Raw genomic sequence first — 144,179 nt, forward strand, 5'->3', positions numbered from 1 at the left:
ATAAAGGTTCAAAGGTTCAACTTCTAATTTTCTCCAAACTAAGACATAGCATCACTTGAGAGAACCATTGTGACAAAGTGGGAGCTGATGTATCCTTCCACTTCAACAAAATGGCCCTCCTAGCTATCAATGTAACAAATGCAATAACATGTTGGTCAGACACAGAAATACCATGAATATTCTGAGGAATTATTCCAAAATGCAGAGTTAATTTATTAGGTTGTAAATTGATTTTAAGTGCTTTAGAAATTATTGAAAAAACCAACTTCCAGAACTGTTCCAATATAGAACAAGACCAAAACATATGTGTCAGTGTAGCCATCTCAGTTTTACATCTATCACAATGACTATCAACATTAGAAAAGATTTTAGAAAGTCTCTCCTTTGTCAATTGATAACGATGTAAAATTTAAAATTGAATCAATGAATGGCTAGCACAAATTGAAGGAGAGTTAACCAGCTTCAATCTCCGCATCCAATCCTCCGTCATAAAAGTCAAATTAAGTTCCTTTTCCCAATCCTGTTTAATCTTAGATAAAGGATGCTTATCCCATTGTAATAATAAATTATAAATTTTTCCAATAGAACCCTTAATCAAAGGATTCATACTCATAATAGTATCTAACAGGTCAGCCTCCAATATGTAAGGAAAATGACTTAAATATTTTTGTAAAAAATGTCTAACTTGAAGGTATTGCAGAAAGTGTGGGTATGAAAGAGAATATTTATCAATTGTTCAAAAGACATCAATCTGTCTTCTTTAAATAAATCCAAAAAAGAATTAATACCTTTATTTTTCCAAAGTAAAAAAATTGGATCACTCAAAGAAGGCTTAAAAAAGTAATTCTGGTAAATTAAACTACAAAGTTTAAATTTTTTAAGATTAAAAAAATTGCGCAATTGTAGCCAAATTTGTAAAGAATACTTAATCACAGGATATAGGTTTAAATTAACAACTTTAACTAATTGCATAGGTAAAGGAACTCCCAATAATGAGGTTAAATAAAACTGTTTTACAACTTTCAGTTCCAGGTCCACCCAAATTGGCCAATCACTCTTATCAACCCAGTATAACCAAAAAGACATATATCGCACATTAACAGCCTAATAATACATTCTTAGATTAGGCAAAGCAAGACCTCCATCCTTTTTCAATTTTTGTAAATGACATTTACTAATTCTTGGTCTTCTATTATTCCAAATAAAAGATAAAATAATAGAATCAATCTGATCAAAAAATATCCTAGTCAAAAAAACAGGAATATTCTGAAATAAAGATAGAAATTTCGGTAAAATCATCATTTTAACTATATGAATATGAACAACAAGTGAAAATGTAAGTGGACTCCATCTACTAAATAAATACTTCATAGAGTCTACTAAGGGAACAAAATTGGCTTTATGAAGATCCTTATATTTTTTAGTAATTATAATACCTAGATATCTAAAAGAGTCTGTAAGTTTAAAAGGAGTATTATCATATATAGAGACAGAATCATTTAAAGGAAACAATTCACTTTTACTAAAACTTATTTTATATCCTGAAAAACCTCCAAATTCATTAAATAATTTTAGCAAGGCAGGAATGGATTTGTCAGGGTTAGATATATAAACCAATAAATCATCAGTGTAAAGAGAGACCTTATGCATGGTCTCATTCACAAAAATCCCATGGATATTTTTAGCCTCACGAAGAGCAATAGCAAGGGGTTCTAATATTAAATTAAACAACAAAGGACTTAATGGACAGCCTTGCCTTGTCCCCCGTGAAAGCTGAAAAAAAGGAGACTACAATTGTTAGTGACAACAGTAGCAGTAGGGGCTTTATATATCATTTTAATCCAATTATTGAAATCAGCACCAAAGCCAAATTTCTCTAAAATATTGAATAAATATTTCCATTCGACTCGTCGAATGCCTTTTCAGCATTCAAAGGTACAACACATTGTTGAGCTTTAAAAGAGGATGAATATATAATGTTAAATAGTCTCCGAACATTTGAAAAGGAATAGCGACCCTTTATAAAGCCTGTTTGATCTTTAAAAATAATTTTTCCCAAAATATTCTCCAACCGATTGGCCATTATCTTTGACAAAATCATAGCGTCAACATTCAGTAATGAAATAGGTCTATATGAGGCACAGTCAGTAGAATCGTTATCTTTTTTAAGAATTAAAGAAATAGAAGCCTCATAAAAAGTAGAGGGTAAGTCACCTTTCACAAAAGAATCCTTAAACATTTCCAACGTATACGGAGAAAGCAACTTTCCAAATTTTTTATAAAATTCTACAGGATAGCCATCAAGTCCTGGGGACTTACCAGATTGCATTGAAAAAATAGCTTTATGAATTTTGGCTTCAGTAATTTGAGCATCGAGAGTTTTTTGATCCTCAGCCGAGATTTTAGGAAAACAATCTTTCGTAAAAAAGCACTCATTTTAGAGGAATCTGACGAACATTGAGATTTATAAAGCTCAGCACAAAAATCTTGAAAAATCTTATTAATTTCTTCATATTCCTGAGCTAAGGTACCATCTTTCCCACGAATTTTCATGATTTGCCTTTTGGCTGCAGCCATTTTTAATTGAGATGCAAGCAGTTCATTATTTTTATCTCCAAACATATAAAATTGGCTCTTTAACTTAAGCAAATATCCTTCAATGGGATGAGATAATAACAGGTTATATTGTGATTGAAGTTCCACCCTTTGTTTAAATAAATCAGTATTCGGGGAAATTGCATAGATATTATCTAAATCTTTAATTTGTTTTGACATTCTATCTAATTCTGCTTTAGATTGTTTTTTAAGTTTAGCTGAATAAGAAATAATCTGACCACGTAAAAATACCTTAAATGTATCCCATATAACTAATTTAGACATACCCTCTATATCATTAAAAAGAAAAAATTCTTTTATCTGGGTTTCAATGAAACTGCCAAAGTCAGAGCTTTGCAATAATGTCTGAGACATGCGCCAAGGTGGGCGGGCAAGAATGACATCATCAAATTCAAAAGACAAACTCAGAGGCGCATGATCAGATATAGCAATAGCATCATATTCGCAAGTTTTAACATTAGGCAAGAAACGGGGATGGATTATAATATAATCGATCCTCGAATATTTTTTATAAACATGTGAGAAGAAAGCATATTCTTTATTATCGGGATGGAGATAACCTCCACAAATCAATCAACCCAAAATCAATCAAAAAGGACTTAATAAATGACGCTGATCGATTTGGAAGTTGCTGATTGGTTGAGCTTTTGTCAATCATAGGATTTAAGCAGCAATTAAAATTCCCAGCATATATTCATTTAAATCAGGCAGTAAAGCAAATACCTTTTTTAAAAAAGAAGGATCACCTAAGTTAGGACCATACAAATTAACTAAAACAACTTTTCTGTTACCGGTTGTTCCTCTAACAATTAAAAACCTACCATTAGAATCTGATTGAATATCCTTTTGAATAAATATATTAGGTTTAATAAAAATAGACACGCCTTTTGTTTTTCTCTGAGAAGTAGAGTGGAATTGCAAACCATTCCACCATCAAAAAAATCTATTTGAATCCTGCCCTGATATGTGTCTCTTGAGCAAAAATTATATCAGGTTGGAATCAGTTAATCATTTTAAAAGTCTTCTTCTATTTAATAGGATGATTCCAACCATGTACATTCCAACTTATTATATTAATCCGTTTAAATACCATACTATAATTTTATTCTACTTTGTACATGCACAGAGCACATACCAATACGGGATGATCAAAAATGGCGGTGATGAAGACTACAACCAGATAAAAAACACGCATGCTCCGGAACCACCCAATGGGAAAAAACTCCTGACTCTAAACCCACCCACCCACACCTGGAAACCCGCTGCAGACTGAAGAAGTGATGCCCACAATGTGTTCAAACAGGGGGTAGAGACTTAGTCCCAGCAACTGCGAAGGAATGGCGGTCATATTTCCAAGGCAGGATGGTGCATGACACGGGAAGAAACTTCAAGGTACTGTCATGCACTTGCTATCCTTGTGCTTCTGGATGACAGAGGCTCCGGGTTTAGGAGATGCCATCAATGAAGACCTGGCTGATTGTTGTATTTTTTAAATACTACACAGTTCTGCCATAGTGGGCTGATAGGAGTGGGAGTGGGTCTGTAAGGGCAGTTTGAGCAATTGTATATTTAAATGGAGGTGTAGTACTGTTGGATCCTGATGCTTTTGCAATCTAAAGGTTCTTCAGAAATCAATAATGAGGCATAAGAGTTGTTGCTTTAAATTGTTTTATTAAGTGTTTCAAGAGCAAACAAGAAGCCACAGCAGAAGAAACATGCTAGCAGACAAAGGAAAGAGAAGACTAATGTAGCACGGTCTTCTCAAACCAGACTACGGCTAACAGAAATTCCATTGATAACAGTAAACCAATAAGATAGCCAGGTTCAAGAAATGTGACACCTACCACTGAAACAAATAAGTTTCCAGAAAAAATACAGATACAGAGTAACCACTGGAAAGCTCACTGAATAATTCCATGTATATAGGTTATCATACACAAACAAACATAAGAAAGTCAAACTATAATAAAAATAACAATTCTACAGCCCAATCCAACAGTATCAATTTATTTTATAGTTTGGTCTGACAAGGGTCAGTTCAATGGCGGACATGTATATTCCTCTCTCTTGTGTGCTCACTGCTTCCGAGGGAAGATCCTTGCATTTGAGTGATATCTCTCTCTCCGTCGACGCTGTCGGTGGACGGTGCCACAGTAAGGCTGAATCAACACACTCTGTAGGTTTGTTCCCTGATCCAGTTTTTATGATGTGTTCTGGTTCTGGTTTTGAGTTTGTGTTTTATATTCTGTGTTTTTCCACTTGCTCTTTGTTGCTGTTTGCGTGTGGGAGAAGGGGGTTTGATGTTTTTCTTTGAACAGGTTGGTTCCATGGTTGTTTCCTTTTCAAATCTTTTTATTGTTATATTATACAGGAAAAATAACGAGTACATTGAAGTAACAACGCTTACAATGCCTCAAAAAAAATCATCTTGAAGATTGAAAAAAAATTTTGTGATAACAAAAAAAACCTACTAGGCAGAAAAGTGAGAGAAAAAAAAGAACCGATTAGGTGTACAACCCCGGAGTCATGCGTCATACAAAAAGCTTCTAAAAATAAACATCAAAACGCCAGCAAGAAAAGAAAATACACTAAAAAATTTACAATTAGATTGTGGAAAAATTATATCAATTAATTCAAATAATAATAACGAGCCCCACCTTTTCACAAAATCAAATAAAGGCTCAAAGGTTTGACTTCTAATTTTCTCCAAACTAAGACATGGCATCACTTGAGAGAACCATTGTGACAAAGTGGGAGCTGATGTATCCTTCCACTCCAACAAAATGGCCCTCCTAGCTATCAATGTAACAAATGCAATAACATGTTGGTCAGACACAGAAATACCATGAATATTCTGAGGAATTATTCCAAAAAGCACAGTTAATTTATTAGGTTGTAATTTGATTTTAAGTGCTTTAGAAATTGTTGAAAAAAACCAACTTCCAGAACTGTTCCAATATAGAACAAGATCAAAACATATGTGTCAGTATAGCTATCTCAGTTTTACATCTATCCCAATGACTATTAACATTAGAAAAGATTTTAGAAAGTCTCTCCTTTGTCAAATGATAACGATGTACAATTTTAAATTGAATCAATGAATGGCTAGCACAAGTTGAAGAAGAGTTAACCAACTTCAATATCCGCATCCAATCCTCCGTCATAAAAGTCAAATTGGGACTTCCGGTAGCGCTCATGGAGTGAAGTCGCGTTCTTGACTCGCTCCATTACCTCTGAGTTTTTTTTTCTATGATCAGCTATACTTTAATTAACCATTAAGGTATCAACTCTTACAATACTTTGAATTAAATTGAACTCTCTGATAACTGGATGGAACTTAGATCTGCTATGTCTAAGAACGGGAAAAACGGCAAGGATGGTAAACCTCCCGTTAAACTGAAAGGCATGGATTTTCCTCCGACTGAATCACCGGTGACTTTGAAAGCTATATCGGAGTTAATTCAGAGGGAAATTTCAACCTCTGTTAGGGAGATGATTCGTACGGAAATTGCAGGTTCTGTTATGGACCTGATTCATACGGAGATCTCAATTAATCTCCAGAAAATTGCCGATTCAATCGATAAGATGCAAACATCCATTGCGGAACATCAGTCGGCTATATCTGATCTTCAAAAATCTGCGCAACAAAGTGAGCTTAAGATGGGGAAAATCGAAGAAATAATTAATGTAATGAAGAAGAAACTTGACTTTCTGACTTTTAAAAACTCTGACTTGGAATCTAGGATGCGACGGCAGAATTTACGAATGATTGGGGTGCGGGAAGCTGTTGAATCTAACAACCCCATGAAGTTTTTTTCTCAACTTTTAAAAGATGCATTCCCTACTGTATTTCCTGACCAACCACCGCTACTGGATCGTGTTCACAGAATCCCATCACACTCGTCTAGGTCAGATAGACCTAGGCATGTTATTTTACGTTTTCATTACTTTCAAGATAAGGAGAGACTGTTTCGATTCGCTCGATCTAAAGGTTTTATTGATTTTTCGGATCTTAAGTTCCGATTCGTGGAAGATTTCAGTAAACCAATCTGGGACCAACGGATTCGCTACAGATCTGTGATGTCGGAATTCTATAAGATGGATTTAAGACCAGCGCTGCTGTACCCTGCACGTCTAAGGATTCGCATGTCAGATGGAGTCCTTCGTTTTTTTGATTCTCCATCGGATGCCCAGAGTTATCTGGATCAATTGTCACCTTCAACATCTTAATTGCTATTTTTTTTAATTATCTCCGTTGAGCGGAGGCTGTGAATTGGTTGGTTTTAACTTTTTCGTGCCCTATTTGGGCAGAAAAGTTTATTTTTTTGATTTCTTAATATGGTTGCTAAACTTTCTTTTTAACTGCGTCATTTCTTTCTTTTCCCAGGGGATTTTGGGTGGTTACTTCCTGTTTGTCATCTTACGTATTTCCTGTGTGGCCTTAAATTTTGTAGTTTTTTTAAAATTTTATTTTCTTTTGCTTTTTATAACTAGTTTATGTTAATAATCTTATTTTTTCTTGTTTTTTTGTTTATTCATGGGTTTGGGGTCTATTGTGGTTTTTTTTTTAATATATATTTTCTGGCTTTTGTTCTGCTGTGTGTGTATTTTAATTGAGTTACCTTTTTTTTACTTTTTTACTGTTTTACAATTAGCTGATCTTTTTCATATTTATACCTTTTTTTTTAGGGAGCGTATACCGGAAGTCATGGGGGTAGTTTTAGCGCTTGCTTCTTTCCGGCGGGTCTGCTTTAGATTTTGCCTTGGGGTCTTGGGGCGGGGTGGTGGGAGGGGCTTCACATTTTAGTTTTTTTCTCTTTGGGCTATATACATTATTGAAGTACTGGTTGCGTCCTTTTTCCCGGTATCTTTTGTATGTTCTGTTTCCTCTCCGGGTTTGTGGGTCGAGCCTATCGTCAATCCCCCTCGATGTGGGTTGACTTTAGGATTTATGGAGTCTATCATTAATTTTGTCTCCTGGAATACTAACGGTCTTAATCATCCTATTAAAAGGAATAAAGTTTTTAAAGTGTTCCGGAGACTTAAAGCACAAATTTTATTTTTACAAGAGACCCATGTATGGAGGGGGGACAGACTACGTTTTTTTAAATTCTGGAAGGGACAACAATTTCATTCGAACTCCAATGCTAAGATTCGAGGCGTCTCTATTTTTATAGATTCCTCAGTTACTTTTATACAACAGGATATTATTTCTGATCCGAATGGTAGATTTTTATTGGTTAGTGGTCTACTATTTAATAAAAAAGTAGTTTTGGTTAATGTTTATGCTCCTAATATGGATTGTCCGGAATTTTATAAATCATTGTTTAATCAGTTTCCGAATTTGAACGAGTTTTCATTGGTCTGGGGCGGAGATCTTAATACCTGTTTGTCTCCAGCTTTGGACCGTTCGGCTCCTTTACGGACCTTACCTAATAAATCTGCAACTTTGATTAACTTTTTCCTTTCTGATTCTGGGTCGACGGACATTTGGCGTTTTCTGCATCCTCAGGAAAAAGATTTTTCCTTCTTTTCACATGTTCATCATTCCTATTCAAGAATTGATTATTTTTTTATTGATTCTCATCTTATTCCTTCAGTGATTAAATGTGATTATGATTCTATAACCATTTCGGATCATGCTCCACTTAAGCTTTCTATTAAAATTATGGCCAATATACAAAATAATAGACAATGGCGTTTTAATTCGCTGTTGCTTCAGGATTCGGACTTTGTTAACTTTATGAATGAACAGATTGAGCTTTTTTTTACAATTAATCATACGGAGGATATCTCGGTTAACACTCTTTGGGACACTTTTAAAGCCTATATTCGTGGTCAGATTATTTCGTATTCTGCTGCTTTGAGGAAGAAACAGAAGCAGGAGGAGATGGCAATTGTGGACAAGATTAAAGAAATTGATAAGAAATATGTTATGGCTCCTTCTGAGGAGTTATACAAACAAAGAACTGAACTTCAAATGGAGCACAGTTTATTACTATCGTCCTCGATTGTAAACCAATTAAAGAAAACAAGAAGTGAATTTTATGTTCACAGTGACAAAATTGGCAAGCTGCTGGCTAATCAATTGAAATCTAATTATGTTAAATCTCAAATCAATCAGATTTATGACCAAAATGATCGATTGATACTGGATCATGTGGGGATTAATCAAACCTTTTGTGATTTTTATTCTTCTTTATATCAATCAGAGTCTCCTCGAGATTCTAAATATATGAATGATTTTTTAGATAAGTTAGACTTCCCTAAGATTTCACAGGATATGTCTTCTATATTAGATACTTCCATTACTATGGATGAGATTAAGAATGTTATTTTTTCTATGAATCTGGGGAAAGCTCCTGGCCCGGATGGGTTTACCGTTGAATTTTATAAATGTTTTACTTCTTTATTGATCCCTTGGCTCTGTAGGGTCTTTGAGGCTTCTCTGAAACTTGGTAAACTTCCTGAATCTTTTAATAGAGCGTCAATTTCTTTAATACTAAAGAAAGATAAAGACCCTGCTCAATGTGCATCTTATAGACCAATATCTTTACTAAATGTTGATTCTAAAGTTTTTTCTAAGTTATTAGCAAATAGACTAGAAAAAGTACTTCCTTCTATTATTTCGGAAGACCAAACGGGTTTTATTAAAGGTCGTTACTCTTTTTATAATATTCGTACATTGTTAAATATTGTTTATACTCCCTCACAAAATGTTCCTGAGTGTGTTATTTCTTTAGACGCCGAGAAAGCTTTTGATAGAGTAGAATGGCCCTATTTATTTAAGGTGCTTGAAATGTTTAATTTTAGCTTGAAATTTATATCCTGGATTAAACTGTTATATCATTCCCCTGTAGCCTCGGTCCGTACTAACTCTTTAAACTCACCTTTTTTTCCTCTCTTTCGAGGTACTCAACAAGGCTGTCCTCTCAGTCCCCTATTATTTGATATTGCATTAGAACCTCTTGCAATTGCCATTCGAGAATCTTCAAATATTACTGGGATAACTCGGGGATTAAAGTTCCATAAATTATCACTCTATGCTGATGATTTACTGTTATATATTTCTAATCCTGAGAAATCCATTCCTGCTGTTTTAGAGTTATTAGCACAATTTGGTTTTTTTTCAGGTTATAAATTAAATCTTAGTAAGAGTGAACTCTTTCCGATTAATAAACATCTTCCCTTATATTATAAATTTCCATTTAAATTGATTGATAATTATTTTTCTTATCTTGGGATTAAAATTACTTGTAAATATAAAGATTTATTTAAGATTAACTTTTTACCATTAATAGACCATATTACTCAACTTTCATCTAAATGGTTTCCCTTATATTTAACTTTGATTGGTCGTATTAATGCAGTTAAGATGTCTTTTTTGCCAAAATTTTTATATGTGTTTCAGGCATTACCAATTTTTGTTCCAAAATCTTTTTTTGATAAAGTTGACTCTAAAATTTCTTCATTTATTTGGCAGAATAAGAATCCGAGACTGGGTAAAATACATTTACAGAAAGCTAAGAGAGATGGAGGTTTAGCATTACCTAATTTTAGATTCTATTATTGGGCTATTAATATTCGACATATGAAATTTTGGTTACTTGATCAGGATATACTATCTATTCCTAAATGGGTAGCATTGGAACTACAATCTGTTCAGGGTTATACACTTGGCTCTATTTTAGGCTCCTCTCTCCCTTTTGATTCGAAACGCCTTAAGCAGGTCTCTAACCCGATAGTTAAATATGCTTTGCGCATTTGGTTTCAATTCAGAAAATTTTTTGATCTTAATCAATTCGGGTTAGCGATTCCTATTTTAGGTAACATATTTTTTCCTCCCTCTTTTATGGATCGCGCTTTTCAAACCTGGAAGACTAAGGGTATTTTACGGTTTTTGGATTTATTTTTAGATGGTTCCCTTATGTCTTTTGAACAATTATCTAATAAATATAATTTATCAAGAATACATTTTTTTAGATATTTACAAGTTAGAAATTTCCTAAGTACTATACTTTCTTCCTTTCCAATGCTTCCTCCTACATATATTTTAGATTCGATAATTAACCTCAATCCATGTCAGAAAGGTGCATTGGCTATGATTTACAATATTATTATGAAACTTAGGAAAGCTCCATTTGATAAGATTAGGGTAGATTGGGAACAGGAATTGGGGCTCACCATTTCTGTGGATGATTGGGGGCAGATTTTACAATTAGTTAATACTTCCTCTATTTGTGCTAAACATTCCCTAATTCAATTTAAAGTGGTTCATAGAGCACATATGTCCAAAGATAAGTTAGCGCGTTTTTACTCGCATATTAATCCTTTTTGTGATAGATGTTCGGGGCAGATAGCCTCTTTAACTCATATGTTTTGGTCTTGTCCTACTTTGGAAACTTTTTGGAGAGATATTTTTAATATTATTTCTAAGGTATTAAATATAGATATCTCTCCTCACCCTATTACTGCTATCTTTGGACTTCCTAAAATTTCTAGTAATCTTTCCCCTTCAGCCCGTAGAATGATCGCATTTCTTACTTTAATGGCGAAAAGATGTATTTTACAACATTGGAAAGAGCTTAATGCTCCAACTACCTTTTTTTGGCTCTCTCAGACGATTTTATGTTTGAATCTGGAGAAAATTAGAAGCAACCTTTATGATTCTTCATTTAAATTTGAACAGATTTGGGGACCTTTTATTCGATACTTTCATTTAATGTAATACATACCCTTCTTGTTTTTTTTCACTGTTTTTAATGGAGGTCGGGATTGAGGACGTGATTTTAAGTTTAACTCTGTTTGGTTTCAAGTTAGCCCATTGCTTTGCTTTGCTTTTAGTTAGTTGCACGGTGGGTTTTTTTGGGGGGTTTTTTTTTTTCTTTTTTTTCCATTGATATATATATAAAATTTAGTATACTATTATGTTATCTTGGTTTTTTATGTTTAAATTACATTGTTTGTAGTATTTTTTTTGGTATTGATACCTTCTGGAATTTTATTATATTTTAACATTGTATTAATGTTTATATGGTTTACCTTTTTGTATACTTATTCAATAAAAAGATTTAAAAAGAAAAGAAAAAGTCAAATTAAGTTCCTTTTCCCAATCCTGTTTAATCTTAGATAAAGGACGCTTATCCCATTGTAATAATAAATTATAAATTCTTCCAATAGAACCCTTAATCAAAGGATACATACTCATAATAGTATCTAACAGATCAGCCTCCAATATGTAAGGAAAATTACTTAAATATTTTTGTAAAAAATGTCTAACTTGAAGGTATTGCAGAAAGTGTGATTGTGAAAGAGAATATTTATCAATTAATTGTTCAAAAGACATCAATCTATCTTCTTTAAATAAATCCAAAAAAGAATTAATACCTTTATTTTTCCAAAGTAAAAAAATTGGATCACTCAAAGAAGGCTTAAAAAAGTAATTTTGGTAAAATAAACTACAAAGTTTAAATTTTTTAAGATTAAAAAAATTGCGCAATTGTAGCCAAATTTGTAAAGAATACTTAATTACAGGATATAGGTTTAAATTAACAACTTTAACTAATTGCATAGGTAAAGGAGCTCCCGATAACGAGGTTAAATAAAACTGTTTTACAACTTTCAGTTCCAGGTCCACCCAAATTGACCGATCACTCTTATCAACCCAGTATAACCAAGAAGACATATATTGCTCATTAACAGCCCAATAATACATTCTTAGATTAGGCAAAGCAAGACCTCCATCCTTTTTCAATTTTTGTAAATGACATTTACTAATTCTTGGTCTTCTATTATTCCAAATAAAAGGTAAAATAATAGAATCAATCTGATCAAAAAACTTCCTAGTCAAAAAACAGGAATATTCTGAAATAAATATAGAAATTTTGGTAAAATCATCATTTTAACTATATGAATACGAACAACAAGTGAAAATGTAAGTGGACTCCATCTACTAAATAAATACTTCATAGAGTCTACTAAGGGAACAAAATTGGCTTTATGAAGATCCTTATATTTTTTAGTAATTATAATACCTAGATATCTAAAAGAGTCTGTAAATTTAAAAGGAGTATTATCATATATAGAGACAGAATCATTTAAAGGAAACAATTCACTTTTACTAAAACTTATTTTATATCCTGAAAAACCTCCAAATTCATTAAATAATTTTAGCAAGGCAGGAATGGATTTGTCAGGGTTAGATATATAAACCAATAAATCATCAGTGTAAAGAGAGACCTTATGCATGGTCTCATTCACAAATATCCCATGGATATTTTTAGCCTCACGAAGAGCAATAGCAAGGGGTTCTAATATTAAATTAAACAACAAAGGACTTAATGGACAGCCTTGCCTTGTCCCCCGTGAAAGCTGAAAAAAAGGAGACTACAATTGTTAGTGACAACAGTAGCAATAGGGGCTTTATATATCATTTTAATCCAATTATTAAAATTAGCACCAAAGCCATATTTCTCTAAAACATTGAATAAATATTTCCATTCAACTCGGTCGAATGCTTTTTCAGCATCCAAAGATGCCAGATATTGTGGTGTTTTAAAAGAGGACGAATATATAATGTTAAATAGTCTACGAACATTTGGAAAAGAATAGCGACCCTTTATAAAGCCTGTATGATCTTTAAAAATAAATTTACCCAAAATATTCTCCAACCGATTGGCCATTATCTTTGACAAAATCATAGCGTCAACATTCAGTAATGAAATAGGTCTATATGAAGCACAGTCAGTAGGATCTTTATCTTTTTTAAGAAATAAAGAAATAGAAGCCTCATAAAAAGTAGAGGGTAAGTCACCTTTCACAAAAGAATCCTTAAACATTTCCAACGTATACGGAGAAAGCAACTTTCCAAATTTTTTATAAAATTCTACAGGATAGCCATCAAGTCCTTGAGACTTACCAGATTGCATTGAAAAAATAGCTTTATGAATTTTGGCTTCAGTAATTTGAGCATTGAGAGTTTTTTGATCCTCAGCCGAGATTTTAGGAAAAACAATCTTTTGTAAAAAAGCATTCATTTCAGAGGAATCTAACGGGCATTGAAGTTTATAAAGCTCAACATAAAAATCTTGAAAAATCTTATTAATTTCTTCATATTCCTGAGCTAAGGTACCATCTTTCCCACAAATTTTCATGATTTGCCTTTTGGCTGCAGCCATTTTAAATTGAGATGCAAGCAGTTTATTATTTTTATCTCCAAACATATAAAATTGGCTCTTTAACTTAAGCAAATATCCTTCAATGGGATGAGATAATAACAGGTTATATTATGATTGAAGTTCCACCCTTTGTTTAAATAAATCAGTATTGGGGGAAATTGCATGGATATTATCTAAGTCTTTAATTCATTTTGAAATTCTATCTAATTCTGCTTTAGTTTGTTTTTTAAGTTTAGCTGAATAAGAAATAATCTGACCACGTAAAAATGCTTTAAATGTATCCCATATAACTAGTTTAGACATACCCCCTATATCATTAAAAAGAAAGAATTCTTTTATCTGGGTTTCAATGAAACTGCCAAAGTCAGAGTTTTGCAATGATGTCTGAGACATGCGCCAAGGTGGGCGGGCAAGAATGACATCATCAAATTCAAAAGACAAACTCAGAGGTGCATGATCAGATATAGCAATAGCGTCATATTCGCAAGTTTTAACACTAGGCAAGAAACGGGGATCGATTATAATATAATCGATCTTCAAATATTTTTTATAAACATGTGAGAAGAAAGAATATTCTCTATTATTCGGATGGAGATAACCTCCACAAATCAATCAACCCAAAATCAATCAAAAAGGAATTAATAAATGACGCGGATCATTTTGGAAGTTGCTGATTGGTTGAGCTCTTTCAATCATAGGATTTAAGCAGCAATTAAAATCCCCCCCCCCCCCATTATCAGCATATATTCATTTAAATCAGGCAGTAAAGCAAATACCTTTTTAAAAAAAGGATTATCTAAGTTAGGACCATACAAATTAACCAAAACAACTTTTCTGTTACAGATTGTTCCTTTAACAATTAAAAATCTACCATTAGAATCTGATTCAATATCCCCTTGAATAAATATATTAGGTTTAATAAAAATAGACACGCCTTTTGTTTTACTCTGAGAAGTAGAGTGGAATTGCAAACCATTCCACCATCTAAAAAATCTATTTTGATCTCCCGCCCTGATATGTGTCTCTTGAGCAAAAATTATATCAGGTTGGAATCAGTTAATAATTTTAAAAGTCTTTTTTTTATTTAATAGGATGATTCCAACCATGTACATTCCAACTTATTATATTAATCTGTTTAAATACCATACTATAATTTTATTCTACTTTGTACATGCACAGAGCACATACCAATACGGGATGATCAAAAATGGCGGTGATGAAGACTACAACCAGATAAAAAACATGCATGCTCTGGAACCATCCAATGGGAAAAAAAACTCCTGACTCTAAACCCACCCACCCATACCTGGAAACCCACTGCAGACTAAAGAAGTGATGCCCACAATGTGTTCAAACAGGGAGTAGAGACTTAGTCCCAGCAACTGTGAAGGAATGGCGGTCATATTTCCAAGGCAGGATGGTGCATGACACGGGAAGAAACTTCAAGGTACTGTCATGCACTTGCTATCCTTGTGCTTCTGGATGACAGAGGCTCCAGGTTTAGGAGATGCCATCAATGAAGACCTGGCTGATTGTTGTATTTTGTAAATACTACACAGTTCTGCCATAGTGTGCTGGTAGGAGTGGGAGTAGGTCTGTAAGGGCAGTTTGAGCAATTGTATATTTAAATGGAGGTGTAGTACTGTTGGATCCTGATGCTTTTGCAATCTAAAGGTTCTTCAGAAATCAATAATGAGACATAAGAGTTGTTGCTTTAAATTGTTTTATTAAGTGTTTCAAGAGCAAACAAGAAGCCACAGCAGAAGAAACATGCCAGCAGACAAAGGAAAGAGAAGACTAATGTAGCACGGTCTTCTCAAACCAGACTACGGCTAACAGAAATTCCATTGATAACAGTAAACCAATAAGATAGCCAGGTTCAAGAAATGTGACACCTACCACTGAAACAAATAAGTTTCCAGAAAAAATACAGATACAGAGTAACCACTGGAAAGCTCACTGAATAATTCCATGTATATAGGTGATCATACACAAACAAACATAAGAAAGTCAAACTATAATAAAAATAACAATTCTACAGCCCAATCCAACAGTATCAATTTATTTTATAGTTTGGTCTGACAAGGGTCAGTTCAATGGCGGACATGTATATTCCTCTCTCTTGTGTGCTCACTGCTTCCGAGGGAAGATCCTTGCATTTGAGTGATATCTCTCTCTCCGTCAACGCTGTCGGTGGACGGTGCCACAGTAAGGTTTAATCAACACACTCTGTAGATTTGTTCTCTGATCCAGTTTTTATGATGTGTTCTGGTTCTGGTTTTGATGTTGTGTTTTATATTCTGTGTTTTTCCACTTGTTCTTTGTTGCTGTTTGCGCGTGGGAGAAGGGGGTTTGATGTTTTTCTTTGAACGGGTCGGTTCCATGGTTGTTGTTTCATGACTGTAAGTGGGGAATTTTGGGATTGTAAACAGCATACATACTTTGATAAATAATAAATGGACTTTGACTTTGAATACAAGACATTAAGATTAAATAATACCACTGCAAAATAGAAGATGGTGCAAAGTTTACTACCAAAATCATCACGGTGAAGAATACGAACAGTGTTCGCTAGCAGTGCAAAAGATGTCACAATGAAACACTGTTGTCCACACATTGATAAACGAGTCAGGAAAAGCAAATGGGCTAGCTTCTGGAAACTTTTGACACACAATTTCAGGATCATCTGTATTTTACATTTTGGAAAGAATAAAAAAAAAAGTTATTGCTAGATATTCCAAGAAGAAGCATAATCACTTTACATGAATTCCTCATGATACAGGATTGGGGGAAATCCTAGGAAATTCCTTACATTTTTTTCCAGTCACAGCACACCAAAATGGACACATTGATGGTATCTCCAATGTTTCTTTTAATTTTAGAAAGTCTTTCTAGCTCATGGGTAGATCGTTTGAGCTACATCTTCAGGTACAGGTACAAGCCAGGGATGTGATGGAATATTGCCTACCTGCCCTGATAAGTGCAATTCCAAAAATAGGCAGGAAGCTCAGTGTCAGCAAGGACAAAGCAATCCATCAATGTGCACAGTCTGTTTGTTTCTTTCATTGTTAGTATATGTAGTGTGCACCATCAAAAAGTACACTGCATTTACTTAAACACGAGGAATTCTGCAGATGCTGGAAATTCAGGCAACAGACATCAAAGTTGCTGGTGAACGCAGCAGGCCAGGCAGCATCTCCAGGAAGAGGTACAGTCGACGTTTCGGACCGAGACCCTTCGTCAGGACTAACTGAAGGAAGAACTAGTAAGAGATTTGAAAGTGGGAGGGGGAGGGGGAGATCCAAAATGATAGGAGAAGACAGGAGGGGGAGGGATAGAGCCAAGAGCTGGACAGGTGATTGGCAAAAGGGATACGAGAGGATCATGGGACAGGAGGCGCAGGGAAAAGTAACCGGGGAGGGGGGGGAAACCCAGAGGATGGACACATCTGCTCTCGCTCCATCCTCCCGTCACCCCACTAGGAATAGGGTTCCCCTGGTCCTCACCTACCACCCCACAAGCCTCTGGGTCCAACATATTATTCTCCGTACCTTCCGCCACCTCCAACAGGATCCCACCACAAAGCAGATCTTTCCCTCCCCCTCCTCTGCTTTCCGCAGGGATTGCTCCCTACGCGACTCCCTTGTCCATTCGTCCCCCCCATCCCTCCCCACTGATCTCCCTCCTGGGCACTTATCCTTGTAAGCGGAACAAGCGCTACACATGCCCTTACACTTCCTCCCTCAGCACCATTCAGAGCCCCAAACAGTCCTTCCAGGTGAGGCGACACTTCACCTGTGAGGTGGCTGGGGTGATATATTGCGCCCGGTGCTCCCGATGTGGCCTTCTATATATTGGCGAGACCCAACGCAGACTGGGAGATCATTTCGCTGAACACCTACGCTCTGTCCGCCAGAGAAAGCAGGATCTCCCAGTGGCCAAACATTTTAATTCCACATCCCATTCCCATTCTGACATGTCTATCCACGGCCTCCTCTACTGTAAAGATGAAGCCACACTCAGGTTGGAGGAACAACACCTTATATTCCGTCTGGGTAGCCTCCAACCTGATGGCATGAACATCGACTTCTCTAACTTCTGCTAATGCCCCACCTCCCCCTCATACCCCATCCGTTATTTATTTTTATACACATATTCCTTCTCTCACTCTCCTTTTTCTCCCTCTGCCCCTCTGACTATACCCCTTGCCCATCCTCTGGGTTCTCCCCCTCCCCCTTTTCCTTCTCCCTGGGCCTCCTGTCCCATGATCCTCTCGTATCCCTTTTGCCAATCACCTGTCCAGCTCTTGGCTCCATCCCTCCCCCTCCTGTCTTCTCCTATCATTTTGGATCTCCCCCTCCCCCTCCCACTTTCAAATCTCTTACTAGCTCTTCCTTCAGTTAGTCCTGACGAAGGGTCTCGGCCTGAAACGTCGACTGTACCTCTTCCTAGAGATGCTGCCTGGCCTGCTGCGTTCACCAGCAACTTTGATGTGTGTTGACTGCATTTACTTGTCTAGACTACTTTGACAGCAATCTCCCAAAATCACAGGCAACATCTACCATCAAGGAGGACAAGGGCTTCAAGTGCATGCACATGCAGCCATCTCAGGATTTCCTTCCAATTTGCATGCTACCCTGCTCTGGAATCTGTTTGTTCTTCTCTACTGTAACTAATTCCGAGAACTGTCTATGCAACAGTACAGTGTGGCTCACAACCACCTTTTCAAGGTCAGTTAAGGATGGCTCTGCCAGTATCACCCACAAACATGTTGAAACAATATTCATCGCTATAAGGAAATCAATTCATATCCTTTTGGCTTTTCTTCCCCAACAGTGAAGGCCTGCTTAACCTGAAGGCAGACCAGATCGTAGAAGAGAGCTGAAAAAAACCTGGGATATAAATATTTAAACATTGGCGATTGCTGGTCAGCAAAGGCAAGAGATATCAATGGAAACTTCAACCAGGCTAGACGATTCACAAGTGATATTAAATGACTGGCTGATTCTGTGAGTAACTTTCTCTTCTAACGAATGTGGTCACGAGGCTGATATCACAGTGCCTAATCTTTGATCCTCAGCACAGATCTGAAATATGACCCAAAAGAGAAGTGAACCGTATATGCCTCCCCGTGGCAGTCTGCCGGTACCAAGCCGAATAGGCATTTCATCATGTTTTTCTCAGTTTACCTCACACATTCCCTTCCACTCCTCTGAGATTCCCAGCAATGGGAGAGAGGAATGAACCGGATCGGATCGACTGCGAGAATTGGCAAATGTGCATGCCACCGATCGATCATGCGGCCGATCGATTGGGCCTCCTACGCACGGGCTTTTGAGTGCGCAAGTGTTTTCATCTCAGCGGGTCCGGTTCACCGCTCCCGCATTGCAAGTTGCTCGACATGTACTGTTCCTAAAGTGACTCTGTAAAATATTTCAATATACTACTCCCTTTAGTTATTGTTCCACGTATACATAGCAAGAAGGCATCAAATTAGATTAGATTATGAAGACACTCAGTCCTTGTTTACTGTCATTTAGAAATGCATGCAGTTAAAAAATGATACAACATTCCTCCAGAATGATGACAAGAAAACACAGGACAAACTAAGGCTTAAAAACTGACAAAAACCACATAATTATAACATATAGTTACAACAGTGCAAAGCAATACCATAATTTGATAAAGAGCAGACCATGGGCACGGTAAAAAAAAGTCTCAAAGTCTTGATAGCCTCACCATCTCATGCAGACGGCAGAAGGGAGGAACTCTCCCTGCCATGAACCTCCAAGCGCCGCCAACTTGCGAATGCAGCACCACTGGAAGCACCCGACCGCAGCGGACTCTGAGTCCGTACGAAAACTTCGAGCCTTCGACCAGCCCCTCCGACACAGCCTCTCCGAACACCATCCTCTGCCAAGCGCTTCAACCCCGCCCCAGCCACTGAGCAACAAGCAAAGCGGAGGACTCGGGGCCTTCCCCTCTGGAGATTCTGGACCACACAGTAGCAGCAGCAGCGAAGCAGGCATTTCAGAAGTTTCACCAGATGTTCCTCCGTGCTCTCATGTCTGTCGCCATCAAATCAGGATTGTGCACAGCACCCTACTTGACAAATAACAGACATCACCACCAGAGTGGCCGCTGTGAGCTGCGTCGCACCACCATTTTCTCCTCCTGCCACAAACAGCAACAACATTAATGTACTGGTTACTTGCATGAAGCATTCGAATTTCAAATGCCAGGGTAGGAATACCCCGACAAATACCCAGTAGATTAATTTAGCTATTCTTTGATGAGTGAAAAACGGAGATAAAATTGCAATCCATTGGGACCTCCCGTTGCATACGAATGGAGAAAAGGGTAGGGTGAGTTTATCAATTTAACTGCCCTACAAAGAGGATTGATAACCTGTTATAAAGTTCACCTGATTTTCATCTCAGTGAAATCATTTTTGCTTTCATTCATGTCTACATGCATTGCTTCTTATAAATTTTGCTAAATTTACCATATTAAGGGAAAAAAGATTATTGAAACAATTTAAAACAGAAAGGTTTCTAACAACAGGTAATGAACAGTAATCCAGAAATCCCTTGCGTAATTATTTCAGACAATTGGAATTATTTATAATTTTTTGCTTTTGGATCGATATGGTTGGAAAAAGCATTTGAAATGCACTTTTAAATGCCCAGAATTGATCTTGTTTTAATGCATTTCATTGTTGTTGCATCAACTTTGGATTCAGCTAAGGATGATGAAAAGGTTCAACTGTAATTAACGACCACTTGTCCCACTTATCCTTGTCGATGCACCTAGACTCAACCAATTATCCCATGGGATATTTTATACCAGGACTCAAATATCAAATGTCAAATATCAAGTCTTGGTTATTGAGAAAAATGTTAAAAAAAAAATAAGAAGCCACTTAAAAAGTATAAACACCCATTGACTACAGCGACATGAATTGTGTTGATGATCTTCTATACTGAGTCAGATACTTTCTTAAAGTGGCAAATCAACTATGTATCTTCTGACAATAATTACAGAAATTAATGGTGACATAGTAGCTATTAGGTGCACCTGTACACCTTGGTAATGCAAATTTCTAATTAGCTAATCATGTGGCAGCAATGCAATGCATAAAAGCATGGAGACATGGCCAAGAGGTTCAGTTGTTCAGTCCAAACATCAGGAGAGGGAAGACTTTAACTGTGGAATGATTGTTGGTGCCAGACGGGATCGTTTGAGTATCTCAGAAACTGCTCATCCCCTGGATTTTCACACACAAACGTCTCTATAGAGAATGGTGTGAAAAACAAAAAACATTCAGTGAGTGGTGGTTCTGTGGGAAGAAACACCTTGTTAATGAGAGAGGTCACAGATTGGCCAGATTGGTTCAAGCTGCCAGGAATATGACTAGTAACTCAAATAACTATGTGTTACAAAGAGACATGCATCTTTGAACACACACTACAAACCTTGAACTGGGTATATATTCAGTGGCCACTTTATTAGGTACAGGAGGTATTTAATAAAATGGCCACTGAGTTTAAGTAGTGATTAAATTGTAAATTATCGCAAAGAGTATAATTGGCATTAAGATTGTTGTTATTTCTTGTTCATCTAAGCTAATGTCAGTATATAGTTCCCCAGGTTATCCAAAGATGAACCATGCTCTCAATGCTACAAGAAGACGAATTGTGCATCCCTGTAGCTGGCCAGCTTATGAAGATGGTTTGCCAGCAAAGGTTAGACAAAGAACTCCATTAATTTCTTCTCTTAACATTTTAAAACACTACCTCAATGTATTTTTCACGCAATGAATGTGACATAGTACCCATTTGCAACACACACAAATGCTGGTCAGACAGTATCTAATGGAAAAGAGTAAACGTCGATGTTTTAGGCCAAGGCCCTTCTTCAGAACCAAGAACCGATTTGGCTTAGTGTCATCAAGCAGTTTCTGTTCATTTTGTCAATAGATTATTGCTTTTATTTTGTGCTTGAAAGAATTTTTTTATATAAAAGAGGAAAAATTACAAATGTGATGTAAGACAAAAATGCTCCAGTTGGTCGTCTATCACCTTCACATCAACGACTAGCATTTTCAGATGAACAGATACGAGTGATTGTTACAGAGCTTGAACCACTATCACTAAACTACCTCGGAAGTCAAGTTAAGAAACTCTCAGTTTCTCAACCAGAGCAGCTGGAAGCTTTAGCAGTCAAAGCTGTCAATATTTATTTATTGTGTCTCTGTCTCTAATATCTCCAAAATGACTTATCTTTCTGGCATCTCAGCTTCTTGACTACTAAGTGTTCCATTTTAGATATTCTCAATAAACTGGTGTGTGGCCTTTCATTAGGATTAGTTGCCCAGAACCGCATTCTCTATTGCCTAGGAGCAACAGTGTATTGTGTATGGCCTATAATATTTATTCCATTGAAATCAGTGGAAGGATTAGAGCACAATGAGAATTATATGGTAGCATGTAACACTTCAATTATACAGACTGAGGGTGAAATTCTTGGCAGTTTTTTTTCTCTCTGTAAAGGGTTATTGTGCTGTACTTAATGTCCCCTAATTCCAGAGGCAAGTCCACATGATAGAAAATCAAAGCTGCCTGTTACGAGTTAATTGGAATTCATGTCTTAATTTATACCCAACCTCATTCATCGTACTTAGTAATTACTAAACTGTATTAGCTGCTGCTCTAGTAATGCTTTAAACTATTACAGACACTGCCCACCCAGCAAACAGTCTTTTCCAAAAGTTTCCTTCTGGAAAGCACTATATGGTTATTAAAACAAAACATTAATGCCATCTTAAGACCATGAGATGTAGGAGCAGAATTAGGCCATTCAGCCCATTGAGTCTGCTCTGACATTTCAATGTGTCTGACTGTTTTGGATCTCTCTCAACCCCATTCTTCTGCCTTCTCCCTATACCCTTTGACACGCTTACTAATCAAGAACGTATCATCCTCTGCTTTAAAATTTCTTACCCCATGTAGTTCATCTAATCAACTATTCTAGTTAGCCCCCATCCTCCTTGATTACACCAGTCACTGGACTGTAAACACTTTAAATCACTATTTATAATGATGTTTACATTGTAAGTAAATGCTGGTATTTACATATTTATGCATTTTTTTCCACATTGGTACTCTTTATAATTTTTCATTCTTCAAAGTTCAAAGTAAATTTATTATCAAAGTACAAATTGTATATGTCACCGTATACAACCCTGAGATTCTTTTTCTTGGGGGCATACCCAATAAATCTAACAGCAATAATAGAATCAATGAAAGACTGCACCAACAGGGCGGACAATAAACTGAGCAAGTACAAAAGAAAGAAAAAGTAATAAAGAAAAAAATAATAATTAAATAAGCAATAAATATCAAGAACATGAATTGAAGAGTCCTTGAAAGTCATAGGTCGTGGGAACAGTTCAGTGATGGGGCAAGCAAAGTTGAGTGAAGTTATCCCCCTGTGGTTCAGGAGCCTGATGGTTGAGGGGTAATAACTGCTCCTGAACCTGGTGGTGTGAGCCTTGAGGCTCCTGCACCTTCTTCCTGATGGTAGCAGCGAGAAGAGAGCATCACCTATGTATCCCTGATGATAGATGCTTCTTTCCCGCGAAAATGCTCTGTGCAGATTTGCTCAATGGTGAGAGGGGTTCACCCATGGTGGACTGGACCGTATCCACTACTTTTTGTAGGAGTGGAGTGCGCATGCGCCGGTCGTGCATGCAGCCTGTTACAGCTGTTCCGACCAGTATTTTTACTTTTCTCTTTTTACTTTTTTTAACTTACGTTTTTTTTGTGTTTTTTTTCTCGGTAACACGTTGAAGCTGTACCCTCTCTAACATGCTGGTAGAGAGAGTTTTATTTGGGTTTTTAGCGCTGGAAATAGTTACATTCCGACACGTCTCATTAGCGAGGCAGCAGTATGGTCGCATTGTTTATTCCAGGGACCAGCTGACTGCGCTTATGCCGGCCGGTTTAGCGAGCAGAGCGGCGGACACCCCGGCTGAAATCGGGAGGAAAACACACAGAGGATGCAGAGGGGGATCACAAAGATGAGGAAAGAGGACTGGGTTGAGACAACAGAGACCTATGGAGAAGAGGAATTTGGTGGGTAATGAAATGGATGAGTTCACGGCGCTAGTCAGGCGTCAGAGAGCATTTCGGGAGAGCAGTGTTATGTGTTTTACTGAAACGTGGCTGCACGAGGACATACCCGATCAAAACTTTTCCATGGACGGCTTCCAGACCGTTCGGGCTGACCGAAAGTGCACTGAGAGCGGTAAGCATAAAGGAGTTGGGTGCTTACTGTTCTGGTTAACAACGGATGGTGCAATCCAGGTCATATTACAATCGAGGAACGTGTTTGTAGACCGGATATTGAACTTTTTGCTGTTGGACTCAGGCCATATTCCACCGAGATACAACACTGGGCGTCACGGGAGGTTGTTCCTGCCTGTGGCCATCGAACTTTGCAGCTCCTCCCGTGGAGGGACAGACACCCTGAGCCAATAGGCTGGTCCTGGACTTATTTCCATCTGGCATAGTTTGCATTTTGTTGTTTGATTGTTTGTGGTTTTTGTATTGCTATATTTATGCTCTATGCTTGGTTGGTGCGGCTGTAATGAAACCCAATTTCCCTCGGGATCGATAAAGTATATCTATCTATCGATTCTGTTCAAGGGCATCGATATTTCTATACCAGGCTGTGATGCAGCCAGTCAATATACTCTCCACCACACATCTATAGAAGTTTGTCAAAGTTTTAGGTGTCGTTCCAAATCTTTGCAAACTTCTAAGGAAGTAGAGGTGCTGCCATGTTTTCTTCATAATTGCACATAAATACGGGGTCAAGGACAGGTCCTACGAAATGATAACAGTGAGAATTTCATTGTTGCACTTGCACCAATTCACCACAGCAAATTCTTAATACACGTAAACGTGTGTGGTGAATAAAGTCAATCCTTGATTTGTTTAGTTCCTTCATAGCTTCCCAGTTCCTATAATCTAAACAATACTCTGCATTCTTTGAATTCAGCCCTTTGTGTCTCTCCAACATTTCTCACTCCATAATTAAGGTCGAGTTGGCCTTAAGCACTGGATTTCTCACTCAAAACCACACTGTCTCTCTTTTTCTTTCTCTCCAATGGATTTATGTTTGTCTTATAACATTAAAGCCTCTAGATAAGTAGAAAAACATGAGCAGATGCTGGAAATCCAGAGTAACACACATACAAAGTACTGGAGGAACTCAGCAGGTCAGGCAGTATCTATGGAAAGGAATAAACAATTAAAATTTTGGGCTGGGAGCCTTCTTCAGGACTGGGATGGAAGGGGGGAGAACCCAGAATAAGGAGGTGTGGCGGGAGGGAGGAGAAGGAGCACAAGCTGGAAGGTGATAGGTGAAGAGTCACAGAGCACCAGAAATCACAGAGGTGGAGCTGTAACAGATGGACTCACTGAACTCCCGAGTTCGCTTGCTGCTAACTACCCATTATTGTACTAAGCATCTTGGTGTTCTACCTTCCAGGTGAATTACACTGTTGTTGATGAACTCTGCAACTTTTGGAGAAATTATGATATAACTGACGCATGGAGAAAAGTGTTAGCAATTATAAATTGCTTTGGTGAGCACCAGGAACATCAGCAGCTGGCTGCAGGTTCCGGAATATGGAATGTTCCAGATACGGTGCTATAATTGTGCACATTTTGCAGCAGGTTAGCTATCAGTCACTGTTATCTTTTGTAACTTCAGAAACTAATTAAAAGAAAAACACGGGCTGGAACTTAGTTTCTCTTTCCCTTTTCATTAGTGAGGTGCGGTGGTATAATGACGTACGCCATTCATGTACTTTTTTTTAAGATTATGAGAACCCTCAGTCCTCTTTTATTGTCACTTAGAAATGCATACGTGCATTAAGGAATGATACAATGTTTCTCCGGAGTGATATCACAGAAAACAAGACAGACCAAAGACTAACACTGACAAAACCACGTAACTATAACATATAGTTACGGCAGTGCAAAGCAATACCATAATTTGATAAAGAACAGTCCATAGGCACAGTAACAAAAATAGTCTCAAATCCCCGAGTCGATCGACTCCTGAGTCCCCGATAGCAGGCGGCAAAAGGGAGAAACTCCCTGCCATAAACCTCCAGGCACCATCAACTTGCCGATACCTTAGAAAGCAGCCGACCCCAGCCGACCCTGAGTCCATCCGTCCGAAAACTCCGAGCTCCTGAGCTTCTTACATATAGTCCATAATGACGTGTAAACAAACAAAGAATGCTTAATCAAACAATATAATTACAATATTACTCAAATATTACTGAAATATTGAATACATTACAGTCACGTGTTGGGGTATGCTGTCACAGTCGATATGGGACAGGGAAGGGATTTAGTATGAAACAAAATCATGTGTTTAAAATTAAGTTACTAATGCAAGCTACTACAAAAGGAATTAATTCAGTGACAGGCAAGTTGTAAATATGTCACAGGATATATCAGCTGAGGTATTATTCAATACCTCAAACAGTTTCTTATCAAGGGTACTAATTTACCTGGCATTTCCCCAGTACATTGGAAATTGAATTCCCTTTATTCACAATTTAACCTTGAATGTACACAACAACAGAGCATCCACTGGCTTCTGGAAGGAGAATTCCAAATATTTACAACCCTCAGCATAAAGAAATTCTCATTTATTCCTCTGTCTAAGTGGCATGGCTCTTAATTCTCTGCTCTCCAGCCTGAGGGAACCTTTCCTCAGGTCCAACTCTGTCACTGCATGTCAGACCCAAGAGTGTCTCAATGTCATTGAGTTTAAAATGTGAAATGGACTCCTCGAATCCCGATTATTGCCCATGTCAAGTGTGGATTGTCGGCAAGCATATGTCACATTGCAAGGGCATGTTTACCAAAATGACAACTAAGAGCAAGTATGGGCCCCTTACAGAGAAAGACAGTAAATATATAATGGAAAATAAAGTACTGACAGATAAATTAAAGAATTAGTTTGTATCTGTCTTCACAGTAGACACACTGAACCTGCCACATATATTTGAAAATCAAGAGTCTTAACATCAGAATGGGGGAGAAATGTAATCTAAGTGACTTTGACCGTGAAATTATTGTTGCTGGCAGACAGGGTGTTTTGAGTATCTCAGAAACTGCTGATTTCCCAGGATTTTCATGGACAACAGTCTCCAGCGTTTACAAAGAATGGTGTGAAAAACAACAAAAAATCCACTGAACACAAACACGAGGAAATCTGCAGATGCTGGAATTTCAAGCAACACACATAAAAGTTGCTGGTGAATGCAGCAGGCCAGGTAGCATCTCCAGGAAGAGGTACAGTCGACGTTTCGGACCGAGACCCTTTGTCAGGACTAGTAAGCTCTTCTTTCAGTTAGTCTTGATGAAGGGTCTCGGCCCGAAACGTCGACTGTACCTCTTCCTAGAGATGCTGCCTGGCCTGCTGCGTTCACCAGCAACTTTTATGTATGTTGCTTAAAAATCCACTGAACTTCAGTTCTGTGGGCATAAATGCCTCGTTAATGAGCGAGGTTAGAGGAGAATGGCCAGATGGGTTCAAGCTGGCAGGAAGATGATAGTGGCTTAGGTAACCATGTGTTACAACAGTGGTGTGCAGAAGAGCATCTCTGAACACACAACACATCGAACCTTGACGTGGATGGGGGACACTTATTAGGTACACAAGGTACCTAATAAAGTAACCAATAAGTCTGTAATGAAGGATATAACAGCAAAATAGCTTTAATAGATGGCTGAATAGATCCAACATTTGACTAGGTAGAATTATTTAAGATTTAAGATTCAATATTGTTTAATGTTATTTCCAGTACACAAGTGTAAAGGAGAACAAAATAATTGTTACTCCTGATCTGCAGCACAACAACATAATAAGATAAAGAACACAATAATAAAAATAAAATATGAGAACTGGACTTTGAAGCGGATGGTCCTGAGTTCAAATCGGCTGGGTCCCAACCAGGGCAGCAACAGTATCTGCACAGAAGAAAGGCCGGGCAATCTACTTGCGTATTTTGCCACAAAAACCTGATGGACAACTACACCATCCAAAGGGTTGTCATGAGTTGACGACGACTCGATGGCACTCGACAACAACAACAGTAAGTACATAAGGTATCGTATTCACATTGTGTGTCCATAAAGTGAAGCTAGACACAGCAGTATCTGTACATAAGGTGACTGTCAGGAAATGATAAAGTCATGGTGGTTGGGTTTGTGGAGGCGTTGATCAGCAGTACTACTTGGGGAAAGTGACTGTTTTGAGTCTGGTGGGCCTGACGTGGATGATGTGTGGCCTCCTCCCTAATGGTTGTGGGACAAGCAGTCCATGAGCAGGGTGGTTGGGATCCTTCATGATATTACTGACCCTTTTCTGGCACCTTTCTGTATATAACCATATAACAAATTTACAGCACGGAAACAGGCCATCTCGGCCCTTCTAGTCCGTGCTGAACTCTTACTCTCACCTAGTCCCATCTACCTGCACTCAGCCCATAACCCTCCATTCCTTTCCTGTCCATCTACCTATCCAATTTTTTTTAAAATGACAAAATCGAACCTGCCTCTACCACTTCTACTGGATGCTCATTCCACACAGCTATCACTCTTTGGGTAAAGAAGTTCCCCCTCGTGTTACCCCTAAACTTTTGCCCTTTAACTCTCAACTCATGTCCTCTTGTTTGAATCTCCCCTATTCCCAATGGAAAAAGCCTATCCACGTCAACTCTATCTATCCCCCTCATAATTTTAAATACCTCTATCAAGTTCCCCATCAAACTTCTATGCTCCAAAGAATAAAGACCTAACTTGTTCAACCTTTCTCTGTAACTTAGGTGCTGAAACCCAGGTAACATTCTAGTAAATCTTCTCTGTACTCTCTCTATTTTGTTGACATCTTTCCTATAATTCAGTGACCAGAACTGTACACAATACTCCAAATTTGGCCTCACCAATGCCTTGTACAATTTTAACATTACAATCCAACTCCTATACTCAATTCTCTGATTTATAAAGGACAGCATACCAAAAGCTTTCTTCACCACCCTATCCACATGAGATTCCCCCTTCAGGGAACTATGCACCATTATTCCTCGATCCCTCTGTTCTACTGCATTCCTCAATGCCCTACCATTTACCATGTATATGTCCTATATTGATTAGTCCTACCAAAATGTAGCACCTCACACTTATCAGCATTAAACTCCATCAGCCATCTTTCAGCCCACTCTTCTAACTGGCCCAAATCTCTCTGCAAGCTTTGAAAACCTACTTCATTATCCACAACGCCACCTATCTTAGTATCATCTGCATACTTACTAATCCAGTTTACCACCCCATCATCCAGATCATGCATCTCCTTGATGGTGGGTAACTGGTGCTGGTAATACTTTCGGCAGTTTTGACTACCCATTATAGAGCCTTCCTGTTCACTGCAGTGGAGTTTCCATACCAGGCAGTAATGCAGCTTGTTAGGATGCTGTCCGCTGCACATCTGCAGAATGATGGAAATGTAGAATACGTAGTCCAGCTTCAGAAAGTAGAGGTGTTGGTGAGCTTTCCTGATCGTGTAGAGTGTGTTCTGGGGCCAGTAATAGATGTTGCTTGGGGGTGGGGGGGCTAGAAGGAGGGAAGTTTAAGTGTTTTTGTTTGGATGATGTTCAATTAGTCCCTCACAAGAGGTTGATCAACAATATTAGAGCACAGAGAAATGGGGGTGATATACTTGATGCACTATCAAGTACTCCAAAAGACTGGAAGTAGAGTAAATACTGAACGGCTTTTATTAACAGTAAATGGACCAACGTCCATGCTGAGTATCTGTCTTGGACTGAGGGAGGAGCAGTGACACGATCGCCTTTATTCAGGGGTCTGTGGGAGGAGCCACAGGAGCAGTCAGCAGAGGGGCGTGTCCAGACAGGTAACCCAGTTACAACATATATATAGTTTACCACAATATTGTATATTGAATTGGTTATCAGACAGGAAAAAAGAGTAAGAATAAATGGGTCATTTTACATTGGCTGGTTGTGCCTGACCTCAGTATCTCAAGGATCTTAACTTGGGTCCTAGCGTTTCACCATCCATTTCTGAGGAAGGCAAAATATCACAGTTCAAAGTTTGCTGATAATCGAAAACTCAGTAGGATTATGAATGCAGTGGAGGATGTAAAGAAACTTTGTGGAAGTTCAGACAAACTAAATGAGTGGGTGAGAGTATGATAGATGAAATATGTGATGTCATCCACCTCAGTGAACATGCTAAGTAAGGGCAATGTTTGCCACATGGTGAGAGACGGGCAGTGGAGAGTATGTGAACTGGTCACATCACAGCCTGCATTGCAAACAACGGTGCCCACGAATGGAAAAGGCTACAGCACGTGGTGGATACAGCCTGGCTGATCATAGACAAGGCCCTTTCCTCCACAGAGCATATTTACAAGGAGCGTTGCCACAAGAATGTGGCATTCGTCATCAAAGATCTCCACCACCCAGGCCATGCTCCCTTCTCGCTATTACCATCGAGCAGAGGTACAGAAGACTTGGGTCCCATCCCACCAGGTTCAAGTACAGTTATTACCTTACAACTATAAGTCTCCTGAACTGGTGAGGATAATTACACTCATCATTACTCCACAACCAATGGACTCACTATCAAGGTCTCTACAACTCATGTTCTCAGTATTATATTTTATTTGCACCATTTGTCTTCTTTTGCACATTGGTTGTTTGTCAGTCTTTGTTTATGTATCATTTTTCAAAAATTCTATTGTATTTTTCTGTAAATGTCTGCAAGAAAATGAATCTTAAAGTAATATATGTTAACATACAGTATACACACTTTGAGATCTGGTAGTGTTGATGTTCAAAGGAACAAAGATGTGTGTCCACAGGTCACTGAAGACCAACATGTAGGTACAGCAAGTGATTAATAAAGCAAAATGTATGTTCACCTTTATTATGAGAGGGTTGAATACATGAGTAAGCGAATGTTGGTGCTATTATATAGTCCCTTGGTGAGATCACACTTGGATTATTGCGTAGAATGTGGTCGTCTTGCTTAAGAGAGGAATTACTTGCAGAGTTCCCCAGGCTGGTTCCACAGACAGTGTGTATACCATAAGGGGAAACTGGGTAGACGGTATCTGTATTCTCTTAAGTTTAGAAGAATCAGAGGAGATATCATCAAAATTTACAAGTTTGTTAAAAAGCTTCGGAGGCTAAAGTCAAGTTTATTATGTGCACAAGTACAGGTATGCACAAACGCATTGAAAAACTTACTTACGGCTGCAACACAGGTTTACAAGGAAAACATAAGCCATATAAAATTATAAAGAATTATCAAAATTAGAACAAAAATAAATGTCCATTGCATAGTAATCATGGTGTTGCTGTACTGAGATAGCGATTAGGGTTGTGCAGGTTGGTGTAAGAATGGAATGGCTGAAAGGAGGTAGCTGTCCTTGCACCTGGTGGAGTGGAACTTCTGGCTGCTGTACGCTCTGTGTTATGGGTAGCCACAAGAAAATGGCATGGCCTGGTTGTGGGGATCTTTGATGAAGGATGTTGCTGGATGCAGGGTGGAACTTATTGCAGTCTGAGGAGTCTAGAACCCAGGTGCACAGTGCACGGTGCCAACCCTACATTCCCAGCCATCTCATGTGCCTGTCCAGCTGTCCCTTGAACATTGCTGTTGCATCTGTTTACACCTGTTCCTCTGGCAGCACATTCCAGGCACCTTCTATTTTCTGTGTACAAAACTTGCCTTGTTAATCTCCTTTCTTGCAAATTGTAACATTGAGATTTAGATCCAACATTTCAAAGTGTCTAGTTGACCCTAATCCTTCAGTTTACAGTTAACAGTTAGTAACTTTGATCTGAATCAAGACCAGTCATAAGCACAATTCTCAATCTGGGCAACTGGGCAACAATGGCAATACTTTTTTTTAATGTCTAATGATCTCCGTACGATTTCTGATGATGCCAAGATAATTCTAAAACAATTTGCATATCCAAATAGACCAGGACAAGTTAGGAGAACAAGGTGTTAGAATTAAGAAGGTAATTACAGTATGTTTTCATTTTTATGTTGAGAAGATTAGGATAAAGGGGAGCACCATCTAACACAATCATAGAATTTTAAGGCACAAAAGGGAGCCATTTGACCTATTATAATTATACTAGACAACAATGGATTTGTAGGTTATAGCCATATACCAACACTTGATCCATAGTTTTGGAGATTATAGCTCCAAGCCTTGGTTAAATGTGACTAAATGCTCTGCTTCTAACTGTTTACTCTAACTAGACTTTCCATAATTTTTTGCACCTTAATTAAATCTTTTGCTCTCACTTGCTCCAAATTTAGGAACCCCAGCCTTGTCACTTTCTCTTATGACTACAAACAATATATAGTTAGCTATTTCAGTCTCTTAGTTTTAATATGTTAGGAGATATTTCTTAATATTTTTATGAATTATTAGTTGTGTTCAAATATTGATCATGGTATGAGATGGGAAAATTGGGATTTATTTTTATAATGAATGGAAGAGTTAATGTGTGAGGAGCATTTGATGGATCTGAGCCTATACTCACAAGTGTTTAGAAGAATGGTGGGAGAAGATCTCATTGAAACCTACCGAATATTGAAAGTCCTAGATAGAGTGGATGTGGGAAGAGTATTTCCTATAGTGAGGGAGTCCAGGACCAGAGGGCACAGCCTCGGAATACAAGGACATTCCTTTAGAACAGAGTAGAGGAGAAACTTCTTTAGCCAGAGGGTGGTGAATCCGTAGAATTTATTCCCACAGACGGCTGTGGAGGCTAAGTCATTGGATACATTTAAAGCAGAGGTTGATAGATTCCTGATTAGTAAAGGCATCAAGGGTTACGGGGGAGAAGGCAGGTGAATGCGGTTGAAGGGATAATAAATCAGCCATAATAGAATGGCAGAGTAGACTTGATGGGCCAAATGACTTAATTTGCTCCTATATCTGTGGTCTTATAGTCTTATTTGAAGTATAAGACCCACAACAATACGTTGTACCCACACTTTAATTATTAGCCACTAGATGAAGCTTGGACTCCTGAAGGAATTGTGAATCCAGATTGGATTCCATTACCCCAAGTTTTTCTACTTCTAGGCTCAAATACTGCATCAGTATTTCCTTGTTGTAGTAAATCAGAGCAAAGTTGGACAAACCTCCACATGTTAATGATGATATTAACATAAACCAACCATGCTAATAATATAAATTCATCATAATTCAACTGATGACTCAACCGTCCCTCCTGTGTAATTCATTCTTATTTGCCAACCAGGACCAGGTTGTTTCCATTATCTGCTTAATTTTCTTGTCATTTTTGATACCCACATTCATTGTTTTGAAAGTTAGCAAGCAGTCTGAAATTGTCTCCCAGCTGCCAGGAAATTAGAAAGATTAACTAGTCTCTAGTTTGTCTTAAACATAAGAGATTCTGTAGATGCTGGAAATCTCGAGCAACACTCACAAACTGCCGGAGGGACTCACCCGGTCAGATTTCCTCTATGGAGGAGAATAAACCATTGACATTTCAGGCCAAGACCTTCATCAGAGCTGGAAAGGAAGGGGGCAGAAGCCAGAATGAGATGGTGGGCCGGAGGTGTGAGAAGGAGCACAAGCTGGCAGATGATAGTTGGGATCTAATGAGATGGGGAAGGTGAGTGGATGAAGGAATTTGGGAGGGGATAGATAAGAGGTAAAGGGCTGAAGAAGGGATCTAATAGGGGAGGGTAGCTTGTACTCCTTCCCCTCCCTCCAGCTTCGATTAGACTCAGGCTGAGACTCCTCAAAGGACTGGAATGGAAGTGGGACATTGCAAGAATAAGAATGTAAGGGGAGGGGAAGAAGTACACGCTAGAGGATGATAGGTGGAGCCAGGTGGGTGCGGGAGGGGGGATGAAGTAAGAAGTTGGGAGGTGATAGGTGGAAAAGGTAAAGGGCTGGAGGAGAAGGAATCTGATAGAGGAGAGTTGACCATAGGAGGAGGGGCACCACAGGGAGGTGATGGGCTTCACCTATCACCTTCTGGTGTCCACTCCTTTCCCTCTCCCCACTTTGTTATTCTGGCATCTTTCCCCTTCTCTCCAGTCCTCATGAAGGGTCTCAGCCCGAAACCTTGACTGTTTATTCACTTCCATAGACGCTGTCTGACCTTCTGAGTTCCTCCAGTGTTTGTATGTGTTGCTTTGGATTTCCAGCACTTGCAGAATCTCTTATGTTTATGATTCATCTGAAAGGCCTGTTTTCGTGCTGTGTCATGATGAAACTCAAACATCATCCTGCAAAATATAGTAACTTCTTGGTAACACTTGACTCCAATACCGATTTACTGAATTAATCCAACTGTTCAGCCCTTCCTGCCCATTTTAGCTACCCTTTGAACTTTTCATCCGCAGAGTTGAGTGCCAGGTCCTCCGTGGCAGCCAGGACATGAAGAGATGGAATAGAGCCACAACAGGACTCACCCACCGAACTTGTCTGTCAGCCTCTCCATCACCACCCTGTCCAAGTGTCAAGCGCTAGGTGTTTGGAAGTGTTTCAAACCCCTGTCAAACAGAAACAGTAAAAAGTAACTAAAAATGTTTTCAATGCTTTGATGTAGGGTGCTTCTTAGGATGGTGGTGGAGGCAAATCCAACAGGCATTCAAGAGGCTCTTGGACAGGCACAGGAATGGGCAAAAAAATGGAAGAAATATGGATATTGTGTAGGCAGAAGGGAATAGTTTAACATTAAATAAAACACAAGTAATTTTTTGAAGAAAAAAACTTTGCTTTGCCTTTTCTCTCTTCTTGGAAGTCACACAACCCTCATCAACATCATTTGGCCTGTGGAATGCCACAGGATCTGGGAGCAGATTTCTCAGTCTGAATACTGGAGATTCTCAGCGGGGCCTAGTGCCACCTCTGGACTCCACAGGGTGTCTAGCAGTGGAGCTGAACCAGAAAACGGCCGTGAGTTTGGCCAGGAAATCATGCAGTAGCTCTGAAACACAACATACCTGGGAAATGCCATGGGCTGTATGATTTCCAGAAAAATGCAAACCAGTGCCTCAGGTCATTTGAACTGGAAAAATGGTCATAGTCATAGTCATACTTTATTGATCCTGGGGGAAATTGGTTATAGTCATACTATAGTCAATAGAGGGGAAGCAAATTTTAAGGAGAAGCTGAGGCCAAAAGAAACAGGAATATCAACCTCATTCCAGCCAGTCACAGACTTCCCTTTGCCCCTCTCTGACACCTCCTCAATTTTTGCTTCTTAAAGGTTACCTGTAAGTTAATTGGAACTAGAATTGGTTTATTGTTGTCACATGCATCAAGATACAGTGAAATGCTTGCTTTGCATACTGTTCGTACAGGTCAAACCATTACACAGTGCATTGAGGTAGTTGGATCATGCATTATGTGCCGTGTCATATGTTGTAGGTGATCATTCTTTCTATGATCGTGACTGCTCTTGGCAATCTTTTTTACAGAAGTGGTTTGCCATTGCCTTCTTCTGGGCAGTGTCTTTACAAGGCGGGTGACCCCAGCCATTATCAGCACTCTTCAGAGATTGTCTGCCTGGCATCAATGTTCGCATAACCAGGACTTGTGATATGCACCAGCCGCTCATATGACCATGGCTTCACGTGACCCTGATCGGGGGGCTAAGCAGATGCTACACCTTGCCCAAGGGTGACCTACAGGCTAGCAGAGGGAAGGAGTGCCTTACACCTCCTTTGGTAGAGATGTATCTTCACCCTGCCACCCAGATTGAGGTAGTACAAAGAAAAATTACAACACAATTCAAAATGAAGTGCAACAGCTATAGAGAAAGTATGGTGTAAGTAGACAATTCGGTGCAAGATCATAACGAGGTAGATTGTGACGCCAAGGGAACATATTATACTAACAGACCATAATAGTCATATAACATTGGGGTATCTTCTGTCTGATGGAAGGGGAGAAAAGAGAATATCTGGAGTGGGTGGGGTCTTTGATTATGCTGGCTTCTCTAATGTAAGCAGCAGGAAGGGTATATAAGAGTCCATGGAGGGAAGGCTGGCTTCTGAGATGTGCTGAGCTGTGTCCACAGTTTACTGCCACTGGCCGAGCAGTTACCATACTAAGGCGTGATGCTTTCCATGGTGTATTTTTTAAAAAATGGTAAAGGTCGATGGGGACATGCCAAATTTCTTTAGCCCCCTGAGGAAGTTGGTGAACTTAAGTGGTGTCTATGTGATTGGACCAGAAGAGGCTATTGGTGACAGTCACTCCTAGGAACCTGAAGCTCTCCACCTTTCCAACCTCAGCATCGTTGATGAAATCGGGAGCATGTGAACCACACTCTCCTTCATGAAACTCTGTTTCCCTTTGCACAGGTGCCTCCTGACCTGCACCTTCTCTTTTTAATTCACATTTCAAGCATCTGTGGTACTTAGATTTAGCAGAACTCTGCCTTCAATTCATCCACCTTTTAAGCACATCACAGCACAGAACCAGACTTCAACCCACAACATTCACACCAGCCCTCGGTCATGTTGCTTTCTCCTTCCACTGTCGCTTTAAGTACATCAGTGCCGTTCCCCACAAGTACACCGCGGGAGCAGCTGTTACATTTTATATAAAGATTGTAGCTCAATTATTTTTCATGGGTAAAACTTTATGAATTGTAATTACCATTAATATTATTTATCCTTCATTCGTCCCCCATCCGGTGTCACTGCCTAAGGGCTATAATTGCTTCTGATAAATAAAACACCTAATTTGGTGGCGAGGGAATTATAACGAGTCAGATAACGGATCAATCAGATTCTGAACTCTAAGAAGGATAAATAAGCAGTGAAACTCTGCGAGAGAGAGGGGGAAGAGATTTATTATGCTGCCTGCAAACTGAAACTGCTGCAAACATTTCTATTGCATGTTGGTTTATGATCAGGTTACGGTGAAGCGATGAAGAGGGATGGGATTGCGAGAGTGGTTGTGGTCTCCGTGTTGGTGGGGGAATTGTTCGGCGGCAGCTTGGTTACCTGGTCGGATTGCAGAGGGAGCTGGACTCCTCGGTGGGATCAGCCCAGGGCTCTGTGTGTGTGTGTGTGTGTGTGTGTGTGTGTGTGTGTGTGTGTGTGTGTGTGTATGGGGGGGTGGGGGGATACCTTGAGCCTCGGTTCCTTTGTCTGGCTGCGGCTGGTGGGTCGGCGATGGGGCAGTGCCAGATCCGGGGGTCTCACTGGCAAAGCTTTGTGCTGGGGGCTGGCGTTTGACTGCCCCCGTCCCGGGATGTTTATTGTTCTGAAACCCGGCGATCTGGATCTGGGAGCGCCTTGATCGATTGGATCCAGCCCCGGTTGCAAGGGGGAGGGAGCGGCGAACATGTACCCGGCTCTGAGCTCCTTCTACTGGGCGCCTGTGGCCGTGACGGGCTGGGAGCTGTGCTGTCCGGAGGCCGGCGGCAGGCCGGTTACGGCTGGCGTCCAGACACCCCTGGAAGGGGGAGCGGGAGAGGGTAGCTCGGCCACAGCGGCCGGTGGGGTAGTACGCACAGCGAGCCCTAGCTCCGGTCAGAGGAAGGGCTGCAGCCCCGAGGAGATCCACTTGGCCGAGTGGGGGTCGGAGATACTCCAGCGGGAGAGGGAGGCTGCCAGGGAGGTGGAAAGGCAGGAGAGGGACGAGCGGCAGGCGACGGACATCGCCCTGAAGTACATTCGTCCGGACCAATGTCTGAAGTACATCAGGGTATGCGTGGACCCTGGTGAGTGAGCCTTCGCACCGTTTTGTTTCGTTCCCCGCAAATTATTAACCCGTGACGCTAACAAAGGCAGCAAACACTCAACACGTCAGGCGGCGTCTTTCCACGGAGATGCTCGAATTCCTCCCGCAGATGATGTTCCTTTCCAGCTTCTACCGTCTCTTGTGGAGAGAGAGAAACAGGCTTCAGGTCAACATCGGTTCAAGGTTTTGCTGTGTTACTGTTTCAGATTTCTGGCGTTTGTTTTGATTTGATGTAACTTTAAAAAAAACTATAAATTACTAATATATTATTACACATTACCTGTTATTACTGAGCTAATACAAAGCTAAGTACTTTTATTTTTGTTTTCCTTCCACCTTCCTATTTTAACTAATATATAGTACTGCGCAAGTTTCTCTCTGTCTCTATCTCTCTCTCTCTCTACCTGTCTCATACACACACACACACACACACACACACACAAAGTACAGCATATAGTGCTGTATATTTATTGTCAATTATAATTTTTCAACATATGCCAGTGATACTAAACTAGATTCTGAGGTGTGTGTGAAGTAGGAACGGAGGGGTTCTAATACAAGCAGTTTTATGCGAGGATTTTAATTGGTACTGATTCATGTAAATGAGTGCTTGGTAATATGTTTCTGTTACACCTATTGAGATATAGTGAATAGCTTTGTGTGCCATCCAGACAGATTATTAAGGGGGGCAGTAACACAGTAGCATAATGTAGAATATAGTGTTACAGTTAGAGAGAAAGTACAGTGTAGACTGACAAATAGAGTGCAAAGGCCAGGATGAGGTCGACTGGGAGATCAAGTGTTCATCCGTATTGTATAAGTGGTCTGTTCAAGGGTCTCATGTCAGCAGGATAGAAGCTGCCCCTGAGCCTAGCAATACGAGTTTTGAAGCTTTGGCGTTTCCTGCACAATGGAAGGGTGGAGTGACCAGAGTGGGTGAGGTCTTTGATTACGTTGGCTGGTTTCCCAAGGCTATGGGAAATGTAGGCAGAGTCATTGGAAGGAGCGACTAGCATTCATGATAGATTGGGCTGTGTTTGCAACTCTCTACAATTTCTTGCAGTCTTGGTAAAGGTATTCAGAGGTGTCTAATATAGGAAGGTTCAGGAGGTAACAGTTTAATTGCTAATTTGTTTATTATTGTCACTCACACGGAAATACAGTGGAAAATCTTTGCATATCGTTCAGACAGATCATTCCACACACAAGGACATCAAGGTAGTTGAGTTGATGCCCTCTGTTGGTCGCGGTTGACCATGGATGTTGCGTCCCAGCTATGTGATAAGTAAGGCAGTACGATACGGAGAGCAAGCTGTTGCCCATGTAGCAGGTTTCCCCTCTCCACACAGCTGAGGAATCCAAAGGAACGGCAGATACTGATACAGTTTGGCACCAGTGGCATCACAGAAGTTGCCAGTTAGCGCTGTACTCAACATTGGATTTCAGCTCCAGACTTTTCCTTAAAGTTTACTCCCCAAGCCTTCCCCATGAGCCGGTATAGCTGCAAAGCAGTGGAGATTTGAGATCTAAGTTTTCCTTCTAGATGAGCTGCCAACCACGACTGACGAGTAAAAAAAGAAAGAAAAAAAATAGAATGCAGGATAGCACACATAAAGTGCTGGAGAAACTCAGCAGGTTAAGGCAGCATTTATGAAGAGGAATAATGAGTTGATGTTTCAGGATCAGGAGTTGATGTTCGTCAGGATTCAGGATGTAGTGTTAAAATTAATAATTAAGTGTAAAGGCCATGATAGATTGAGTGATTGAGTTTATCTTTATCATAGTATTTAGAAAGCAATCAATTTACATATAAAACAAAAAAAAGTTAGAACTGTTTGTGACTGATTATTCATTCGGTGGGAACTTCCTGAAATAGTTGAAGTGTTTTTTTTTCTTTCAGTTCTGGAGGGGTGAATTCTGCACTTGAACTGAACATGTGTTGCTCCTCACTTAGCTATTCTGCAGGAGGCTGGCGGCTACGTGTTGCTGGATGTCTTGAACTCGCTGGAATCGGAGTATAGCATTGAGCATCAGTCTGTGCCCTCCACCATAACATGGAGAAGAGAGTTACCTCAAGACATATTGGATGAGCTGTCTGATGAGGTAAGCAGATAGGATGCTTAAAAGGACAACTCGGATTTCTGATTCATTTATTTTGTTACATATACACTGAAACATACAGTGAAATGTATGGTTTGCATTAACAACCAACACACCCAAGGACGTGCTGGGGGCAGCCCACAAGTGTCACCACACATTACAGCGCCAACATAGCACGCCTACAATGTTCAGAAGAACAACATAGAAGACTACAAAACGGAGCCCTCCAAACAACAAGGCAACAACAGCAAAACAATCCCTGTTCCTCCCTCCCTTCTGCCCACCCATGCACATACAGTACATGGTCCTTATGGTCCCTTAACCCAAGACCCTCCTTGTCTTCCTCCCTTTCCTTACATGCCTTGGAACACAGAATGATCATAGTGTAACTCTGGATTCATCACTAGCTCAAACTCACACAGCTTCTACATGCCACTGTAAGATAAAGTATTTTAGTGTGATGCCTTTCACACCTTCCCAAATCATGTTATAGCCATTGGCATACATTTTGAAAGAGGGCAACTGTTCTATCACAGAAAATACTGCAGCCAGTTTTCCCAAAGCAAACTCCCACATACAGCAATGTTTACTAGTGATTTTGGCTGAGAAGTCTATGGTATCAGATTATGCTTTACAAATGTTTTATATTCTGCTCACTAACTAGATTGAAGAGGTTTCTTTTAAGAACAAGAAAATCAAATAATGTCACTCCAGCTCTGAAAACATTTATAATCACTAGAGGCTTTGTAGATGCTGGAAATACAAAGTAACACACACACACACACACACAAAATGCTGGAAGAACTCAGCAGGTCAGGCAGCATCTACGGAAAGCAATAGAGAGTCAACGTCTTCGACCAAACCACTGACTCTTCATTCCTTTTCATAGATGCTGCCTGATGAGTACCTCCAGCATTTTGTGTCTGAAAACATTTAATAGCCAGCAGGAGACCTCTGTGTAAGTGTGCAGGTAGGCACTAGCAGTGTGCAGAGACAGTGGTGTGAATTTGAGCATTGTATTCTGAATTGATTTCTTCATTCACTAGTTATTGATCTCAGAAAAAAATGTGCCAAGACTTCAGTCTTAAACTGAACTATCATTATGAAGAGCAACTCTTTTTCTGTGTTTGTGAGAGCGATTACATTGCAAGCTAAAACTCATGTTGTAAGTAACATATCCTCTTAACTCATCCAAGATGGCTTAGGAAATTCTCTTCTGCATCTTATTGGGGTGCTACTGTAGTTTAGTGGTTAGCACAGGGCTTTACAGATAGATAGATATACTTTATTGATCCTGAGGGAAATTGGGTTTCATTATAGCCACACCAACCAAGCATAGAGCATAAAGATAGCAATACAAAAACCACAAACAATCAAACAACAAAATGCAAACTATGCCAGATGGAAATAAGTCCAGGACCAGCCTATTGGCTCAGGGTGTCTGACCCTCCACGGGAGGAGCTGCAAAGTTCGATGGCCACAGGCAGGAACAACCTCCCGTGACGCCCAGTGTTGTATCTCGGTGGAATGTGGCCGGGGTCCAACAGCAAAAAGTTCAATATCCGGTCTACAAACACGTTCCTCGATCGTAATATGACCTGGATTGTACCATCCGTTGTTAACCAGAACAGTAAGCACCCAACTCCTTTACGCTTACCGCTCTCAGTGCACTTCCGGTCAGCCCGAATGGTCTGGAAGCCATCCATGGAAAAGATTTGATCGGGTATGTCTTCGTGCAGCCCCGTTCCAGTAAAACACATCACACTGCACTCCGGAAATGTTCTCCGACGCCTTTCTAGCGCCGTGAACTCGTCCATTTTATTCCCCACCAAACTCCTCTTCTCCATAAGTCTCTGTTGTCTCGACCCGGTCCTCTTTCCTCGACTTTGTGATCCCCCTCTGCATCCTCTGTGTGTTTTCCTCCAGATTTCAGCAGGGGTGTCCACCACTGTGCTTGCTAAACCGGCCGGCATAAGCTCATCAAATTTGCTGGTGAACGCAGCAGGCCAGACAGCATCTCTAGGAAGAGGTACAGTCGACGTTTCAGGCTGAGATCCTTCGTCAGGACTAACTGAAGGAAGAGCTAGTAAGAGATTTGAAAGTGGGAAGAACTAGCTCTTCCTTCAGTTAGTCCTGATGAAGGGTCTCGGCCCGAAACGTCGACTGTACCTCTTCCTAGGGATGCTGCCTGGCCTGCTGCATTCACCAGACACTTCACCTGTGAGTCGGCTGGGGTGATATACTGTGTCCGGTGCTCCTGATGTGGCCTTCTATATATTGGCGAGACCCAACGCAGACTGGGAGATCGTTTTGCTGAACACCTATGCTCTGTCCACCAGAGAAAGCAGGATTTCCCAGTGGCCACACATTTTAATTCCACATCCCATTCCCATTCTGATATGTCTATCCACAGCCTCCTCTACTGTAAAGATGAAGCCACACTCAGGTTGGAGGAACAACACCTTATATTCCGTCTGGGTAGCCTCCAACCTGATGGCATGAACATTGACTTCTCAAACTTTCGCTAATGCCCCACCTCCCCCTCGTACCCCATCCGTTATTTATTTATATACACACACATTCTTTCTCTCTCTCTCCTTTTTCTCCCTCTGTCCCTCTGACTATACCCCTTGCCCATCCTCTGGGTTCCCCCCCTCCCCCTTTTCCTTCTCCCTGGGCCTCCTGTCCCATGATCCTCTCGTATCCCTTTTGCCAATTAACTGTCCAGCTCTTGGCTCCATCCCTCCCCCTCCTGTCTTCTCCTATCATTTGGATCTCCCCCTCCCCCTCCCCCTTTCAAATCTCTTACTAGCTCTTCCTTCAGATAGTCCTGACGAAGGGTCTCGGCCCGAAACATCGACTGTACCTCTTCCTAGAGATGCTGCCTGGCCTGCTGCATTCACCAGCAAATTTGATGAGTGTTGCTTGAATTTCCAGCATCTGCAGAATTCCTCGTGTTTGCGGCGTAAGCTCAATCAGCTGGTCCCTGGAATAAACAATGCAACCATGCTTCTACCCCGCTAATGAGACGTGTCAGAATGTAACTATTTCCAGCACTAAAAACCCAAATAAAATTCTCTCTACCAGCATGTTAGAGAGGGTGCAGCTTCAACGTGTTACCGTGGGAAAAAAAATACAAAAAATAACGTAAGTTAAAAAAGTAAGAAGGAAAAAGTAAGAATACTCGTCGGAACGTCTGTAACAGGCTGCATGCACGACCGGCGCATGCGCACATAATGCAGATGGGGACTTCAGAGTTCAATTCCGATGCCCTCTTTAAGAAGTTTGTACGTCCTTCCTGTGAGCGCATGGGTTTCCTCCCTTATTTCAAAAATGTACCAGTTAGTAGATTAATTGGTCATTGTAAATAGTTCTGTGATTAGGCTAGGGTTAAATAGATACAGTGTAGCTTGTTGGGCTGGACAGTCCTGTTCTATGCTGTATTTCCAAATAAAATAAAGTAACATACATTCTAAGTTGATTACTGCATCAACTTAGACAGATCTCTACATCGAAGGAGGATAATTCTGTGTTTAGAGGACACAGGAAAATAATGGTCATTTAAACAAAAGAAAACATGTATATCTTAAGGGTCTAAAATAATTAGATGATCAATTTATCCTTGCATTGTAGTTCACTTGGTGACATTGTTTGTGCTTTCAGGCTAAATATGTGTACAAGTCTAAGGAGGAAAATCAAATTCTGGTGCTGCTTTCACCAAATTACTTCCTTAACATGGTGTGGTCACATAAACAGGTAAGGATCAAATTGATGTCTCTGTGCAGCAAGGATGGAGAGATGGAGAGAATGCATGGTGGAGGAAGGGGGGCGGAGGTGAGGATTTTTGTTTAAAAAAATAACATGAAAATATAGGAAGCAACATTCAAATATAAGAAAATTTAATCAACATATTCCTATATGAAGGGATAGGGGTTAGTGCAGGAAAGTGGAACTAAGGCAATGCAAATACTTAAGTCTTTATTCTCCGTCAACATCACAGTGGATTGATCTGTAATTTATTGCCATCTTAAATCTTTACTTCTGATCTTTTCCACCAGCTGCTTTTCTAACAGAACAGTGGCACAATATTGACACAGACACAAGACATTTTTATTTCACAAGTTTATGGCAGATCATTTGCCTTAGTTCTACTGTCTTGCCTCTCCCTCTGCTTCTTGCTTGGCCCTCTACTTATCTCTCTGGTTTTCACTCTGATGGATGGGTTGCATTGCAGGAGATGGTGTAGTGTACTTGAGAAAAGAGCTCTGGTTCTGTATTTGGAGCAAGGTTGGGTCTCTTCAACTACATACTTCTTTACTTTCCTATTGTCCATAAATGTTTGTGACACATTACTGTTAGCTTTTTACCTTTTATCATGAAGTAGCTGCTAATTCAGTCCTGTTGGCTCTGACGACATTTGTGTTATGCCTAAACCTCAATCCCATTCTCACTTCTGCCCCAATCCATTGTTACAACCCCCGTTAACCTCACCCAGGGATTTTCCTCTCTCCGCCAGTTCCTTCTCAACTTCTTGATGGTTTATTGCAAAGAGCCTCAAACAAAATAAATTGTGCTTTTGTGTAGGAAGTAGGCCAATGTTTGTTTAGGATGTAGAGCAGTAGGGTAGTGTTAACGATTAGTGCATCGCTTTCCAGCACCAGCTTTCACCGATTGGGTTCAATTCCTGCCACTGGCTGTAAGGAGTTTATGCATTCTCCCCATGAACACAGATATACAGTAAGGGTTAGTGTGTTGTGGGCATGCTACATTTGCGCTGGAAGCATGGTAACACTTGCGGGCTGCCCAGCACAACTCTTGTTGATTTGACATAAGCAATGCTTTTCACTGTATGTTTCAATGTCCATGTGACAATAAAAAAAGGTTAAGCTTTACTTTAAAAGATTTTTTTTTCTTTTGGTCTTTAATTCCCTCTCGCCTCCTATTATCCGAGATGACTTGTGCTGCATAGAGAACTTCTTTCACCTCAGACGGTTGAAGAAGTTTGGTGTGGGCCCCCAGATCCTAAGAACTTTCTACAGGGGCATAATTGAAAGCATCCTGACTGGCTGCATCACTGCCGGGTATGGGAACTGTAATTCCCTCAATCCCAAGACTCTGCAGAGAGTGGTGCAGACAGCCCAGCGCATCTGTAGATGTGAACTTCCCACTATTCAGGACATTTACAAAGACGGGTGTGTTTTTTAAAAAAAAAAGGCCCGAAGGATCATCGGGGACCTGAGTCACCCCAACCACAATCTATTCCAGCTGCTACCATCCGGGAAAACGGTACCGCAGCATAAAAGCCAGGACCAACAGGCTCCAGGACAGCTTCTTCCACCAGGCCATCAGACTGATTAAGTCATGCTGACACAACTGAATTTCCATGTTATATTGACTATCCTGTTGTACATTCTATTTATTATAAATTACTATAAATTGCACATTTAGACAGAGACATAACACAAAGATTTTTACTCATGTATATGATGGATGTAAGTAATAAAGTCAATTAAATTAATTGCCAAGGCATAGAAATCTAGGGACCTAGTGTTGGTAAATGGGATTAATGTAGATTGATAATCAATGGCTAGCATGGATGTAGTGGGCCAAAGGGCCAGTAACTGTGCTACATGACTAATTCTCATGTTAATCATTCAAGGGGATCAGTTTAGCTTTTTTTTTGCTTGACAGAAAATGAAAGGCATTTTCATGGAAAACATCTGTGAAACATTTGACAGCTTCATAATGAGAGTTCTGGACAAGCGGTTTCATAGAAAAGCCACATTGGCTGTCATCGGCTTGGATACCTACACAAGGTAAATGTGAGTTCACAATATTTCCCAGAAATCTGTTTTCTTTTCAGCCTTGCAACAGATTTAATAATTTCTGTGTAATCTGTTATAAATGGAAGGATGAACTGGCATTGGAAAGAGCTCAAAGGTGGTTTACAAGAATGATCCTGGGAATGAAAGGATTAATGTATAGGAAACAGTTGTTGGCTCCGGACCTGTACTTGTGGAATTTAGAAGAATAAGGGGAGAAATTTCATTGAAACCTGTGCATATAGAAAGGCCTGGAAAACTTGGACATGGAGAAGACATTTTCAATAGTAGAAGAGTCAAGGACCAAAGGGGCCACACTCAGAGAAGTATGTTCCTTTTGAACAGAGATGAAGAGGAATTTCTTTGGGCAGAAAGCAGCGTATCTGTGGGATTCATTGCCACAGACAGATGTGAGGCCAGGTCATGGGGTGTATTTAAAGCAAAGGTTGATAGGTAAAGCAGTCTTGATGGGCAGAATGGCCTAATTCTGCTCCTCTGTATTATCTTTTAAAATTATCTTCTTGCATAAATTACTGAGCTAAAGGTTGATGTAATCTCTTTTACCCTTAAGTAGCAAAGAACATTCCCATAAGCCATTGCTCCATTCATGTATCTATGTTGATACATTGGAGGCTTCTGGGCTTTCTTATACCATATATAGGGATTTAAAAAGATTAATTAATTTCATAAATCTGAGTTAATGTGAAAGTTCAATGGCAGAAATATCAATTAGCAATGATTGATAAACAAAATCAGCTGGACGAACTCAGAAGGTTGAGCAACATCTGTGGGAGGAAAGGAACTATTGAGGTTTTGTTCCAAAACGTTGACCATTCCTTTCCCTCCACAGATGCCGCTAGACCCATGAGTTCTTTCATCAGATAGTCTGTTGCTCCAGATCTCCAATTAGAACAGGTAACTGCCTTTAACTTAGAACTTCTCAGCAAATCCCTTTCCATGGAAAATGTCCTTTTTACCATAATTTAGACTGATTTTATTTTAAAGATATTAAGCACATTGATGTAAGTTTTTTTGAAAACAAGTGTGATGGTGTACAGAACACCCCAGTAGGGGTGGTGGTAGAGGTAAATACATTAGGAGCATTTAAGAAACTTAGATAGGCACATATGATAGAAAAGTGGAGGGTTCTGTGGGAGGAAAGGGTTAGATTGACTTTAAACTAGGTTAAAAGGTTGGCACAACATTGTAGGCTGAAGGTCCTGTACTGTTCTATGTTCTATAATCACTGATTTGTTACTTAACATAGTTTTCTTAAATTATTTAGGGAAAAGGGGCTTTACAGCCCAGTGAAAAGGCAACAGAATTCAGAAAACAACACTGATGAAGATTCAGAATCTTGGGTTAGCAAGGAGCTGGGGTTGACCTGTGCAGATTTGGATGAGGTCTGTGTTGTTTTGTACATTAGTTGGTTTCTCATTTCTCCAAACTGACTGACAATCCAGTGCCAATGACAAGTGGGAAAATGAGGAATTTTTTTTTTCCAATGCACCCAGTAGTTCTGTTCTGGACTTCACTAATCATGACCGTGTGGGAGCAAAATCAATTAATGCCGTACAAATGGTATTGGGTAAATCCGTGGCAAATAAGCATGGGGATGGGTCTGTTGGGATCGTTCTGTTAAAAGCAGGTCAGACCTATGGGTTGAATGGTCTTCATTCCCTGCCTTAACTAATCTACGATTAGATGACCAAGCCTTTTGTTGAATAAAAAGTAGAATTATTTAATCTATAGAAATAGCAAGGATGCAAGAATATATAATAGTGCTTAAATTTGCAGAGCCTATGGAATTCCTATGCACATACCGTATTACTTTAGGAATGAGAAATAGCAGAAGATTCCTCAGTCTTACTCTGGATCAAGCTCACCTTTTTCCTGTTTTGTGTTCAGGTACAGGTGGCATTACAACTGCAAACGCACACAACAGTTTGGTTCTTAGAGAACTGGCAACAATTTGCAGATCATGTTGCAACACTTACAAAGGCTATAGCCCGATCTCCTTTCAAGTAAGTAAGCCACAGTGAATACCCATGCATCAAAGGAACTAATGTTTAAAAACTAGTTTGGAGGAGTATTTTTTTCTCTGTTGGGTACAAATTAAAAAAAAATGTTTTTATTTTAGAGTTCATTTTTGTTTTTGAGGATTCTTATGTTGAATCTGCTATATGGTTTCTCTGGTAAGACCATAAAACAGAGGAGCAAAAATCAGACATTCGGCCCATCGAGTCTGCTCCGCCATTTAAGGTGTAGGTTGTCTGGGTGGCTATGAATAGAGCAGAACATTGAGTCAGTCCTAAGGAGCTGGCTCTCATGCATTTTCTAAGCTGCCTTTACAACTACAGCACATGTTTTAGAGGTATCTTTTGTCTGATAGCATTACTGTAGAGGAAATGTACACAAGATTTTTTTTCTAAACACACAAAACCATTGTTTTCGTGATCCTTGAAAAAATCCTGTTCATTTTTACAACATACTTTAGTTATTGAAAATACTTCTCCAAAAAAATGTTAATGCAACACCTACAGTGGTTTCAGTTTTCCTACATCTAATCAGTGGTGCTGGAGTTTTACCTTTGTGTTCACCAGGTTGAGTTATTGACTTCGTATTACACAGTTCCAATGGCTGCCGATTCTTTCGATCCCACAAATAAGTTACTTAATAGAAATGTAGTTTAAGATTTATCCACGCAAACACGAGGAAATCTGCAGATGCTGGAAATTCAAGCCACACACATCAAAGTTGCTGGTGAATGCAGCAGGCCAGGCAGCATCTCTAGGAAGAGGTACAGCCGACGTTTCAGGCTAAGACCCTTCATCAGGACTAACGAAGGGTCTCAGCCTGAAACGTCGACTGTACCTCTTCCTAGAGATGCTGCCTGGCCTGTTGCATTCACCGACAACTTTGACGTGTGTGGGTTAAGATTTATCCATATTGCTCTGCATTTGAAATTAGCTGAACTTGTGTCTTAATACAATGGTTAAAGGAATGTATTTTCAAAAATAAAACTTCTTTTGACAAGACATTCTTGTGAAAATAATTTTGTTTAGAAAGCAGACTGAGAAAATGACCTTCTCCTTCTGTCCTGATGGAACGTGGTCCACTGGTGTGAAAGTGGACAAGGATGGAAAGGGCCTCCTGAAATTGTGGAAAAAACAGCTTCAGCAGCTCAACAGGATCACCCAACCAGTGGCAATGGCAATAGCACAAGCTTACCCTACACCACAGCTGCTCGTGCGGGTAATGGCAGCTATATATAAATATCTGCCATTTTTCTCATTCACGTCTCTGCTAATAGTTTCCACTCTGTCCATCCATCTTAATAGTTTCCACTATTCATCTTGCCATGTTATTAATATACAGTGAAACCTTGATTATCCATAGTCTTTATTATCCACAGAAGTTACCACGGAATTAGGTTACCATCAAGAGATGGAGCAAATGTATTTTTTTTTTAAAAGCTGGCTGCTCCTTAACCATCTGGGTTCTTGTTCCAACTACTGTAGGTAAGTAGTTGTTATTTGGATGTCGATAGTCACATACTTGATTTTCTGTGCTTCATTAGTGTTTAACTTTAGGCTAAAAAAAAAATAAAGCAGGAGATCAGAAGCAAGCAGTTTCCCAAAAAATCCATACCAGATACTGGATTAATTGGAAAAAAGAGCTTGAATCATAAACCAGAAACCAAGCAAGGGATAAAGGTACCTGTATAAATTACAATGTTAATTATTTTTCAGGATTGGTTAACAGTTCAATGATTATTGCAACATATTATCCAATAGAACAATAGAAAGGAGATAGGCCTTGGCATCTTTCCATATAGATGTTCACATTTTCCTCTGAAAATTTCCCTTTGTGAGGGATAATCGAGGTTCTACTGTGCTTGCATTGTAGACTACTAATAACCATGCTTCAAAATAATTGTGGTCATCCAAATTTCTTGCTGCCCATATTTTAACACACACCAGTACTGTTTGCCTAATTTCCCTAGTGCTGACTATTGACTTTAACAACTTTCAGTTGAGAAATGTTTTAAAAACACATACTTATTTTCAATTACCTTACTGTAGCTTAATTTTCCTCGTCAACCCATAACTCTCAGATGTCAGTGCTGCTTTACCTCTAGATTCCAACAGCTGAGAATTTAATCACTTCCTCAATAGCCATGTCTTCAGCTGCCTAAGCCTTATGATCTGGCATTCTCTTTTATCTTCTCACTTTCTCCTGACTTTGTTTTACTGTGTGAACATCTCCTGAAACTATTTCCTTAAGTAGCTCACTTTTATATTTTATAATGCTATTGTCAAATGTTTTAAGATGTTTTGTGATAAAGGTATTATGTAAATGAAATTATTCAGTTTCACAATATAAGCAGTTTGATGCCTATTTTTAATGTCAATGCATGAGATGTAAGCAGAAGAGGCATTAATAAAGGAAAGAGTCACTTTACTGCAGTGACATGGGGAAGAATATTGAACTTTATTGCCACAATCTATTGATCTTGTCTAAGTTCTTTGAGGGGAAATTCCTTTTTTATATCTTCTTGAGGGGTACTGTTTATATCAATTTCCTGCGTTAACAAAAATGTCCTAATTTTACCCTTTATTTTTATGCTGATGCACTTGTGCTATGCCGAACTGACGGGGTTCCATCTTTCAGTTCATTTCTTCAACATCAGGCTAATCAGTGATTTGCATGCATTGAGTCAGCTTCTATCTTCCTTTTATAAAGAGTCTGGTAATTTTACTTTGTTCAGATTTATTCTTATCCAAATTCTTTTCAAAACTGATCTAAACAACTTAATGTATTTGTTCCTTTAAAAAAAACAATAAAAACAAGGTTCTTTGATTCATTTTAAACTTAAATTGAAAAAAAATTGTCTAAACACTACCCTTGCTCATTTGGTACTTTTTGATTCTATTTGCTTTGTAGATTTAAAATGATTGGAATTAATTTTATAGAACAAGTTTACAAAGTGGATAGTAAACAATGTTTGCACTAAATCCTTCTAGAGCAACCCAAGATTAATCATTGATTTTTGATAATTTTCTGATTGAATGCTTTATATATGTTTTCCCTTGCTGCAGAATCCTCATTAAGACTGAGCAGATTCACGAAAAATCATTCCCTCTTGCTCTTGTTGCATTTTGATATGGTTCTCCCAAAGAATTCTGAACATTTGCAATATAAACAAACTTTCTACTCTTTCTGCTGCAAACACTCAAGATAATAGTACATGTATTACTGTGCTCTGGAAAACATTTGGTACCAGTACCAATCCCAGCTTTTAACCAACTATCTATCCATTCTACTGCATTTTTAAACATTCACCTTGATTTTAAACACAGAAGTTGAGCCTCTACAACACCTCTAAATGCTTTACAAGTACCCGTTATCCACACATCATCTTCACCTAACTTAAAAAAAACACTAAATTGCCATACATGGTTTCTTTTGAACACATTTGCAATGTGAGATTTTCTTTACCTTAATTTATCCCACACTGCCCCCAAGAAACTTGCTGCTACTCATTTAAAGTGATCAATGTTAAATTGGCCTCCCAACATTTCTCTAGTATGACATGTTTAAAGATTGGAGATTTCCTCTTCAAATTCTCTCAGCATGCATTCAGGAACTCTTGTTTTCCCCCCAAAAATTACAATTCTTCCCCCCCCACCCCCAAGAATTATCATACATATATTTGGCCATTATAGCACAATGTTTTACAATACCAGTGAACAGGTTCAATTCCTGCTGTTCCCTACAAGCAGCTTGCATGTTCTCTGTGAATGTGGGGGTTTCTTCTGAGTGTTCCAGTTTCCTCCCACAATCTAAGGCTGCACTGGTTAGGAAGTCAATTGGTCATTATAAACTGTGATTAGGCTAGGGTTATATTGGGAGTTGCTGGATGATATGGCTCAAAGGGGGCAGAAAGGCCTGTTCCACACTGCATCTCAATAAATAAATACTTCACACTTTTTGCAGGGAAGTAACATTCATTCAGCCCCTTTTCTGTAACTTATTTTTATCTCCATTATTCTTTAATATAATAATGGATCCTAATTTTTCCACTCATTACATTTTAATCCTCTGTATTTGCAGTAACTCCAGCTGTTCATCTTTTTTGAAGAATATTTAGTTTGTGCACAATAATTAAAATTTCCTAATTGGTTTAGACAGGCAATTCTAGTACATATGGTCTTATTCTTTGACTGCTGCTGCTCTTGCCATTTCCTTTTTAAACAGGACCAATTAAATATAGTTTCAGATGTGTCAATGTTTTCCTAAAACAAGATGAAGCAGCATTGTTAAACTGAAAGAATTGTTGCCGATAGTTGTAGCATTCCATCACATTTAGCCATTTCCATTATCCTTAATTCAGTTTTCACTGGATAAACAGTCATCCATTATTTCAGTCCTGTTGTTTAACATTTCTCTTCACTCCGGTTTGCCTGCCCCTTGCATCCTTTCCCTCTATGCAATGGAATAGCAGTCCTCTTATGCCTCATCCTAAAAAAATAAATTCAGTTTTTCTGTGGCCTATCATTTTCAATCTCAACATGTTAATAATGCTGTAAAATGTTTACTGCCTGACAGATAAAATTCACAGTTGTGCCTTAACATTATGCATTAAAGGCTTATAGACAATGCACTACAGAATGGGAGAAGCAGAATCTGTTATCGGAGGTGAAAGTGGAAGCTGGAGGAAAACGTGTGGATCGACGTGTTGGACCAGATATATCCCGCAGGTTGTACATTTTCATGACCTCAGAAAATTCTGACATAGTCTTGGATAAAAGTGGTTAAATAGATCAGATGAAAACAAAATGGTGCATTTTATGAACTTTTTATATAAAATACATTAGCAGGGTTGTCTGTATTTGAAAACAGTTTAGCGTTAGCAGTATGTTATTGAAACCTTATTACTTGTGAGCTCTAAACTGTTTTTATTAAAACAGTTACTTTCAATTTCTTGTAGTGGATTAATAAACAGTGTCACAGGCCAGTTTCTAATTCAATATACAAAACGTAGCTGCTCACACGGTAACAAAAGCTGTTAATGCAAGTCAAAATTCTAGAATAATGTTTTCACAAAATTGACATGTGGGTCCAGCAGGAACATTTATGGAAAAGGTTTGCCAATTAAATAAAAATCTAAACTTATGGTAGTTGCATAGATTAACCCAACCCTGTTGAGTTATATACAAGTCTTCAGCAGACAGGGAGCAGTGGAGAGATTAGGCACACCATCTTCTGGAAGTTAAAGAATTGATAAACTTTGAAGGAAGGTGCCAATTGTCAAAGACAATTTTTCCAGCCACAGGATCTCTGCAGAAATTCCAGTGCAGTGTCATAGGCCCAACCACCATAGGCTCATCAACTGCAGTTTTTCTATCAAGTGGGGGTGTACACCAATGTTTCCACCTTGTTCAACTCCATTTGCCACTCTACAGTAAATAACAGTTCTAGATCGCATCCAACTTAAATGGCGCAACATTGAGGCATGGGATGATAAATAACAAGTACCATTTACATTAGGCAATAATTCCAGGCATCTACCCACTTACCCTTGACTTTCAACACCAAGTTTCCAAATATTGAACATGGTGGGTAGCACTTTAGAACAGAAGATCAACTGGGCAAGCTAAATGTGTATGCACTAGCTGCAAGAGGTCAGAAGCTGGTTATAAGAGTTAGAAAGATTAAAAGGAAAAATAATGTGGGTATAAATACTGTGGCTTCAAAAGGCTGGGCATCTGCAGCAAATAAATCACCTTCTGATACCTGAGACTTTCCACAGAGCACAAGTCAGGAGTGTGATAGAATTCTCTCCACCTATCTGGAAGGGTACAACAGCAACACTGATAACACTATGTAGAACGAAGCAATCTACTTGAATGGATGTCTATTCTACCTCCTTGAATATTTATTGCTTCCAACTTTAACAAAATTCACTCTAAACACTCAACTGCTCCCAAATGCAAAGCCCTGTATCACTAAGACAAGTGCTGCAGATGCATGGAAAGATCCTGACATGGAAATATCACTTCCTTTCCTAATGCCAGATCTAAATCCAGAACCCACTTCCTACAGTGCTGTGAAAGCACTATCACCAGAATTGCAGCAGCTCAAGGTAACCACTCAGTAGCTCAAAGAGGAGACATGGCCAGCTTCACCTTTTTGCTAAATCAAAGCAAATCAGTGGCATATTACCAACCGATAGGACCTATGCTTCCCAAAGGATTAGGAATCATTGGGTAGCATCTTCATTGAGTTTATTGCAAGTCATAAACCTCTCAGAATTTACTGTGTTACCACTTGGCACAGCAAATAAGCCAATAAGCTATTAACTGTATTTGGTCATACCCACACTGGCTTTAACATGTTTTACAGGGAAAATACTTCTCAGTTTAAGAAAAAAGCACTTAATCTTGCATGAAAACTGCAAGACCGTGTTTAAAAACTTGGCACTTGTGGCAAATCCACAAAAATAAATTGAACAAAATTTGTGCTAAAATGTGAGCTTTAATGATGAAGACTAATTGTTTAGACAATATCAAAATCTACTTCACCAATGAAATAGTTCCAAAATTTCAGACTTTAGATAGCATGAAAAGCTAGACTGGAGGAAGCGAGTAACTGGCTACATGAGCTTTAGCCAGGTAATCCAATTTTAAATGCCACTGAGCATTGAGATTTTAAATTCAAAATAATGATTTATGAAAAAGGGCGATAGGCTGCTTAAAATACAAGTGCACACATACTAAAATACCAGTATATTGTTTTGGTATTTAAACGGTTTACAAATGTAATCCCTTCCATTTGGTCACCATCTAGCATGAGAACAGTAAACTGCTGATACCTCAGCTCCCAGTTCTCTGCTCCAATTAGGGATAGAAGATCTTTAACTGCTTTCCACTACAGGATTATCACCACTGGAGTTGAGGCCTCATTAATACAGGAAGCAGATAAAATAACTGTTCAAAACTGAAGGTAGTTTTACAGTCCTAAATACTGCCATATCCTCCATTGCAACCAGATTTACAAACCAAACTAATGAAAATGAAACAAAATCACAACTAGGAATTAAAAAAAGGGACCAAATCAAAAGATTGGCATTAAGTACATTTTGGGAATAAAATGTAGATAATTACCTTTTGCTAGAGAACTGTTGTAAGCATATTAGTAAGAAATATTGGAGGAAACTTCATTAAATTTCTCTGAATACTTAAGTTGAACTTGAAAAAAAAAACTATTGAAAAAAAAGGATTAAATGCAAGTGAATAGCCCTGGGATTTATAGGGATGAAATTCAAGTTACCATGACAATCAGTGATGTTAGTCCCTTTCATTTGAACAAGTCAGAAGCAATTCAGATTCCAGTAGGAATGACCTGTTTTGATTGGGAGTTGCTTAAAACTTGTCCACATGAGCCATCAAGCTTTGGTTTTAAAACTGGTCCACCTGCTCTGGAGTACCAAAGTTTGTAACTTGATTAGGACAAAGTTTATATTTAGGCAATGCTACAAGAGAAAAATGAATCATTTGAAGGTGCTAACTTAGAAATTAGCTTACAGAAATTAAGGAAGCAAAGAATAAGGTTAACCTTAAAATTGCTTTAGTTCAGATCTGCTCAGGTATAAAATTAAACCTGCCCCCAAATGAAACATCAGTCTGAACCCAAATTATTTTTTGTGTTAATAACTGGGCGCAAATTGAAAATTAATCAGGTCCAGGTCAAGTAACCAGCTTCAATTCCTGTTTTGATTTATGAAACTTAGGTCTCCCAATTAGCAATAACAAAGTTATCGATAAAATTTAAGCAAAGAAGCCAGTTCAATGTGATTTAATGAGCCAATACATTTTTTTGAATTAATTGAGATTCAATCTGCAAAGAAAATGTTTGGAGCAATTTTTACAATATGTAAAGTAGTGGATGATGAAAGAAAACAAAAATGATGAGAAAAACCTCTCTCGTATATTAAGAAAAGCACCAGATTTTCCATTAAGGAGTGTGTAATGATCAAGTTTCCCAAATTTCTTTAATGTGGCAGACAGCCTCTGGAATTCTGTGTCTCCATACAATAATTAACTGAGTTACTTAAACAACGTTCAAAATATACATTAATTGTCTAATGGTAGAACTATCACATACCTACCATACAGCAAGAGGTGGTACATAAAATACGATTTGCCACGATTATAGGAAATTCTGACTGGTGTTTATAATACATATCCATTTATTGACATATTTGCAATACTGTACTGTGATACTATTACGAAATGTATGGTTACTTTACTTAGCACTTGATTAGTAGTATTTGTATGCATAACAATTGTGTATGTGTTATGAGTTGATGCAATCCTGTTTAGAATAGTTATGGCATAATGTACTCTAGCTAGAGAGATGGACAAGAACTATCCCTATTGAAAAAAAGGGGATTATAGAAATTTTAGAAATCTTATGCTTAAAATATTTGGCTTGATATTAACACCAGGAAAAGTTAATGGAAGTTCAAAGATGATTGTTAACTAATAAATCCAGGAGAATAAAATATATTTTCTTTCAGGCTTGGAAAAAATATAGCATTGCTATTCTAATTTTGATTAAGATTTCATATTAAATATTCAGCTGTGATATAGTATTACACACCAGACTGCAAGTTAAAGTACAAATTTTTAGATTAAGCACAAGGAAAAATTGAGTGTCATACAACAGTACTTGCAAACAGAAATGATACAAACATTACAAACAAGCTTGAAGAGCACAAGAGTCCAACGCCTCACACAGAATGCTACACCTAAAACCCAAGAGCACAAAATGGTTTTTTTTCCCTGTACTGAGAGCCAAGTTTGTAGATTGTTTATTGTAACCCTGAAAAGTGAGACTAGATTTGTGAGTTTGACAAAATGTAATATCTTTGTATTAATAGATGTGATTAAATAAATAGTAACTTGTGGTGTGCAATGTGTTGCATCAATTGAAATATTATAAAGGGATCAAATATAAAACAAGGTTTGAAATGGCACATGATGCCATATTTGCACGCTGCTATGCAAGGAGAACTTCACAGCTTTTATGGCCTGAAATTTTAAATAGAAATTCAGCAGTATTTGTTTCTTTTAAGATCTCAATTTTAAACATTAATCGGACTATTACTCTAAAGCAAAGACAATATGTTTGCTAACCTGTAGGAGGCATAGGGAGGTTATAAAGCTGAATATAGAAGATATTTTCAATTTCTTTCTGAACAAATATGGCACAGCTCTAAGGAAAGAAGTTTCACTTTTTACACAAAAAACCTCAAAATTCCTACCTTTGGATTTTTTTTGCATCCAGACATTTTCCATCTTTGCAGCACTTTATATTTGTCAAAGACATCATGTTTTTCCCCTATTAAGTTGCTGGTTGTTTTTTTTTTGAAAATGTTAGAAGTTGTAAAAGTACAAATCCAAAAGGGGCAAAAAGTATACAATGGTGACTACATCACAACAGAAGAGTGAAAATTGCATTTAAACTTTACAACAGATCTGGAACCAGAATGCCAAAACCAGAATTCAAGTTACACAAATATTCCATTTGAAGCGCTGAACATTAGAATTAGCATTGCACATTAATTACGTTTCCAGACATTCACACAAATTAAACCTTACTGGTAGTTTCCATCATTACAAACATAAGCAATTTCCACTCAAACTATCTTCTACAGAAGAATGGGCGGTCAATAGTCGGGAAATATTATATACTGTTTCTTAGTATGCCCAGAAAGCACTATTGGAATAAAAACAGGAAAAATTCATATTTGTTTACATTCTGCTATGTACTAATGGTCTCATTTCATTTGGCATAAATACAGCCAATTTTGAAATAGGTGCACTAACTTCCATACTAGGCAAAGTAAAATTCTTGGAACCAATTTGAGGAATAACCCACTGAAGCCAAATGTGACCGATTCAAAGTAATACTTCAGAATGTGAGACCAACCATCCTTTGAGCTGGAGGTTGGCAATAATTACTTGATTATAGTAACACTAGTAATCAATTACCATTATCAAACATCATACAGTTGATGAGCATTCCATACATAAATTGAACAGAATGAGATTTCAAGCAGCTTTGCAAATGTGCTCCATTGCCTGCAATAGGAAAAGTCTATTTTGGGGATTAAAACTGTTAAAGGTCCAATGAAAATCGTTAATATGCTTTTTACTCAATTCATTTTAGATTGCTCGGATAGTAGACACTTCTATTGCAGTGTACCAGCAACTGAAATATTTAAATATGTTTTTACAACACAGAAATTAGGCTTACATCAAATTTAAAGTTGAGATTGACAACTATTTTCTTCAGTCACACTTACCAACATAAATTTTACAACAGCATCCACTCTTCCAGCTGATTCTTCCCTCTCCTGAAAGAGGTTAATTTCAGAAGGTTTTAATAATTACTTCAGTAAAATGTAAGTGCAAGCCCAAACTGCTGTTGTTTGTCAAAATTTTCTGACAAAAGTTAATCTGAACCTCATCAGATGTTCACTTGCACGTCTCCAGTAGCGAACAGTTACTGGGAATAGGAATCAGATGTTCACATACACATTTCCAGTATCACAGTTATTGGGAATAGGAGTCAGTACATTATTCCCCCTCCAACTCAACATTGACTGATCAGACTTGGCTTTATCCCAACTAAGAACTAAAGCTCAGGAAAAACTCAAATGATTTCCCTGGTTTACTTGGAGAAAGACTCAACCAATGAGGTAGAGTTTACTGAAGTTTTCTTGAGAAATAAGATATGCATGCTAAACATTTTAGACAAGCTGATTATTTAATATATTAGGTGAAAGTGCTAAATAACCTACAAAAACTGTGTAGATTGAGGAAAACACCCTTAGAACACAGGTCACTTTATTGAGAATAACACCATCTCAAACCCCTATTTGTACTTCTGCCAATCTGTGCTCACAGATAACAGTTCTTGTAAAATCGCTGCAAGGAGCAGGAACCACTCAAAATGAAGTAGAGAGCATCAGTCATCTTGCACTCCTCATTGTACAGCAGCAATGCTCCACGTCCATACTAAATAAATTTTTAACTGCCATTAGTTGCAAGAGTCACGATTTAAAGGAAATCAAACCAGAAGTGTTAAGTCCATCGACATCTTTTCCGTTGACAAGTTTCAGAATCTACTGTGGAGGAACTGTCAGAATCACTGCCTGATGAGCTGCAAGCAGCCTCACTGCTGCTACCTTCTTGACTCATAGTGAGGACCCAACCCAATCGATTACGTAGCACACGCTTCAGACCCGGGGGTAGTGGAAGAACCTCCAATTTGTCAATGTGATCAGGCAATAATTGCTGAAGCCGCAGACAGCAAAGATACTGGAGAGAGGTTGGGGAGAAACACGAGCGAATCACTTTCATACTGCTTCTTGCTGCAGTGGAACAAACCATTGGAAAAAACTTCTTGTTTTGCAGTTTGGTAGCTGCAACTCCTTTATAAAGGAAAAACACTTATTAATGCCAGCTATGCACAACTTCATTATTAGATTTTAAACAGATCAGCTACCTGCCAAGTCTTGAAGTTAAAAGACAATTAAAAATTTTATAATCTCCATAAACTATCAACCTTTGGCCAGCAAGGTGCGTAATATGGACTTTTGAAAGTATACATCTAAAGATTTTCCAGAATACAGAGAAATTGTACATTACTTGAAAATTTCTCAAAAGCTTTTAGAAACAACTTAAAGCAAAGCCAAACATTCATTCCTGGAGTCTAAAACCTTATTGTTCTTTGCATAATGTGTACACTCAGAAAACTGAACTTCATGAAAATAAGCCAAGCTGCAATTTTGGAAGCATCTTAAAATGGTATTTTGAGACTCAAATTTCGAAGCTCTTCAGCTGGTGGTTTTCAGGCTGTTGGCAATGTAAAAAAAATTCCAGATGAACATAGCTTTACAGATGAAGTTCATTGGAGTTATCCAGATCATTTGGTTTGTATAATATAAAAACTAAAATCCCTACTCACTCCTGTTACCTTTAGTGATTACAGAGTTTAAAAATTTAAAGCCCATAAATACCAAATGTCTTATTAAAAATATGAATAAGTCTGATTTATAACCAAAACTGGTGATTTTAAAATGGCCACAGTTTGTGGCTCAGCAACAAGGCATCAGAAAATGATAAATAACCTTAAATTTTTTTATGAAGCAAGCAATGTAAAATTTAATTCTATAATACTAGATCATACCTATGCATTTCCTGTTTTTGAAGAATGTCAAGACACCATGCCATGTATCCAGATGAACACCTATGATGGAGCCCTGCCCAAATCTTGTTGAGAAGTGACTCTTGGCACCTTTGTGATGGAGTACACCTACAAAACATTGCATATGTTTTCAGAAAAATAGCAGCATTTATTTGAGATACAGTGTGGAACAGCCCCTTCTGGACCAATGAGCCACACCACCCACCAACCCACCCATTTAAAACTAGCCTAATCAAAGGACGATTTACAATGTCCAATTAACCTAATAGCCAGTACGTCTTTGGATTGTGGGAGGAAACTGGAACATCCAGAGGAAACCGGAACATCCGGAGGAAACCTATACAGTTCACAAGGAGAATTTATAAACTCCTTACAGACAGTGATGGAACTGAACTCCGAAACACCCTGAGCTGTAATAGTGTCGTGCTAACCGCCGCTCTACTGTAGTTACAAACTACTGTATCTAATTTCCATGATTTATAAACATTAACAAACCCAAGCTATTTACGCTGAATACATTCGAATGGTATTTAACACTGAAGTTAGGAATAGTTAAATTCTTAGCTGTGTTCCAAGTGTACAGAGTTTCAAGATCTCCTTTAGTGTGGGATCAGAATGTGAAAATAATCATTTTCTTAAAGATACTTAAAAGGAGGGCATTAGGAGAATGGCTACATACATATTTTGCACACAAGATTTCAACTTGATCATTATAATCTCAAATACAAACTTTGTCAAAAAAACCTATTTCACTTGTCTCTCAAAATTCTATTATTCTTCCATCAGTTATTTTTCTAGGTAATTGTCAGAATGTAAATGCATGTGTTAATTATGCAAAGCATTCTTGTGATAAACTTTTATCAGTGTTAAGCAAAGTGGGAGAGAATTCCTTTGATATTTGAATTCTTTCACTGAGTGCTGTTGACAAGGAGGAAGTAAATATAAAAACTTATAGACTGGTCAGGTGAGTGGGAAAAAGGCAAATGAAATTCAGCCCAAGAGCTGAGACACTGAATTTGGCAAGAAGAAATTGAAGGAATACAGGGCAAGTGGTTTGATAATAAGTATTTGAGGAACGGATTCAATAGATGGAAATGTAGGCAGACAGCAGGACAGTTCGATAAGGAATGTGGCTAAAGGTAACAAACGGGATGCTTTATCAAAAGGGATTCAGGAATAAATTATACTGGGGCTGCCTAAGCAATTCTTTCCCAGAGCTTCATTACTGTGTAGTTTTGATTATCACATTATAAAGAGAAGGGGGAGGGTAATTACAGGATAGATGAGGATGTTACCAAGATTGAAATTAAAAACCAAGTTGGACTTTATTTACAGTATAGATTATAATCAAGCTGTTTCATATCACAGGTAAATAAAGAATAATATACCATAGATGTATAGTCAATAACTAAGGGATATTGATTCACAATCAGTACAAGGGAACTACGTCAGTATCAGAAATCCCAACTAGTGCTGGGATCTGGAATATTTTGCCTGGAAGGGTCATCATATTTTAGTGACATCTGCAAGACCACTTGACGATCAATCACTAATATAGCCGTCTTCATCTGGGAGAAAAGATAGGTGCAGGTAAGTGTGAACAGGCCACCAAGTCCACAGCATGTGCTATCATTTCTTGAAGAGAAACAGTGTTTAAATTTAAATGGGGGAGATTTGTTATTCCTCACTTGGAAAGTGACAAATAATTAAGAGTAGTACCTGTGTAGGAGAGACCCCAACTATTTTCATCCTTTCCCAGTAAACTGCAAAAGGTGTGACGAAATTTGTCCAGTTTGACATCAGTTGTTCCTATTCCTACCATCTGAATGATGCACAAAAATACAAGAGTGGGCGGGTTAGGTAAGCTAGCAAATACTCTAGTTGCAATGGTTAGAGAAGCACGATTATATTCAAAGAATGCAATGGGAAACACTGCTGCTACAAGCAACCATAGAAAATCTTACTCCTGCACATTAGCTTAACAGATATCAATTTATTTCTATGAAACAATGGATATTGATCTACTGTAACCAAATATAACAATATAGCTCCTGTGTTGCAGTGTTTAACATAAGGTGTGATCAAAGGTGGTAATTTCAAAGAACTCTGAGCAGGAAAGAGGTGGAGGAGCTAAATGCAACCAGAGTCAGGGTAGAAGAGAAGCTCGGACAAATTATGAGCAAGGCCATTGGTGCACAGCAAGAAATTCTCTGTAGAGCTGATTATCTGGGACCCATTTTAAAAGTGGATATACAAAGACGAAAACCTTAGATAATAGAACAAGAGATCAACTGTAACAATATTACTCACGAACATTTTATTGAATTCAAAGATCTAAGTTGAGTCACTCAGTACCAAAAACCGAGCTTGACGAGTTTCCTACAGAACTATTATTTAAATGGAGCTCAAATTTAAATGGGGGACAGTTTACAACTTGAGTCACTGCTTAGAATGATATTAAATTACCTGTATTGATTATGTTCAAATTATTGGATTGTTTTATTTGACCAAATGTTCATTACTGGGCAGCCAAAGATTTTTGAACTCCATTCAAAGGATTCAGTGTCAAGTTCAGTTGTGATACATTTTGGACTGAAAATGGAATGTGCAAGACCCTGGTATTGAAAAGCAGCTGTATTTAAATTGGGCATTTATTTTAACTGCAAACGAATGTCAGTAACAAAACTGGCACAGATTGTATTAATTGACAGCTTGTTACAACTTGAAAAACAAAGATTCATATATCAACATCATTTTTGGCAATATTGTAGAATTGCACATGCAATTCAGACAAATCAATAAATTAATGTGGGAAATAATATGAGGCGAAACAAGATAAATGCAGAATTAGTCAGATGTGATAGCTAATGATTTGATGGAAATACTTAAAATAAGTGCAATCAGTGGAAATCAATGTCAAGGTACAGCATAAAAAGTAAATATAAAATTGATGACGAAGTAATGTTAGCACACAAGTTTGTGAAAATGAATATGGATGTAAAACTGGTTACCCAGTCTTATAGAACAGTACAGCACAGGAACAGGTTCAATGTTGTGCTGAACCAATTAAATTAGAAATCAAATGGCCAACTAAATTAATTCTTTTGGTCAAGACAATGTCCATATCCTTCCATTTCCCCTCACATTCATGTGCCTATCTAAGGGTCTGTTAAAAGTCTCTAATGTATCTGTCTCCACCATCACATCAGGCAGTGCATTCAAGGCACTCACCATTGTTTAAAAAACACTTGCCGCTCACATCTCCTTTGGATGTACCCCTCTCACTTTAAATGCATGCTCTCTGGTATTAAACATTTCAACCCTGGGAAAAAGATACTATCTGCCTGCTCTATCTGTGCCTCCTATAATCTTATAAATCTCTATCAGATGTTTTAACACTCTTTCATAAAGAAATATACTTTTCCATAAAGTATAAAACTATACCTACCATGTCTGTACCGTATACCGGAGAGGTCATTTTTATTTCCCAGAAGTGTTGTCCCTCGCTCATTTCTTTGTCGCCACGAACCGCTGCTGTTCCACAACTATAGTCCATATGGAAATTCACCTCTCTGTTCTCACAGCTTAGCAGTGTAGCAGAAGATTTGGTTGAATCATCCCACATCCATTCGAAATCTGCAAAGTGGACTTGTCTTTGAATTTAACTGGTTCTAGTCATATTTAACATTTTACTGGAGTTGACATTGTTTCCAGCAAACCAAAGCTCAACATGTTCATATTAAAAGGCGCACAGTTGTCTTTATTAGATCCACACAAAGGGGCTCAGTGAAATCTATTAACAATTTGATGGCATTCATGCTGAAAACCTGTTGAAGGCCAAATAGATGTGATGCACATTTTTTCATAACGCTTAAAGAACACGAGTCATTTTATGGTGGAGGAAATGAAAGAACACATTAACTTTCAATTTACCATTTACTTTTGAATTATTAATATGAAAAGTATCCCAAATATTGCAGTTTCTTCAGTTTGATCGTAATCAAAATGTATTTAGATTATTCAGATTTTTCTTACCCATGGCTAGTTAAACACAGAACATAGAAATTTACAGCACATTACAGGCCCTTCAGCCCACAATGTTGTGCTGACCATGTAACCTACTCTAGTGACTGCCTAGAAATTCCCTAGCACTTAGACCTTTTTTTTTTAAAGCTTCATATACCCATCTAAGAGGCTCTTAAAAGACCCTACTATATCTGCTTCCACCACTGCCAGCAGTGCATTCCACACACCCACCACTGTGTGGAAAACCTTGCCCCTGACATCCCCTCTGTACCTACTTCCAAGCACCTTAAAACTGTGCCCTCTCGTGTTAGCCATTTCTGCCCTGGGAAAAAGCCTCTGGCTATCCACATGATCAATGCCCCTCATCTTATACACCTCTATCAAGTCACCTCTCATCCTCCGGCACTCCAAGGAGAAAAGGCCAAGTACACTCAACCTATTCTCACAAGGTACACACTCCAATCCAGGCAACGACCTTGTAAATCTCTGCACTCTCTATAGTATCCAACATCCTTCCTGTAGTGAGGTGACCAAAACTGAATACAGTACCCCAAGTGGGGTCTGATCAAGGTCGTCTATAGCTGTAACATTAAATAAACAAAGCAAAGGCAATCAAACAATCTAGATTCACCTGCAGTATAACATACAAGATGGAGGAAAGCATACAAAAGCGTAAAAGCTAGAAAAATAAAAATCTAATTAAAGGAACAAAACCATGTTATATAATCAGACATTTGTGGAGACAGAAAAAGTGTTAATATTTCAGATGAATAGCCATTAGAATCTGAGTGTCCCCAGCACCAATGGTTCCATTTGATATCAGATGTATACAGTATACAACCTGAAATTCTTACTCTTCACAGACATCAGAAAAAAAAATCCCAAATGACAGAAACTTCGGAACCCCAAAGCAACCCCCTCCCTCACACATGCAATAGCACAAAGAATCAACCCTCCCCCTATTTGCTCCAGCAATAGCACTAGCCCCTCCTCCCCCACCATGCCAGCAATAGCAAAGCCCCCAGAGTCCACGATCTAGAGTCCATCAAAAAAAGAAGTCCATTCGAACACTTCAGTATCTCAGTCAACATCTCATTTTACTTAATATTTTCAGCATTGATGGGACAAGCAAATATGCTAATTTCCCATATTTGCCAATTATCAAAACCCTGAACTAGAAGTTGTAATTTTGATCTTCAGAGATAAAGCAACAGGATTAAGTATTCCCGATGACTGGTTTACACTCCTCTCCCCAGGCTATTACCATATACAGTAAGCATCCAATAATTCACTATCCTACTGTTCAGAAACCTTGATGATTTGGCATGTGGCTCCTCAACCTACCAGAGCCCTCATTCCCCATGTTCCCTTTAAACTCTCTGGGTTCAACTGGAACATTTATGTGACGATGAAACATTGGAAAAAAATGATTAATACTCCACACACTTAATTGGACTTGTACCCAATATTCCAGAAGGCATGCTAATCTGGCACCAGAATCCTGAAGGGCTGGATTACAAGAGTTTTACTGTACAGCCTTAATTAATCCCCAGTTCATCACAAGAGACAATGGTTACTGAAACTCACATTCATCTTCCTCTCCACAGTGGCAGTCCTTCATACGATGAAAACTACGCATACTACCACAGTATCGAGTATCATTTTGGTTTACACAGTCACAATACGATTCTCCTGTCACAGGTAACGCAGTTGGTATTGATGGTGGTAAATGGAATTCTGGCTCAGAATCAGAGTCACTGTGCTTTAAGAGGTGGGAAAAGAAAAGTCTTAAACATTATAATTGTACAGTCTTTTAGACACCATTTGTTCTATGCAAAATTGTAGAACTGAGAGCAACTTTTTGAAAAATTACTTTGGAAGAAGAACTTAAAGCAAATAGAAAGAGTTTACTATTTTTTAAAAAAATCTGTCTAAAAATTTGATACTAAGTGAAATACATATTTGGGTGAGAAATACTCAACTGCTAAAACTTTATATTTAGTAGATTGAGAATTACTGAAAAAACAATTTTCGGCTAATATGCATTTTGAAACATGTAACAGCCAAAGCCTCAGCTTCTTTTTTTCCCCCCAATACTAAAATAAACAGCTTCAATATTACTATATTGGTCAGCTCTCATGAATTTATTGCAGATTAATGTATGGACTTGTCAAAACTATCGATGGACATGGAAAAAGTAGCATTAAAATATATTCTTAAATTATCTTAGTTTCAGGACTCTACAACTCACATACTCTATTATTTATTATATTTCTATTTGAACGGTTTGTCATTTGCACTGTTTGTCAGTCTTTGTGTAATTTTTCACTGATTCTATTGTTTTCTGTTCTACTGTGAATGCCTGCAAGAAAATGAATCATGGTAGAAAGCATATGGGTAGAAAGGTACTTTGATAATAAAGTTACTTTGAACTTAACTTCGATTTTCAGTGCAACAGTTGATAAAATGATTCTCTGAATTATGCTTTACAGAAAAATTAGAATGGAACTTCTAAACTTTATTAAAGGTAAAAATTATATTCTACTAAGGATTTCACAATATTTCACACTTTGCAGAAGTTCCAAATTTAAACATCCAAACTTTGGTACCACAAAAGCAAAATTGCTTTTGAGATAAAAATGAAGTTTAGCATCAGTTTATTTCTCATCAAAATACTGAAATTTAAGTCTGTCACTCCATTTTTTACTGAACCAAAAGCATTCATTTTCTGACCTGTTGAGCATGTCCCTATTTCAGATTTCTAACATCTGAAGACATAGCTTTATGGAATAAAAGACCTGACAAACTATGAGCAATAAAATATTTTGTTACCTACCTGACCATCTGAGTCATAGACAGCACCTGCAGAACCATCAGGCAATACTACAGCCATAGCATCTGTTTCTCGAATGCCACTGTAAACATATCGCCAGGCACGATTATTTCTGTTACTCCGAGACATGTTTTTTCCCAAATCTGTCCTGTAATGAGATTTATACAATAGGTTAGTCAAAAACTAGATTGTTTTTATTTTATTTAGAGATACAGCATAGAACAGGCCCTTCTGGCCCAGCAACTAACCTATTTAACCCTAACCTAATCAGAGGACAATTTTAAATGACCAACTAACCAGTATGCTTTTGGACTGTGGGAGGAAATCCATGTGGTCATCGGAGGGAATGTAAAAACTCCTTATAGACAACTCCGATGAACAGAGCTGTAACAGTGTTGCACAATTTCAAAAAAAAATTGTTAGTTATTTTTTAATGTCAAAGTAAATACTTATCCAACTGTTCCACTGATTTTAGTGGCTGTTGTACATACAGAACTTTAAACTTACAAATCAAGGTACCAATTGTTAAATTAAGTATTTATTTAGCTGTATTCTGTGGATCTCTGTGCTTCTGAACCTGCGCACACAAAAAGCTTGACGAACTCTGTCCATTTTCCTCCAGCTTTGTGTTTTGCTGCAGATTTCCAGCATCTGCAGTCTTTTATGTTTTCACACAGACATTGAGATTGACTTTTCTATTTTCAGTCACATCCCTTTCCCACTTGACCCAAAGAGCAATGATAGTGATGGGAAAGTGAGGGTTAACATCTAGGCTCAAGTGTCTAATAACCAAGTTTATCTTCATAAGAATCTGTTTCAAGGTCCATCTTAGCAGCGCGCAATAGTGTTTAGTCAGCAATGAAAAGCAAATATACACTATTTACAGGATTATTATTTCCTGTCCCTGGAAGTAAATGGTATATTTTTATGACCAAGACAGCATTCTCCATTTGATAGCTTACTGAATACCTTTCCCAAATTACAAGTCATACACTATTCACTGCTATTGACATGACTTATTCCTTTCCAGTTTTGGAGGTCAAAGAAAAACGCTGTTGCTGACAGACTTGGGAAAGAACGTTGAGGACTCAAACATCACACCCAAAACCAAAAGAAAGTATATCTAGGCAGACAATTCAGTATCATGCCAATAGCCAGTTTTACTGATTGGATCAGACATTAAACCTTTGTAGGTGAATGTAAAAGAGTATGTTGAAAAATGATGGAGATATTTCCAGTGCTGACTTGGAAATAAATGGTTACTGGTCTAATGTCTGGAACTCCTTATCTGGTGATACAGCTGTGGAGGGTGCATCATCGGAAAGACTGCAGTGATTCTCCTGACTGCCACCTTCAAGGGAATTAGAGCTGAGCAACAAAAAAATGCCAACAATCCACATTCCATAACCAACATTTGAGCTTTGTTATTTGTGGGTGCATACAGTGCAAAAATTGGCTGCTGCTTTTCTCACCTCATATGTAAAAAGTACTTCATTGACCAAGTAATTTGGGACATCACTGGGTAGTCATTGGAAGTTGGAACATTTTGAAGATGGGGCAAGTGAAGTTATCCCCTCAGGTTCAGCAGCCCCCTGTTGAGCGGTAATAACTGTTCCTGAACCTGGTGGTGTGGATCCCAAGGCCCCTGTACCTTCTTCCTGATGGCAGCAGCAAGACGACAGCTTGTCCTGGGTGGTGGAGGTCCCTGATGATGGATGTTGCTTTCCTGTGATAGTGTTTCATGTAGATGTGCTCAATGGTGGGAAGAACTTTATCTGTGATGGACTGGGCTCCATCTACTAAGTTTTGTAGGAATTCCTGTTCAAAGGCATTGGTGTTTCCATACCAGGCTGTGATTCAGCCACTTAATATACTCTCCATCACATATTTATAGGTTTGCCAAAGTTTTAGATGTCATACCAAATTTCCACAAACTCCTAAGAAAGCAGTTGCTGCTGTGCTAGCTTTGTAATTGCACTTACATAGTGAGCCCAGGACATGTCCTCTGAAATAATAACACTAAGGAATTTAAAGTTGCCTCTCCACTTCCGATCCTCCAATGAAGACTTGCTCATGGACATCTGGCTTCGTTCTGCTGAAGTCAATAATCAATGCAGACATTGAGCAAGAGGTTGATGTCATAGCACCACTCAGCCAGATTTTCAATCTCCCTCCTATATGCTGACTAATCACCTCCTTTAACAGTGGTGTCATCAGCAAGCTTGAATATGGCATTGGGGACGTGCTTAGCTACACAGTCATTAGTGTAAAGTGAGTAGAGCAGGGGCTAAGCACACAGCCACGTGGTGCACCTGTGCTGATACAGCTCGTGGAGATGTTGTTGCCAATCTGAACTGACTGGGATCTACAAGTGGGGAAATGGAGGAACCAGTTGCACAAGGAAGCACGACGCCATGGTATTGGAGCACCAATTCCACCTCAAAGCATGGAAACCAATGTCTAGAAATCTGTGAATGCAAATTCTATTCTTAATGTGCAAACATATCAATATTTAAAACTGCAATAATGAATTCCTTGCTCAATAATGCATTCACAAATCAAATCTGAATTAATCAAATATACCAAAATGTACACATTCCCAAAGTTAATACAACCAACCAAGCAGCAACTGCAAATTGTTCAGACATTGAATAAAAATCAACTTTATTTAGATCAGTTAAGGATAAAATTTGAAACCAGTTCTAAAATATGTAACAGTTGTATTTTTATTATGACATTGCACTAGCATTCCATGTAAAAGCATTGTTCAAGCTTGCTTAACTGATTCGTGACTCAGATTGCGTTTCAACATTCATTTCATGGCACTTCAATACATAAAACTCCATAAAAGATCAGTGTATCAAATGTTTTTGCTTAACAACTACCTACCAACTACACTCAGTGGCCACTTTAGTAGGTACACCAGTACAATTGTTTAATGAAATATCCAATTAGCCAGTCATGTGGCAGCAACTCAATGCATAAAAGTATGCAGACGTTGTCAGGAGGGCAAACATCAGAATGGGGAAGAAATGTGATCCAGGTGTCTTTGATCACAGAACGATTACAGGTGCAGGCTGGGTGGTTTCAGTACCTCAGAAACTGCTGATCACCTGAGATTTTCATGCACAGTCTCTAGAGTTTACAGAGAATGATGCAAAAAATGAAAAAAAAAACAGAGTCAGTTCTGTGGGCATAAACACTTTGTTTAAAAAGGTCAGAGGAGAATGGCCAGACTGACAGGACAGGGATATTAACTTAAGTAACTACATGTTACAACAGTGGCGTGCAGAAGAGTATCTTTGAATGCACAATATAATCACACCTTGAAGTGGTTGGGTACAGCAGCACAAGATCACACTAGATTCCGTTCCCGTGGCCAATTTATTAGGTACACTCCTGTACCTAAAGTGCGAATTAAGTGTATTAAAGTTGACAACTCAAGTATTCAGGTCACTGATGTACTTAAACTACATACATTACTACTACAATCAGGATAATAATTAAAGTTAACACAGAATTAAGGACCCAGTAAAACATTACAGATCTAATAGAAGCTCTTGGGTATTGTTAGAAGGAATACTGTTATGAAATGCAGCCAGAGTCAGGGGATTCTTATTGGGGGCAAGAAGAAACAATAGGCAGAAAAAGGGAAGTACAGCGGGGGAACTTTAAGGCAATAGGAATGAGATCAGGTAGTATGACCTCAGAAAGTGCTAGTGAGTGTAGAAATGGCAGGATAACAGACAAATGTACAGCTGGATATCTGTGTAGAAGGGAGGGTTTTAAATCTGTGTACATGTATGGAGCTGGAGACACTGGAAAATTCTCCAGTACTGGAGAAAGGTGACATTTAAATCAATTTGATAGGTGGTATATACTGGAAAGTATCATTGATTGGGGAGGATAAAGAATATTTTCAAAATGATTGGGAGAGATAAACATCGGAATAAGAAATAGTTTTTAAACTTGGATAAGACTAATAGTTCCAGAGAATCAAAGGTGAGCTTGCATGCATACACTTTGTAAACATAAGCAATATAATACACATGCTGGTGAAATGCAGGCACAATTAATCGTATGTGGTTCTATTCTTGAAGCTGTCTGTAAGCAGATTTCTCCTAAAGAAATGTCCATTTTCTGTAACTACCCATATTCGTTCAGCATACTCTTGTTACAATTATCCTGTTTTATTTAGTAATCATTCTGACACCTGTAATTAAACTATTGGAACATGTACTGCATCTAGCCTTTAATTAATACCATGAAACATTTTATTATTGCTAGTTTGATAAATACTTTAAAAATGCAAGGGGCAATTTGAGTAAAAGTTGGATTTTCCCCAAGTCAAATCATCTGTAATCTGGGAGTCTCTATATTCTGTTATACTTTATTTTTTTTAATGAGGAAACAGAGGGTTAATTAGAGAAATGTCAATGGCACACATGGACTTCCAAAAGCATTCTGATAAGTAATGTGTAAAGATTTCAAGATCTAATGCCTTGGAATAAAAAGGGGTGGAGTGACAAGGATAAAAAGGACTAAATTACTGGGATTTGAGGTAATAAAAGGTTGTTTCTTCACACTGGGTAGAAGTGTGAAGTGTAATTACTGTGGAACTGGTACTCCAAACAAAAGAAATAGGAGCGAGTGATTCAGCTATTCATGCCTGCTCTTACATTCAATGAAGTCACGGCTAATTATTACCTCATCACCACTTCCTTAACCATCTATTCCTCGATACGATGAATATCTGAACATTTGCTTTCACTTTTGAAAATACTCAGCAACAGGATACAAAATCCCCTGTTGTAATATCTGAATGGCAGAACAGTCTCTAAGAGTCAAATTGTCTTCTGCTAAACAATACTATCATCTCCACAAAAGATTTCACCTCTCCTTATTTTGAGAAAGACCTCTGGTTCTAGAGGCCCCACCAAAGGAAAGCATCACCCCTGAAACAACCCTGCAAAATCAATGTAAAGTTTGAAGCTTTCAATGAAATAACCTCTCATTCTTAGGGAGCGTGAACCACTTCACCTCTCAACATGCAAGAAATTTCAACCCATCACCCTTTCTCAGTTCAAGTAAACCTTCACAACAGTTCTTCAGTTAAAAGCATACACTTCCTTAGACAGATAAACTGATGTACACAGTATTCCCTGTGATACTACCAGATCACAAAGTCTGAGCAAGCTCTATCCTTATACTGAAATCCAAGACGACAGCAATGTACTGTTTAACTTACTAATTGCAGTACCTAGATGCTACCCTCCAATTCCTCACCATTTAAAGATATACTGCATTACTATTTCATCCATCTAACATGAATGCTCTCATTTGCCCAAATCATGATCTACCATGGCCTTGCCTATTCACTTAACCTGTCTATATCCCTTGAAGTTTCCCTGCATCCTTCAGCACATCTTCAGGCTGTATTAGTTATTGACGCAAACAAACCATTTCACTGTACGTTTTAAAGTACATATGACAAGAATATTAATCTTAAATGTCCTTTAACGAATCCTCAATTAATGCCTGACAGATTACTCCAATGATATGCAATCTAACCTATTATCTATAATAACTTAGTGCTTACTGAAAATCCAACTACTAAATATTAACTCATCCAATCAATTATTAAGCATCTTCTTACAACTTGTTTAATAGATCCCAGCAGGCTAACACAAAGATATCAGAGAAGGAAAGTGCCATTTGGCTCTGAGACTATTATGTCATTTCTTAAAATCATAGATGATATTATATCTCAACACAATTGCAAAATTTAAAGTACATTTATCATCAAAATGTGTATACATTCAGTGGCCACTTTATTAGGTACACACACTTGTTAACGCAAATATCTAATCAGCCAACCATGGGGCAACTCAATGAATAAAAGCATGCAGATGTGGTCAAGAGGTTCAGTTGTTGTTCAGACCAAATAAGAGAAAGGGGGGAAAAATATGATCGAAGTGACTATGACCATAGAATAATTGTTGGTGCCAAATGGGCTGGTCTGAGTATCTCAGAAACTGCTGATCTCCTGGAATTTTCATGTACAACAGGCTCTAAATTTTATAGTGAATGGTACAAAAAAACCCCCAAAAAAATCCAGTGAGTGGCTGTTCTTTGTTGGCAGAATCTCAGATGGAGACGAGAGTGTGTACAGGAGTGAGATACACCAGCTAGTTGAGTGGTGTCACAGCAACAACCTGCAATCAACGCCAGTAAGACCAAAGAGCTGATTGTGGTCTTCAGAAAGGGCAAGATGAGGGAACACAAACCAATCCTCAGAGGGATCAGAAGCAGAGAGAGTGAGAAATTTCAAGTTCCTGGGTGTCAAGATCTCTGAGGATCTAACTGGTCCCAATACATCAATGCAGTTATAAAGAAGGCAAGACAGAGATTATATTTCACTTGGAGATTGAGGAGAACTGGTTTGTCACTTAAATCAAACTTCTAAAGTAGTACCATGGAAAGCATTCTGACAGGCTGGTATGGGGGTGGGGGGTGGTGCTATTGCACAGGATCAAAAAAAGCTACAAAGTTGTAAAATTAGTCAGCTCTATCTTGAGTACCAGCCTCCATAGTATCCAAGACATCTTCAAGGAGCAGTGCCTCAGAAAGTTGTCTACTATCAAGGACCCCCATCACCCAGGACATGGCCTCTTCTCATTGTTACCATCAGGAATGAGGTACAGAAGCCTGAAGGCACACACTCAACGATTGAGGAACAGTTTTTTCCCCCCTCTGCTATCCAGTTCCTAAATGGACATTGAACCCGTGAACACTATCTCACTTTTTAAAAAATATTATTTCTGTTTTTGCACTATATTAACTTAACTATTTAGTCATACTTTTATTGATCCCGAGGGAAATTGGGTTTCGTTACAGTTGCACCGATAGAGTATAAATATAGCTATATAAAACAATAATTAAATTATATTTATGGTCTATAGGCTCAGGGTGTCTGACCCTCCAAGGGAGGAATTGTAAAGTTTGATGGCCACAGGCAGGAATGACTTCCTATGACGCTCAGTGTTGCATCTCGGTGGAATGAGCCTTGCTCAAGAACACAACATGTTGCCTCGGCTGGGGCTCAAACTCACGACCTTTAGGTCGCTAGTCCAATGCCTTAACCACTTGGCCACATGCCCACAGTTGCCATATGACATTCCAAATCCTGTAATATACATACTGACTGTAATTGATTTACTTATTAATATTTTTTCTATATTATGTATTACATTGTACTGCTGCTGCTAACTTAAACTTCACGACACATGCCGGTGAGATTGAACCTGATTCTGAGATTTAAAATGCCTTGCTCATGAGAGGTCAGAGGAGAATGGCCAGACTGGTTCAAGCTCACAGGAAGGCGGCAGCAACTGAAATAACCACACATTACAACAGTGGTGTGCAAAAGAGCATTTCTGAATGCACAACACATCGAACCCGTGAAGTGGAAAGGCTATAGCAGAAGATCACAGCCATACGTACAGTGGCCACTTCATTAGGTACAGGAAGGAGGCAATTAATAAAGTGGCCATTGAGTTAAAATCACCCTGTACTACCTGGAGATTCGTTTTCTTTGGCACTCACAGTAGAACAAAGAAATACAACAGAGTCACACAAAAGCTTACAAACAACCAATGCGCAAATAAACAAATACTGAGAACACAAGCTGTAGAGTCCTTTAAAGAGAGTCCATAAGTTGTAGAATCACATCCCACAGTATATTTTCTGCAGTAAATTTCAAATATATTCCTTCAATATCAAGGATTACATTTACTTTGAATGAGCCTTCCACCCATCACCATGTGAAGAAATTTCTTCCCACCTTTGTTTTATAACAGTCTTCAATTACTGCGAAAGCAAGATCAAGAGTAACATCCTCTTTATATCCAGTCAAGTAGCAATTTTACAAGTTTCAATGACATTTCCTTTCATTATTCTTAGTCTAGAAAAAACAAGCTCAGCTTACTCAATTATGAAGAGAACCTTCTCTCTATGTGAATTTTCACTCCCTTCATGACAAGAAAACCATCTTTTTTTTTAAAAAAAAAGTGTCTGGAGGCCAGAATAATGCTCTCTGCACTCCAGATGTCATCTCAACAAGGCTCTGTACAATTGCTTTCTCCTATACTGAAATACTTTCATAATAATGAAATCATGTAGAACTAAGTGATCAGCAAAAGAACCAAAATAGGATTTAAAACAAAAATCCACTACAAATGGTAATGCGCTGGTGGAGGCAGATTCAAAGCCATAAGTGTGCAAGACCAGTTGATTTTTTCTTACATGTAATATTTTGTATTTCTGCTTTGGAAATTTGGCAATGCTTCATGCTACATTATTTCATTTTAAAAGGTATGATAAAGTTTGAAACCTTAAAAAAAATAAGACAATTATGTTACCAGTACTGACTTACCTACAGCGATATACGAGGGGTGATTGATAAGTTCGTGGCGTAAAGTAGATGTCAATTTTAGAAAACCCAGCACATTTACTTTTCCTACATTTTCTTAGTCCAGCCGTGGTGGAGCATACGGATCCCTTCTTTGTAGGAGTGGTCCACAGCAGGGGTGATTGATAAGTTCCTGGCCTAAGGTAGAAGGAGATGAGTTATTAACTTCAAACTTTCTGCATTATCACTCAAAGAGTTGAACTACACGTGCATATAATGAGAGCGTCTCCCCAGGTGGTCCACAGCAGGGGTGATTGATAAGTTCGTGGCGTAAGGTAGAAGGAGTTAAGTTATACAGCTCTCGTTACATGTAGGTGCAGTTCAACTGAGTGAAATCTGCTCACCTACTTTAGGGCACGAACTTATCAATCACTCCTGCTGTGGACCACTTCAGGAGGTCCAAGACGCAGACTTTTACAAAGAAGGGATCTGTCTGCTGCACGACCGCTGGACTAAGTGTGTAAATGTAGGAAAAATAAATGTGCTAGGTTTTCTAAAATTGACTTCTTTTATCTTAGGTCACGAACTTACCAATCACCCCTCATACAACTAGCAAATTCTGAAGTACACTCTCAATTTGATAAGCATTAGACCTGTGTTTTCTTGGAATCACGTTTAATTTCACAAACAAGCAAACCAAAACTTCAACGTCACGGGCCATCCTGGCCAGGCATCAACGTGCCCTCGTTACCGAGAACAGTAGGGTCACGTATTTCATTGCGTTACAAGGACAAGTTAATCAGTAAATGTACAGATATTTTAATATACAACAAAGCGATTACTTGAGTAGATGTATATCACGCTCACATAAATTGGGACGTTTCTCTCTTAAAGCACAAGATTGGAAAGGGAAAGCGTCTATTATTGTAATTACGTTGCGCAGTTCGTTTGCACAGCATTTGTTTGCTGGTGACTTTGCGTTGCAACAAAAACTCAGCCCCAGCAAAAGACCCAGCCAGCCACATCCCACCCCTACAGCAAATCAAATGGCGGGCGGGGTATCTACCTCAAGTTGATCAGCAGGGCGAACCCAATCACTGCTGTTTCTACCAAACTGGTAGTGGGGCGGCGGGGGTCGGTACTGTTGTGACAAGCAGTACACTAGCCCTTGGAAAGGGAGACCAGCGCTTCGCAGAAAGGAATCACCGCCCTGAGGGTTGGGCGAGGACTGGGGAAGAAATGAGGCGCGGCATCGAGGAAGGGAATGGAGGAAGTTGAGGTCGTTAGAGGGCGAAGTCGAAACCTAGGGTGAGCGGGGCTGATGAGGTGAGGCACTGGGCAGCGAGTGGGGGCAAACAGCCGGGGTGGGACGAGCCAGCTCCGGACCCGCAGGCCTCAGGCCAAAAGGGCCACCGTTCCCCACCAACCTCCCACGTTCCGGTCACTGCCCGTGCCCGACAGTCACCCACCTGGGTTAATAACCCGACATTCGCCACATGCGAATAGAAGCCGCACAGCTCCCAGCCAAGGCTCGACCACCCCCACTCACTGTTTTTATTGTGCATGGAGCAGCCCCCCCTCCCTTTCAACCACACGAGTCCCCGCCCCGTCACACCGAGAGGTCTTTCCTATACGTCCACTCGAACAGTCGTCACTGCCATCTGCTCGGTGAGTGGACAGGGTGCACGTCAATCGTGCCGCATTGACAGCCCGTCAAGGTTTGATGCCGGAACAGCTCGGTCTGAGGTGGCAGTGTGCGTGCCCGCCGCCGCGACGTGACGTCACACCGCGGGTGACGGGTCACGCGCACGTACACGGCGGAGAAGCGGGCAACATGGAGGCGGCGGAAGGTAAAAACTTATCCAGAACGGGGAATATGAGGTTTCCTCTGGGGGCAGGGACTGCCATAGATAGGAACGCTCACTACGATTAATGGTAGCTGCTTGCCGAACCTATAGTAGGCTTCTTCCCTGCGACCCTTCCCGGTTTTAGTTGGGAGTTAAGGCCCATGTGCCACACACTGACCGGCACCATGATGATTTGTATTATGTTACTGTAGCTGCTGCGCGGTTTTATGTTTGAACATTTGTCATATCCAGATAGGAGAGTTCATGCTTTTAAATTGAAAGTCATTGGTTGAGTAAAAAAATCTCACATGCAATGGAACGTACTTGTACTTTGGTACTTTATAAACTTCAGTAGCGATATTAGTCAATACCACTTCCAAACAACAGGAATTCTGCAGATGCTGGAAATTCAAGCAACACACATCAAAGTTGCTGGTGAACGCAGCAGGCCAGGCAGCATCTCTAGGAAGAGGTACAGTCGACGTTTCAGGCCGAGACCCTTCGTCAGGACTAACTGAAGGAAGAGTGAGTAAGAGATTTGAAAGGGGGAGGGGGAGATTTTGGAAACTTTCAAATCTCTTACTCACTCTTCCTTCAGTTAGTCCTGACGAAGGGTCTCAGCCTGAAGTGTCGACTGTACCTCTTCCTAGAGATACTGAATACCACTTCCACCTGTTTGTATAAAGTCTACTGCTGATTATGCCCTCACCTGCATCGCCTATATTTTTCCAGACAAATGTGCTCACTCCATTATCCCAACGCCTAAACAGAAAGAGTTCCTCTTGTTCTTACCTACCACCTTATCATCCTCCGCAAATTCTATCTTCTCCAGAGGGATCCTACCACCAAGCACATCTTTACCTCCCTTCCACTCTCCACTTTCTGCCAAGATCGCTCCCTCCATGATTCCTTTGTCCATTCGTTCCTTCCCACTAATCTCCCTCTTCGGGGATTATCTATGCAAGTGGCCAAAGTGCTACGCCTGCCCATACATGTTCCTCGCCTCCATTCAGGGTCCCAAACATTCCTTCCAGATGACGCACCACCTCACCTGTGAAAGATCATCTATTGTATCTGGTGCTCCCAATGCGGCCTCCTCTACATTGGTCGTAAATTGGGGTACCGCTTTCTTGAGCACCTCCGCTCTGTCTGCAAAAAGTGTAATTTCCCCAGTGGCCAACCATTTTAATTTCTATTCCCATCCTGTTCTGACATGTCGGACCATGGCTTCCTCTTGTGCCACGATGAGATCACTCTCAGGGCCGAAGAACAGCACCTCATATTCCGTCTGGGTAGCCTGCAAACTGATGGCAAGATCATCCTTTTCTTCTGTCAGTAATTTTTTTCCCTTCCCCCCTCCTCACTTGTTCTATTCCCCACTCTGGCCTCTTACCTCGTTATGCCTCCCCCCCGGTGTCCTTCCATCTTCTCATTGTGCCATGGTCCGTTCTCCTCTCCTTTCAGATTCCTTCCTCTCCAGACCAAAACCTTTTCCACCCACTTAGCTTCACCTAGCTATCCTCCTTCCCCTCCCCCCTCCGCCTTTTTATTCTGGCATCTTCCCCCTTCCTTTCCAGGCTTGAAGAAGAGTCTCAACCCAAAACATTGACTAAATTAATTTCCATAGATGCTGGCTGACCAGCATTTTGTGTGTGTGTTACTTTGTATAAAGTACACCTGAATGTAAAAGCAGGCTAGGGGAAATGAGAAGCCTACACTGTAGCTTGGAATTTCTGACCAGGTTAAGCCTGTTCATGCATGGAATTGCCATACTCCAATCATGGAATTGGATATAATTCAGTGCAGAACATTTGCCTCATCTCCTCCAACTCCAGCCCTGACTTCATTTATGGCTGCTCCAAACAGGCTGGCTTCATCTTTCAAGAGTATTCACATTTCTTCTCTTGGATGTTCTGAAAGCTTCATTTAATAACTTTAAGATATTTCTCATTTGCCTTGTTTTGCCATGATATTACCTGTTCATAGATGATACAGTCCAACAAAGTGAGTGCCATGTTAGTCAATTGTACTGATTAAAAATCTGCGCTAAAAGTCTGTTGACAAGCTGAACAGTGAAAGCTGTTCCTATTTATCAATTAAAAATGGTGCCATTTAGGCCATCAGCTTGATTATCATCTCAGGGATAGTTTTATATGCTTAATATTACCACATGATCTCTTGATGTTTCATCCTTGGTCAGATCAGTTGCAATTTAGAGGTGGCTATATTTACAATACTGGTTGGATTGCATTGGGGGTGGAGTTTACAATTGGATCTGGCTTGTTAGTCTTGGTTGTTTCATACTTTACAAGACTTCAAATACTTACAATATGTCAGCAAAATGTTGCCCATTAACTTTGTTTTGGGCTTTCGGTTCTAGTTTTGTTTTCCCTCTCCTATCCTGTCTATTTCTGTTCCTGATGTAGGGTGTTTTCAACTGTATATTTTAAATTTTAAAGAGATGTACACATAATGGTGCATGTCCTGGTTATGTGACCCCTGAAACCAGGCAGACAATCTGTGAAGAGTATCGATAATGGCTGGGGTCACCTGTCTTGTAAAGACACTGCCCAGAAGAAGGCAATGGCAAACCACTTCTGTAGGAAAAAATAGCCAAGAGCAATCACGGTCAAGCCCACGATCGCCCATGCAGCACGGCACATAACAAGCAAACAAACACTATCCTTCTTTGCAAATACTGATTGATATTTCCAACATCTTCTACTTTCATTATTTCAGATCTAGGCACACTGAACTGTACAGCCCTTGGGGCAAATAGCATTTCAGCTACTCTTGCTGTCCTTGGTTAGGAATCTGGCTGGATCTCTATTGGGTGGTACGGTAGTATAACACTTAGCAAGACCCGAGTTCAATTCCACTGTTGTCTGTGAGGAGTTTGTATGTTCCCCTGTGCCCACATGGGTTTCCTCTGGGTGCTCCAGTTTCCTCCCACATTCCAAAGACGTACAGGTTAGTACATTAATTGGTCACATGGGTGTAATTGGGCGTTGTAGGCTTGTTGGACCAGAATAACCCATTACCATGTTGTATCTCTAAATAATAAAAATAACATGCCCCACATATCTCTTTTACTCTTTCAGCTTAAATGCATTGCCTCTAGTACATGGTATTGTAGGGTAATGTAATGGGTGAAAACATATACATAATTCACAACCACCAACATTGATTTGGGGTTCACTTTAAGAGGTTGGTCTGGTGTGATGATGTAATTACGTGAAGATTTGCTTTATGTTATGTGTTTGATTGACAAAAAAGGTGTTATTACGGTTTCCCTTAAACTTAAAACTACAAAAACCTACAATATTGCCTGGACATGGGCAGATCTGCCCTGAGATTTTTCAAAAGTAGAGGTATACAGCATCGAAACAGGTAGACACCAACATACTTACACTATATTTTGCTTCTGAAAATTCTAGATTGAATATCAATCCAGAAAAGATAAAATGTTTGATTCTGCATAAAATATTTGAATAGATTTATTAGGCTGTAAACCTGTTCACGTTCTCACCAGGAGGGGGAGATTTCTTATTTAAATACTGCACCGTATGTACTTTTGGTGTCATAGTCATGAAATACACATGGGGCTAAATGTTACTAAGCTACTGGAATTACTATACGCACATTTATCTTGCACACTAGGCTAAGTCTTGACCTGTTTCTTTATTTAATCAAGTGCTTTAATTTTTCACAAAGATAACCTGGGATCTGTTGATCATATTCTGCTGGTTCTGTCTGGCAAAGGAGGAGTAGGAAAAAGCACCATAACAACAGAATTAGCACTAGCGCTGAGGAATGCAGGGAAAAAGGTAAGGAGATTTAAATTAAGATAAAAGCAATGTAATGAATGTTCTACTGAAAACTCAGCCATGCTGGACAATCGTAATCTTGTCTGTGAAATTTGGAATAAAAAATGGCAGATACTGGAAATTTGAAACAGAAACAGAAAATGCTGGAAATGCTTAGTAGGTAGAAAGAGAAACAGTTGACGTTTCAGTTCAAGGACCAGAATTGGGAAGGAGAAAAAATGTCAGTTTTAAAGTGCAGAGTGGAAGAGGGTTTGATAAGTCAAATGGTGTAAAGGCAATGTTTCCTTGGGATAAGATGTTTAAGTGAACCTGGATGGTATGCTGATGGGAGCTATTAGATAAAGAGAACATAAAGGAACCGAAGAATTGGTAGAAGAGGCCGGTTGGAGAGTGACAACACCAGAACTAGCTGTACAGCTGGGAATTGTAGAGCTGGAGGGAAATGCCCAGTAGATCAGGGCATTCTTGTGGAGAGAAGAAAATGAGCCAGTAACACACTCCACTTCCTTAACTTTTCAGTCCACCAGTCTCTATGTTCATCAGATTTTTGGAACATAGAACAGTACAGCACAGGAGTTGGCCATTTGGCCCACAAGGTTGTTCCAAGCCAAATAAGTTAATATTCAAATAGCCGACGTAACTAATCCCTTATATCTACACAATATCCATATCCTTCCATTTTCCTCACATTCATGTGCCTATCTAAATGTCTCTTAAAAGTCCTTAATATATCGGCCTCTACCACCACCCCAGGCAGTGCATTCTAAGGAACCGCCACTCTCTATATAAAATGAAAACTTGCCCTTCTCGTCTCCTTTGAAATTACCCTCTCTCACCTTAATGCTGTCTGATATTAGACTTTTCAATCCTGGAAAAAAAGACACTGTGCTTTTCATAATCATATAAACCTCTATCAGATCTCCCCTCAGCCTCCGCAGTTCCAGAGAAAACAACCCAGGTTTGTCCAGCCTCTTGTTATAAAACATCTTGTCCAACCACTTGTTATAAAGCATGGCCTGTAATCCAGACAGCATTCTGGTAAACCTCTCCTGCATCCTCTCAAAAAGCCTCGACATTCTTCCTACACTGAGGCGACTAAAACTGTATGCAGTACTCCAGATGTAGCACAGCCAGAGTTTTATAAAACTGCAACATAGGTTCCTGACTTGTAATGCCTCAACTAATAAAGGCAAGCATGTCATATGTCTTCTTAACCGCCCCATCAACCTGTGTAGCCACCGTTGGGGAGCTAGAAACTTGGATCTCAAGATCCCTCTGCTCATCAACACTGTTAAGGGTCTTGCCCTTAACAGTGTACTGTTTCTTTATATTCTGCCTATTAAGGTGCAACACTTCACATTGACCTTCACATAGGTTAAACTCCATCGACCATTTCTCCACACACATCTGTAACTGATCAGTATTCTTTGCCAGTCATTTATGCTATCCACATACCACCAATCTTTGTATCATCTGCAAATTAACTAATCCACCTATGTGCTGTACATATTCATTCAGGTCATTTATATAGATCACAAATAGCAGAGGTCCCAGTACAAATCCCTACGAAACATCACAATCAGGGACCTCCAGATAGATTAAGTCCCTTCAACCTCTACCCTCTGTCTTCTATGAGCAAGCCAGTTCTGAATCCAAACGGCAAATTCGCCATGGATCCCATCATCTTAATCTTCTGGATGAGCCTCCCATGGTCAATTAAGGGTAAAAAGTTAATCTTAAATAAATCTTTGTGTTTACAAGTAATTTTAATCCCAAGATATGAAAAATAATTATTAATCAATTTAAACAGAAAGTTATGATATAAGGGAAGTTGTTTATTAATCGGGAAAAGTTCACTCTTACTAAGATTTAATTTATAACCTGAAAAGAGACTAAATTGTGCTAATAACTCTAAAACAGCAGGGATGGATTTTTGAGGATTAGAAATATATAAAAGTAAGTCATCAGCATAGAGTGATATTTTATGGAACTTTAAGCCCCGAGTTATCCCAGTAATATTTGGAGATTCTCGAATGGCAATTGCAAGAGGTTCTAATGCAATATCAAATAATAAAGGACTAAGAGGACAACCTTGTCGAGTACTTCGAAAAAAGAGGGAAAAAAGGTGAGCTTAGAGAGTTAGTACGGACCGAGGCCACAGGAGAATGATATAACAGTTTGATCCAGGATATAAATTTCGAGCTAAAATTAAACATTTCAAGCACCTTAAATAAGTAAGGCCATTCTACTCTATCAAAAGCTTTCTCAGCATCTAAAGAGATAACACACTCAGGAACATTTTGTAAGGGGGGATAAACAATATTTAACAGTGTGCGAATGTTATAAAAAGAGTAACGACCTTTAATAAAACCCGTTTGGTCTTCTGAAATAATAAAAGGAAGTACTTTTTCTAATCTGTTTGCTAATAACTTAGAAAAAATTTTAGAGTCAACATTTAATAAAGATATTGGTCTATAAGATGCACATTGAGCAGGATCTTTATCCTTCTTTAATATTAGAGAAATTGACGCTCTATTGAAAGATTCGGGAAGTTTACCAAGTTTTAATGAAGCCTCGAAAACCCTACAGAACCAAGGGATTAATGAAGGTGCAAAACATTTATAAAATTGTACGGTAAACCCATCAGGGCCAGGAGCTTTCCCCAGGTTCATAGAGGAAATAACATTCTTAATCTCATCAGTGGTAATGGGAGTATCTAGCATAGAAGACATATCCTGTGAAATCTCAGGGAAGTCTAGGTTATCTAAAAAATCATTCATATATTTAGAGTCTTGAGGAGACTGATTGATATAAGGAAGAATAAAAATCAAAGAAAGTTTCATTAATCCCCGCATGATCAAGTATCAGTCGGTCATTTTGATTATAAATCTGATTAATTTGAGATTTAGCATAATTAGACTTCAATTGGTTAGCCAACAGTTTGCCAATTTTGTCACTGTGTACATAAAATTCACTTCTTGTTTTCTTTAATTGGGTTACAATCGAGGACGAAAGTAATAAACTGTGTTCCATTTGAAGTTCAGTTCTTTGTTTATATAACTCCTCAGAGGGAGCTGTAACATATTTCTTATCAATTTCCTTAATCTTGTCCACAATTACCAACTCCTCCTGCTTCAGCTTCTTCCTCAAAGCAGCAGAATACGAGATAATCTGACCACGAATATAAGCTTTAAAAGTATCCCAAAGAATGTTCACAGAAATATCCTCTGTATAGTTGATTGTAAAAAAAAAGATCAATCTGTTCATTCATAAAGTTAACAAAGTCCGAGTCCTGAAGCAACAGCGAATTAAAACGCCATTGTCTATTATTTTGTGTATTGGCCTGAATTTTAATAGAAAGCTTAAGTGGTGCATGATCCGAAATGGTTATAGAGTCATAATCACATTTAATCACTGAAGAAATAAGACGAGAGTCAATAAAGAAATAATCAATTCTTGAATAGGAATGGTGAACATGTGAAAAAAAAGAAAAATCTTTTTCCTGAGGATGCAGAAAACGCCAAATGTCCGTCGACCCAGAGTCAGAGAGGAATGAATTAATCAAAGTTGCAGATTTATTAGGTAAGGTCCGTAGAGGAGCCGAACGGTCCAAAGCTGGAGATAAACAGGTGTTAAGATCTCCGCCCCAGATCAATGAAAACTCATTCAAATTCGGGAACTGATTAAATAATGATTTATAAAATTCCGGACAGTCCATATTGGGAGCATAAACATTAACCAAAACTACCTTTTTATTAAATAGTAGACCACTAACCAGTAGAAATCTACCATTCGGATCAGAAATAATATCATGTTGTATAAAAGTAACTGAGGAGTCTATAAAAATAGAGACGCCTCGAATCTTAGCGTTAGAGTTCGAATGGAACTGTTGTTTCTTCCAGAATTTAAAAAAACGTAGTCTGTTCCCCCTCCGCACATGGGTCTCTTGTAAAAATATAATTTGTGCTTTAAGTCTCCGGAACACTTTAAAAACTTTTTTCCTTTTAATAGGATGGTTAAGACCATTAGTATTCCAGGAGACAAAATTAATAATAGACTCCATAAACCCTAAAGTCAACCCGCAACAAGGAGGATTGACAATAGGCTCGACCCACGAACCCGGAAAGGGAACAAAACAAATAAGAGATACCGGGAAGGAGAACGCAACCAATACTTCAATAGTATACATAGCCCAAAAAGAAAAAAACTAAAACGTGAAGCCCCTCCCACCACCCCCCACCCCATGACCCCAAGGCTAAATCTAACACAGACCAGCCAGAAAGAAGCAAGCACTAAAACTATCCCCATCATTTCTGATAGACACTCCCTTAAAAAAAAGTGTAAATATAAAAAAGATCAGCTAGTTATAAAACAGTAAAAGAATAAAAAAAGTAAATCAATTAAAACAAACACTTAATATAACAGAGAAAAAGCCAGAAAATATAAAACAAACCGCAACAAACCCCAGACCCTATGAATAAACAAAAAAAGAAATAAAATTATTAACATAAACTAGTTATGAAAACCTACAAAAAAAGTAGATTTAAAAACTACAAAATTTAAAGCCTCAAAGGAAATACGTAGAATGACGCTGAGGGAATAACCACCCAGAATCCCCTGGGAAAAAGAAAGGAATGACGCAGATAGAAAGAAAGTTAGAAAATTTAAAGATAGTTAGAGATAGTTAAAAATTACGATTAAGATGTTGAAGGTGAAAATTGATCCAGATAACTCTGGGCATCCGATGGAAATTCAAAAAAACGAAGGGCTCCATCCAATGTACGAATCCTTAGACGTGCTGGGTAAAGCAGCGCTGGTTTTAAATCCATCTTGTAGAGTCCTGACATCACAGATCTATAATGAATCTGTTGATCCCGAATTGGTTTACTGAAATCCTCCACGAATCGGAACTTAAGATCCAAAAAATCAATGTAACCTTTAGATCAAACGAAACAGTTTCTCCTTGTCTTGAAAGTGATGAAAACGTAAGATGACATGTCGAGGTTTATCTGACTTAGACGAGTATGATGGAACTCTGTGAACACGATCCAATAACGGTGGTTGGTCAGGAAATACAGTAGGAAATGCATCTTTTAAAAGTTGAGAAAAATACTTCATAGGGTTAGAAGATTCGACAGCTTCATGCACCCCAATCATTCGAAGATTCTGCCGTCGCATTCTGGATTCTAAGTCAGAGTTTTTAAAGGTCAAAAAGTCAAGTTTCTTCTTCATTACCTTAATTGTTTCTTCGATTTTCTCCATCTTCAGTTCATTTTGTTGCGTGGATTTTTGAAGGTCAGATATAACCGACTGATGTTCCGTAATAGATGTTTGAATCTTATCGATTGAATGGGCAATTTTCTGGAAATTAATTGAAATTTCCGCACGAATCAGCTCCGTAATAGAGGTTGAAATTTCCCTTTGAATTAGATCCAATATAGCTTTCAAAGTCACCAGTGGTTCGGTCGGAGGAAGATCGGTACCTTTCGGTCTAACCGGAGGTTTGCCGTCCTTCCTGTTTTTTCCATTCTTAGACATAGCAGACCTTAAAAGCATCCGATTATCAAAGAGCCCAATTTATTTCAAAATATTGTAAAAGTCGATGCCTTAATGGTTAATTAAAATATAGCTGATCATAAGAAGAAAAACTTAGAGGTAATGGAGCGAGTCAAGAACACGACTTCACTCCATGAGCTCTACCGATAGTCCCCGAGTTTTCAAGATTATCTCTGGTTCCCTTCCTCAATGATTGACCAAAGTAAGATACTCGCCAGTCCTCCTGTGGTTCGGGAGAACATAAGGGTATTGGTGAAAGCCCCAGCAATCTCTTCACACACCTCTCAAGAATCTAGGGTGTATCCCATCTGGCCCTGGAAACCTATTGATCTTAATGCTCTTTAAGAGACCCAATACCACCTCCTCCTTAACTTCAAAATAACCAAGCATACTAATACATTTAGCATAGATTTCCCTATCCACCATGTCCTCCTCCTTGGTAAATATTGATGTAAAGTATTCATTAGTGACCTCACCCACATGCTCTGCCTCCAAGCAAATGTTCCCCCCTTATTCTTGAGTGGTCCCATCTTTTCCCTAGTTACCCTCTTGCTCCTGATGTATGTATGGAATATAGGCAAATTTGAGAAGGTTAACTTGAGGTAGAAGACCAGCCACTATCACTGAATGATGGAATGTTCTCAAATAGTCAGAATGGGCCACTCCAGCTTTTTTTTTGGCTTTAGCCTGCATCCAATTGGAAGGCAGCTGGTTCACAAGACTTTCTTTCCAATGTACTTGAACGGTCTTCTAGGGCATAGGCAAACCTGACATTCGATGACCAATATTATTGAAACAAGGAACTCAGTGTTGGGAATTTGGGCAGTTAAGGCAAGTTACTGTTCCTGGATTCCATCTGGATACTAGAGTTTGCTAACATGAAATACTATCAGATGACTGATGCCAAATCATTTCTATATATATATATATATATATATATATATATATATATTAGCTGATTGGATACAATTATTTTTGTTGAGTTTGTTTCAGAGGTTGAAAGTGAAGCTTAAAATATAATGGTTTAAAACATTCCAAGAAAAGTAGAATGAAATGTAAAGGAGTGATAGCACTGGAACCCTTTAACTTTTCTTATAAGACTTAGCCCATTAACTTCCTTTTCTTTCAGTTGCAGTGTTTTAAAACATCCCATGTTACATTAAAGCTCTGTGGGGGTGGAAGAGAGGAGAGGGGTGGCTAGAGAGCGGTTACTTACTGTTTTTGTGATAATCCTGAACCTGATCTTAATCGATAATTTCAGTGGTTTATCTGAAATCTTGCAAACCTTTATATGATCTTTTACTTTTATTGTATGCAAATGATAAAAGCTTGCATTCATTTATGACTGAAACATCTAGTCTAATTAATCTCTACTGCCAAGCTCTCTAAATTGCTCATTTAACTTTTGCTGATTTTGTTTTATTTTAGGTTGGAATTCTGGACATCGATCTTTGTGGTCCTAGTATCCCCCGGATGCTGAATGTTCTCAATAGTGCTGTGCACCAGTGTGACGCTGGATGGGTTCCAGTTTACGTAGACACCAATAAAACAATGTGCTTGATGTCAATAGGCTTTCTCTTGGAGAGTCCAGATGATGCTGTGATATGGAGAGGGCCAAAGAAAACAGGTGATGTTCTATTACTTCACAGCATAATGGAACAGTCTACTCTATGGTCCAATAATTAGTGATCTATCTATCTATTTATTTAGATTTATAGCATAGTAACAAGCTCTTCTGGCCCATCTAAGCCTGTGCCACTCTAGAACACCCTTGTGACCAATTAACCTACTAACCCACATGACTTTGAAATGCAGGAGGAAACCAATTTAGAAGTGATTTATTATCAGTTCAAACTTTTCTTCAGCATTTTGGTGACCTTTTTGATCAGTGCACCATGCCATTCTTGATGAAAAATTGTCTTTTGGTCATGCTATGTAGTGATATTAGGAAATGACTGGAATAAAATTCAAGCAAGGGGATACTTGCTATAATAGCTTCTTTGAAGCTTGAAAGGCTTCCTTTTCAACTGACATTTCCCTTTCAGCAAAGTTGGCTGCTAAAACGAATGTTCAGCCAGTTGTACTTCAAGCGTAGCATTTGAGCATCCAGTCTGTATTAATAAATAGAGAATTCATTCATAATGTTTTAGTGCTCTGACTGAGAGCCAAAAGTTTACAAATGTGTGCCAGCCCACAAATTTTGTTGAAGAGCTCTTTGTACTTCTTGCGTTCTGTACAGACATAAATGTGTTGGCCAAATTTAAAACAGCTGCAACTTGGTAACAGCATACATTGTGAACAGCTTGTTATTATGGCCTCAGAAGTTTCTTCATCTTGTAATATGAAAAATACAGAGAAGAGCCGCTCATTGCAATGAAATTTGGCAGGTATTTTATCGATGTCATTGATATAACTTGTGTGGCACAGCGGGGCTGCAGGTGATGTGCAACTGTCTCGCAGCGCCTGTGACCTAAATTTGATTCTGACCTCTGGTGCTGACTGCATGCAATTTACATGCTTTCTCTGTGATTTCAGAGCATCTGAGGGAAATTCATGGTTAATTGTCTGTGTAAATTGATTCTAATGTATATGAATGATATTGGTTTATTATTAGTTTACGAAGGTGCAGTGAAAATCTTGTCTTGCATTCAGTTTATTTTGATCAAATCATTGAGCTAGAATAAGGTAAAAAAAATAACAATGCAGAATAAAGTGTAAAAGCTACCAAAAAAAATGTAGTACAGGTGAACGATAAAGTGCAGGATCATTACAAGGTAGACTGTACCCTAAGAAGTCTGTTCAGTAGTCCGATAACAGTGGGATAGAAGCTGTCCTTAAGCCTGGTGGTACATGCTTTCAAGCTTATGTGTTTTCTTCCTGATGGTAGGAGAATTGGGAGGTGTTAATAGGCATGCGTAGAAATAGATTGCAGAGAAATAAGTGAGGAATGGGATTGATTGGATTACTGAGGCCTTGAACAAAGATTTCTCTTGCTTCCAGTAATTTCTCCTTCCTTCCACTTCTTTCTTTTTCCATTCTCCATGTAGACTTCCCTCTTAATCCCCTTCTCACCTGCCTATCACCTCCCTCTGGTACCTGTCCTTCTTCCCTCTTTCCCACGGTCCCTTCTTCTCTCCTGTCAGATTCCTTCTTCTTCAGCCCTTTACCTTTTCCACTTGTCACCACACAGCTTCTCACTTCATCCCACCTACCTGTTCATTTCTCGTAGAGCCAACGGGCAAGTAGACTCCAGTGTTAGAAGAAAATGTGAAATACGAATGGAAGACCAAAAAAATGATGCAATAACCGCAAAAGCATCCTTCATTGTTTTGCAAGAGTAAAACCCACATAAAATTTCTGGTTACGTGCTTCCATGTACTCTCTGTTAACATTGTTTATTTGCAAAATAAACTTGAGTATAGATTTACACTTGAGTATAGATTTACAGTGGCAGCTTCCCTTATCAGTGTGGACAAAAAGTTGTAAAGCTAACAGCTTAGAAATGTAAAATAAAGGAAGTTAACTGATAAAACCTGACCGAGTTCTGTTTGTGGAATCCTGCCAAATACACACCAAAAAAACCCAACTGAATCACCAAATTTGACCCCATACTCAAGTTATTGAGAGCAATGTGACAGGCTAATTCTGGCTCCTTCAGAAGCAATATACTATTCTTGGAGAGAGATGAAGCCCCTGCCCCGTCAATTAACCTTGAGGTATGTTTGGCCTTGAATGCCAGCATGCAGCATATACTTGAGCTAGAATTTTGTAGAATTCTACAGATGCTGGAAATCCAGAGTAACGCACACAAAATGCTGGAGGAACTCAGCAGGTCAGGCAGCATCTATGGAAAAGAATAAAGAGTTGATGTTTTGGGCTGAGACCCCTTTTCAGGACTGGGCAGGAAGGGGAAAGAAGCCAGAATAAGATGGTGGGGTGGGGTGGTGTACAAGCTGGCATATGATAGGTGAAACCAGATGAGGAGGAAGGTAGGTGGGTGGGGGAGAGGGAGTTTGTGTGAGAGGAGAGTGGACAGTGGGAGAAAGGGAAGGATGTGACGCACCAGAGGGAGATGGTAGGCAGGCGAGGAGAAGAGAAGAAACAAGGTAAGGGGTAACCAGAATAGGGAATGAAAAATGGAGAGGGTAGAAATTAGCTGAAGTTAGAGAAATCGGTGTATATCCCATCAGGTTAGAGGTGCTTCTCCTCCAAATTGACAGTGGGTTCATCATGGTGGTAGCGGATGCCACACATACACATATATTATATTGGGCATGGGGATTGGAATTATCATGGTTTATATCACCAGGAAATCCTGTGTTTTGTAGACAGAGCGAAAGTGCTCAATAAAGCAGTCCCATTTAAGGATAGATTGCAATTTAGTCCCACAAAAAGACCAGAAATTATGTTTTGTTTTTTGTAGAGCTGTATCAACAAGTTCACATGAAACTGAGATGGGCTCATTCATATGACCAGGTCTATAGACTAATGCTGAATGGAACATAAAACTCAGATTAAACTGAAGCTTGAAGTGTTCTCCATGTTTACAAAATAAAGGTAATGTGTTTATTCCTTTTAGCTCTTATCAAGCAATTTCTCTCTGATGTGGCGTGGGGAGAGCTTGACTATCTCATTGTAGACACACCTCCAGGGACTTCTGATGAGCACATCTCAGTGGTGGAGGCCCTTCGTCAACATAAACCCGATGGAGCTCTTTTGGTTACGACGCCTCAGGTATATTTTCTAAAGAATTTAAAGGTGTTTCCCCCATTAAGCTAGGCTAATTAATGCTGATAATTAAAAATAGAGTAGAATAATTGTTACATGCATCAGGTACTTGCATTCTTTACTCGAGAGATAGGAATATATTCTGTCTTTGTGAACTATGTATTTTGTCCCAAAGAGAGCCATTATCTACCTAGGGTTGGGCTAGAAGATGGAAATAATCAGTCATGATCTTATTGAATGAGCCACATGACCTATTCTGTTCCTTGGATTCTTCTGAAAATGTAGAATGCATGTTTGGATCATGTTTCTTGAGGAAAAACTTTGCAGTTAAATTCATGACGTAGATCATAATGTGATCTGTAATGGACACAGATTCTGTGGTCACTTTGTTATCAATTGTCTTATTTCTGGATATCTTGCCTTTTTGTGAATTGATAGATTATACAGCTGATATACTGGTCAGAGTAAGTTTTGGGAGCTGAGATATTTGTGTCTGCCCAAAATTGATGTTGCTCAGTATTTTACAGATACAGTGGAAAATTTGTAGTCTCTAGATCCAATTTATTTTTCCACTATTGTCAGGGGGGAAAAACATGGTAATGAAATATTTTACTAGTTTTAATGGTTTTTTTTCGTTCAGAAATATCTTTATTCCTGGGATTTTATGTTTCCTTTTCCTCTATTTCATGCAATGAAACCTGTAATGTATACGGAAGTAGAATAATGCAACTGGCATTTAATGTTTATTAGTGAATGTAATGTTAAAGAAGATAGGAATTTATTGGATATTGTTGTAAAGATTTTTTATTAGATGGGATTCACCATGGTGTTCAGTATGATCTTGGTCATAGATTTTGTTGGAACTGCCCTCTAGTGCCACTAGTGGTAACTGCAACAGGTCCACAGGGCTGATGTTATTTCAAACTGTTAAAATAATAAGTATTAGATTAACTGCCTTTCATTTCAAAAATCAGTTTCACCCTGTCTGGTATGCATTTATTTTCTGTTTTGCTTTTCCCTCCAGTAGCTGTAGAAAGTGAAGTTATTCCCCCTCGTACCCCATCTGTTACTCATTTTTATGCACACATTCTTTCTCTCACTCTCCTTTTTCTCCCTTTGTCCCTCTGAATATACCTCTTGCCCATCCTCTGGGTCACCCCCCCCCTTGTCTTTCTTCCCGGACCTCCTGTCCCATCATCCTCTTGTATCCCCTTTTGCCAATCACCTGTCCAGCTCTCGGCTCTATCCCTCCCCCTCCTGTCTTCTCCTATCATTTTGGATCTCCCCCTCCCCCTCCAACTTTCAAATCCCTTACTCACTCTTCCTTCAGTTAGTCCTGACGAAGGGTCTCGGCCTGAAACGTCGACTGCGCCTCTTCCTATAGATGCTGCCTGGCCTGCTGCGTTCACCAGCAACTTTGATGTGTGTTATTCTACCAAGTATTGAGAGATTCATTCCTTTCAGTTTCCCTAAAACCTGGTCTGGAGCATATTTAGTTACGACTGATCTCCTTCATTAAAAGTTTTTGCTCTTGACATTGAGGCTGGCCTTTCCAATTCAAATTTATTTCTATTCTTAATGTTACTGAATTCAGAATTGGTACGGCTAAATGCTTCTGAAAAATTAATTTATATTTTTATTTGCTTTAGAACTAATGTACAAGATATTGATTGGATGAATCTTTATTTCCTATCTCTGTGTCCCTTTGTTTCCATATTTCACTAATTCCAATCTAACCAGTATTCCTCAGGAGTATCCTGTCCACTTTAAATAAGACATATTTTATTTTATTTGGAGATGCAGTGTGGAACAGGCCCTTCCGGCCTAGTAAGCCACACCACCCAGCAACTCACCTATTTACCTCTAGCCTAATCAAGGGGCAATTTACAATAACCAATTAACCTACTAACTAGTACGTCTTTGGAATGTGGGAGGAAACCAGAGTACCCCGAGGAAACCCACGGGGAAGACATACAAACTGCTTGCAGACAGCATCGAAATTGAACACCGAGCTCCAATCCCAGGCTGTAATAGTCTTGTGCTAACTGATATGCTACTGTAGCGCCCTACTCTTAACTCCTACTATTAGACTGCTCTTAGCATGTTTCATCCTAGAGTTCATGTCTTCACTGAACCTCAAAACAGTGAAACCGTCGCCTTGTCCCCTCTCATGGAAGCTGAAGACTTGAAGATGTAAAGATTGGTGCCAAATAATCATTACCTGCCTTTTCTTTAATTTCTAGCTCACTTAATTGGGTGAAAGAAGTCTTTTTCAATGAACAGTGACAAATCCATATTAGCAAGTGGTTCATTCATTTATGATCATTGATAACAAATATTGATCAAAAAGGATGTTTTGCTTTATCTGAAAACAAGTACGTATTACCTAAATACTGGGCAGAATGCTAAGTGTTCTAAGTGTTTCTTTTCAATTAATAGGCAGTATCTATAGGGGATGTAAGAAGGGAATTGACGTTCTGTAAGAAAACTGGATTACCTGTCATTGGAATAATTGAGAACATGAGTGGCTTTGTCTGCCCAAACTGTTCAGTGAGTATGACTGATTTTTTTGAACTGTGGGTTCATTAAGTCACAGTGGATGTGTTTTACGACATTGAATATTTTGCATTCAGCAGCAAGGTACAAACAAAGATGCCAACACATATTTAACACTTTCTGCATTGTGGCCTTCTCTTTGCTGACATTGGTTACTGCCAGACATTGCTTTAAAGAGATCTTTGGTACTCTGTAGCAGTATTTCCATTACGCTGGTTGAACCAATAATACTGCAGTAAGAATTCTTTCCGACAGAAAGTATTTATTTTGCAACTGTAGTATTTTAAGCATTTTACAGAGTGCAAAATAAAGCCTTGGAATATTAGGTTAAAGTGGAAGCTCATTTTTGGAAGAAAAATTACTACATTCTAATATATTCATGAAGGAATTGCAATTAACATATATCATCTGTATTAAGGGCCTGAGTTTGCGGCTTGGTAATTATGGCCAAGATCAACATTTTAAAAAGCTCATGTAACCATTTATCATAGTTTGAAGATACCTTTCATCAAGAAAAGTGGAAAATTTCCTCCATTCAGTTGATTTCCTTCTATTGTTTTATGGAAGGAAGCAAAACAGTATATTTCTTGGAAAACTGTAAAGTCACCCTCTAGATTTTCATGTTATGAAAATACCAAAATTGTTTGTTTACTTCACAATGCAGGGATGGCTCATGCTGATAATTTCATTCCTGTTTAATGGCTTGTTAAGGTACATTGTTTATCTGCTTCAGGTTCTTGACTTGGGTAAATTACTATTTTTCAGGAATGCACTAATGTATTTTCCAGAGGAGGTGGGGAAGCACTTGCTGAGCAGTCCGGGGTTCCATTTCTAGGTGAGATCTGGAAATAAACTATGGAGACATAAATCACCTGTCAGTTTTGGAATTTGATTAATATCAGCCAATTATCTTGATTATTGTTCAAGTATAAGCTTTTTAATAATTTTACAATTAATGAATGCTAGATTCAAGGAAACTGCTGAAGGAACTCAGCAGGTCAGGCAATATCTACGGAGAGGATTTCTTGGTCCGAAACGTCAGCTCTTTATTCCTCTCCATAGATGCTGCCTGACGTACTGAGTTCCTCCAGCATTTTGTGTATGTTACGCTGGATCTCCAGCGTCTGCAGAACCTCTTTACAGATTCCAACAGCCACAGGATTTAGAGGAGCAAATTTGTGGAGAGTTTGCAGACTGTTGCAAGAAACATAAGGTTGTGCTAGTAGGTCACTGCCTTTCCACATATTGACTGGGACTCTCGTACTGTAAAATGGCTGGATGGGATAGGACTTTATTCACTAATGAATAAGGGGAGGTTTGATAGATGTATACAAAAATATGAGGGATATAGATAAGGTAAATACAAGCAGGCTTTTTCCACTGTGGTTGGGTGAGAACTAGAACTAGAGATAATGGACTAAAGGTGGAAAGTGAAATGTTTAAGGGGAACATGATGGCGAACTTCTTCATTCAGTGTGGTGAAAGTATGCCAGCGGAAGTGGTGGATGCAGATTTGATTACAATATTTAAGAGAAATTTGGGTAGTACATGGATGGGAGGGTTAAGGCCAATTTATATTTCTGCGTCAAATCTACGCCGTAGCCTGACGTGTACCTCCCCAAAAATTTAACTGCGCGTCGTGGCGACGCAGACCATGACAACTGTGATTGGTCCGCTTGGTAGCATCGCATTTCCTCCTACGCTGCAATAGCTTCCCATTGGGTGACTGAAGGACAGGGAAGGAACTCTGGCTGCAATGCTTTCCATAAAGCTTTACAGACCTCCGAAATTATGGAGGACCCTGTGCTTGACGCCAGTTTGTAGCTAGCTGCTACAGCCTGTTGACTTCCACCTGAAGCTAAAACTCGAATGGTGATTGCCAGTCTCTGAGTATACTGTGCGTACACTGATGCGAAATAAATGGTCGGAGACGATGAACCAAATCGTCAAATCTACCTGCCGACATCCGAAAATATTTGAAATACATTTCCTTGTCCATGTCTCTCTGTGGCTGGACAAGCACAGAAAATTCACCCTCCTGCAGTTTCAGTCGCCATTGTTTGAAGTTTGAGTTTCTTCATGTTGAGTTTCAACACGAAGAAACTCAACACAGTGGCATAGAAACCCCACCACCAACTAGTGTTTTGGCGGTGAATTGTAGAGCGACGCAAACACACCAACGCACAGGTATAACTGTTCATAACGGCGTAGGCCTCTTGCGTAGGCTACAGCAAAGGCTACTACGCAGAAGTATAAATCAGCCTTTATGGTCTGGGCACAGGTCAATGGGATAGAGCGGATCAATATTTTGGCATGGACTAGATGGGCCAAATGGCCTGTTTCTGTGCAGTAGTGCTGTATGATTGCAACTTAGTGAGATTGAATGTGCGGCTTTGAGAATAAGTTTTGGAATTGAATACTTTTCCTCTTGGCTAAATAAGTCTTATTTGGCTGTCAAAGGAAACCAGCCATTCTGACTTCACCTGCTTATTCCCCTATAACCTGTTCTCTCGTATTTGGCCAGCAATTGAATCCCTGCTGCCCAAACATCGGGCAGGAGAGTGTAGATGCTGCACTGTCAAAACCCCGGTCAGGATCTAACCAGGGTTGCCAGAGCTCTGCATCTTGTGAGCATGTCATACCCTTTGAATAGTCTAAACTCTTAACCATACTTTTTTGTGAGGTGTGTCCCTGGGTTCACAGCTTGCTTTTGTAGCGAATGTCAGTGGATCCAAGTAAAATCAAGGCTAAAAATTTTTCCATATTTTTGAAGGTACATGTAATGCCCTGGGGAGGTTTCAGTATATTATTAATATGCATTCTAATTGTTGATTGCCTTTTGATGTGCCAGATTTTGTAATATTGATTTTAAAAATATTAAGGGCATAGAACATGAGAGTAGGAGGTTATGGTACAAAACTACCTAAAACATTCCTGCCCAGTGAAGTGAAATGAAAAGCTGGGTAATGCCCCATTTTATATTTATGTGAACTAATATTTTTTAATGTACTGTACTATCCTTACAATATCCTGTATAAAAATATTTGGATATGTTGTCCCAAGGAAGCACCATCCGGCCCTATTCTCATTACTACCACCAGGCAGATGGTACAGATGCCTTAGGTCCCACACCACTAGATTTGGTAACAATTATTACCCTACAGCCATCAGGCTCCTGAGCTGGTGTGGATAACTTCAGCACTAATCCAACTCTAATGTGAACTGATTATACGACCCATAGACTCACTTCCAGGGACTCTTTACAACTCATGTTCTCAATATTATTTTAATTTGCGGTTTGTCGTCTTTTGCACATTGATTGTTTGTCAGTGTTTATGTATAGTTTTTTGTAAGATTCTATTGAATTCTTTTTCCTGTGAATCCCTGCAAGAAAAAAAGAGTCTCAAGGTAGTATATGATAACCTATATGTACTTTGATAAAAGATTTACTTTGAACTTGTATCAAGATTGGCAGCATTTTGTATGGAAAGGGGGAAATTCAGACAAGCACAAGTTCAAATCCACTAATTGTAAGATACACAAGACTGCAGATGCTGGAATCTGGAGCCACAAACAATTTGCTGGAGGAACTCAGTGGATTAATACGGAAAATAATCCCCCTCTCACAACAAATCCTGCTCAATCTGTTGAGTTCCTCCAGCAGATTATTTTTGAGTTTAATTTTGAACCTAAGGGGTTTTTGTCTTCTCTTATTTACAGCAGCAATGTTCGTGGACATTATAAATATCTGTTAAGATTACTTTAGTTAAAACTCTGTTGAGGGATAGAATATGTAAGTTTTACATTTTCGCTTTTGAAATATCATTGCATATATTTTCTTCTACTCAGGATGTGTTCCTCTAGATCCTCAACTGGCACATAGTCTGGAAGAAGGTAGAGATTTCATCCAAGCCTTTCCAAAGAGTGCAACCTTCGATGCCATTAATAAAATAGTGGAGAAGATTTTAAGCAATGATAATGAATTCTCTGGACATGATACATGACCATAGAAACAGGAATGGGTTATTTAGGCTCTCAAGCCTATTTCTCCATTAAGTGGAATTACCACTGACTCATGAGCTAACTCCTTTACTTAATAACTCTTGATAATTAACATGCACCAAAATCTATCAATACTGCATTTAAAATTACAAATTGACCCAGGAGCAGCTAGTATTTGTGGAGGAGGGTTTTATGCCTCTATACTATACAACATTCGAATGGCAGGGTAGTGTAGGTTCGCACAATGCAAAATAGTACCAGTGACCAGGGTTTTAATTCCTGTCGCTCCCTGTAAGGAGTTTGTACATTATCCCTGTGAGCGCGTGGGTTTCCTCTCCTAGTCCAAGACATACCAGTTGGTAGGTTAATTGGTCATTGTAAATTGCCTTGTGATAAGGCTATTATTAAATTGGGGGATTGCTGGCGGTGCGGCTCGAAGGGCTTATTTGTGCTTTATCTCAATAAACAAACAAATTCTTTGAGTAGTAAAGTGTATACTAACATTCACAAGAGCAGCCTCTAATTTTTAGATGCTGTCTCAACTCCTTAGTGACTGGAGATAGTTTTTCCCTGTCGGCAGTGTCAATTGCCCTCTAATATCTTGAAAAACTCAGATAAAATTTTCTCATAATCCTTAACTTCCAGGGAACACAATCATAGCTAAAATAAAGTAAGGGCAGAGGATTGTTCTTTGTATATTTGTATTGGACAGCAGAAATAGGAGATTGGGGAAAAGAAGCATTAAATATACCCATTCCTGAGATATGATAACAAGATGTCAATATTTATTCCAGAAATATGTTTTATAAATATGGAACAGTATTTGTGCTTATTGAAATGTGTAAAAAAATAAATTCTTTGTACCCTGTTAATTTTGTGAATGTGCTTGAAGATCTGTAACCTGATGCCCTTTAGTAAAGAATATCTGTAATGGCAGACATTGTGCTCTGGGTGCTATGTTAAGGAGCTATGTATAGCTGTGTTGCCTAAGAGTGCTTGATTCAGGAGATTATCTGCTTCAGCAGAACTAGCCTAATATTTTTTTAACAGCCAATTTACCCTGTAGGACATTAGTTCACACAGCAACTTGAGTTATTTCAATATAGTGAGTTTAAGGTATAAACTTGAGGAATTAAAGACATACTCTAGTTGATTCCTAATCAATAAGTTTTCAAATCAAATCTAATGTTGCAATTAATATTTTCCATACTCAGATATTTTTCTGAATGAAGTGCATGTAAAAGTAGTATGTTATGTAATAGACAGCCTTATGCATACCTCCTATTAAGAATGCCACAAGTGACTGAGGAATTCACTTTCACAAGGCTTGTTTCGAAAATAGAATTTAATTTGTATACTATAATTGGGAAACAGAAATCATTGATTGTTTCTGAAGTGTTTTAAATTCACAAGAAGCAGCATCATGAGTTATTGAAACTTATTGAAGCATGCAGTATCATCGGTGCTATAACATAAAGATCATTAGAGACATTATTTTGCCTGCTGTTCATTTGAGACATATGGACTGACATTGCTTATGATCGGATAGGAACTGTTCTTTCAGATGACGTTAACTTTCATTTATTTACAATGTGGGCCCATCCTTAATTTCCCTTGAATTGACTGATTTGTTGGCCATTCAGGAGGAGTCAACCATGTAGATGTGCAGGTCTGACTCAGTCAGATCGGCTGAGAATGGGAATCGACTTTCCTTAAAGATTGTTCATGAACAAAGTGGGTTGCAATGATAATCCGGTGATTTTGTGGTTATACAAGCTTTTACATTTACTCCTCCATCAGTGGTGGATTTGAACTGAAGTTGTAATTGCTGTGGTATTGTATTTCCTGAATGACTGATTAGAATTGTGAAGCTTGATTTCTACAATTGAGGTTTCATCTGCAGGAATATTTTACTGCATCTGCTCTGTTGTACTTGCAAGTGAAGGAAATAAAGATACCTTTAAGTCCTGTGGTGGGATTGAAGAGAGCATTAATTTAGCATAAAAAAAAAATCACTAACCTCATGTTTCATTGAACAAAGAATAAAAATGATGAAAATTGAAAAACCGTATTCAAAAGATTTTGGAATTGCTATATTTAGAAATATACTGAAATGTCTACGTTTCTAAGACCTCAAATTTTAAAAAGAGGAAGTGATAGAAATGCTCAGCAGATTAGGGAGTATATGTAGATATACAGGTGTGAAAGTACACGTTTCAGATTAGCTAAGACTGGGAGTCAGAAAGGCCAAATAATTTTTTAAGATCCAGGTAAAAGAGGAGTGGGATAGGTTGGATGTCAGGAATATACAGAATATAATTTTTTATTGAAGCAGAACTAAAGACCAGTGACCATAATTCTCTATTAGTTTGAAAATAGTTATGGAAAAAGATGGGACTAATCCACAAATTAAAATCCTAAATTGAGGTAAGACAAAAGTGGATTGGGATAGGCTATTGCAGGTAAAGATTTGCCTTCTAAAGAGTCTGGGAGAGTTTAAGGATGGTATATTTTCATTACAATGAAGTGTTTGTCTTTTGTAGGGTAAGCGAGTGCAAAACAAAACATGGATTTAAGATGAGGCAGGTAGCGTTTAAAAAAGGATCAAAGGGAAAGTTTTACACACTGAGTGTGATGGGTATCTGGAATGAGTTGCCAGCGGAAACTAGAGTTAGGTACAATTGCCATGTTTAAAAGACATTTAGAGATGTACATGGATAGATAGGTTAGAAGATATAGGCTGTCTAAATTTGTAATGAGGTCAAAATTTACTTTTAAGTCCAAATGAAAGAGAAGACTTAAAAATGTTCTGAATTTTATGAAATAATCTAATCCAAAATTTGTCCTGGATGTCGCTGGGATGTGTGCTTAATTTTGAATAACCTTTAAATATCACTAATTTTGACACTTAGATTTATGTCTCCATTAGATCAATCTTTTGTTTCTTTGTTCATTGCTTTTTTGTTTAAATTTCCCACCCTACCACAGATCTACTTTATTGGATTTTTTTCCCCCATTCCTTGACATCTTAAAACAAGTCTAGTTCTTAATCTTTACCCATTCTGATGAAAGACACAAACATGAAATGCTGCCTCCTTGTCTTCATAAGTGCTCTTTGACCCTCTTAGCACTTGTAAATTTTTCTCTTTTTATTTCAGATTTACAGCATTTTTCAGTATTTTGGTTCAGTAGAACATTTTGTTCATAAAATATATAATTTGCCAAGTGGCTAAATTTTCTTGCGTTCCTACTGACATCCATCAGTTTCAATTCTGTTTCTGGTTCACCAAACCAGTAAAATAATTTCCCCGAGCACTGTGAAACATTTTACTACCTTTTATGCTGCTTAATGTTCAAGTTAGTGCAGTTATTATTATTTCTGCTCAATCAGCTGAGCATTATTTGCACAACTTTAATAAGGAAGTCCTGATGAAGGGCCTCGGCCTGAAACATCGACTGTTATTCCCTTCCATAGATGCTGCTTGACCTGCTGAGTTCCTTCAGCATTTTGGGACTGTTGCTTTTGTTTTCAGAATGTGCATAATCTCTTGTGTTTATAATAAGCTTACTGAGCCTGAAGGAAATATTGCATCAATAACAATTTATACTGGCCAGAAATGTCAGGCCCCCATTAACTGATTAATGTATTGTTATAATTGCATATGTAGATATTATGTGCTTGTAAAAGATGAAGTAATCACAATATAGCCATTTGAATAATTTGACTGTGATAATTGTAGGTAACATCTCATGTTGCGCTTGATGTTAGCAGTTAACAAAATAGTCCTCGCTGATGTCTCTCAGATCTGTACTAGCTATGGCTTGTGGGCTTGCACATGTGATGTTATTGTATGTATACACAACTGTATGACTTTCATCCCTTTCTACTGTTGATTCAAAGTAACGGGGCACAACATGGGGGTTCTCCAGACAGTAGTCTCTGAGGGACTTCAACAAGCAGTCGCAATGCCATCTATTACCATCCAACAGTAATTGTTCAAGTTCTGATGACTGTTTCAAAAGTTGATCTGGGAAATGTCTTAAAGAATTGTTCTTGAGGTTCAGATATTTTAACCTGGTCAGTGGCTTAAAAGTATGATTGTAGAAAAACTCAATAAAATTCTGTGATAAATCAAGCCAAGAGAGCTGCTGAAGAGGTTGAAAGGCGATGTCGGGAATTTTTGCAAGTTTATTGCACTTTAACAGAAGATATTCCAGATTTGATATTCCTGTGAAGGCATGAGGAGATAGCTCTACGAGTTTGTTGTACCTGAAATCTAGTTCCAAAAGCCCTCCTAAGTCACTGAGGCTATGATTCTCAATGACTGAAATGTGATTATTTTGCAAGAAAAGTCGTCGAAGGCCAATCAGTCCAGAAAATATGTTGGGTTGAATTCTTGTGACTGCATTATTTTCTAAATGCAAACTATGAAGATTAGAAAGACCCTTAAAGGTGTATTCTGCTAAGTCCTTTAAGAAGTTGCTAGATAGATTAAGGACGGCTACATCACAAAGACCAACAAATGCGCCTGGTCTGATCTCCTGTATTTGATTATTATTCAGAGTGAGGACTTCTAGCTGGACTAAGCCCTCAAAAATGTTCTCAGGAAGACTTCTAATTTTGTTGTACCCAAATTGGAGCTCTTCTAGAAATTGAAGTTCTCTGAAGGTCTTGTACTTTAACCTTGTGATGGAGTTGTTGAACACTCGAAGTACGTGGAGGTTTGGGAGCCCAGCAAATGTCTCCTCATGCAATATGGTAATACGATTGTGGGACAGGTCTAACCACCTGAGAGACTTCATTCCCATGAAAGCTCCAGGCATGATAGTGCTGATTTGATTATGACTCAAATAGAGCTTCTGAAGTTTTTGCAGTTTCAGAAAGATGTTCCTCTTAATAATTCTCAACAGGTTTGTAGACAGATCAAGTTCCTTCAGCTCTGTCAAGCTGGTAAATAGTTGTGGCTGCAGGTAAATAAGTCTATTTCCCGCTAAAATAAGCTCCCTTAACTTAGACAAATTATGAAAACTTGCTGTAGGCAACACTGCAAGATTATTCCAACCCAGATTCAGGTACCAGAGATGGGAAAGGCTGGAAAATAATGTTTCCTCAATTTTGCCAAAGTTGTTGTTGTTCAGACTAAGTGAGCCAAGAATTGGAGTGTGCTGGAATACTCTTGGTGTCAGGTGTTTCAGATTGTTCCTTTCCAAGTGGAGGTGGACCAGTTGCTTCAAACCATAGAAAGCATGTTGGTCTATGCTAACTATCTGTCCTTTCTCAAGGTTCAGGAAGTCCAGATTTGGCAGATTTCTGAAAGCATAGGATGGAAGAACTGTGAAGTTGTTACTGTCAAACCACACTGTTTTGGCATTAGTTGGTACATCGTTAGGAATGCTGGTAAGATTGTGAGAGCTGCAGTAGACATTCAGTTCTTCAGTGTAGTCATCGAAAATGCATGTGCACACGTGAGGGCATGTGAAATTTTTGTTATCTGTCTGTCCCTCTGGTGGTAACTGTGAGTTTGTTCCCATCAGCGAAATGAACCTCAGATAAACAATAAGCAAAACAAAGCAAGTTTCTAAAAGAAAACACAAAATGCAGTAAGAAAACATAAAATATTTGATTTTGGGTAATATTATATTCCTGTTCCTTTGGTTGAAATAAGACAAATAATGATCATCATGGCAATGCTTAGAGCAGGGCAGAATAAATTTCCTGGAGACCGGAGTGTTATCCTATAGCTAAGGTACAACAGATTGCAACTTGCCCTGTCCTTTTAACAACATGTCCCAGGGACCTATCCTGTGGGCAATAAAATGAATTCATAGGTTAGTGATGATTATCCTACTGAAGATACTTATTCCTTAAAAAATGTGTCTTTTATGCTTGAATGTGAATTACAGTCAGTGGCCACACCTGTACATCTGCTCATCAGTGCGAGGATCTAATCAGCCAATCGCGTGGCAGAAACTAAATGCATATAAGCATGTAGACATGGTCAAGAGGTTCAGATCAAACAATAGAATGGGGAAGAAATGTGTTCCGAGTGACTGTAATATGACAATGGTATGCAGAAGAGCACATCATGTCAAACCTTGAAGTGGATGGGGTACAGCAGCAGAAGACCACATCAGGTTTCTACTCCTATACCTAATACAGTGGCCACCTAGTGTAAATGAAAAACCATGAACTTTTATTATGCAGTTGTTGCAGCAGTTCTGTTTTTTTTGTGGAAGATTTGAGTGGATTCTATTCCACTGTTGGAGATCACAGTACTTTTATTTCGGGCCACGTTGGTTTTGTTCATTTCCTATTAAAAGATCCTGAATAATTCTTTTGATATGAAAAAAAAATCAAACTTAATTTAAGATTAATTACTGTCCCATCAGAATTATTGTGATAAATTTTGCCAGTTTTGATCATCCTTAACAATTGGAATAAAAATAAATGGCACACCACGCATACTGATTTAATCTATGAGGTCCTACTTCAGCAGTTTAGGGGAACACTAAGCTGGGAGTTTGCGCAAGGACTTAGTTTACGAGACTGGGCAAAAAGTGGCAGATGGACTACAGTGTAGGAAAGTGTATGGTCATGCACATTGGCAGAGGAATAAAGGCATAGAGTATTTTCTAAACGTGGACCACTTAGAAATCAGAAGTGCAGAGGGACTAGAGAGTATCAGTGCAGAATTCCCTGAAAATTAACTTGCAGGTTGAGTCAGTGGTAAGAAAAGCAAATGTGATAAAAGCATTCATTTAATGGGATTACAATATAATAGCAAGGATGTAATGCTGAGACTTTTTAAGCCAGTGGTCGGACCACTTTAGAGTAATATGATCAATTTTGTGCCCCGTATCTAAGAAAGGATCTGCTGGCATTGGAGAGGGTCTACAGGAAATTTTCAAGAATGATCGTAGGAATGAAAGGGTTAATATAAGAGGAGTGTTTAATGGCTCTGGGTCTGTACCTGCTACAATTTAGAAGAATGAAGGAGTATCACATTGAAACTTACTGAATAATGAAAGGCATAGATGCAGTGGACTTGCGGATGATGTTTTCAATAGTGGGAGAATCTAGGACTAGAAGGACGCCTCTTTAGAACAAAAATGAGGAGGAATTTTTTTTTCATTCAGAGGGTGGGGAATTCATAGAATTCATTGTCACAGATGGTTGGGGAGGCGAAGTCATCGGATATACTGGTTATAGGGAGAAGACAGGAGAATGGGGTTGAGAGGGTTAATAAAACAGTCAAGGTGGAATGCCAGCATTGACTCCATGGGCCAATTGATCTAATTCTCTCCTATGCCTTATGGTCTTATTAAAGATTTTGTTCTATAGTCAGGGTGTTGGGCATCAGCATCAAACACAGTTATTAGAAGTGAAAAATATTAACAGGCCATTCATCTCATTGCTGTCTTGTGCAATGGTGATGGTGTAGAATGGTCAATGCATTTACGTGTTAGTGAAGTAATGAGCGCAACGTGTGCCATTTTGTGTGTTAGGAACGAACTGGTAGCCTTAAACACACCAGTGATGTGCTTAATGATTTCAAATGTTGGGATGCAGTGTCTCTAATTACACCCTGGCAGAATCCCCACAGAAGCAAATGTGCATGAAATATTCCAAATTATTTCAAAAACATTGCTCTATGGTCTCTAAATTTTAATCTAATTGCACCTACTATGGAGGTGGACTTGTGTCAGATAAATTCCAGGCATCACCTTGAAAAGAAATGTTGCATTCCCTCAAATTCTAGTTTCTAAAATCTAAATACTTCTGAAAAGTCTCTCTTAGCCATGACCAGTGCAGTATTTTTCTAACTGTTCCTTCACCATTTCAATAATTCACAAGGGCCTTGCTAACTGTGGGATTTTTATCTTTGACAAATACTGTGAAACAGTGCGTAGCAGGGAAGAAACAGTCCTGAAAAATTTGTGCACAATGCCGAAATCTATTGTGCTTGCTATTGACTAAGCCCCTCCTTACTTTCAACTCCAGCCACCTTCCCCACCAGCCCCCCAAAACCACAATAAGCATCTTACCCACAGATTTGCTCATTTTGTTCCTACTGTATGTTTTCTGAATCGTCTTGTGTCCAGACTGGATAATGCAGGTGGAAAATAGAATTATTCTGCACAACTTCAGTTTTCATAAGATAGCTTCAGACCACAGGTTGATTCAGCATGATGTTTCACATGTCTCATTCTTTTCTTAATACATAATTATTTTAACTCCCTCACTGATCAGTGGACTGTGTTAGTGACCAAATGGCAATGAGCCAAAATAAGGTCAGCAGAAAAATAAACATCTGGTTCACAGTAAAGAAAGAATCAATAGTATTTACTTAAAACATCCACATGTAGCAATATTTAGCTACTTTGCTGCCATAAAACATGCTGCTGCCAATGGAATGTTCTTCTTGAGGCCAGATACATTCAGTTAATAAAGATCTGATAAGACCTCTGCCTGGCCAGCTCTCAATAATTAATTATGCAACCTTTCAATTTTGTGTCCCTTGAATGATGAAATTGGGAAAACTTGCTTATTATTGTCACGAGCTGAGGAACAATGAAAACCTATTTTACGTGCCATCCGTACAACAGTGTTTTGAGGTGGTACGAACCATCAAATAGTATATTTACAGCGAATATGCCGCGCAGGCGGACAATAATGTGCAAGGCCATGATGAGGTAGATTATGAGTTCATGAATCCATTTTACCACACAGGGGGACCATACAATGGTCTTATAACTGCAGGATAAAATTTGTATTGGTGTCTGGCGATATGTGCTTTCAGGCTTTCGATATTGAATGGTATTTGTAATAATGGTAACTGTGACACTACCTGGTTGAGTTTTGTTTATATTTTTTTTAAATTCTGTTTTGTGTTTTGGATGCCATTGGGAAGGCCAGCATTATTACCAATCGCTGATTGCTCTTGAGAAAGTAATCGTAAGTTGTCTCCTTGAAATGGTGGTGAAGATACTCTCAAAGTGTTGTTGGGTATGGAAGTCCAGAGGTTAACCAAACCTAGAAGAAATGATAATACAGTACTGTGCAAAAGTTTCAGGTGCATATGTATAGCTAGAGTACCAAAGACTTTTGCACTGTACTGTATTTATCAACGTGGAGTGGGGAGCGAGTTTGTAAATCTGGCGAGAGCAAAGAATGTTGGGAACATTGCATGAGGGGTGTGGGACAGGTGGCAGAAGGAGTGCCAAGGGCATGGAATGGTGCACGTGCAGACACACCCAACCCTGAGACACCAGGCAAGGTCATCTGATTCCAAACAATCGGTTTATTGATCATCACAGAATGTCCCTCTGGTGTTTCCTGATCCCTCCTCCTCTCTTCCCCTTTTCCCAACCGTGATTCCCTTCTCCCTGCCCCCTTTCCACTCTTAGTCCACAATAGAGACCCATACCAGAACTTGGTTTATCATTACTCACATATGTCATGAAATTTGCGTTTTTTGCGGCCGCGGTGGAGTGCAATGCATAAAATTACTACAGTACTGTGCAAAAGTCTTCGGCACCCTAGATATATATATCCTGTATGTGCCTTAGACTTTTACACAGTCCCAAGTCATGGTTGTATGTGATTTTGAACAGAGTTAAAGTCCAAGTAGACAACATTAACTGCCCTACCCTCATCTCCCTTTTTGGTTACCTCTTCAAAAAAAAACTCTAAAAGGTTTATTAAGCACGATTTTCCACACGCAAAGCAAGTCATGAGAAAAAGCAATACCTAGCAAGAAGCCTCATAATCAGAATAGCTGGGGGCACTGTAAAGGCAAGGAAAAGAATACTCTTTTAAACTGTATTTATTTCAACGCTCGAAGTTTAACAGGTAAGGGATACGAACTCAGAGAGTGGATTGGCTTTGAGGACTTTGATGTTACAACCATAACAGAAACATGGCTGACAGCTCTGTATTCCAGGATAGGGGATACAGATGCTACACAAATTACAGAGGTACAGGGAAGTGAGAAAAGGGTGTAGCCTTTTTGATAACAAAAGGGATGTAACAGCAGTACTTAGAGATGGCATTCTTGGGGGATCATTCAGTGAGCATATGGGTAGAAGTTAGAAGCAAGAAGCAAAGGCTCTCTCTTGTGTATACCCAACAATAGTCAGAGGGAATCAGATTACCTTAGATTAGATTATGAAGACACGTAGTCCTCTTTTATTGTCATTCAGTAATGCATGCATTAAGAAAAGATACAATATTTCCTCCGGTGTGATATCACAAAACACAGGACAGACCAAGACTGAAAAAAACTGACAAAACCACATAATTATAACATATAGTTACAACAGTGAAACAATGCCATAACTTGATGAAGAAGTCCATGAGCACAGTAAAAGTTCAAAGTCTCTCAAATGTCCCACATCCCATGCAGATGGGAGAAGGAAGAAAAGCTCTCCCTGCCATGCCGACCACAATCCGACTCTGAGTCATCCGAAAACTTCGAGCTCTGATCAGTTCTGCGACACCGAGTACTGAGCGCCATCTCTGTCCGAATGATTTGACCTCAACCTCTGTTGCCAACAGCAGGCAAAGTCAAGGATTTTGAGGCCTACCCTCCGAAAGATTCCCAACCACACAGTAACGACAGCAGCGAACGAGCGTTTCAGAAATTTCTCCAGATGTTCCTCTGTGCTTTCACGTCTATTCTCCATCAAATCAGAATTATTCACAGCCCGTATTTAACAGATATGATATCATTTTTCACCGGAGGGCTGTGCACGCGTGTGGTGCGCTGCCTCTCTCCTCCCGCGATGAGCATGTGTTTAGAGTAATTGTTCAAAGTTATAAGAATAATAGGGTTGTATTAGTGGGAGATTTTAATTTCCCTTGTATTGACTAGACCATCTAGAGTATTAAGGGCTTGAGGAAGGTGAAATTTGTAAAAAGACTACAAGATGCAAGGTAGATTGTGAGGTCAAGAGTCCCTTTTCTCATACTGGGAGCTGTTCAATTATCTTCTAACAGCGGGATAGTAGATGCATTAAGAAATGTTTTGATAGGTACATGAATTGTGAGGGAAACAGAACAAAATGGACATTGTGTAGGCAGAGGGGATTAGTTGGCCATTTGATTACTAACTTAATTGGTTCGGCACACCATTGTGGGCCGAAAGGCCTGTTCCTGTGTTGTACTGTTCTATGTTCTATGTGTCTAGACAAGTTCCCTGCGTCAATATGTAGAGGACTCTTTTCACGTACCCTTTGAAAACATGTCAGTGGAGTACAATTTATTGTATCGTAGGGCATGAGATGCGGCCCAGGAGGGGCAGGCACGGGTCTGTCTGTTCAGGAGCCAGGGTTGGATCAATCTTCATCTGGCACCTCGTCCACTGCCATTCCAACATGGGTGGCTCTGACCTGGCATCGCCTGATGGAGCGCTTGAAGCACACAAACCTCCAAATGACATCAATGTGTTGATCCAGGTCATGGAGGAGGGAAGTACAGTTAATCTTTATTAGGTTACATTTATAAAATTGATTTGTACCCTTCTGTTTTAGGCAGGTTGCTTATGCGGTTTATTTATATTGAAATGTTAGTTAGTGAGTACCTCTCAAAAGTAATTTTGGCATCTTTAGTTTTGAATAACTTTCATAACTTTACTTGGAATCATTTCTATTGGAAGAATAACTTTCCAACATGTTAAATAACAGAGTAACTATGCCAAGGAAGGACAATACAATTAAGTTCATACACAGTTTCATAATTAAGTTTTATCCAGCCAGTGAAAGTAAAACATTTATGAGTTTTATATTTTACTTCACCGTCCACAAAATGGATAATCTAATAAGATTATTCCTGCTGCTATGCTTTCAAATGCAAGTAACATGTTACCCCCATTACCTATCTGTACAGGCGTGATGTGTAAAGCATTGGCATGATTTTCCATTTCATGCTAATTCAAGATTGAAAAGAAAGGCAGAACAAAGGGCTTTGTCTTGAAATAAAGTTCTATCTCACTGCTTTCATTTTGATAAACTTCAGAGCAATGGGAACAAAATGACAGTCAATGCTGGAAATCCAGAACACAGCCCAAAATGTCAGAAACACTCAGCAAGTTGGGCAGCATCTATGGAGAAAGAAACAGTCAATTTCAGAAAGGGTTGAAACTTTAGATAGGGAACCGGTGATTCCCAAACTTTCAAGCAACACACGCAAAATGCTGATGGAACACAGCAGACCAGGCAGCATCTATAGGAAGAAGTACAGACGACGTTTCGGGCTGAGATGCTTCGTCAGGACTCGGCTCAAAACGTCAGCCTGACGAAACGTCTCAGCCTGAAACGTGGACTGCACTTCTTCCTATAGATGCTGCCTGGCCTGCTGCGTTCCACCAGCATTTTGTGTGTGCTGCTTGAATTTCCAGCATCTGCAGATTTTCTCGTGTTTGAATTTCCAAACTTTTTTGGGTTACCACCCCCTTGGCTCCCAGACCACATCCCCAGTGCTCCCTCCTTTTCTGGCTGTTATATAAAAAAACTATGAATAATTTTGATTTACAATGCACAGTGAAAAAAAATAGGAACTGCAAATTCTAAAACCATGACAAATAATTGCAAAAATTATTCAAATCTATTTAAAGCTACAAATACATTTATTTCTTTATTTAATTATAGTAAAAACAATTTTCATCAACAATTTTAGAGTGTATATTATAAGTCAAACTATGCACTACTGCTGAAGAATTTTGGCTCGAAATGTCGACGGTACTTTTTTCCATAGATGCTGCCTGACCTGCTGAGTTCCTCCAGCTTTTTATCTGTGTTCCTTAGGTTTCCAGCATCTGCAGATTTTCTCTTGTTTGTATTCACTACTTTGTTGCCTTTTCACCTTTCAGTGAGATGGATGGGCTTGGTACAGTGCTATCAGCTTCTCAACACCAGGCTCAATGTCGCTCAGAAGGAGTCTCAGATCCCATGTTCAGTAACTTGTGGTCTATTTTGTTGCTTTGGAAGAAGTTGGGTGACTGCACTGAAACCGTATTGCACGAAGTATGAAAGAAAGTAATAACCCCAATGGTGCCCCATCTGTTGCACGGACAAGAATGTTGAAGAGTGGAGTGTGCTTCTCTTTGAAATTTTGTGACACGTTGGTGATTAGAAACTTGATTCTGATTTTGATTCAGAGTTTGGGCAAATGTCAAGGCAAAGTGAGTTGTGGTTTGTCAGAAGACTGTGGGTTCAATCCAATCCACTGAAGGCTGAGTACTGCGTTGCCTGAGGTTTGGTCTTTGGATGAGATGTTATGGCCAAGTCACTTCTGGTTCCTCATCTGGACATAACAGACACAAAGAAGGACAGAGGCATTATTTAACCCTCAGAAGTTGTAATTTAAGTTGAGCAGCTGTTCTTAATCATACTGATAATTTTAATTTTTAGAATTTTATTTATTGGGATTCAGCGCAGAATAGGCCCGTCCAGCCCTTTGAGCTGCACAGCCCAGCAATCCCCTGATTTAATCCTAGCCTAATCATGGGATAGTTTACAATGACTGATTAGCCTACTAACCAGTTTCTCTTTGGACTGTGGGAGGAAACAGGAGCACCTGGAGGAAACCCTCTCGGTCAAGTGGAGAAGATACAAACTCCTTGCAGGCAGCGGTGGGAATTGACCCCGGGTCACCAGTGCTATAAGGAGTTGTGCTAACCACTACACCACCGTGCCACCCCAATCTGTGGAACCAGTTACACAAACTGACCCTCGGACAGAAAGTCTTCATGGCTTTAAATCGGACTTTATGAAACATGCTGTATAATTATGAGTTTGATTTTGCTTCAATACAATTATATAACATCTGTTCAATCAAAAACATTTTACTAATTCAGACCAAGCTCTTTCAAACTTGCATTTGTGATTAGGTTAACCATCTGACATTAGCAAGAACTCCTGGCCTGATAATATTCTGGTGATAGCATGATAAAGTTCAATCAATGTTAGGAAATCACCTCGCTATAATGGTCAAGGCTGCAAATGTAAAAAAAAATGCTGGATAGATCATTGTGATAACGTGGTACATGACGGTACCATTTGCGTAATTATTCTTAAATTTAAATGTTTTTCCTATAATTTCATAACTGATTCTTGTGTCACCTCTTGATTAAAGATGAAACGTTGCTTGTGCCTTTTCTTTAATGTTCGAATGAAAGCTGTGTGGACGATACCTGCGATTGGACTGTACACTCACTGGCCACTTTATTAGGTGTGCTCATGCACCTGCTCATTAATGCAAATATCTAATCAGATAATCATGTGGCAGCAACTCAACACATGAAAGCATGCAGATGTGATCAAGAGGTTTAGTTGTTATTCAGACCAAATATCAGAATGGAGAAGAAATGTGACCTCAGTGACTTTGATCATGGAATGATTGTTGGTGCCAGACGGGGTGATTTGAGTATCTCAGAAGCTGCTGAACTCCTGGGATTTTCATGCACAACAGTCTCTAGAGTTTACAGAGAACAGTGTGGTAAACAAAAACCACCCTGTGAGTGGCAGTTCTGTGGGTGAAAATGCCTTGTTAATACGAGAGATCAGAGGAGAATGGCCAGACTGGTTCAAGGTGACAGTAACTCAAATAGCCAAGCGTTAGAACAGTGCTCTGTAGAAGAGCATCTCTGGATGCACAACATTACAAACCCTGAAGTGGATGGGTTACAGTGGCAGAAGACCACAAACATACACTCAGAGGCCACCTCATTATTCACCCTCATCTGGAGCATTTTGTGGACTGATGTAGCATAAGTGCAAGGGGTCCAGCCCAGGACCCTATCAGGCCATCACCCCTGAGACCTGAACTCTGAACCTCTGTGCTGTGGAGCTCAGACGGCTCCCGGTGTCGGCCTCCGAAGTTACTGCTAAAGTCTGTCCGGCTGCTGGTCCTCTCCCTCCGAGCACCGACTGACCGAGTCCGTCAGGCCAGAGAGTGGAGGTTCCCGGTTCTCTTCCTCTGAGCACCGACAAAAGTATGGAGAATGACAGAGCTAAGATCAGGCGGGACTTCCAAATACAGTCTGATAAGCAGGTACTGGCCAACCACCCAGACATAGTAGTACTGGACAAGCAACAGGAGAAAGCAATAGTAATAGATGTGGCAATCCCATCAGGAAGAAAGAGTATGAGAAGCTGGAGAAATACCAGGGCTTGAAGGAGCAGATAGAAAGGATGAGGAAGATTAAGGCCAGAATAATCCCAGTGGTGATAGGAGCACTTGGAGCTGTGACACCTGGCCTGGGAATGTGGCTCCAAAATACCCTGGGAACAACAACAGAGAGCTCGATCCAGAAGAGCGCACTACTAGGTACAGCAAGGTTACTGTACCAAACCCTGAAGCTCCCAGGCCCCTGGTAGAGGACCAACCAATAGACAACCCCTTAGGAGAACATCATATGTGACTTGAGTGATCGCACTACTACTAGGCTACGCCAACCGTAACTTCCTCGCGGAGTAACACATACAAAGTGCTAAGGGAACTCAGCAGTTCAGGTAGCATCTTTGGAAAGGGCTTTCTGGCTTCTTCCCCCTTCCTTTTCAGTCCTAATGAAGGGTCTCAGCCCCAAAAAAATCGATTATTCATTCCCATATTCCCCATTCTCCAGCATCTGCAGAATCTCTTGTGGTTATGATTTCCCTCATGGATCTTCCTTACTACTGCAAAGAAAAACTGTCAAGTTATTTGCCTTTAATTAGTTCATAATGAACCACACTCGTTGAAGTGACTGCTAATTTGTTGTCTGTATGTTGTTTTCAGAAGATTCCCTGCCATCAAGGTTAATCTGATTGGCTTGTCCCCAGGATACTGACGGAGTTTTACCGCTGTACCATTGAGAGCATACTCACCAACTGCATCTCAGTGTGGTATGGCAATTGTCCCGTATCGGACCGCAAAGCACTCCAGCGTGTGGTGAAAACTGCCCAGCGGATTATCGGCACCTAATTGCCCACCATTGAGAACATCAACCATTAACGCTGCCTGGGCAAGACGAAAAGCATTATCAGGGATGCATCTCACCCTAACCATGGACTTTTTACTCTCCTCCCATCCGGTAGGGGCTACAGGAGCCTCCGCTCCCGCACCAGCAGGCACAGGAAGAGCTTCTTCCCTGAGGCTGTGACCCAGCTGAACCTCACATCACAGTGCTAAGCAGTATTGCACCCATCTTGTACTGTCTCAGTACTTTTATATTTGTGTGCTGTGTATTTTTATTCACAGTTATTTTGTAAGTAACACTATTCTTTGCATTTCTGGTCAGATGCTAAATGCATTTCATTGGCTTTGTATCTGTACTCGGCACAATGGCAATAAAGTTGAATCTAATCTAATCTAATCTAATCTTGTCGTTGGCTTTATTCTTACATTCTTTCAAAAGAAAGTATTTGCACTTCACCCTTGAACATCAGCCTTGCATCCATAGAGGTTTGGAAGATGACGGTTAATACTTCACAATTTCAATTATTACTTCTCTCAGCAACCTGAACTGTATCTCGTATAGACTAAATAATTTATCCATTTAAATGAGCTGATCCTTGAGTATCAATATCAATTTTTAACCAGGAATATGTCACCTACAACTTCCTTTGTTCAGATCAAAGTAGCATCCTCCTTCTCAGTAAAGGCTGATGTAAAGTATTCATTTATACACAGAGAGGCCACTTCATTGGGTTCCTCCTGTCTGTTTATGGTTTTCTGCTGGTGTAGCCTTTGCTCTTCTAGGTTCAACCTGTTTTACATGCAATGATGCTTTTCTGTACGCAGTTGTAACGTGGGATTATGTGAAATACTGCCACCTTACTGTCAACTTGAACTGGTCAGGTCACTCTCCTCTGACCGCAAGGCGTTTTCGTCCACAGACGTTCTGATCACTGGATGTTTTTTTTTGGTTTTATCACCCCATTCTGTGTAAACTTTAGAGACTATTGTACGTATGTGAAAATCCCAGGAGGTCAGCAGTCTCCGAGATACTCAAACCACATCAAATTCCGCGGTCATAGTCACCTTTCTTCCCCATTCTGCTGTTTGGTCTGTACAACAACAGAACCTCTCGACCATGTCTGCATGCTTTTATGCATTGAGTTGCTGCCACATGATTGGCTGATTGGATATTTGTATTAACAAGCAGGTGAATAGGTGTACCTAATAAAGTGGCCACTGAGTGTGCCTTGGCCGTGTTCTGTACCTCCACGGGCAGATCTTCCTTTGGGTCACCGACCTGATAAGCGCCCCCAAACTATGCACTTACCTTCAAGGACTCTTCATCTCATGTTCTCGTTATTTATTTATTATTATTATTATTTCTGGTTTTGTGTTTGCACAGTTTGTTGTCACTTGCACACTGGTTAAACGCCCAGGTTGCTGCGGTCTTTCATTGATTCTATTGTGGTTATTAGTCTATTATGGATTTACTGAGTATGCCTGCAAGAAAATGAATCTCAGGTTTGTGTACGATGACGTATATGTACTTCGATAATAAATTCACTTTGAACTATTTTTGAATCTGTTTTATATTTGCAGTGGCCCTTACATACTACCTCTCTCTGCTCCTCTCAGAAACTTTTTGCCTTGCCCTCCAAACATCTCATACACAGCTTAGCACTCACCTCACAAATTCTGTTTTCTTTTTCTCTGTGCTTTAATTTACTATCTCTTTTGCCACACAGTGAAATTTGTCTTTGGTTGTCCTACCTTTTTCCCACCTAGGCCTGGACTGAGACTCCACCTGAGCTATCTTTTCCTTAACTGCCTTTTGTTGTTCATTTATTGTATTAATTCCAAATTATCCAGGCCAAATCCATGCAAGAAAATATTGCAATACACAGTATGGTGCAAAAACCTTTGGCACTTAAATGTAGCTAGCGTGACTAAAACCTTTGCATAGAACTATAGTAACTTTATGTATTGCACTGTACTGCTGCTGCAAAAAAGCAAATTTAATGTCATATGTGAGTGATGATAAACCTGAATCTGATATGTGGGTCTATTGTGGACTGAGAGTGGGAAGGGGGCAGGGAGAGGGGAATCATTGTTGGGAAAATGGGAAAGGAGCTGGCAGGGAGCAGGAAACACCAGAGAGACATTCTGTAATGATCAATAAACCAAATGTTTGGAATCAAATTACCTTGTCGCAAGGCTGGGTGTATCCCCTGTCCCTGGCACTCATACCCCTCCCATGGTACTCCACCGACACCATTCCCAACATCCTTTGCTCCCACCAGACTTATAAATTCGCTCTCCGCTCCACTTTGACAAATACAGTACTGTGCAATAGTATTAGGCACCCTACATATATATACACCTAAGAATTCCACACAGTACTGTTGAAAATTTGCTTAAGTTGGTGAAAAGTCAGTAAGTGGTGTTTAATGTGGGAAAATGTGAAGTCATCCAAGGATTCAAAAACAGATTATTGTCTAAATCGAAAGAGACTTTGAAATGAGTGTAATATGGAGAGATCTTATGCTTGAATCATAAAATGTTATCAGGCTTGTGTGGTAAGTATTTAAAAAGACAAAAGACATGTTGGCTTTTATTGGAGTTTGGAAATAGGGATGTATTGAACAGGGTGTTGGTGATGCCAAACTTAGAATATTGTCCACCGTTTTGGCCCCCTACTCCAGTCCAAAGGAGATTCACCAGGATACTTCCAGGAATGAGAGAATTATTATCCAGTTGAGAGAGCAAAGCAAGATGGGTCTGTCGTATTCTTCGTTATCCAGAAGAATGAACAGCGGCCTTATTGAAACATGAGAGGATCCCAAGAGCTCATGCCTTGTGCAGATGTTGAGATATTTTCATCAATGGGAATGAAGGGAAATAGTTTCAGAATAAGAGTTTGGTCATCTAAACTAGAGTATGTAGAAATTTCTTCTCGTAGAGGGTAGTAAGTCTCTGGAACCTTCCGCTTCGGAGCATTTTGGAGGCTGGAATATTTGAAGGAATTGAAGTGGAGGTTAATAAACTCTTGAAAGATCAGGGAGTCTGTGGGTATCTGGTACACAGAAAGAGCTGGTGGTGGACCTGAGGAGAGCTAAGGTACCGGTGACCCCTGTTTCCATCCAGGGGGTCAGTGTGGACATGGTGGAGGATTACAAATACCTGGGGATACGAATTGACATTAAATTGGACTGGTCAAAGAACACTGAGGCTGTCTACAAGAAGGGTCCGAGCCATCTCTATTTCCTGAGGAGACTGAGGTTCTTTAACATCTGCCGGACGATGCTGAGGATGTTCTACGAGTCTGTGGTGGCCAGTGCTATCATGTTTGCTGTTGTGTGCTGGGGCAGCAGGCTGAGGGTAGCAGACACCAACAGAATCAACAAACCCATTCGTAAGGCCAGAGATGTTGTGGGGATGGAACTGGACTCTCTGACGGTGGTGTCTGAAAAGAGGATGCTGTCCAAGTTGCATGCCATCTTGGACAATGTCTCCCATCCACTACATAATGTACTGGGTGGGCACAGGAGTACATTCAGCCAGAGACTCATTTCACTGAGATGCAACACTGAGCGTCACAGGAAGTCACTCCTGCCTGTGGCCATCAAACATTACAACTCCTCCCTTGGAGGGTCAGACACCCTGAGCCAATAGGCTGGTCCTGGACTTATTTCCTGGCATAATTTACCTATTACTATTTAACTATGTATGGTTTTATTACTATTTATTATTTATGGTGCAACTGTAACGAAAACCAATTTCCCCCGGGATCAATAAAGTATGACTATGACTATGACTATGAGACGACACTAGGAGCACAATGAATGCAAGGGCCAGGCAATCTGTGCTTGCTCCTATTTGCTTGTGTTCTTGTGTTTTTCTCTCATTTGGTGTCACAATGTAAATATTCTAGTCAAGGAAGCTCACGTTCCAAACACATTTCAAAAGTTTCTTCTCCTTCTTGGCCCCTAAATTGTTATTATCCCTGTCAATATTAGAGGAGTTGAAATCTCCCATTAAGTCCACATCGTGCCTCTTTGCAGATCTCCTTCCACTCTTTCCCATTTCAAAAGGACGGCTCGATGAACCTCGAATGGGAAGTTTCTTCACTCCTGAAAAAAGTTGTCGCTGTGAGGCTAAAAAACATATATATGTTTATTTTAATAAAAATCAACAATATTCATAACAAGCGTTATTTACAAGAATAAATCATGCAATGCTTTTTCATCCTTACATTCAAAGTCGATGCTTTCAGTACTGCTCTATTACATTCCTACATATCCATCAATAGGACTGTTGCCACTTATATGGCCCTCTGGGCTGGTATCCTATTTCAATAATTGAGAGTCTTCCTCCCCCAACCCAGTAGCAGATGAACCCTACACTGTGGTTCTTTCCCACCGAGCTCTTGTTGTGGCTGTGCCAAAATTCAGTGAGTCCCTCAGCACATACTCCTGCAGCCTGGAATGTGCTAATAATACAGTCCTGGGCAAAAGTCTTGGGCACATATATATATATACATATATAGCTAGGGTGCCCAAGACTTTTGCACAGTACCGTAGTAACTCCCACAAAATGCTGGAGGAACTCAGCCGGCCAGGCAGCAGCTATAGTCAACGAGTATAGTCAACGTTTTGGGCCAAGGACTGCTGAAGGGTCTTGGCCCAAAACGTCGACTGTACTCTTTTCCATAGATGCTGCCTGGCCTGCTGAGTTCCTCCGGAATGTTGTGTGTGTGTCACTTGGATTTCCAGCATCTGCAGATTTTCTCTTGGCTGTAGTAACTTTATCTATTGCATGGTACTGCAGTCACATGTAAAAAAAACTAATTTCATGACCTATGTGAGTGATGTTAAACCTGATTCTGATATGGGTCTCTGTTGTGGACTGAGAGTGGGAAGGGGGCAGGGAGAGGGGAATCATGGTTGTGAAAAGGGGAAGGGAGAGGGAAGCATCAGAGAGACATTCTGTAACGATCAATAAACAAAATGTTTAGAATCAAGTTACTTCGCCTCGTGTCTCAGGGCTGGGTGCGTCTGCACACACTCCGCCCCCCGACCCTGGCACTCCTTCTCTGCCACCTATCCCCCACCCCTCCCGTGGCGCTCCACCCTCACCATTCCCAACATCCTTTGCGCCTTCCAGATTTACAAGCTCGCTCTCTGCTCCACGTTGTGAAATGCAGTGCTGTGCAGCAGTCTGAGGTACGCCAACTATATACACTGTACGTGCCTCACACTTTTGTACAGTACTGCATAAAAGCTGCATTTGACGAGGGCAGGTGCATGTGGAGGTCAAGTGGCAGGCCATACAATACCTTAACAGTTAGCCTAATGCTTTATAACGCCAGCAACCTTGACTTATTTCTCTCAGCTGTCTGTAGGGAGTTTGCATGCTCTCCTTCTGGCTTCATGGATTTCCTCCAGATGCTCTGGATTCCTCCTCCAGTCCAAAGACATACAGGTTAGTTGGTCACTTGGGTACAATTGGGTGGCATGGGTGCGTGAGCCAAAATGGCTTGTTACAGTGCTGATTGTTTAAATGAATGAATAAATAAGTACATATATGCAGTTTTGAATGTGGCATTTTGAATCTACCCACTGTAATTTGAATTTATGTTAACTTCACAATACTTCAGTCTGATGAATTATAGACAGAGACAATTGCTTATGTTGTTCATCCATGTCTCGGTCACTCTCTCTGTGCATCATCGGTTTACACGTTTGATCTCCGATGCCAGAATAGGGAAGGATATCCCCCAACTAAGGTCACGAATCGAAAAAGTTATGTCTTTTCTGTTTATGGATTAAACTACTGAACATAAGCATGCTGACAATGACAGGTAGCTATTTAAAGTATCACTACAGTTTAGACTTTGACTCCAATGGGCAGCACGAGTAAATATTTAAAATTTCTTTCCGCATTGCAGATTCTAACAGTTTTCAAACATACAGGAGACCTTAACATAACCCTTTGTTTATCCTAGCAACAACATCTGAGGCTGTTTAGGGAGCACATGCATGGGGTTCTGGACAGAGTTGTCCCATTGAGTCAGGGGAAGGACGATTGGGTGAAGGAACCATGGTTGATGAAAGAGGTGCAACATTTTGTCAAGAGGAAGAAGGAAGCTTACTTAAGGTTTTGGAAGCAAAGGTCACACAGGGCTTTTGAGAGTAATAAGGCAGCCAGGAAGGAGTTTAAGAATGCACTCAGGTGAGCTAGAAGGGGACAAGAGAAGGCCTTGGCGAATAGGATTAAGGAAAATCCCAAGGCATTTCACACGTATGTGAAGAATAGGAGGATAATTAAAGTGAAGGTAAAACTGCTCAGGGATTAAGGGGAAAATGTGTGCCTGGAGTTAGAGGAGGTAGGGGAGATCCTTCATGAATACTTTGCTTCAGTACTCAACAGTGACGTGAGGTTAATGTAGAACAGGCTAACGTGCTGGAGCACGTTGGAAGTTAAGAAAGACGCAGTTACAATGGGATGCAGACAGGATGCAGAGCTGGGTTGAGAAGTGCATGGGGAACCTTATCAAATGCCTTACTGAAATCCATTAACACTACATCCACTACTCTACCGTCATCAATGTGTTTTGTTACATCCTCAAGGAATTCAATCAGGCTCGTAAGGCATGACCTGCCCTTGACAAAGCCATGCTGACTATCCCTAATCAGATTACGTCTCTCCAAATGCTCATAAATCCCACCTCTCAGAATCTTCTCCAACAACTTATCCATTACTGAAGTCAGACTCACTGGTTTATAATTTCTTGGGTTATCTCTACTTCCTTTCTTGAACAAGGGAGCAACGTTTGTAACCCTCCAATCTTCTGATACTTCTCCCCTCTCTATTGATCATCGCTAGAGGCTCAGCAATCTCCTCCCTCCCTTCCCACAGTAGCCTAGGGTATATTTCATCCGGTCCCGGTGACTTATCTAACCTTATGCTTCTCAAAAGCTCAAGCACATCCTCTTTCTTAATGTCTATATACATAACTTCTTCAGTCCACTGTAAGTCATCCCCACAATTGCCAAGGTCTTTTTCCCTGATGAATACTGAAGCAAAGTATTCATTAAGTACCTCCGCTACCTCCTCTGACTCCATGCACATTTCCACTATCGCAGCTGATTGATCCTATTCTCACACAACTCATCCTTTTGCTCTTCGCATACTTGAAGAATGCCTTGGGGTTTTCCTTAATCCTGTTCACCAAGGCCTTCTCATGGCTCCTTCTGACTCTCCTAATTCCATACTTAAGCTCCTTCCTAGCAACATAATTTTCCGGAGCTCTAACAGTACCTAGTTTCTTGAATCATCTGTAAGCTTTTCTTTTCTTCTTAACTAGATTTCCTACATCCTTTGTACACCATGGTTCTTTAACTCTGCCATCCTTTCCCTGCCTCATTGGAACATACCTATGCAGAACTCCATACAAATGTTCCCTGAACATTTGCCACATTTCTGCCGTGCATTTCCCTGACAAAATCTACTCCTAATTTATGTTCCCAAGTTCCTGCCTAACAGCATCATATTTCCCCCTACCCCAATTAAATGTTTTCCCAAATTATCTGCTCCTATCCCTCTCCACCACTACGGTGAAAGAGACAGAGGTATGGTCACTATCTCCAAAATGCTCTCCCACTGAGAGATCTGACAGCTGACCAGGTTCATTTCCCAATACCGGATCAAATACAGCCTCACCTCTAATTGGCTTATATACATATTGTGTCAGGAAACCTTCCTGAACACACCTAACAAACTCCACCCCATCTAAACCCCTTGCGCTAAGGAGATGCCAATCAATATTAGGAAAGTTAAAATCTCCCATCACAACAACTCTATTATTATTCCACCATTCCAGAATCTACCTCCCTATCTGCTCCTCAATGTCTCTGTTACTATTGGGGGGGGGGGGGTTGTCTGTAAAAAACACCCAGTAGAGTTATTGCCTCTTACCTGTTTCTAACTTCCACCCACACTGACTCAGTAGATGATCCCTCCATGACTTCCTCCTTTCTGCAGCCGTGACACTATCCCTGATTAGCAATGCCACATCCCCACCTCTTTTGCCTCCTTCTCTGTTCTTTTTGAAACATCTAAAGCCTGGCACACCCAGCAGCCACTCCTGTCCCTGAGACATCCAAGTCTCTGTAATGGCCACAACATCACAGTTCCACGTATTGATCCACGCTCCAAGTTCATCCGCCTTGTTTATGATACTGCTTGCACTAAAACGGACACATCTCAAACCATCAGGCTGAGTGTATCTTTGCTCTAACATCTGCCTATCCTTCCTCACAAACTCCCTACAAGCTGTCTCTACTTGTGTTCCAACCTCCCCATCCTCTGCCTCTTTACTTCGTTCCCACTCTCCCTGCAAATCTAGTTTAAACCCTCCCTAATAGCATTAGTAAATCTCCCTGCTAGGATATCGGTCCCCCTCAGTTTCAAGTGCAACCTCTCCTTTTTGTACAGGTCACACCTGCCCCAGAAGAGGTCCCAATAATCCAAAAATCTGAATACCTGCCCCTTGCTCCAAAACCTTCAGCCACGCATTTATCCTCCACCTCATTCTATTCCTATACTCACTGTCGCGTGGCACAGGCAGCGATCCTGAGATTACTACCTTTGAGGTCCTGCTTCTCAGCTTCCTTCCTAACTCCCTGTATTCTGCTTTTAGGACCTCCACCCTTTTCTACCTATGTCATTGGTACCAATATGTACCACGACCTCAGGCTGTTCACCTTCCCACTTCAGGATTTCGTAGATGCGCTCAGAAACATCACGAACCCTGGCACCTGGGAGGCAAACTACCATCCTTGTTTCTTTTTCACATCCACAGAATTGCCTGTCCCCCTAACTATAGAATCCCCTATTACTGCTCCCCTCCTCTTCCATTCCCTACCCTTCTGAGCCACAGTTCGAGACTCAGTGGCACTGTTGCTTCCCCCAGGTAGGTCGTCCCTCACCCTCTCAACAGCACTCAAAATGAAGTACTTATTGTTAAGAGGGACAGCTACAGCGTGCACTCCACTACCTGATGCCCTCCCTTCCCTCTTATCATGGGCTGAAGGATCTGTTCTGAGCAGTAATCTTCTCTGTTCCATGTTCTAATGCTGGTGGTGAGACAGCTATCAAAGAGCAGAGATTGAATAGAATTAGTGAGCCAATGTTGTCAGGATAAAAAGGGTTGGTTCCTTAGCACTGACACATGGAGAAACTTCTTCACTCAGAAGTTTGTAGTCATTGAAATATTCCAGATCAAGATGGATCTATTTTTAGATACTGGGGATATGGGAAGATGGCAGGAAGGTAAATAGAATTAAAGGTTATTCAGCCATAATCTTACTGGATGGAAGAGACAACATAACCTTCTCTTCTCATAGTTTCTACTTCCTATAATGCTGAATGGTAAGCTGTCTGTGGCCATGAGACAGGGAAATCCAGAGAGACAGGTCTACTTTAGTGATTCAAGAAAATAACTTTATCATGGCAAAGATGCAAGGATAAAGGAAATGCTGTTACCCTACAACATGGATAGGTTTGGGATACTGATTGAACAGCCTCAGAGAAAGAAATAATGCAGAGTTCCAATGAAATAATTTGTATTCAAAAATTGTTCATACAAATCTCAATAAACCTATCTCTTCAATCTTTAGCATTTGTGGAAATCCTACTGTTGTACTTTGAATTCATCCTCCAAAACTCAAATGCTAAAGATGAATAGCAGAGCAGACCTGATGGACCAACTAGCATAATTCTGCTCCTCTGTCTTATGGCCTTAAAACGGCACACACACAATGTCCTCCGAAATCAATTGTTTTTTAAAAATATCTTTTGCTCTGTAAGTTTTACGAGTAGGAGAAAATGAGTGTATAAAATAAACTTTATTTTATTGTGCCTTTGTTCAAAGTGCAAAGTTCAAGGTTCAAAGTAAATTTATTATCAAAGTGCAACAACGTAACTATGTACAAATCTGAGATTCATTTTCTTGCGGGCATACTCAATAAAGCCATAATAGAATAATAACAATAATAGAATCAATGAAATACCGCACCAACTTAGGTGTTCAACCAGGGAGCAAAAGACAAACTGTGCAAACACAAAAGGAAAGAAATAATAATAATAATAATTAATAAATAAACAATAAATATTGAGAACATAAGATGAAGAGTCCTTGAAAGCAAGTCCACATGTTGTGGGAACATTTCAATGATAAGCAAGTGAAGTTGAATGAAGTTATTCTCTTTGGGTCAAGAGCCTGATGGTTGAGGAGTAAATAGTCATAGTCATACTTTATTGATCCCGGGGGAAATTGGTTTTCGTTACAGTTGCACCATAAATAATTAAATAGTAATAAAACCATAAATAATTAAATAGTAAATACCTGGTGGTTTGGGTCCTGAGGCTCCTATACCTTCTTCCTGATGGCAGCAGTGAGAAGAGATCATGTCCTGGGTGGTGGGGTTCCCTGATGATGGATGCTGCTTTCCTGTGACAATGCTTTATGTAGATGTGCTCAATGGTGGGGAAGCCTTTATCTGGGATTGACTGGGCCCTATCCACTACTTTAGTCAGATTTTCCATTCAAAAGCATGGGTGTTCCCATATCAGGCTGTGATGCAGCCAGCCAATATACTCTCCACTACACATCTATAGAAGTTTGTCTAAGTTTTAGATGTCATGCCGAATATTTACAAACTTCCAAGGAAGAAGAGGTGCTGTGCTTTCTTTATAATTGCATTTATGTGCTGGGCCCATTCAGGTCCCCTGAAATAATAAAACACTGAGGAATTTAAAGTTGTTGACCCTCTCTGCCTCTGATCCTCCAATGAGGACTGGCTCAAGGATCTCTGCTTTTTCCCTCCTGAAGTCAGTAATCAGTTCCTTGCTGACATTGAGTGAAAGGTTATTGTTACGGCACCACTCAGCCAGATTTTCAATCTCCCCCCTGTATGCCGATTCATCACCACCTTTGATCCGGCCTATGACAGCGATGTCATCGGCAACCTTGAACATGGCATTGACGCTGTGTTTAGCCACACAGTGAGTAGGGCAGGGGCTAAGCTCACAGCCTTGTGGTGCACCTGTGCAGATGGAGAGCGTGGAGGAGATGTTGTTACCCATCGAACTGACTGGGGTCTGCAAGTGTGCCTTTAAAAATACAATTATTTTATTACTTTCATGAAACTAGTTGAAAGCAACGGAAACACAAAAACATGCAGCATTTGAAATAAAAATAAAAGGCATTTTTCTAATTGTAGAAAAGAAGTTATTTATTTAATTATTGAGCTACAGTGTGGAATAAGCCCTTCCAGCTCTTCGAGCTGTGCTGCCCAGCGATGTTTGATTTATTTCTAGCCTCATCACAGGACAATTTGCAATGACTAATTAACCTACGAACCGGTACGTCTTTGGACTGTGGGAGGAAACCGGAGCACCCTGAGGAAACCCACACGGTCACAGGGGAGAACAAACAAACTCCTTACAGTCAGTGGCAGGAAGTTTGAAAGAGGGTTGAAGTGTTATTTAGATGTGCCTACTATAAATACACTCCAAATATATTGAAGTTTATATTTATTTCATCCCACTTTGTATAAATATTCATAATCCAAATTCAATGCAGATGCACACATTAACATATTAAGAATAAAACATCGGCTCAAATAATTTAAATGCAACAGGGGAGAGTCAGCAATTTTGACCAAGGGTTGATTAAGCAACTACAAAGTCAATATAGAGCATGTCAGCCGGGTACATTCAGAGATTTGGCAGCAGTTCAAGTTGAAGATGATTGCTTAACTTCAGGAATAGGGACAGATTACTGAGCCTTTTAAGGTTGTGCTTCAATGCAGTGAGAATATGGCTGATCTGAGATGTAGCTCCATAAACTTGTCTTATCTTCAGATCTTTAGAGCTTTGATTAATAAAGATCATTCAACCTCAGACTTAAAATTCCGGCTTTAATGGGACACCACGGCAGCGGTAAGCGTGATGCTACACTTTGACAGCTTGGGGCGTCGGAGTTCAGAGTTCGGAGTTCAATTCTGATGCCATCTGTATGGAGTTTGTGTGTTCCTTGCTGTGAACACATGGGTTTCCTCCGGGTGCTCTGGTTTCCTCCAGCATTCCAAAGGGGTACCGGCTACTAGATTAGTCCGTGATTGTAAATTGTTCTGTGATTGGGGCCAGTGTTAAACAGGCGGGTTGCTAGGCGGCGCGGCTCATTGGGCAGGAAGGGCTGGATCCGCGTTGTACATCTATCACCTGCCAGCTTCTCACTCCCCCACCTATCTACCCTCACCTGTCTTCACTTCTCACTCGCCCACCTATCTACCTTCCCCTCAGCTGTCTTCACTTCTCACTCCCCCATGTATCTACCTCTCCGCTCACCTGTCTTCACTTCTCACTCCCCCACCTATCTACCTTCCCCTCAGCTGTCTTCACTTCTCACTCCCCTACCTATCTACCTTCACTTGTCTTCACTTCTCACTCCTCCACCTATCTACCCTCACCTGTCTTCACTTCTCACTTGCCCACCTATCTACCTTCCCCTCAGCTGTCTTCACTTTTCACTCCCCCACCTATCTACCTCTCCGCTCACCTGTCTTCACTTCTCACTCCCCCACGTATCTACCTCTCCGCTCACCTGTCTTCACTTCTCACTCCCCCACCTATCTACCTTCCCCTCAGCTGTCTTCACTTCTCACTCCCCTACCTATCTACCTTCACCTGTCTTCACTTCTCACTCCCCCACCTATCTACCTTCCCCTCAGCTGTCTTCATTTCTCACTCCCCCACGTATCTACCTCTACCCTAACCTGTCTTCACTTCTCACTCCCCCACCTATCTATCTTCCCCTCAGCTGTCTTCACTTCTCACTCCCCACCTATCTACCTTCCCCTCAGCTGTCTTCACTTCTCACTCCCCCACGTATCTACCTCTACCCTCACCTGTCTTCACTTCTCACTCCCCACCTATCTACCTTCCCCTCAGCTGTCTTCACTTCTCACTCCCCACCTATCTACCTTCCCCTCAGCTGTCTTCACTTCTCACTCCACCACCTATCTCCTCTCACCTGTCTTCACCTCTCCTTCCAGCTTGCACTCCTTCCCCTCCCCCAACTTCTTCCTCTTTCCTTTCCAGTCCTGGTGAAGGACTTTGGCCCGGAACATTAACAATAGACAATAGACAATAGGTGCAGGAGTAGGCCATTCGGCCCTTCGAGCCAGCACCACCATTCACTGGGATCATGGCTGATCATCCACAATCAATACCCCGTTCCTGCCTTCTCCCCATATCCCTTGACTCCACTATCTTTAAAAGCTCTATTTAACTCTTCCTTGAAACCATCCAGAGAATTGGCCTCCACTGCCTTCTGAGGCAGAGCATTCCACAGATCCACAACCCTCTGTGTGAAAAAGATTTTCCTCAACTCTGTTCTAAGTGGCCTACCCCTTATTCTTAAACTGTGGCCTCTTTTTCTGATTTTTTATTATATTGATTCTTATTGATTCTTTATTGTTTTTTTTTGATTCTTTATTCTTTTCTATAGATGCTGCTGGACCTTCAGTATTTTGTGTGTGTTATTCTTGATTTCCAGTGTTTGCAGAATCTCTTCCATTTACTATTTAGTAAACATGTTTTAGAAGCATAGAAAACCTACAGCACAATACAGGACCTTCGGCCCACAGTGCTGTGCCGAACATGTTCTTTTCAGATTTTGAAAATCTTCTGTTCTTGTTCTGGTCCTTCAAGCTGTGGGTTTTCCTGCTGGAGACACACTCAGCTGACTCCCTAAGTGCTGAAGATTTGTACTGGGGTTTAGAATCTGCTGGGGTTGTCCATTTTATCCAGTGCTCCCAAAGTGGCCTCCTCTACATTGGTGAGACACGTCGTAAACTGGAAGATTGCTTTGTTGAGCACCTCCACTCCATCGGCCAAAAGAAGAACCTCCCGGTGGCCCAACATTTCAATTCTGATTCCCATTCCCATTCCGACATATTGGTCCACGGCCTCCTCTTGTGCCAAGATGAGGCCTCTGTCAGGGTGGAGGAGTAACACCTTATATTCCATTTGGGCAGCCTTCAACCTGATGGCATGAACATTGATCTCTCTTTCTAATAAAAAAAGTTTCTGTCACCCTTCCTTCTTCTTCTAAATCCCACTCTAGCTTCTTATCTCTTCTCGCCTACCTATCATCTCCACCTGGGTCCCCTCCTCTTTTCCTTTCTCCTATGATCCACTCTCCTCTCCCATCAGATTTCTTCCTCTCCAGCCCTTTACCTTTTCCATCCACCTGGCTTCACCTATCACCTTCCAGCTAATCCTCCTTCCACTCCCTCCACCTTTTTATTCCGGCATCTTCATCCTTCCTTTCCAGACCTCAAGAAGGGTCTCGGCCCAAAACGTCGACTGTTTATTCATTTCTGTGGATACTGTCTGACTAACTGAGTTTCTTTTGCATTTTATGTGTGTTGCTGAAGATCTGTGCTGTTGTTATTTCTGTTAATAAATAACCAGTTGACCTCATCTCGAGTGGAAATCAGAAAAAGTAGATTTAAATCTTCATGAGGGAAGATGGACTAGGAAATTGAAGAATTTTCCAAGTATAATAAAAATATGTTAAGGTTTTATAAAATGTTCAACAGACTTGTGAGAAAGTTTTAAACTTGACACCCATAACCTTCTATCTCTATGTTGGCCTGGGGCTGAATTATAGGATAGAAATTCTTCTGTAAAGCCTTGTGCATTGTTCAGTGGAATGCCCCATAAAATTTCTGCACGTCAAGACACACTGAACTGTAATAGCATTTACCTCCGTAAACATAAGCACTTTACCCTGAATAACACTTTAAAGATGATGAGAGGCATTGATGGTGTGGATAGTCAGAGGCTTTTTCCCAGGACTGAAATGATTGCCACAAGAGGACACAGGTTTAAGGTGCTGGGGAGTAGGTACAGAGGAGATATCAGGGGTAAATTTTCTACTCAGAGAGTGGTGAGTGCGTGGAATGGGCTGCCGGCAATGGTGGTGGAGGCGGGTACGATAGGATCTTTTAAGAGACTTTTGGATAGGTACATGGAGCTTAGTAAAATAGAGGGCTATAGGTAAGCCTAGTAATTTCTAAGGTAGGGACATGTTCAGCACAACTCTGTGGGCCAAGGGGAAGGGCCTGTATTGTGTGAGGTTTTCTATGTTTCTATGTTCTAACAGATATGAAAATAATTATGTTCGTACGGAACAGTTTGAGTTATATTATCAGCCTCTCCCCCTGAAATTTAGAAACAAAAAGACTGCAGCTGATGTAAATCTAAAACAAAAATGGAAAGTGCAGGAAACACAGAGCCAGTCAGCCCGCATCTGTGGAAAAAGAAAGAGATAATGCTTCCAGATGAGGGGTGGGGACTGGGCCCAAAATTTTCTATTTTGATCCCTAAATATTGGGAAGGAGTGTAAGTGGTGGCCAAAACTGTGCCAGGTTGTCATTAGCAACAAAGAAGAAATTGGGTCCAGTGACCCAATGTTGCTGAAGGTTATGCCTCAGAATTACAATCGCCTTCAACGTCACTGACATATGATGTGAAATTTGTTGTTTTCTGGCAGCAGTACAGTGTAAATCATAAAAATATTATAACTTACAATGAAATATAAATGGGAAAATGAAATAAATATATACTGTAAAGTGGAATAGCTGAGTGTGGAGGGGTGAAGCTCTTCCTAAAATGTTGAGTTTAGGTCTTCATAATCCTGTACCTGCCCCCTGGTGGTAGCCTCCACACCAGGTGATGATGCAGTCAGTCATGCTACATCTGTAGAAGTTTGTCAGAGTCTTTGTAACATACCAAATCTCCTCTAACTCCTAACGAAATATACCCATTGAAAAGTCCTCTTCATGATTACATCGGTACATTGGACTCAGGCTAAATCCTCTGAGATGTTGGTGCCCAGGAACTTGAAGCTGCTCACCCTTTCCACTGCTGACTCCTCGCTGAGGACTGCCATGTGTTCCCTTGACTTCCCCTTCCTGAGGTACGTAATCAGTTCTTTGGTCTTGCTGATGTTGAGTGCACAAGTTGTGATTGTGACACCATTCAACCAGCTGATCTATCCCATCACTGTACGCCTCCTTGTCACCATCTGAGATTCTACCAACAATCGTGTTGTCATTGGTGAATTCACAGCTGGCGTTGGAGCTGTGCCTAGCCGTACAGTCATGGGCATAAAGAGAGTAGAGCAAAGGGTCTGCTCAGTGCACACTACAACGATGCTCTTGGCTTGTTCTTGAAGGTGATTCCACTACTGTTTAATATTCTTGACAATTTTAGGAGCTATTTTATACTGGTTATTTTGGCACTGAAATGGTGGCCAAACTGGACTCTTGAGCTAGAGTATGCTGGTTGACGTTTATCTTTGTCAAAGAGGTCAAGCCTGCAGTATGAATGGCTGTCCAGCTGTTTGCTAAACCACTAGTTGCTCCTTGAAATACGTACTACTGCCCACTATTTTATTTAGAGATGCAGTACGGCAACAGCCCCTTCTGGCCCAACGAACCCATGTGACCAATTGAGCTACTAACCTGTACGTCTTTGGAATGTGGGATGAAACTGGAACACCAGGTTGCTGGTGCTGTAATAGCGCTATACTAACTGCTACAGTGCAGCGCCGGCAGAAATATTCAGCTGGGAATTGAACTCATGATCTCCTATTTACAAGACTGGTCCTTTGACCAGCCAAGCCACAGAGCCCCTTGTCGTCTGCATAATGCATTGGCATGACGAGTTTAAATGGACTCTCTTCTAACAGGAGCCTCTTGTTTGGGAGCACTGTGAATTCCTAGCAACAATATGCTGGAGGCAGTCAGTAGGTTGAATCTTCAGCAGGTTGCTCCAGGTTCCAGTATCTGCAGTGTCTTGTGTCTCCAAGTTGTCCTGAGAAAAGATACGTAAGAAGGGTGTTTATCATTCCATTATGAACAAGGTTCTGGCCAAGTCTGCACTAGGATGTCATAGAACGCAAGGAAAGAAACTGCTGGGTGGTCTCAAGAGGCTGTGGAAGTTGGTATCCAGCGCAACAAACAAACTGCTGGAACAACATAGAACATAAAACACACACAATGAGTGGAGCAGTATTGTTGGGATGAAGGTTTTGTCGATGTTCTGAGTTGTACAGGACACAGAGTGGAGAAACAGGATAGCCAGCACAGAGAGGAGAAGAGAAAGGAACTGACAAGAAAGGAAACTGAGGTGATTTGTGGATTGAGGAGGGGTGTAAACTGACAGGTAGGTGGTGCGGGATAGGGGAAGTGAGCAGGGCGGAGTTTGAACACAGGCAGGTGAATGATAGGTAGAGGCTGGCAAAGAGGGAGAGGAAACAGAAAAAAACAATAGTTGGGGCAAGATGAGAGAAGGGGAATGTGAACAATGGAGTCAAAGCACTGCTGGAGGTGGATTTGGCTAAGAGCTGGGCATTGGCAGAGATTTTTGCATCTTCCTTAGCCACAGATGAGGTATCAGAAGACTGGTGGGTGGTCATTATTATAAGGACTGCAACAAAGAGCCAGGAGATTACTGGTGAGCTAAAAACCACTGGTGGGAATGTTACTAGAGGGAAAGGCAAGGACTGATTAGGTGGGAAATGGTGTCCCAAAAGTTTGATAGAGAGCTTTGAAGAGGTGACCAAGAAGATTGATGAGGGCAGGGGGGTGAAAGGTGTTGTGTATATAGACTTTAGCAAGGACTTTGACAAGGTCTTGCATTGTAGACTGACCCAGAAGGTCAGATCACATGGGATCTAGGTGAGCTAGCCAATTGGATACAAGGTTGACTTTGTGGGAGAAGACCGAGGATGGTCATGGATGGTTGCTTAAGAGATTGAAGGTCTGTGACCAATGTTGTGCTGCAGAGGTCAGTTCTGATTCCCCTGTGGCTTGTCATATACATTAAATATTCCGATGAGAACATAGATGGCATAAGGAAATTTGTGAGTGACATCAAAATTGGGCAGTGAAGAAAGTTGTCTCAGGCTCCAGGTTAACTGGGAATGTGGCCAAGGCAATGGCAGATGTACAAGTTGAATGAGATGCATTTTGGGAAGTTACAACAAAACTGGGTATATGTAGTGAATGACAAGGCCTTAGGAAATGCTGTATAACAGACATCTTTGGGCACAAGTACATCATTCCCTGAAAGTGTTGACACATGTAGACATGGTGGTGCAGAAGGCATATGGCATGATTACATACATCGAGCAAGGGATTGAGTACAAGAGTTACAGTTGTACAAGATACTGGTGAGATAGCACCTGTACAATTGTGTGCAGTTCTGGTCACCATTCTAGAGAAAGGATGTGACTAAGCTAGAGAGGGTGTAATAAAGATTCACATGACTTTACTGGGACTGGAGAGTTTGAGTTGAAAAGAGAGACTCTGTAGCAATGTTCCCTCTAATTAGTAATAACCAGTGTGCACAAAAATCTTGTGCTGTGCAATTTTATGCCCAGTGACAACAATATGTGCACACTGAATTTTATATGTATTCATTTTAGCCGCTAGGAAAACACTCTTAATGAGAACTTTGACCTCCCCTGGGATTGACCATTTTTGCTCTTGTTCATCTGCACTCTCACAAAACATACGTAGCAGGCCTATAGTGGGTAATGAAGAATTTTCTCACCAGAGCTTTTGCACACCGTCCATTTGTGATTTGCTTGCTGAATGACACTTTAAAAAGTCAAGTTTCCAAGTTTCACTCCACTTCTTCCCACTTGCAAATTCTCCAGCAACTTTTGCGTTGCAACAATACATGCAGGTAACACCAATTCCTGTACTGTACATAAATATTTCTCGTAACTGCACATCCCTGACCTCATGAACTTTTGGTGTAGCCATTTCTGCTGTTTAATTAAGCAGTTCTTTTGTGTGTCACACCCTTTGTTTCTTTGGAGTTCAACATAGAGAATCAATAACCTCTATAATAAAAACAGTATCAGTCAGCCAATTCTAAAATCTGCAGCTAAATCATCACAAACCCCATGTTGTCAACACCGTTTACATCAGAAACTGGAAAAGGAAATGCAGTTGTGTATGATGGTGAAATATACTTAACATGCCGACGGGGCAGAGGACAACAACCTTTTGTGTGCAGATTAAAGTCCTTTGTGCGCTAGTAGCAAAAGATGTGTGCGTGCAGATGCGCTCACCTCAGCGGAAAGATCGTTGTGTAGGCCGGGGCTTCTATCTCTGGAGCGAAGGAGGCTGAGGGGTGACCTTACAGGGTTTTAAAAAACTATGACGGCCAGAGATAAGGCGGAACACAGCCGTCTTCCCAGGGTAGAGAAATCTATAACTAGTGGTGAGAGGGGACAGATTTAGAAGGGACCTGAGGGGCAAGCTGAGAGGATGGTATGCATGTGAAATAAGGAAGTGGTAGAGACAGGTACAATTACAACTCTTAAAACAGATACATTGCTAGGAAATGTTTGGAGGGAGATGGTCAAATGCAGGCTAATGGAACTAGCTGAGGTTGGTAACTTCATTGCCATGGATGAATTGGCTTGAAGGGCCATTTCTGTGCTGTTTACCTCCGACTCTTGAATCATTGCTGCTGGAATGAATGGCGAAAGATATTGGGAAACCTTACCTGGCACAGACACACACACACACACACACACACACACAGACTTCAACACTCGAACAACATTTAATCTGGAAATTCCCTGAAAGCGATAATAAGGATTACTGTCACGGTGGGGGCTTGCAGCACTGGATACAAGTGTGGAGGAAGGCAGCCTCTGTCACGGTGGGCACCGGTGTGGCGGACAGTGGACTCAGTCACGGTAAGGGCTCGCAATGACACGATGCAGAAGCAGAGGAGTGACACACTCCCCAGGAAGTGAAGAAAACAAGAGGTTAGAGATAGGTGTGTCAACCAATCATCGGAGGCACAACTGAGCGACACCACAAGACAAATCATTCTCCACAAACACACAGGAGAACTCCGCTAACAGAGCACAATCAGAATCCCCTTCAAATAGTTATAGAATCTTTTGCTTTTTGCTGGGGGTCTCTAGTGTACAGTAAGTATGACTGCAGTTAAGATTTAGGCAAATCAGCACCGGCTGCTAGAGATTGGGGCAGGAGGTAAGGTGGACCTATATAACCATATAACAATTACAACATGGAAACAGGCCACCTCGGCCCTTCTAGTCCGTGCCGAACTCTTACTCTCACCTAGTCCCACCGACCTGCACTCAGCCCATAACCCTCCATTCCTTTCCTGTCCATATATCTGTCCAATTTAACTTTAAACGACAACATCAAACCTGCCTCAATCACTTCTGCTGGAAGCTCGTTCCACACAGCTACCACTCTCTGAGTAAAGAAGTTCCCCCTCATGTTACCCCTAAACTTTTGCCCTTTAACTCTCAACTCATGTCCTCTTGTTTGAATCTCCCCCATTCTCAATGGAAAAAGCCTATCCACATCAACTCTATCAATCCCCCTCATAATTTTAAACACCTCTATCTAGTCCCCTCTCACCCTTCTACGCTCCAAAGAATAAAGACCTAACTTGTTCAACCTTTCTCTGTAACTTAGGAGATGAAACCCAGGCAACATTTTAGTAAATTTCCTCTGTACTCTTTCTATTTTATTGACGTCTTTCCTATAATTCGGTGACCAGAACTGTACACAATAAAATAGGGGGCACCTGGATTTGAACCAGGGACCTCTTGATCTGCAGTCAAATGCTCTACCACTGAGCTATACCCCCACACACACTTTCAACCTGTGGCAGACCTGGTCCAAATTTATCTAGACCTGGTCCAAATTTATCTAGACCGGGTCAGGCACATTCTGTGCTAATCTGGGAACCTGTACAGTGTCTTTCTTCATCCCATAGTTTCCAGGAATGTAGCAAGGCAGCGCCCCCTATGCCATTGGAGGAAGTTGACATGTAGAGATCCATGAAACTTCTGCGTTTACAGCTTCTAAAGCTAGTTGTTTCTATTTGTTAACCCAGACGAATTTCAAATACCAGCAATCTTCCAAGCAAGGAATCATAAACACAAGAGATGCTAGAAATCTGGAGCAACACACACAAAATGCAGGAGGAACTCAGTAAGATTCTCACTGCCTGAAAAGTTGACTGGTTATTCCTCTCCATAGATGTTGCCTGATCTGGTGAGTTTCTCCAGCATTTTGTGTGTGTTCCAAACAAGATATCTTTTTGATAGTGAGTCTACTTAATGCCCTTTATCCAAGGAATCCGTAGTTAGCCCCTCAGGTTCATCTGTGCCAAAGGCAAGCAGCAGTGGTTGACTCTTAATGGCTATCCAAAATGGCCTTGCAATCTCTTAGTTCAGGGTGTAATTGGGAATGGATGCTAAATATTAGCTGTGCGGTCTCATGATTGAGTTACAAAGATTCTGTCCTTTTCCAAAGTCAACATGCGTAATTGATGAAACTGAACTTTGATAAAGTAGATACATCGACAATTGCCCATTACACAACCCACCCAATTGAAATAATCCAGGATGAATATTACGCTGCTGTAATAGAGGAGGACTTTTACCCAACTTGTGCACTTTCCAACATTTAATTTCGACTTTGTATGCTTTTTAGCTGGAATCATCAGCAGCCAGCAGCCTGACTCATTTGCTGCTTTTCAGTACAGGAAAATTTCCCACCCTTGTCTTGAGATTGGATTCCACCCAATGTCTGCCTGGGTTGTGTGAAGTAATACTAGAGCTTGTGTGGTACTCATTTGGCAAACCAGTCACACAGATTCATTTTTCTTATCTATTTTTTTCTTTTCCCCTCATATTTGTTGACCCCCTTTTGGTCTGCAGCACCAAGGGTTAATGAAGGTTCTTCCAAGAATTTTGTGCTATTTTTGTATATGGAACTTGAAGGGTAATGGATGAAATCTATTTTCCTGGAACTGATAATATAAACTCTATTTGCTGTTCTCTCTGTTTGCCATCGCTTGATATCCTGATTTATTTAATGTGTACAAATGAGTATCATTAAAAAGTGCATCGCTTAAAGGGAAATTACATGCTGCAGATTGCAGTGAGAGTAATTCAAAAGAGGTATATTTAGAAGTATTGTACGTAGTCTGCAGAACGTCACCATGGTTCACTGGCACCATCTTGCAAGGTCCAGAAATAACAGGGCAAAATTTGCACTGTTTTAAAACTTTGGAACTGACAAGTGATTTATTTTAAATTGGAGGTGTAATTAATTGACCCAAATTTATGTTGTTTAATTTATTAATTCACTTTTGATAAACTGTGCTCTAGGTATTGGATGTTTCCAAGAGTTAGCACATTATTTCCCCTCAAGGACCTTGTCCTGAATCCTTTCTCGGCTGAGAGGGTGAAAGTTTTCCTTCTTCCCCATTTAGATTCAAGATTCAAGATTGTTTGATGTCATTTCCAGTACACAAGTGTAAAGGAGAACAAAATAACTGTTACTTCAGATCCAATCCAGCACAAAAAAAAAACATAATAAGACAATGAACGCAATAATAAGAAAGCTATAAATATAAATACATAAGCTAGCTTACATAGAGAACAGAAATTGATTGTATGCCATAAAGTGACACTAGATACAGGAGTGTCTAGAATTTTTAAACTTGCCAGGGGCTTTCAAACGTTAGTTAATGTGTGGATACTGACATCCATCGGAGGAGGGTTTTTGCAATTGTTGCTCTTTTATCCAATTCTTTATTTTATTCTGGAATTTAGAGGAAATGGGGGAGGGGGAAGATCTCATTGAAACCTATCAAATATTGAAAGCCTCAGATAGAATGGATGTGGTGAGAATGTTTCCAGTAGTGACAGAGTCTAGGACCAGCCTTAGAATAGAAGGACGTCCCTTTAGAATAGAGGTGAAGAGGAATTGCTTTAACTAGAGGATGGTGAAACTGTGAAATTCATTGCCACAGACAGTTATGGAGGCCAAGTGGTTGGGAATATTTAATAGGTTGATAGATTTGTGGTTAGTAAGGACGTCAAAGTTTATGGAAGAAGGCAGGAGAATGGGGCTGAGAGGGATAACGAATTAGCCATGATCAAATAGCATTGCAGACTTGATGGGCCAGATGGTTTAATTCTGCTCCTGTGTCTTATGGTCTTATCAAGAATGTATATGGCATCCATATAATTCATTGCAAGCATTTCATGATTGTTAGGAATTGCACATAATGTCTTTTGTCTGCCTTTAATTGATATAATGTCTGAACTGTGTCCTAACTCTGCTTACTTCAGTTAACAGTAAGTTGTTCACTGCAGATTTAAGATTTACAGCTGGTCCACATCAAAAGCCATTTGTTGAAGTGTTTCAAGCTTCCCGTAACCCGCGAGTGTAAAATAAATTCCTCACCTCATTTTAAAATTCTATTGAATCCCAAGCCCCTCGACCCATGGTAGTAGTTTCTCTCATCTGCTACTTAATGTTGATGTAATCACTCTTAACTTTCTGAATCCCAGAGAGTTAATACAACTCTGGTTATCCCATCTTATTTACAGAAATCATTAACAAATGCTGTGAAGATTGGTAGTCCGAATACTGATTGCTGTGGTAGGTGTCCAGCAGAGTTAATTCCTTTAAGGACAGTCCTCTAAATCTGATAGTGAATCAGATCCTACATGAACAGCATCACTGATTAATCTTGTAGAAGTCGATGTGTGGGGCAGTGGTCCACACAATCTTTAATGACTTGGAACAAGGTGTTGGTGTAACTGTTCACAGGTTCCTGACCTGTGTGAATGTTGGAAAACCTGGACTGAGTAAAATAACTATCATCTTAAGTAGGTAAAATGGGGGGGGAAAAACTGCAGATGCAGGAAATTCTAAACAAATACCAGAAATGCTGGAAACACCTCGCAGGTTGGACAGCATCCTTGGTGAGGAGAGAAACATAGACAACAGTCTGGGCCGAGGACTGAACTATCAGAACTTAAAATAAATGAGACAATGGGCATGTCGCTGCAAGGAAAGAATACACTCGGTGGCCACTTTATTAAAGTACCCCTGTTCACCTGCTTGTTAATGCAAATATTTAATCAGCTAATCATGTGGCAGCAACTCAGTGTATAAAAGCATGCTGACGAGGTCAAGAGATTCAGTTGCTGTTCAGACCAAACATCAGAATGGGAAAAAAATGTGATCTAAGTGACCTTGACCGTGGAATGATTGCTGGTGCAAGATGGGGTGGTTTGAGTATCTCAGAAACTGCTGACCTCCTGATATTTTCGCTCACAGCAGTCCCTAGAGTTTTCAGAGAATGGTGAGAAAAACAAAAAGAAACCCATCCAGTGAGTATCAGTTCTGTGGGTGAAAATGCCTTGTTAATGAGAGAGGTCAGAGGAGAATAGCCAGACTCGTTCAAGCTGACAGGATGGAGAAAGTAACTCAAGTAAACCCTATGTTACAGCAGTGGTGTGCAGAAGTGCAACTATGAACGCACAACACGTTGAACTTTGAGGTGGAAGGGCTACAGAAGCAGAAGACCACGCGCCACATTATTAGGTACCTCCTGAGCCTAATAACATTGCCACTGAGTGTACGTGGATGTAAGGGAGCAAAATTACTGCAGATGCCGGAAATTCTAAACTAATACCAGAAATTATTTAGAGAGGGAGACGGAGTGTGGAACAGACCCTTCCAGTCCAACGAGCCACACTGCCCAACAGCTCACCTATCTAACCCCAGCCTAATCACAGGACAATTTACTGTGACCAATTTGTGTTTGGATTGTGGGAGGAATGCGGAGCACCCGGTGGAAACCCACGCAGTCATGGGGACGACCCACAAACTCCTTACAGACAGTGGTGGGGATTGAACCCGGGTCACTGGTGCTGTAAAGCGCTTCCCTGGCCGCTGCGTTACCTTGCCTAACGAGCAGGATGAACAGCAAATCTGGTGAGCAACATTTTGGTCCAAGAACTGAGCTTAAAATAAATGGGAATGTGTGCATGTTGCCGACAGGAAAGAAGACCTGTGATAGGATGCAGACCAAAGTTGTCAAGGTAACAATTAGTCTACAGCTAATTACGAATAATTACAGTTGGAGAGAGAAAAGAGACAAATTAAAGCTTAAAGGTGCAGCTGTATCTCTGAAGAGAGCTCAAGGGAATTGATGCCTGAAATTCTTAGATCAATATTAAGTCTAGAATTATGGCACCATGGTAATGTAATAGTTGGCGCAATGCTATTATAGCTCAGTGCGTCGGAGTTCAGAGTTCGATTCAGACCCCGTCTGTCAGAAGTTTCCCGTGAGCGCAGGGCTCCCCTGGGTGTTCCAGTTTCCACCCACATTTCAGAGTTGTACCATTTAGTAGGTTAATTGGTCATTGTAAATTGCCCTGTGAGTAGGCTAGTGTTAAGTAGGTGGGTTATAGGGTGGTGTGGCCTGTTGGGCTGGAAGGGTCTGTTCCACACAGTATCTCTAAATAAACAATAAATAGATAGATAATAAATAAACAATAAACAAATAGATAATAATGAATAAATGAAAAGGATTGATGCCTGAAATTCTTAAATCCAGTATTAAGTTCCGAATGCCTTATGATTGGATGGAAGTTCCAAATGTTTTAGTATGGAGCTGGAAGAGGAGATGCTGTTCTTTCAGTTTCTGTGGACGCCATTGCAGCAATGTAGAAACTAAGGACACAAGAGGTCATGGAATTCAAGCCTTGGGTAACTCAAAGCTCATATCGACCTTGCATCTCCGAGGGGTTGTCAGCAAAGCAGTCGCTCAGTCTGTGTTTGGTTCCTCCTTTGTGAAGGAGGTCACTCTGTGAGCACAAAATGTTGCACACTGAATTGGAATCAAGTTTATTATCACTGACATAGGCAGTGAATGTTGTTTTGTGGCAGCATTATCATAAAAGACATAAAAATTACAAAACTAAATAGTGCAAAAGACAAATAATAAGGAAGTGTTTCATGGACCATCAGTAATCTGATGGCAGATGGGAAGAAGCTGACCTTTACATGTTGAGTTTGGGTCTTCAAGCTCCTCCCCGATGGTAGTAATGTGAAGAGGGCATGCCCTGGATGGTGAGGGTCTTTGATGGTGGATGCCGACTTCTTGAGGCATTGACTCTTGAAGATGTCCTCAATGGCAGGGAAAGTTGTTCCCATGATGGAACCCTCTGCTGCCTATTGTGATCCTGAGCATTGGAGGCTCCATTCCCAGGCTGTGAAGCAACTGTCAGAATGCTTTACACCACACAGCTGCAGAAATTTGCAAGAGTCTTTGGTGATGTACCAAATTTCCTCCAACTACTAATGAAGAAATAGCTGCTGGTATGCCTTCTTTGAGATTGCATCAATAGGTTGGGCCCAGGGCAGATCCTCCGAGATGTTGACACTCAGGAAAGTGAAGGGACTCACCCTTTCCACTGCTGATTCCTCAATGAGGACTGGTGTGTGTTCTCACAACTTCCCCATCCTAAGTCCACAATCAGTTCCTTGGCCTTGCTGACGTTGAGTGAGAGGTTGTTGTTGCGACACCACTCAACCAGCCAAGCCGTCTCCGTCCTACACGCCTTTACCCAGAAGGACCAATTGGTTGCCTGGATACTATGAAGGGAAGTAGTGGAAAGAGGGGTGTTGCATCTTCCATGGTTGCAAGGGAAAGGGCGGCAAGAAGAGAATGGCTGGTGGAGATGGAAAAATGGACTGGGGAACTATGGAGGGAATGGTTCCTTCATTGGGAGAGGAAATAAAGCCATGGCTGAATCCTATTGAAAGTGGTTGAAAATTATGCAGGTACATATATAATTTTGTATGCATATAAAATTATAAGAAGCATCAGTAAAATGGACAGTCAGCACCTCTTTCCCAGGGTAACAATGGCTATAAGCAGAGGAAATCCTTTTGAGGTGAGTGGATGGAAATTTAGGGAAATGTTGAAGGTAGTTTTTTTTTACACAGAGGGTGATGGGTGCGTGGAATGCACTGCCAGGGGTGGTAGTAGAGGCAGATACATTAGGGACATTTAAGAGACTCTTAGATAGGCATATGGACGAATGAAAGATAGGAGGGATATGGGCTGTGTAGGATGGAGAGGATAGATCAGGATTCCCAACCTGGGGTTCTTGAGCCTCTTGTTTAATGGTATTGGTCCATGGCATAAAAAGGTTAGGAACTCCTGGGTAAGATTGATCACAGAGTAGGTTTAGAGCAGGTCAGCACAAATTTCTGGACCGAAGGACCTGAGGAAGCATAGTAGCGGACCGGTTACTGTAATGCTATTACAACACTAGCTGTAAGATTGGGGTTCAATTCTCGCCTCTGCAAAGAGTTTGTATGTTCACCCCGAGGCCATGTAGCTTTCTGCCAGGTATTCTAATTTTCCCCCAGAGATGTATAGTTCAGATTATGGGCATGCTACACTGGCGCTGGAAGCATGGTGACACTTGTGGGCTGCCCAGAACAATCCTCACTGATTTTATTTGATGCGTTTCACTGTATGTTTCAGTGTACATGTGACAAATAATTCAAGAAAATCTCTTTCTTTAATGTGCTGTGGTGTTCTATGTTCTATACAGATAAACAATACACTGGGAATGGGTACACTTTGACAAGCATCATTCAGTACAGCGGAATGTACTTCAAATGTATTTATTGTGAAGCAACATCAGCTTAACCACAGCCAACAATGTCCTAAAGTACAGTGCTTTTTTCCTTTTCTCTCTTATAACAACATAATGAAGTTTGTATAGTAAACAAGCAAAAAGCAAAGGAAACCCTACCACCCTGCCTCTTTTCCCCTTCCCAGCCCTCCCCTCCCCTCACCCCTCCCGTATGTGCTGTTTAGGTCCTACCGCCCCCCACACTTAGTTCAGCTGTCGGTCTCTTCTAAATACAACAGTAATGGTTGCCAGATTTTTTCAAATTCTTTGAGTCTGTCCTTGATAAAGTATCTTATCCTCTCTAGATGCAGAGTATCCATTAATGCAGCCAGCCATTGTCTGAGTGACGGAGTTTCCTCCTTTTTCCAGAACATCGGTATGAGTTTCTTTCCATTAAGTATGCCATAGGCCGGGAGTTGTTGCTGGGTAGCCTGGGATTTATTTGATCTTGCAGAAGTTCCAAAAATTATTAAAATGGAGTCTGGTATTATCTGAACCTTTAGTACCTTCGATAGGACCTCAAATATTTGCTTCCAATACTCTTGTATTCTGGGACATAGAGCATAAATATGTAAAAAATTTACCTCCGAGGACTTGCATCTCTCACACATTGGGGACACCTCTGGGAATATTGTATGATCCTTACTTTTGAGTAATGTAGTCTATGTAGGATTTTAAATTGTATTAAACAATGCCTGGCATTGATGGAACAGGAGTTAACATACTCCAAAGCCTCATTCCATATACTGTAACCTCCTCTATCTCTGTACCCAACTCTTTTTCCCACTCTTTTTTAACATTATCCATTGTTGTATGACACTTGCTTTGTATGGCATCGTACAGATAGGCGATGATGTGTTCTGTCCCTAAACATGATCTTGAATGATTATCTAATTTATCAGGTTCTGCCATCTCAAATCCAGAAAGATGTGATCTTATATAGTGTCTTAGCTGGAGATACCTGAAAAAATGACTCTTTTGCAGTCCGAATTTGTCCTGGAGCTGCCAAAATGATGCAGAAATCCCTTGTATGTATAAGTCTCCAACGCTGCGTATCCCTAATTCTCGCCATGCATCAAAGGCCCCATCCATACATGAGGGGATAAAAGAGGGGTTCGCTGATATAGGTACAAGAAAAGATAATGTTCTGAGTTTCAAATGCTCGTACAGCAGAATGTAGTATTACAGAATTAGTCAGGCAAAGTTTTCCCCTAGTTTGTGTAAGGGATGCTGGTATTATTTCATACAGATCACTATTGGTTCATGACTGGTATTATTGAGTCCATAACAAAATTTAATAGAACTTTAGAAACAGAATCAGAATCAGGTTTATTATCACCGGCATGTGATGTGAAATTTTTTAACTTAGCAGCAGTAGTACAATGCAATACATGATATAATAGAAAAAAATAAGTAAATCAATTACAGTAAGTATATATTTATATTAAATAGATTAAAAATAGTGCAAAAACAGAAGTAGTATATATTTTTTAAAAAGTGAGGTAGTGTTCATGGGTTCAATGTCCATTTAGGAATCGGATGGCAGAGGGGAAGAAGCTGTTCCTGAATCACCAAGCGTGTGCCTTCAGGCTTCTGTACCTCATTCCTGATGGTAACAATGAGAAGAGGCCATGTCCTGGGTGATGGGGTCCTTGATAATTGACATCACCTTTCTGAGGTACTGCTCCTTGAAGATGTCTTGGATACTATGGAGGCAGGTACCCATGATGGAGCTGACTAATTTTAGAACTTTCTGGAGCTTTTTTTCAGTTCTGTGCATTAGACACCACCTTCCTTCCCCCCCCCCACCCCGTACAAGATAGTGATGCAGCCTGTCAGAATGCTCTCCACAGTATATCTATAAAAGTTTTTGAGTATAGCTTTAGTTTATAATATTGTACTTATGCATTGACTTTTACATGAAAATTAAATAATAGAGGAGTGCACTATGTGAAGCATGAGGTTTGTCCCATCCAATTTGATTAATAGCTTTAAAATAATGAAGATACGAGCTTATGTTTCTGCACATAGAACATCTGAATAAGTTTATTTAGGAAAAATCAGGGAATGTGCACATACAAAACGTAAATTATACAGGTGCTCAGTTTAAAATTAATGTGGGGAACAAGTTGTCTTCCCCTTTCATATAGTTATTAACTTTTAGACCAAGTTGCCAGTCTGCAGAGTGATGTGAGCTAGCCAGCCAGAGGTGCAGTGGCGTCCACACTGGACTTCGAGACGAGCGGCCTTGGATTCGAATCTGGCCGGCTCTGTGCACGCTTTCTATCTGTGCTGGGTTGGACATCGAGCTGGCAACTCGGCCTCATAAAAGAAAAACAGACAAATGGTAAAGAAACGGCAAGGTCGCCACCTGATGTGCCACAAGGCGCAGAAAAGAAGAACGATAATGATGTGAGATACTTCAAACACGCAAACGTCAGTGAATGCAATCCTGGCATTGGCTAAGTGATCAGTGTGTAAGAGAAAGTTGGAGTATTTGACGATGTAACTCAAGTGATCTTCTAGAACTTGTCTTGACCAGCTTCAGGGATCAGAGAGAAATTTCACTTTGATTGAGTTGGCAAACTTCGGTCCATTATTCTTTCTCACTTGGGATGTAGTGATTGGACTGAGGGACATCACATAGCTGCATGGGGCAGATTTGCTACACAAGCGTGTATTGCTTTCAAGTATTTACATATGTGCACAGTTACTGAAAAGTTCAGAAGAATTAGCAATCATGTAAAGATACCCAAGAAAGTTCAAACCTTTATTAGTTATCCTAAAGCGTTGGATTCACCACTGGCATGTCCATATTTCAGCTTGACATCTGTGCTTCCCTCCCATTCACAATTGTTGTGCCACTGTGCATACTTGATAAAGACCATTAAATCCCATCCTGATGACAT

The 144,179-nt window shown here is 39.8% G+C and overlaps 4 protein-coding genes, 2 long non-coding RNA genes and 1 other non-coding gene across 13 annotated transcripts; 3 read left to right on the top strand and 4 right to left on the bottom strand.

The window, feature by feature from the left end:
• Positions 1 to 26,039: 26,039 nt before the first annotated feature.
• Positions 26,040 to 36,971, bottom strand: LOC134352088 (uncharacterized). Its single transcript, XR_010019337.1, has 3 exons — positions 36,929 to 36,971; positions 34,382 to 34,462; positions 26,040 to 26,065 (listed from the first exon to the last, which is right to left on the bottom strand). It is a non-coding gene; the product is annotated as an uncharacterized LOC134352088 (long non-coding RNA).
• Positions 36,972 to 37,083: 112 nt separating this feature from the next.
• On the top strand, positions 37,084 to 55,276 carry LOC134352085 (probable crossover junction endonuclease EME2). 2 transcript variants are annotated; one of them, XM_063059241.1, is made up of 8 exons: positions 37,084 to 37,650; positions 39,625 to 39,773; positions 43,434 to 43,526; positions 45,462 to 45,586; positions 46,878 to 46,995; positions 47,501 to 47,616; positions 48,658 to 48,847; positions 49,008 to 49,164. In XM_063059241.1, the coding sequence occupies exons 1-8, from the start codon at positions 37,272 to 37,274 to the stop codon at positions 49,023 to 49,025; spliced, it is 1,188 nt and encodes a 395-aa protein (XP_062915311.1). In that variant the 5' UTR covers positions 37,084 to 37,271; the 3' UTR covers positions 49,026 to 49,164. The 2 variants fall into 2 exon arrangements, with proteins under 2 accessions (XP_062915311.1, XP_062915310.1); XM_063059240.1 differs by lacking the exon at positions 49,008 to 49,164 and adding an exon at positions 52,244 to 55,276 and having other exon boundaries at positions 37,085 to 37,650.
• LOC134352086 (SPRY domain-containing SOCS box protein 3-like) lies at positions 37,687 to 76,749 on the bottom strand. 5 transcript variants are annotated; one of them, XM_063059248.1, is made up of 9 exons: positions 76,614 to 76,748; positions 75,169 to 75,342; positions 66,738 to 66,882; positions 65,489 to 65,663; positions 63,324 to 63,511; positions 61,595 to 61,697; positions 59,858 to 59,983; positions 57,969 to 58,019; positions 37,687 to 37,808 (listed from the first exon to the last, which is right to left on the bottom strand). In XM_063059248.1, the coding sequence occupies exons 3-9, from the start codon at positions 66,861 to 66,863 to the stop codon at positions 37,708 to 37,710; spliced, it is 870 nt and encodes a 289-aa protein (XP_062915318.1). In that variant the 5' UTR covers positions 66,864 to 66,882; positions 75,169 to 75,342; positions 76,614 to 76,748; the 3' UTR covers positions 37,687 to 37,707. The 5 variants fall into 5 exon arrangements, with proteins under 5 accessions (XP_062915318.1, XP_062915314.1, XP_062915317.1 ...); XM_063059242.1 differs by lacking the exon at positions 37,687 to 37,808 and having other exon boundaries at positions 57,947 to 59,099; positions 76,614 to 76,749; XM_063059243.1 differs by lacking the exons at positions 37,687 to 37,808; positions 76,614 to 76,748 and adding an exon at positions 76,211 to 76,352 and having other exon boundaries at positions 57,947 to 59,099.
• On the top strand, positions 76,337 to 100,629 carry nubp2 (nucleotide binding protein 2 (MinD homolog, E. coli)). 2 transcript variants are annotated; one of them, XM_063059250.1, is made up of 7 exons: positions 76,337 to 76,470; positions 80,706 to 80,818; positions 87,803 to 88,001; positions 90,954 to 91,108; positions 93,542 to 93,652; positions 94,424 to 94,493; positions 97,508 to 99,729. In XM_063059250.1, exons 3-7 carry the CDS (start codon positions 87,848 to 87,850, stop codon positions 97,660 to 97,662), a joined length of 645 nt encoding a protein of 214 aa, XP_062915320.1. In that variant the 5' UTR covers positions 76,337 to 76,470; positions 80,706 to 80,818; positions 87,803 to 87,847; the 3' UTR covers positions 97,663 to 99,729. The 2 variants fall into 2 exon arrangements, with proteins under 2 accessions (XP_062915320.1, XP_062915319.1); XM_063059249.1 differs by lacking the exon at positions 76,337 to 76,470 and adding an exon at positions 76,862 to 76,994 and having other exon boundaries at positions 97,508 to 100,629.
• Positions 100,630 to 100,816: 187 nt separating this feature from the next.
• igfals (insulin-like growth factor binding protein, acid labile subunit) lies at positions 100,817 to 105,900 on the bottom strand. Its single transcript, XM_063059239.1, has 2 exons — positions 105,707 to 105,900; positions 100,817 to 103,239 (listed from the first exon to the last, which is right to left on the bottom strand). Exons 1-2 carry the CDS (start codon positions 105,720 to 105,722, stop codon positions 101,426 to 101,428), a joined length of 1,830 nt encoding a protein of 609 aa, XP_062915309.1. The 5' UTR covers positions 105,723 to 105,900; the 3' UTR covers positions 100,817 to 101,425.
• A 27,411-nt stretch (positions 105,901 to 133,311) lies between these two features.
• LOC134352089 (uncharacterized) lies at positions 133,312 to 142,931 on the top strand. Its single transcript, XR_010019338.1, has 3 exons — positions 133,312 to 133,458; positions 141,576 to 141,646; positions 142,803 to 142,931. It is a non-coding gene; the product is annotated as an uncharacterized LOC134352089 (long non-coding RNA).
• Positions 134,322 to 134,393, bottom strand: trnac-gca (transfer RNA cysteine (anticodon GCA)). Its single transcript has one exon. It is a non-coding gene; the product is annotated as a tRNA-Cys (tRNA).
• Positions 142,932 to 144,179: the final 1,248 nt, after the last annotated feature.

This window comes from Mobula hypostoma, chromosome 9, assembly GCF_963921235.1.
Source record: "Mobula hypostoma chromosome 9, sMobHyp1.1, whole genome shotgun sequence".
NCBI classification, from domain to species: domain Eukaryota; kingdom Metazoa; phylum Chordata; class Chondrichthyes; order Myliobatiformes; family Myliobatidae; genus Mobula; species Mobula hypostoma.

Coding starts and splice junctions, on each gene's coding strand:
- LOC134352085 (XM_063059240.1), top strand. CDS start 37,272: ATGTACCCGGCTCTGAGCTCCTTCTACTGGGCGCCTGTGGCCGTGACG. Junction 37,651..39,624: donor CAGGGTATGCGTGGACCCTG/GTGAGTGAGCCT, acceptor CTCCTCACTTAG/CTATTCTGCAGGAGGCTGGC. Junction 47,617..48,657: donor ATAGCCCGATCTCCTTTCAA/GTAAGTAAGCCA, acceptor AATTTTGTTTAG/AAAGCAGACTGAGAAAATGA.
- LOC134352086 (XM_063059244.1), bottom strand. CDS start 66,863: ATGTCTCGGAGTAACAGAAATAATCGTGCCTGGCGATATGTTTACAGT. Junction 63,512..65,488: donor CTGTGGAGAGGAAGATGAAT/GTGAGTTTCAGT, acceptor TCCACTTTGCAG/ATTTCGAATGGATGTGGGAT. Junction 59,100..59,857: donor CAAAAACAGGAAATGCATAG/GTATGATCTAGT, acceptor TCCTTTATAAAG/GAGTTGCAGCTACCAAACTG.
- nubp2 (XM_063059249.1), top strand. CDS start 76,868: ATGCCGGAACAGCTCGGTCTGAGGTGGCAGTGTGCGTGCCCGCCGCCG. Junction 76,995..80,705: donor CAACATGGAGGCGGCGGAAG/GTAAAAACTTAT, acceptor TTTTTCACAAAG/ATAACCTGGGATCTGTTGAT. Junction 80,819..87,802: donor TGAGGAATGCAGGGAAAAAG/GTAAGGAGATTT, acceptor GTTTTATTTTAG/GTTGGAATTCTGGACATCGA.